The 110,842-nt window shown below is 46.1% G+C and overlaps 19 protein-coding genes across 19 annotated transcripts; 7 read left to right on the top strand and 12 right to left on the bottom strand.

Annotated features, from left to right (window-relative positions):
- Window positions 1-30,498: 30,498 nt before the first annotated feature.
- Window positions 30,499-31,307, bottom strand: CMQ_7080 (ribonuclease e inhibitor rraa/dimethylmenaquinone methyltransferase; the record flags this gene model as incomplete). The annotated part of the gene is made up of 3 exons (XM_014314085.1): window positions 30,499-30,972; window positions 31,024-31,198; window positions 31,258-31,307. The coding sequence occupies 3 exons, from the start codon at window positions 31,305-31,307 to the stop codon at window positions 30,499-30,501; spliced, it is 699 nt and encodes a 232-aa protein (XP_014169560.1).
- Window positions 31,308-46,912: 15,605 nt separating this feature from the next.
- On the bottom strand, window positions 46,913-47,747 carry CMQ_7567 (chromatin assembly subunit-like protein; the record flags this gene model as incomplete). Its single annotated transcript, XM_014314572.1, has 2 exons — window positions 46,913-47,313; window positions 47,465-47,747. The coding sequence occupies 2 exons, from the start codon at window positions 47,745-47,747 to the stop codon at window positions 46,913-46,915; spliced, it is 684 nt and encodes a 227-aa protein (XP_014170047.1).
- Window positions 47,748-50,539: 2,792 nt separating this feature from the next.
- CMQ_7308 (uncharacterized protein) lies at window positions 50,540-51,679 on the bottom strand (the record flags this gene model as incomplete). The annotated part of the gene is made up of 1 exon (XM_014314313.1): window positions 50,540-51,679. One exon carries the CDS (start codon window positions 51,677-51,679, stop codon window positions 50,540-50,542), a length of 1,140 nt encoding a protein of 379 aa, XP_014169788.1.
- Window positions 51,680-54,545: 2,866 nt separating this feature from the next.
- CMQ_7718 (FAD-binding domain containing protein) lies at window positions 54,546-55,650 on the top strand (the record flags this gene model as incomplete). Its single annotated transcript, XM_014314723.1, has 3 exons — window positions 54,546-54,862; window positions 54,934-55,417; window positions 55,471-55,650. The coding sequence occupies 3 exons, from the start codon at window positions 54,546-54,548 to the stop codon at window positions 55,648-55,650; spliced, it is 981 nt and encodes a 326-aa protein (XP_014170198.1).
- Window positions 55,651-56,386: 736 nt separating this feature from the next.
- Window positions 56,387-60,008, top strand: CMQ_7185 (signal transduction protein; the record flags this gene model as incomplete). Its single annotated transcript, XM_014314190.1, has 4 exons — window positions 56,387-56,426; window positions 56,506-58,679; window positions 58,730-59,024; window positions 59,083-60,008. The coding sequence occupies 4 exons, from the start codon at window positions 56,387-56,389 to the stop codon at window positions 60,006-60,008; spliced, it is 3,435 nt and encodes a 1,144-aa protein (XP_014169665.1).
- A 182-nt stretch (window positions 60,009-60,190) lies between these two features.
- CMQ_7511 (uncharacterized protein) lies at window positions 60,191-63,540 on the bottom strand (the record flags this gene model as incomplete). Its single annotated transcript, XM_014314516.1, has 6 exons — window positions 60,191-61,037; window positions 61,098-61,922; window positions 61,993-62,071; window positions 63,053-63,153; window positions 63,214-63,401; window positions 63,481-63,540. The coding sequence occupies 6 exons, from the start codon at window positions 63,538-63,540 to the stop codon at window positions 60,191-60,193; spliced, it is 2,100 nt and encodes a 699-aa protein (XP_014169991.1).
- Window positions 63,541-64,506: 966 nt separating this feature from the next.
- Window positions 64,507-65,973, bottom strand: CMQ_7678 (tRNA methyltransferase subunit; the record flags this gene model as incomplete). Its single annotated transcript, XM_014314683.1, has 1 exon — window positions 64,507-65,973. One exon carries the CDS (start codon window positions 65,971-65,973, stop codon window positions 64,507-64,509), a length of 1,467 nt encoding a protein of 488 aa, XP_014170158.1.
- A 493-nt stretch (window positions 65,974-66,466) lies between these two features.
- On the bottom strand, window positions 66,467-66,936 carry CMQ_7593 (uncharacterized protein; the record flags this gene model as incomplete). Its single annotated transcript, XM_014314598.1, has 3 exons — window positions 66,467-66,494; window positions 66,550-66,865; window positions 66,918-66,936. The coding sequence occupies 3 exons, from the start codon at window positions 66,934-66,936 to the stop codon at window positions 66,467-66,469; spliced, it is 363 nt and encodes a 120-aa protein (XP_014170073.1).
- A 1,758-nt stretch (window positions 66,937-68,694) lies between these two features.
- CMQ_7483 (microfibrillar-associated protein) lies at window positions 68,695-70,188 on the bottom strand (the record flags this gene model as incomplete). Its single annotated transcript, XM_014314488.1, has 1 exon — window positions 68,695-70,188. One exon carries the CDS (start codon window positions 70,186-70,188, stop codon window positions 68,695-68,697), a length of 1,494 nt encoding a protein of 497 aa, XP_014169963.1.
- A 685-nt stretch (window positions 70,189-70,873) lies between these two features.
- Window positions 70,874-71,902, top strand: CMQ_7225 (porphobilinogen deaminase; the record flags this gene model as incomplete). The annotated part of the gene is made up of 1 exon (XM_014314230.1): window positions 70,874-71,902. One exon carries the CDS (start codon window positions 70,874-70,876, stop codon window positions 71,900-71,902), a length of 1,029 nt encoding a protein of 342 aa, XP_014169705.1.
- A 390-nt stretch (window positions 71,903-72,292) lies between these two features.
- Window positions 72,293-72,904, bottom strand: CMQ_7399 (glycine cleavage system h protein; the record flags this gene model as incomplete). The annotated part of the gene is made up of 2 exons (XM_014314404.1): window positions 72,293-72,699; window positions 72,772-72,904. 2 exons carry the CDS (start codon window positions 72,902-72,904, stop codon window positions 72,293-72,295), a joined length of 540 nt encoding a protein of 179 aa, XP_014169879.1.
- A 443-nt stretch (window positions 72,905-73,347) lies between these two features.
- On the bottom strand, window positions 73,348-75,238 carry CMQ_7289 (ranGTP-binding protein; the record flags this gene model as incomplete). The annotated part of the gene is made up of 3 exons (XM_014314294.1): window positions 73,348-74,977; window positions 75,040-75,074; window positions 75,143-75,238. 3 exons carry the CDS (start codon window positions 75,236-75,238, stop codon window positions 73,348-73,350), a joined length of 1,761 nt encoding a protein of 586 aa, XP_014169769.1.
- A 517-nt stretch (window positions 75,239-75,755) lies between these two features.
- Window positions 75,756-78,145, top strand: CMQ_7092 (eukaryotic peptide chain release factor GTP-binding subunit; the record flags this gene model as incomplete). The annotated part of the gene is made up of 4 exons (XM_014314097.1): window positions 75,756-76,119; window positions 76,187-77,005; window positions 77,077-78,026; window positions 78,092-78,145. 4 exons carry the CDS (start codon window positions 75,756-75,758, stop codon window positions 78,143-78,145), a joined length of 2,187 nt encoding a protein of 728 aa, XP_014169572.1.
- Window positions 78,146-80,025: 1,880 nt separating this feature from the next.
- On the top strand, window positions 80,026-83,085 carry CMQ_7199 (GTP-binding protein; the record flags this gene model as incomplete). The annotated part of the gene is made up of 6 exons (XM_014314204.1): window positions 80,026-80,263; window positions 80,480-80,633; window positions 80,708-80,972; window positions 81,024-81,098; window positions 81,169-81,231; window positions 82,393-83,085. 6 exons carry the CDS (start codon window positions 80,026-80,028, stop codon window positions 83,083-83,085), a joined length of 1,488 nt encoding a protein of 495 aa, XP_014169679.1.
- A 665-nt stretch (window positions 83,086-83,750) lies between these two features.
- CMQ_7514 (cullin-binding protein) lies at window positions 83,751-88,021 on the top strand (the record flags this gene model as incomplete). Its single annotated transcript, XM_014314519.1, has 3 exons — window positions 83,751-83,989; window positions 84,061-84,912; window positions 85,057-88,021. 3 exons carry the CDS (start codon window positions 83,751-83,753, stop codon window positions 88,019-88,021), a joined length of 4,056 nt encoding a protein of 1,351 aa, XP_014169994.1.
- A 430-nt stretch (window positions 88,022-88,451) lies between these two features.
- On the bottom strand, window positions 88,452-93,692 carry CMQ_7378 (p-type ATPase; the record flags this gene model as incomplete). The annotated part of the gene is made up of 2 exons (XM_014314383.1): window positions 88,452-88,923; window positions 88,984-93,692. 2 exons carry the CDS (start codon window positions 93,690-93,692, stop codon window positions 88,452-88,454), a joined length of 5,181 nt encoding a protein of 1,726 aa, XP_014169858.1.
- A 2,346-nt stretch (window positions 93,693-96,038) lies between these two features.
- CMQ_7465 (homeobox transcription factor) lies at window positions 96,039-98,081 on the bottom strand (the record flags this gene model as incomplete). Its single annotated transcript, XM_014314470.1, has 3 exons — window positions 96,039-97,414; window positions 97,472-97,680; window positions 97,753-98,081. 3 exons carry the CDS (start codon window positions 98,079-98,081, stop codon window positions 96,039-96,041), a joined length of 1,914 nt encoding a protein of 637 aa, XP_014169945.1.
- Window positions 98,082-103,830: 5,749 nt separating this feature from the next.
- On the bottom strand, window positions 103,831-104,862 carry CMQ_7577 (uncharacterized protein; the record flags this gene model as incomplete). The annotated part of the gene is made up of 3 exons (XM_014314582.1): window positions 103,831-103,928; window positions 103,990-104,428; window positions 104,506-104,862. The coding sequence occupies 3 exons, from the start codon at window positions 104,860-104,862 to the stop codon at window positions 103,831-103,833; spliced, it is 894 nt and encodes a 297-aa protein (XP_014170057.1).
- A 3,515-nt stretch (window positions 104,863-108,377) lies between these two features.
- Window positions 108,378-108,965, top strand: CMQ_7263 (duf614 domain containing protein; the record flags this gene model as incomplete). Its single annotated transcript, XM_014314268.1, has 2 exons — window positions 108,378-108,638; window positions 108,705-108,965. The coding sequence occupies 2 exons, from the start codon at window positions 108,378-108,380 to the stop codon at window positions 108,963-108,965; spliced, it is 522 nt and encodes a 173-aa protein (XP_014169743.1).
- Window positions 108,966-110,842: the final 1,877 nt, after the last annotated feature.

The raw sequence follows: 110,842 nt of genomic DNA, 5'->3' as shown, positions 1-110,842 counted from the left end.
CCATTTTGTCTTGTCTTGTCTGTTGCTGGTCGGTCGGTTGATGCTTGGATGCGAGTTTGTCAATGCTTGGATGCTTGGATGCGAAAAAAAATGCAGAATTGGTGAATTGGTGGTGAATGTTGGATAATAGTAGTGGTCTGGAGAAGAGGGAGGGCAAGAGGAATCGAGTGACGAGGGGAGTGGGAGGGCCGCCTTATATGGTATTTGGCAAGAAGCTTTTCATTCACTGAAAAAGAGTCTGAGTAGGCCGTTGGCCTGTTTAAACAAGCGATTCGGACCGGATGTGAACAAAGAACTCGCTTGGTATTTTAGGTTTTCGTCTCGTTCACTTATTGCTTGTTCCTTTCTTCTCCTCTTTGAATTTCATTCACTGTGAACTCGCCTTTTGTTCATTTCGTCTTTGAATTTCATTCACTGTGAACTCACCTTTTGTTCATTTGTTGCTTGTTCACTTCGTCTTTGAATTTCTTTCACTCTGCTCTTCTTCACCCCTGCCTGTTGTCATCTACCTCGTCACTGAATACGGCACGCACGTACATAGCTAGTCCCTGACGTGTGTGCCACCTAACCACGTGCTCCGTTGTGTTACAGGCGCCACGTCATCTCCGCATGTATCGTTTGTATAAATATCTCCTGCTCCTCCCTCTCTCTTCCTACTTTTTTTTCCTTTCTAAATATTCTTCGTGACAACATCCAGGGTATCGCCGTGGCGGTGTCAGCGTATTTCTGCTCTGATTTACGAGGAGACATTCCTGATGCCGTCACATACACTGAGCATGCCAAACGGAAGACAGTTATGTCTCTTGACGTTGTTTGCGCATTAAGCGGCAGGGCCGCACCCTTTCGGTGTTTGATTATTTATTCAATCCACGCAACATCCGACGAAAAGACCGGATTTTTTGATCTTTCCTCAAACTGAAGGAAAGATGAAATGCCTTGTGGAAAGATTAAAGTGCATTCCATCGCGCATGTCTCATTTTTACTGGCTTGAAGGCAGCTCGGTGCCTCCTTCCCATCCCATGGGGAGAGACTGCACAGGGCCATGTCACGTGGAAATTACATAATTAATTCACGCCCGGTGCCTCCTTCCCATCCCATGGGGAGAGACCAAGGCCATGTCACGTGGCGATTACATAATTAATTCATGCTCGGTGCCCCCTTCCCATCCCATGGGGAGAGACTGCGCAGTGCCATGTCACGTGGCGATTACATCAGCACCTCCCAATCAGTGCCTCCTTCGCATCCCATGGGGAGAGAAGGGCCGGTCGTAAGTCAGTGCCTCGCTCCCATCCCATGGGGAGCCAGCGCCTGCTTACAGGCCCACATTAAAATATTTCAGTAGCCAATTAAAGCAAAGCTTTCAAACGTAACATGGCCCACCTGCACCTAATTAGCCAATTACAGCAACGCTTTAATCAATGAGAATTTTTTTTAGGCCTACCTGCACCTAACCAGCCAATTAGAGCAACGCTTTGATCGATAAGAATTCTTTACTTTAACCAACAGCCGTTATTAATTTATAACGACGTAACAAAACTAGATATAAAAAAACGTTAAAAGTTGTAGAATCCTTGATTTTAGCTAGAGTTTATGTATATATAAAAACTGCTTTTTTTTCTTGAAAAGTAGCTAACCCTAGCTGACTTTTTACCGGAGATAACCTAGAGCACTTAACTCTTTTTCTTAACTTTATATAAAAAGGTTTTTTAATAAGCAAGTAGCTACCGCGTATACACCTCTAAGCTAATAGGGGCGTTACTTAGGAAGAGAGAGGATAGTATAAGAGTATTCTATATATACACCTTTTTTATATACTAGTTTAGCAACCTATTACTTACTAAGTAGTAAACTTAATAAACTATCTTAATACGTTGTATAAGACTAGTATAGCTACTTAGCTATGCTATGCCTTACTAAGGTTACGCTATACTATATCTTCTAGTTATATATAAATTAGCTAGTAGGCTATTGCTTACTAGTTTACTATAGTTTATTAAGTTAAAGTTTTAATATATAAGTATAAATACATTTAAGGCCTTTAAAATTATATATTATATACTACTCTTTATAAATTACTACATAATCGCCTAGCTTTATAATAATATTATTAACTATTATTTATTAAAGTAGAAACTTGTTTATACTAGCTAAAAACTTTTAAATATATTAGGCTAAGCCTTTAATCTTATTAAGAAACTATTAGTTAGTAATTAACTACTAGCGTATATAAGTTAACGTACTTACTAGTAAGTATAATATATTATTAGCTATATAGCTAATATAGCGCGCTAGGTTTTTTAGTAAAGCTATATATAAGAACTTATAGTAAATGTCTAGGTAAGCCTTAAAGATATAGTTTAGGCATAAAGCCTACCTTAAGGTTAGCTATCGCCTAATAACTACTATGCTAGTAAAGACTTATACTTTTAAAAGATAGTGCGTATACCTAAGAAAAGCGTTTTATAAGATTTATATTTATAAGAAAGTTTATTAAAACTTAAAAGCAGCTTTAGTTAAACATTATCTATAAGCGATTGTTAGCTAGCTACTACATAAAGTTGTAAACTATTGCATTAACTTACTACGTAAGTAAGATTAAAGAAAAAAGGGCTAAAAAGGTAAGAGTAGTCTTATAAGTATAAATAAATTCGTCTTAAATTATAGAATATACCTGCTCTTTTATACCTTAAGGTAATAAAGAAGCTATGTTATTAGACGTTTAAATACGTCTTAAAAACTTACTTAACCTTACTTTAATAGCAAAGTAAGAAACGTCTAAAATTAAATAAAGGGACGTCTTAGCGGCAGACTGCCTTTGCCGTCTAGTTAGTGATAGTTCTATAATTAGCAAGTAATAAACGGCCGCTAATGCCTTTATCTTACCCTGCTAGTAATTAAGAGTCTTAAGCTTTACGCTGCTATTTTCGGTTAGCGCATACTATAGCCTTATACACCTAGTATCTAAGGTTAGCTCCCTTACAATACCTATTAGCAGTAACCTAAGCGTTCCCTAACTAAGATTTAAGCCGCACGCCTCCTAGGAAGCTCCTACGCATAAAACAACCCTTACATTAGGCAGGATCTAGCGTTTACTACCGCTATAGACTAAGCAGTACGTATACGATTCTACATACCTAAATGCAGTCGTATAAGCAAGCAGTCCGCGACTACTCGGCGATCGCTAATAACCTAGAGAACTTAACTCTTTTTCCTAACTTTATACAAATAGGTTTTTTAATAAGCAAGTAGCTGCCGCGTATACACCTCTAGGCTAACAGGGGCGTTACTTAGGGAGGAGGGGGATAGTGTAAGGGTATTCTATACACGCGCCCCTACACACCGGTTCGGTAACCCGTCGCTTACTAAGCAGCGGACTTAACAAACTATCTTAACACGTTGCATAAGACTAGCATAGCTACTTAGCTATGCTATGCCCTACTAAGGTTGCGCTATACTATATCTTCTAGTTATGTATAAATTAGCTAGCAGGCTGTCGCCTACTAGTCTACTATAGTTTGTTAAGTTAAAGTCTTAATACACAAGTATAAACACGTTTAAGGCCTTTAAAATTATATATTGCATACTACCCCTTATATAAATATAACTAGTAGGTTCTAAAAGAAGATATAGAAAATATATATGTAGCAATTAAGTAGTATATGCGTAGTAAGCGCATAAAGACAAAAATATATAAGCAAAAGCCTAATTTAATTTAACTAGCTAAAAAGCTTTATAAAAGACTATATAAAACTATTTAAAGAGCCTTTAAAGCAACGCTACGCTAGCCGCTACCCTAGTATAAGCCTTATTTATAATATATACCTTTACTACTACTTTAAGAAAGGCATTAAAGGCTATAGTAAGGGCAGTATAAGTAGTATTATTAAGCATTAGGCATAGTAGCTAAGAAAGCTACTAAAAGGTTAAAGTAGTAAGCCTAGATAGTAAAGATAAAAAAAGTATATATAGTAATAGTAAGTGTATTTAAGCTAATAAAGCTTACTAGGCCTTTACCTAGCAAGCTACCTTTTAAGCCTTTTTTAAAGCCTTAATACCTTAGTAAAGATTAAGCTTTGCTTATATAACGTTAGCGGCTAGCAACACCTTTAGCAATATAAGCTACTACTACTTATTTACCTATTATAAAGTACTAATAAAAGCACTTATAGCATACGCAAGTACTATACGCACTATAGGCAAATCCTAGCTATAAAGCTTTTTATTAAAGCTATATAATACTATCTTAAAGTTAGCTTAATTGCTAACTATTAGTAAGAAAACTTATATGTTATTAACTACTAAAGCTGTTTATAGCTACTAAAAAAGACTTACTTTATAACACTTATACTTACTAGTATAGTAGCTATTATAGCGCCTAGCGCTAGCAACGCTATAAATATATAGCATAGCTGCAAACCTAAGCAACTTTATAAAAAAAGTTGTTAGAAAGTAGTATAGGCACTATACGTATAATAAGCCGTTTAAGGCAACCTAAAGGTAAGCTAGTAGCGCAGCCGCTACTAACACTAAAAGCGCTAGACTAGTAAGGGCAGCTCTTATACCTTAATAGGCTACTAAAGGCCTAATTAAAGGTATAGCGCGCGCTATAGTTTGCGTAAAACAACAAACTAAGCTAGCGTAAGCTTTATACGTACATTATATATAGCTAAAACTAACACCTTAGCTAAAGAGTAAAAGGTATTAAAAAGTAAGAGTTAAGGCTATAGCAGGTACTAGAGCGCTAAAGGCACTTACTATAAGCATAAGAGCGTTAGAATTAAAAGCAGCTATATTACTACTAAAAACTAAATTTATTGTTTTTTAAATAAGGTAACTAAATGCTAAACCTTATAATAATTTAATTTAACTATAAAACTAACCTCTTAAATAAAAAAGTCTAAAGGCGCCTTAAGTTGCCTTTAATAATAATCTTAGTAAGTATAAAGAAGCTACTATAAACAAATAAGCACTACTACTACAATGAACAAAGGCTGCAAGCCTTTTGTTAAGACCTGCCTTAAAGGAGTTAGGCATAAGAAAGAAGCAATTATAACGCCGCCCTAAGAAGGGGACCGACGCAGGCTACGCGCAAGCCGTACGCAGTATACGCATAGCGTATTAAATGCACATTATAGACTAGAAGCAGTGCTTATAGCGCAAGCTGCGTAGCATAGTCTGCGCATAGGCTACAGCATATGCTAGCGCATAAGCTAAGTAAAAGCAGGGTCGCGCCTGCCCTGCGCACTTAGTGCGCTAAAGGTGCGCCTATAATAAAGAGCGCCTCCTGCACTCTCTTAGAGTGTAGGAGGCAAGAATTAGCTATTAAATATACCGTTGCTTCCTTTTATTAAGAAGATACCTCCTTGCCTGCCTAACTTACCTAGCCTACCTAAGTATACCCTTAATACTAACTTCTTTTAAATTTATTACTAGTAAGCGTTTATAAAATATATATATGCTATAATAGCAGTCTAGCGTAGCAGAACGCTTTAGGGCGCTTAGCAAAGCTTGCCGAGCGTTATTTTGCTTATTCGCCGTCGGTTGCTAAATCTAGCTTAGCGCTCTTAGCAGGGCTTAGCAATACTTTTTCCTACTACTAGGCGAGAATTGCTAAACGCCTTACTCTAGCCTTGCTAAGCTTTGCGTAGTCTGCACATACTTTATTCTGCGAGCCTGCCTAAATTATTATTAATTTGTGCTAGCATTCTGCACTTTAGTTAATCTCTTTATAATAATATAAAAGGTATATAAAGTTTTTTAATATTTTTAAACTATTACTACGTCTTTATAAAAAACTTCTTGAAACTAGCTACTACTTTAACCTTACTAATAAAAAAGAACTACCTTTTTGTTTAAACCTTAAAATACTAGGCCTTCTTTAATACTTTAAGAAAAGCATTAATTTCTATACCCGTACTTACTATTTAGCACTCTAACTAAAAGATAAAGGTTAAGGCTAATGCTTTTAGTTATATAATAAGCAAGGTTCTCTTATAATTAAATCCTTAAGACGCTCTTTAATACTTTATTAGCTACTACTCTTAAAAGCTTACGCTAACTAAAGCTAACTATTTAATTTATAATAAGGAAATGTTAGCTATAGTAAGCTGCTTAAATGAATAGCGGCTAGAACTAGTAAAAAGACTATTTAAAGTTTACTTTAACTACTAAAACCTGAGTTACTTTAAAATAAAGCAACAGTTAGCTAAAAGGTAAGCTTATTAGGCGTATACGCTCTTTAACTTTAACGTTTTTATTATATACTACCTTAAAACTCTTTAAGTAGTATTAAGCACTTTATCTTATAAAAAATAAGACTTGCTTATAAGAGCGAATAATAAAAGAATATTAAGAAGAGACTATATATTTCTTTCTTTATAAACTAATAGTTTACTTAAAGTTAAGCTTAGCTATATCTCTTATAGTAATAAGAGTACTTTAAATAAAGAACTTATAAAATTAAAGGCTAGAATAGCTTAAACCTTAGCACTTAAATCCTTTTTTAATAAAGAATACCTAATCTTTCTTTAGCAATAAAGCTTAGTAGTAAACCTTTACTACTTTAAGCTAGGGAAAGGCTATATAAAAAAAAGCCTAGTAGTTTATTAAGTCTTTTAGCCTACCTAATATAATTATTAAATGCTTTATAATCTTTTAAAACTGCCTTTATTATTAAGATAGAATTTAAATACTATACTAAAAACCTTTATATATAGTATTAATTTAAAAGATTTATAACTTCTTTCTTTCTAGCTACTTAGGTAAAACAGAGACTAAAGACTTAGTATTTAAAGAATATACTTAGCTTAGTTTATTAATAAATATTTAAAGACTAGTATAAAACTATAATATTTATAGTAAGGTAAAGGTCTAAAGAGAAGTAAAGAAGAGCTTATTAAAGTTATTACTAGTTTTTAATTAACCTTAAACTAAACTATTTATTAATTTATTACTAAGCTTTTACCTTCTTTGCCCTCTTAAAGTACTTTATATAAGAACCTTATAGTAGTTATAGACTGCCTTTTAAAGTTAGTAGTACTAATCTTAATAAGGAAAATTAAAGCTATTAATATAGCAAAAGCTTTAGCTAGATTTATCTTTATATATTATAGCCTTTTAAATTCTATTGTCTTTAACTAAAAACTTTAGTTTATCTTTATACTTTAAAAAGAGATTTATAAAAGGCTATATAATATATATAAACTTTTAATAGCTTTTTCCTTCTAAACTAAATAGGCTATAAAAAGAGCTAACTAAATAGTAAAAGTGGTTTTATGCATTTATACCTTCTTTTTCTAAGATAATTAAGCCTTTTTACTACCCAGCGTTATAATAGCTTTAAACTCTTATACCTTTTTTACTACTAAGATATATCTTTTTCTTCGTATGTATAGCTACTACTTCTTTATCTTCTTACTCTTTTTAAATCTTTTTTATCACTTCTCTCTCTTTTTAGCTAAGTAAGGCTAACTATAGCTAGTAAAATAAAAAGACCTTTTTAACTTTGCTTAAGTAGCTATAGTAGACGCTTAAAAAACTTAAAAACGTTATGCTAACAAATCTTATTAAGCTTTTAAATTTTACTAAGTAAAAGATAAAGTATTCTTACGTTTATAAAACGTAAAGACTACCTACCTCTTAAAGAAACTTAACTAGGTTAGCCTTCTCTTTAAGGTTATTAGCTTAGTTAGGTCTTATATAGTTAAGCTTAACACTTCTTTAAGGATTTATCCTATATTTTACGTTAACTTACTCTTCTAATCCTTTCTTTATCTTACCCTTAAACGCTAACCTAGACTATAGCGCTAAAGAATGCTTAATTAAGTCTATCCTTTAATTTAAAAAGCGCGGCTGTAGTTACTAAGTCTTAATTAAGTAAATAGGCTACTTAAGCCTTACTTAAAAACTACTTGCAAACCTTTTTAATATAGCTGCTTACAAAGCATTTAAAAAGACCCTTTATATACCTTCCTTATAAAGAAAAAAGAGGGCTATTATAATAAGCTATAGCTTAATATAAGTCCTTAGCTTTACTCTTAGCTTAGAATAACTAGGTTAGCTAAGCTATATAACCTACTATATATTTTATAAAAGACTATAGTAAAATACCTTAATTAAATATAAGAACTAAAAAGCGCTAGTCTACCTTTTCTAAGCCTTTGCCTTTTAGCTATAGCTTACTTTACGCTATGCTTGCTAATAACTTACTTATTTAAGAAGTAAGAACTAGTTAGAAGAGACTTAGTAAGGTATAAAGGGAAGAAAGAGATTATTTAAGAAGAAGGAAAGCAAGCGTACTTATATAAATATCTTTCTTCTTCTTTAACTTAGTTTTCAACTAGTTTAATCTACTTAATAGCAACTTCTTTTATTAGGCTAAACCTTTATACTTAGTTTTATAACTTTAGTTTTAATTTAAATACTTTTAAGGTTTTTAAATATTCTAATAAAGTAAACGTAAGTTTCTTTATAATAGTTTTCTTAGCTTTTATAAGGTAAAGGTATAAAGACGTAGATTTTAGTTTAAAATAAATAAATTTTAAGTAGCTATTTTTATTATAATAAAAGTAAAGGCTTTTAGTATATTAATAGTCTCTTTCTTTATTAAATAGGCAGCTAGCTATAGTATAAACTAGTAAGTTTAGGTTTATAGTCTTAAGGTAAACTATTTTAGGCTTTATTCTTTTAGGCTAAATATAGTTTATATATCTTAAAGAGTTAAGGTAAAAGCTAACTATAAAAAGCTAATATATATTCTTAATAGTTATTAAATATTTAAGTAGTAACTAAGGCATAGTAAAGGTTTGAAAAAAAAAAGCTTTTTTTAAGTAGCTTTTTTTAACTAATTCAAAAGTAAAAGCTAGTCTAGCTTTAGTAAAAAGGCGTTTAAATTAAGGTAAAAATAAAGTAAAGGTTTTAGTAGGCTATTATTTTAGCGTATAAAGTTAGTTTAAAGATTAAAAGGCTAAGTTTAAGTTAATAAAAATAAAGTTTAAATAAGCTAAAAAGAAATTAAGGTTGTAGTTTTCTTTATACATTACTTTTATAAAAAAGGCTACTAAAAGAGTAGCTTTTAAGTTTAAGTAAGTAAATAAATATATAATCTAAAAGGTAAGAAGGCTAATAGTAGGTTTATTAATTTAAACCTTACTTTTTACGCTTAAAGACTATACCTTATAATTTTTTTAATTGTTAAAACAATAAAGAATATTTAAAAGAGTTTTCTTTAAGCAAATATTAAAGGTAAAGGTAAAGGTAAAGGTAAAGATAAAGAGAGTGTTTAAACTAAGTATAATAAGTAAAGCTTTTAAGGTAATAGGTATAAAGTGCTTAAAGGTAGCTAAGTAAGTAGCTAATTCTTAGTTTTAGTATAGTAGTTATTATAGTACTACTTATAAGTTAAAAGCTAGTATAAGTATAGTAGTCTAGTTTATAAAGGAATCTATAATAAGTTTAATAAAAAAAGGGTTTCTTTTAAAAAGTTTAAAAGTGCTTTTAATCTTAAATAAGTTTAGTATATAAGAAAGCTATAAACTAAGGTTTTAAAAGTTAAGTATTTCTAAGTATTAATAAAGTTTTATATATTAAAGATTAAAAGAAAGTATAATAAAAGCTTAAAGTTTAAAAGTTTAAAATATTACTTTAAAAAGCACTAAAGGTTTAAAAATATTTAAAAGGTTTAAAGAAGTAAGCTTAGTTTTATATAAAGTCTAGCCTAATAAAAGAAGTTACTATTAAGTAGATTAAATTAGTTAAAAACTAAGCTAAAAAAGAAGAAAAATATTTATATAATCAAGCCTACTTCTCTTCTTCTTAAATAGTTCCTTCCTTCTTTTTATAATCTACTAAGTCTCCTTTAACTAGTTTCTACTTCTTATCTAAGTAAGGTACTAGTAAGAATAGCGTAGAGTAGTTTATAGCTGAAAGGTAAAGGCTTAGAAAAGGTAGACCGGCGCTTCTTAGTTCTTATATTTAATTAAGGTATTCTACTTTAGTCTTTTACAGAGTGCGTAGTAGGTTACGTGGCTCGGCTAACCTAGTTATTCTAGGCTAAGAGTAGAGCCGAGGACTTATATTAGGCTATAGCCTATTATACCTTATAAGACTAAGCTAGCATCTTAATTTAATCTTAAGAGATTGTTGTAGTTTTAAATTTAACTTTTATTTATAAACGCGTAGTATTGCCTTAAGCTATGCATAATTTAGTAAGCGTAAGCAGCGTAAACCCTATATAGCGCGCACTAGGTACGTATAATATAAAAAAAGATAAGCTAACTATAAAAAAAGCGCTATTAAGAAGCAAGTTAGATTAGTAGCATAAGGCTATATTTAAAGAGCTAGACAGCTTATTTATAAAAGGCGTCTTTAAGTTTATAAACTAATTAAAGAGTAAAAGAACAATTACTAGTAGGTAAGTGCTATAGTAAAAGTAAAAACTAAAATAAAATAAAATAAAAAAGAAGGTAAGGCTAGTAGCTAAAGGCTTTTAGTAAAAGTAAAGCCTTAATTATAATAAAACCTTTATATTAACTTTTTAATCAAACTTTTAGCATATACTTATAGCACTAGTTATTTAGTTTAATTAAATTTCACGCTAATTTAACGTAATTACTACCTACTTATATAAACTACTAAATAAAGATATTTTTATAAAATAAAGAGAGCTATTTTAGTAGTACTTTAAATAAAACCTAAAGTAGCGTGCTAGCTTAACTAGGCGCTAAATTATATTATTTAGCTATAATAAGCATTATATAGCTTAAAGCAAGCTAGCTATATTTAATAAAAGAAGTTGTATAAAACTATAGTATTAGTAAAGCTTATGCCTTTTATAATAAAACTTATTACATATTATAATAAAAGTGTAACTATAGTAATATACAATAATAATACTCTTTATAAAAAAGCTAAGACTAATATTACTTTATTTAAACTTAGTATACGCTAGTTACTAAAGATAAAAATAATACTAGCGCTTAAATAGCTACTAGGCGTTAAGATTAAAATTACTACTACTATAAAAAAAGCACTTAAATTAGCCTTTTCTAGTTAGTACATATTTATAACCTTTTTAAATATAAAAGTATAAATAAATTTTACCTTATTATAACCTTAATTACTAATTTAGTAACTTTTAATAAGTATAAGCCTTTAGTAAATATCTTTTAATATTAGTACATAAATAGTAAGCTAATCTACGCTAGTATAATAATAAAACTTAATATTTTCTTTACTATATACTAGCACTTAAAGGTAGTAAAAGTACTTCGAAAGCTATATACTAAGCTAGCTAAGCAATTGCTTTACTACTTATAAAGTAAGAAGAACTATATAATAGTTTACTACTATTAAAAGCCTCTCTTAAAGATGCATATTTATACTAAAAAGTATGTTAATACGTCTTAAGCTAATAATCTAGTTGATTATTGCTTTATATATAGCTTTATCTTTAAAACCTTAAGAAAGCTAGTCCTTTAAAACTCTAAGAAGCTTTTAACTATTAGCACCTCTACCTATAAAGCTAAATACAGCTCTACCTACTACGTAATAACATACGCCTACTAAATTAAGCAGTTTATACGTAAAATAGGCCTTTAAGCTAATATCTAAATATTTATAAACAACACCTTTATAATTAGCATTATAAAGAAGCTTAGATTTAAAAAGCGATTAAAGCACTTTAACGTTAAGTAGCACTATATAAAAGCGTGCTAAGCAGCATATTAATAGTATAGTATATTAAGTTTAAGGATTAGATTGCTAATATTATAATAAAGGCGCTGCTTAAGGCAGCGTTTAAGAGGCTATTACCTTGCCTAATAAGCTAGCAGCCGTATATAAGCTACTAAGAATATTTTTACGCATTATAGTACGCTTGCGTAGCGTATTTAAGGAGAGTATTAAGCATTAGAATCTGCTATACTATAGCCCTTCTGCCTTACGTAGATATATAAGCCTATAATTGGTTATAAGGCATAAAAGCAAGGCTTAGCACTAGTATTAATATAGATTCTTAAAAGGGTTGCGATGTATCTATTTCTTCCTTAGTATATAACACTCTTTGCCTACACTAGGCCCTATTTAGCCTTTTACTCCTAATAGTGCATTACGTTATATAACCGCTACGTATAACCTTCTTTAACCTTTATAGGTAGTAATAATATATTAATATATTAATACTAGCATTGCTAGCATTGTTAGCATTGTTAGTATAATTAATATTAATAATATTAATAATATTATTAATATTATTAATATTATTAGCACTATTAAGGTAACAACTAATTATACTAGACTATTTAGCTTTAAAGATGCTATCTTTATTATTATTTAGCTTAAAGAAGGCAGATTTTGTATTTTTTAACGCTGTTAAACCTCTCTTTTTACTGCTGCTACGCTTTATTACTAATAGTAAGCTAGTTATTGCCTTTAGAATATTATAAGTTTTTATTATTGCCTTTAACAGTAATAAGATACTTAGCTATTAAATATTCGTTCTAAGAAGTATATAAGCTTACTAAATTAAATAACTAGTCTCTTTTTATATTTTTAGCGTAGTTAGCCTTAGTAAATAATTAAGAGTTTATTATAATCGCTAATAATAATAATAATTTAAGTAAAGATAGTAATAACAATAATAGTAATAGTTATACTACTTAGCGTAAAGCTATATAGCGTTAAATACGCTTTCAGTATAGTACTAAGATTACTACTAGTATAATAAACCTCTTTTTAGACTATAAAAGGTAAGAACTTTTAAATTAAATTAAAAAGTTTAGCTATATAATAGCTTAAAAGAAGGTAGTTTAAGGTTCTTTAAAGCGCTAGCTAGAGTATTAGTAAGTAGTAAAAATATATTATTATCGTTTAATATTAAAAAGAATTAATACTACCTTTAAAACCCCTTTTATAATTGATTTAGTATTAGTTATAATAAAATAACCGGCGTACTAAAAATAAACAGCAAAAAGAAGTAAGAGAAGTTTTATACTTACTACTAAGAAAGTAAGAGCGATTATAAATAGCGTTAAAAAGCGCCTTTAGGCAACTTAGTAGTATACTAAGAGGTCTTTAAAAGAGAGTTAGTAATAAGAGTAACGTTACTTAGTAATAATAATATATTAAACAAATTATAGTCTACTATAATATTTTTAATATAGCCTTTATTAGTAACGCTAACTTCTTTAGTAAAATTAATTACTACGACCTAGTAAAAGAAAAAAAAAGGTAGATAAGGTAAATTTAAATATTATAACAATTTTACTAGCTAAGGTTAGTAGTTGCTTAAATAATAAAAAGCGTACTAAAGATACTAAACTAGTAATAGTTAGTAAGCAAATAAAGTAGGTTACTAATATATATATTACTATACTAAGTAGCCTTACTATTAAAAAGGTAGTTAGTATATTTTATAAGCTTTTTAAAAAGGATTTAACTAAAAAAAAATACTTAAAAGTACTTATTAAAGCTAAAGAATTTAATAAAGGTATTAATCTAAAATATTATTAGTATACTAATAAAAAAGAATATATAAATACTAAAGAAAGAAGGCTTAAATTTATTTAGTTTTATTATTTTTATATATTACTTTTTATAATAGTAGTAGTAGTAGTAGTAGTATTATAATATTAGTAACTATCTTAGCGTTATTTAATTTTAAAGACATTTATAAAAACTCTATTATTACTAATTATTACTTACTTCTTTTTATTTTTATTAAATTCTTTATATTTTTATTAAAACAATAAGACGTAAGTTAATTAATATTATCTTAAACATAAACTATAGTAATATAATAAGTTTTAAAAAGATTATTACTAATAATAAGCTAAGCACGCTCTTAGCGTTTTAAAAGCGCATCTTTTAATAGCTAAGCTTTTTATTTCTTTTTATTAAATAAAATAAAGTTATATAGCGCTATTATAGTATATACAAATTATATTTAATTCTTTAAACTATACTTAGGCTTAAAGTTTTAAATAATTTAAAATCTCCTTTTTACTATACTAAATATATGCTTTACTATTAAATAAAGCAAAGTATACTAAATATTATACTATTCTTTTTTATTAGTTTAGGCTTGCCTTACTATCTTTTAGTTTTAAAGATAATATAAAGTATGCTATAAGGGTATTCTACACACGCGTCTCTACGCACCGGTTCAGCAACCAGTCGCTTACTAAGCGACGGACTTAACGAACTATCTTAACACGTTGCACAGGACTAGCACAGCCACTTAGCTGTGCTACGCCCTACTAGGTTTGCGCTACACCGCATCTTCTAGCCACGTATATATTAGCTAGCAGGCCTTTGCCTATTAGTCTCCTATAGTTCGTTAAGTTAAAGTCTTAATATAATAGTATAAACCGGTTAAGCCTTTATAACCACGCATTGCACACCACCCTCTTACATTCTTTAACTTTTATTCTACGAGGAGCAATATCTAATTATAGGGCGGCCACTCTGCGATCAGCACGCGAACTGTTAGAAGCTAGGGACGTGCCGATGCTACCCCCTACGCTAATGCACGGCAGCCATACCCTGCGCGCAGCATCTATAAGCACCTTAACCTTGTCTGTTAAGTTAGAAACAAGACTAGTACACGTGCCGCTTAACGACACCTCGCCGGCTAAAAAGCAGCTGCAAAGCGATAAATACACTTGCATTATGCAGACGCTAGAGGCATTGACCAACATTATAGCTGTAAGGGTTATAGGGCCACTGCCTAGTAGTTGCTACTATAACAATAAGCTACTATAATATAGCATTAAAAGGCTAGAAATTAGTGCCTCTACTATAAAGATAAAAGAGTAGTTAGCAACAATAAAGGACGCCTACAACACTAATGCACGCAGCAACGCGTTAGAAGATATAAAGATTATTTAGGTAAGTAGTTAGCTAACTACTATACTAGCAGCTAATTAGCGAAAGCACTATAACTAATTTTACGCTAGTAAACCCTTAGTTACACGCCTTATATAGACGCACTTTATTGCGTTTATTTGTTAGGAACACTTAAACCCTAAATTCTAAATGCACTACATCTATAAGGAAAGCTAGACGCTTTAGTAAGGCGGCAAGTTGCCAATAGCGTACTAGCGGAAATAGGACTACTTATAATAAAAGATTAGCAACACCTTTAACTAGGTAGGCAAGATTGCCTAGAGGTATTAGTAAAGGCTTAACAACTACTTAATAAAGTAGTATTAGAATAAGACTATTAGCAAGTCTTTTAGTATAGCAATAAAGATTGCTAATGCTTATAAGAAGTATTAGTCTTAAGGCTAGAAATAAAAGAAGAGATAAGATAACTAGAAGTAGGCGGTTATAGTTAACGGCGTGCTAGCTAGCAGGCTAACAAAGAAATAGCGCTGCAATAATAAAAAGATAAGGAACTATAGTTTTATAAGGAGCAACCTAAGCCTATAACCGGTTGCCGGCTAAGGTTAGTCTACTTCCTAACCTATTAACCTTAGCAGTTTAAACAACATTAACGTTACGTTAAAGTGCTAGAATTATAGCAAGAGCAGGCATACCTTCTAAGAGTGCTTTAAGCCTAAAACCCGCGCATAGGTTAAAGAGCTCTAAGCAGAACTAAAAGATAGTCTTTAAGAGCTTAACAACTAAGAGGCAACTTACTTTAACTAGGAAAACTAGCAAGGTTAATAGAGAAGCCTTGTTTTTTATTAACCCTACTAGTATAGCTAACTAGGGATATAATTCCTTACTGCTATACCTTAGCTAAGGCATAGACGCCTAGTAATTGCTAGGCTGCTATTGTTATAAACCTAGATTCCTATGCTAACCTAAACGTAGTTAACTTAGAGGTTGTTTAATAGCTTAGTTTAAAGCTGCTTTAGTAGCACTTAAACTTAAACCTAGTCTTTATTAATAGGTTAGCATTATAGGCTTATAGCTTATATAAGCTAACTATTATACTAATAAAGGATAAGGTCTTTTGCGCGTTAATATAGGTTTTTATAGCTGTTTACTAAGTAGGCGCTAACTATAAAGACATTATCTTAAGTTATAAAGGACTAAGGTTTTTAAGCGTTATTATTAATACTATTTAATAGGCCTAGTCTTTTACTATTATAGTTTTTAAGACCTTTAAGCAGATAAGCTAACGCTTATATAATAGCAAGGAGTTGTTTGCTATCTACTTAACGTAGTTAGATTTAAGTCCTTATAAACTAGACATTCTTACTATAAACAACAATCTAGCTTTACTAGACCTTAGCTAGCAACTGCTATTTTGTATATAACTATTTGCTAAAGTATTCAACACTAATAAGGCAAAGAAACTACCCTTGTTAGCGGACGCAAAGCACTTAATTAAGCTAAAAGACGGCGTAAAGGTGCTATATAGCTCTTTATACCCGCTATCTCCTACTTAGCAAAAGAAGCTCTGCCGCTTTATTAACAAGTTGTTAGCAAATAGGCAGATTGCCTATAGCAATAGTCTAGCTAGAGCCTTAGTAATTTTCGTCTTAAAGAAGGATAGTACTCTGTGCATATACGTTAACTACTAAGGTTTAAATTAAGTAACTAAGAAAGACTACTACTCTTTCTTATTAATTAGTAAGCTGTTAGATTGCTTAAATAGCGTAAAGGTATTCTTTAAGGTAAATATAAAGAAAGCGTACTATAAGATTTAGGTTAAGGCCTTTAATTAGTAAAAGATTGCTTTTTAAACGAAATATAAGCTCTTTAAGTTTTATATTATACTCTTTAGACTAACTAACGCGCTAGCTACATTTTAAGCATATATTTACCGCGCACTAGCAAGGCTAGTAGGCATAGTCTATAAGGTATACTTAGATAATATCTTAATTTACTCTTAGACTAAGAAGGAGCATAAGAAGCACCTTTAATTAGTTTTTAAGCGGCTAAAGGCCGCGCAGCTGTATGCAAATCCTAAGAAGTGCAAATTCTTTAAAGAGGAAATCAATTTCTTAAGGTTTGTTGTTATTATAAAGGGGCTAGCTATAGACCCTAAGCAGGTTAAAGCCATCGCTAAATAAAAGGCCCTTAAGTGCGTATAAGACGTGCAATCCTTCCTAGGGTTTACAAACTTTTATAGACGCTTTATTTTCTACTACTCTTGCATTATATAAGCCTTAACAAAATTAATAAAGATAGGCCTTAGCCTGCTGTATAAGCGTAAAGCGGTCGCTATACAACCGTTTATATTAACTAAAGAGGTAAAGGTTACTTTTAAATCGCTAAAGATAGTATTTATTATAGCAACAATTCTCCGCTACTATAATAACACAAAGCCTACGCAAGTAAAAACAAATACGTTAGGCTACACTATCTTTAGCATTATCTTCTAGCTTGCAGACAACAAGTAGCAACCGGTTGCTTACTACTTGCGCAAGCTAACAGCCTGCAAGATGCGGTAGAGAGTAGGATAGTAGGAGCTTCTAGCTATTATTAAGAGCTTAAAGCATTAGCGTTACTATTTAAAAGGTCTAAAGAACCTATTCGTAGTCCTAACCGACTACTAGGCGCTAAAAGGCGTTGTTAAGGCATTAGCAAAGGATCTTTAGAACTAAATTACCTAATAAGTATTCTGCCTCTTAGCGTTTAACTTTAAGATTAAGCACCGCCTAGGGTCTACTAACCCGGCAAATAGTCTGTCCTGCCAACTAGACTATATAAAAGGTAACATTGTATACAATAATGTGCTCCTTTTGCTTCTTAGCAAACTATAGATTATAGACTAGTTGTTAGGGCTCTCTATACTAAGAGCTTTGTTATTATTAGTATAAGAGGCGCGGGTTACTACTAGCTAAGAACGGCTGTTGCAACCCTAGTGCTCTTTTAAACTATACAATACTATTCGCGACGCTTAAGGCTAAGACTAATTATTAGACAACCTGTTTATAAAGGCTAAATAAAGCTAGGGGAATAACACTTATTATTTGCAGGAAGAGAATACCTTATTCTATAAGGATTATATTATTATCTTATTAGCAGACAAGCTATAAGCAAAGCTAATTAGTCTATATTATAACTTCTTTATAGTAGGCTATATAAAAGTCTATAAAACTATAGAACTCCTTACTAGAAAGTACTACTAGCTAGATATAGCTACTAACGTTTATACGTTTGTTGCTAACTATTTATTATGCATAAGCAATAAGGTCTTATAGCACAAGCTATACAAATACCTCTAGTCCTTATCTATGCTTATTTAGCTATTCTAGCATATTAGTATAGATTTTATAACTAGTCTTAAGTTAAGCCTAGGCTTAGACGGCTGTTTATATAACGCTATTCTAGTAGTAGTCGATTGCTATATAAAGCATAGTATGTTTATCCTTACTTAAAAGACGGTTATAGCTGCTAAGGTTGCCCGACTTATCTACAACTATATAAAGACTAAGTTTAGTATCTTAAAAGTAATTGTTAGTAATAAGGACAGCTTATTTACTAGCTAATTTTAGTAAGAACTAATGCGACTTTAAAGGGTTTAGCTAATAATGTTAATAGCGTACTACTTATAGATAGAAAGTAGCACTAAGATCCTAAACTAGACCTTAGAGCGCTTCTTATAAACATTCTATAGTTGTTTACAACACTAGTAAACGTAAGTGTTAAGTATAGTAGAGTTTGCGTATAACAACGCCTACTATACTATAATAAGGACCTCTTTATTCTATACGTTATACGCATACTACCCTTGTTTTATAGACAACTTCTTCTTTATTAAGGCCGCGGTAAAAGGCGTGTAAAAGCGTATTAGTTAGCTATAGGCTATCTAGCAGAAGCTAGAATTGTTATAAGAAAAAGCGATTTGCTAATAAGAGAAGGGCTATAACAAGCAACGCTTATATAAAGACTTTGTTAAAGGCGAATTTATAAGTTTATTAACAAAGCACTTAAACCTAGCCAGCTTAAAGAAGCTAAACCTAACCTTTTTACGCGTTTATATTATAAAAAGGCTAGGCTTAGTTATATATTAAGTCGCCTTACTATTATAATACGCACGCTAACATAACGTGTTTTACGTCTCTTACCTTAAGCTGTAAACTACTATAGTAAAAGATAAGAAAGAGCCTTTGTTTTTAAAAATAGTAGAAGACTAAGAGGAGTATAAGGTTAAAGACATTATTACTTACTTTAGCAAAAGGTTATAGACCTAGTTTCTAGTAAAATAGAAAGGCTAGCCGGCTAAGTATAATACTTAAAAACTATAAAGGCACTTAGCGTACGCTAGCTGCAAGTTATAGTCTTACTAGAAGACTATAAAGTGTACTTATAAGAAATAAAAAGACTATAAGGCAATAGCTAGCTGTATACAAGCCAATCGTTAGTCGACTACTCTTGCTATTTCTATACAATTATACACTATAAACTACTTATTCTAGCTTTAAGGGCGCCCCTTAAAGCTATAAACTTAAAATATACTATTAGCAAGCTATTGCTTAGCTATTAGCTACTTGTTACTATCCTTTTTTATAAACGTCCTCTTTACTCCCTTATCTCTCTCCTTAACACTATCTTCTTTATCTCTCTTTTTATTACTAGGCAAGCCTTTACTAGCTAGTATATAGCTACTACCGGCTACTAACTAGCTGCTTACTAGCGCACTCTTACTAGATACTACTATACTACTACTACTAGCTACCGCGACTGCCTTACTACTGCTAGCTGCGGCACTAAGAACGGTTTTAGCGCTACGCTAGCGCTTAGCTAAGGTTAGCAACTTAGTATAGGACCGTTGCTTGCTAGGCGCCGCTAAAGGCAGCGGCTAAAGAAAGACTACTACCTAGTTAGTCTAGGCTAGCTCGACTAGGGCTGCTATAGTCTATAGGATCCGCTTAAGCAGCCCCTTTGCTCTTATAGTATAGTAAAGCGTGCCGCTATAGCCGGCTTAAACAGCCGTAGCGCGCTAGGCTAAGCTAAGCATAATAGAATAAAGATTAGCTTAAGTAATAGGTTAGTAATAACTTAATAATAGGGATTAAGGGACTTGCTATTGCTTTAAGGGTAGTAGTAACTTAGGTCTACGCTTATAATAATATGCCTACGTCTAGGGACGTTAGCGGTAAGAGCTAGGCTACCTTTGCTAACTGCTGCGCGGGCGTTAGGGTAAGCTCTAGCTCTTGCTAGTACTAGTAGAGGATACTAAGGCGCAATGCAGCCTATTATGCCGTCTTAAAACGTTCGCGCTAAGAGCGCTAGTTGGTTACTAAGGGCTTTAACTTGTCTTCCTATAAGGCGCGGCCAAGTTCCTTAGTTACTGCCGTTAAGGCTATTAACCTTTAGGCGATTGCTGCGTAATCGCCCGGCGCTGCAACAATATTGTTAACTGTTATCCGCTAAAGCAGCAACTTGTTCGTGCCGGCTAGAAATTCTTAAATATATTAGGCTAAGCCCTTAATCTCTTTAGGGAGCTATTAGTTAGCAATCGGCTACTGGCGCATACAAGTTAACGCACTTACTAGCAAGCATAACATATTATTAGCTATATAACTAACGCACAGCGCTAGGTTCTTTAGCGTAGCTATATATAAGAATTTATAGTAGACGTCTAGATAGGCTTTAAAGATGTAGTTTAAACACAAAGCCTACTATAAGGTTAGCTATTACTTAGTGGACGCTATGCTAGCAAAAACCTACACTTTTAAAAGACGGTGCGTATGCTTAGAAAGAGCGTTTTATAAGGTTTACATCTATAAAAAAGTCTATTAAGACTTAAAAGCAGCTTTAGTTAGAAATTATTTATAAGCGATTATTAGCTAGCTATTACGTAAAGTTGCAAACTGTTATATTAACCTACTATGTAAGTAAGATTAAAGAAAAAAGGGCTAAAGAGGTAAGAGTAGTCTTATAAGTATAAACAAATTTATCTTAAATTATAAAATGCACCTACTTTTTTATACCTTAAGGTAACATAGAAGCCGTGTTATTAGACGTTTAAATGCATCTTAAAAACTTGCCTAACCTTACTTTAATAGCAAGGTAAGAAACGTTTAAAATTAAACAAAAGAACGTCTTAGTAGTAGACCGCCTTTACTATCTAGTAAGTAATAGTTCTATAATTAGTAGGCAACAAACGGCTACTATTACCTTTATCCTACCTTGTTAATAGTTAGAAGTCGTAAGCCCTACGCCGCCGTTTTTAGTTAGCGTATACTATACCCTTATACACCTAGTGTCTAAGGCTAGCCCCCTTATAACACTTATTAGCGGCAACCTAAGCGTTCCCTAACTAGGATCTAAGCTACACGCCTCTTAAAGAGCTCTAACAAATAAGACAACCTATGCATTAAGTAAGATCTAGCGTTTACTGCCGCTATAGACTAAGTAGTACGTGTGCGCTTCTACGTTACCTATATGTAGTCGTATAAGCAAGCGGTTTGCAACTGCTTAGCGATAGCTAATAACTTAGAGCGCTTAACTCTTTTTCTTAACTTTATAAAGGGAGGTTTTTTAACAAGCAAGTAGCTGCCGTATATACACCTCTAGGCTAATAGGGGCGTTACCTAGGGAGAGGAGGGATAATATAAAGGTATTCTATATACGCGTCCCTACGCACTAGTTTAGCAACTAGTCGCTTACTAAGCGATAAACTTAACAAACTATCTTAATACGTTGTATAAGACTAGCATAGCTACTTAGCTATACTACGCCCTACTAGGTTTATACTATACTACATCTTTTAGCTATGTATATATTTGTTAAAGGTGTACTTAAGTAAGCAAGGAGGTATCTTCTTAATAGGAGAAAGTAGCCGTATATTTAATAGCCAATTCTTACCTTTTGTACTTTAAGAGAGTGCAGGAGGCGCTCTTTATTATAGGCGCACCTTTAGCGCACTAAGTGCGCAGGATAGGCGCAACCTTATTTTTACTTAGCCTATACGCTAGCACGTACTATGGCCTATGCGTAGACTGCGCTACGCAGCCTGCGCTACTAGCACTGCTTCTAGTTTATAATGTACATTTAATATGCTATGCATATACTACGTACGGCTTGCGCGTAGCCTGCGCCGGTCCCCTTCCTAAGGCGGCGTTATAATTACTCTCCTCTTATGCCTAACTCCTTTAAGGCAAGTCTTAACGAAAGGCTTGCAACCTTTGTTCCTAGTGGTAGTAGTGCTTGTCCGTTTGCGGCGGCTTCTTTATGCTTGCTAAGATTGCTGTTAAAGGCGACTTAAGGCGCCTTTAGTTCCCTTTATTTAAGAGGTTAGTCTTGTAGTTAAATTAGATTATTGTAGGGTCTAGCATCTAGTTACTTCTTCTAGAAACAACAAATTCGTCTTCTAGCAGCAACATAGCTACTCTTAATTCTAACGTTCCTATGCTTGCGGTAAGCGCCTCTAGCGCTCTAGTACTCGCTGCGGCCCTAGCCCTTGCTCCCCGACACCCTCTGCCCTCTGGCTAAGGTGCTAGTTCCGGCCGCGCGCAACGTGCGCGCGGGGCTTACGCTAGCATAGTTCGTTGTTTAGCGCGGACTGCGGCGCGCGCCGTGCCCTCGGTTAGGCCTTCGGTAGCCTATTAAGGTGCAGGAGCTGCCTTTGCTAGTCTAGCGCTCCTAGGGTTAGTGGCGGCTGCGCTACTAGCTTACCCCTAGGTTGCCTTAGACGGCTTGTTGTGCGTGCGGTGCCTGCACTGCTTTCTAACGACTCTTCCTACAGAGTTGCCTAGGTTTGCGGCCGTGCTGTATATTTATAGCGTTGCTAGCGCTAGGCGCTATAACGGCTGCCGTGCTAGCAAGCATAAGTGTTACAGGGTAAGTCTCTTTTAGTAGCTATTAGCTGCTCTAGTAGCTAATAGGATGCAGGTTTTCTTGCTAATAGTTAGCAACTAAGCTAACTTTAAGATAGTGCTATGCAGCCTTAATAAAAAGCTTTATAGCTAGGGTTTGCCTATAGTGCGCGCGGCACTTGCGTATACTATAGGTGCTTTTGTTGCTATCTTATTATAGGTAAATAAGCAGTAGCGGCCTACGTTGTTAGGGGTGTTATTAGCCGCTAACGTTATATAAGCAAAGCTTAATCTTTGCTAGGGCATTAAGGCCTAAGAGAAGGCTTAAGAGGTAGCCTGCTAAGTAAAGGCCTAGTAAGCTTTATTAGCTTAAATACACCTGTTATTGCTATATATACCCCCTTTATCTTTATTACCTAGGCCTACTACTTTAACCCTTTAGCAGCTCTCTTAGCTACCGTGCTTAATGCCTAGTAACACTAGTTATGCCGCCCTTACTACAGCCTTTAATGCCTTTCTTAAGGTAGTAGTAAGGGCGTATATTATAAATAAGGCTTATACTAAAGTAGCGGCTAGCGTAGCGTTACTTTAAAAGCTTTTTAGATAGTTTTACATAGTCTCTTATAAGGCCTTTTAGCTAGTTAAATTAATTTAAGCTTTTACTTATATGTTTTTGTCTTTATATACTTATTGCGCGCATACTACTTAATTACTATATGCGCATTTTCTATATCTTCTTCTAGCACTTACTAGTTGTATTTAGTTAGCTAGCCTATTTAACGTACTAGGTATTTAGTCTAGCTAGCCTTATATTTTTTATTTAAAACTACTTCTACTTTTTATTTGTTATTTAGGTCTTTTAACACTAGCATTATTAAAGGCGCTTGTTCTACGCCTACCTTACTCTTCTAGTACTCTAATAGTAAGACTAAGAAAACGTTATATAGTTAGCTATATTGTTTTAGCAGTGCTAGTTAATATGCCTATCTACCTATAGTCTTAAGGATTCTAAAAAGCTTAATGCGTCTTAGTACTAACTTCTTATTTTTTAAGCAAAGGTTTTTTATAAAAAGGCTTACTAGCTCTTTTACTATAAAGCTTATAGGCTAGTAACGTATATTATAATAACGCTTTTAGCGCTTTATTATATGCTTTTAGTTTGCTACTAACCTTTTTTATATAGCTTCTAGTTTTTTTAAGCAGTTATACACCGCTAAGACTGTTACGCGTGTCTTACTCTTCTCTTATAGTCGCGCCGCCCTTAGGGCAAGTTTGCAAGTCTAGTTTTTAACTATATAGCGCTTTAAATAAGCTAATTTTAGTTGTTGCGTTAATAGCGTTATTATAGGTATATTACGTTAAAGATAATAAAGAGGGCCAATTTAATTGCTTCTTTATTATAAAGCAGTATAAGTACTACTCTAACGTCTAGTTAGATCTCTTTATTTACCTATTTATCTAGGGGTAAAATATAGTTAATAGCTGCTTATAGATTCTAGTTTAATAGCAATATTTACTCTAGAATTCGCTAGTAAATATGCTTCCTTAGTTAAAGACTATACCCTTTAGTATTACGCTATATACTAGTTCTATATATTAGTGTATAAGGTATGTAAGGCCTTTAGCTATTAAGGTAGTTTATATAGTAAAGAAGAGGTTTATCTTTATAAAGTAGTTAACAATCACTAAAATTGCATCTACTTTACCGCCTATACTTACTTTAGCTACTAGTAGCCTAGTAATTAAGTCTATAAAGATTTCCTACTAAGGACCCTATAGTAGTAGTAGTAGGTTTAGCTTACTATATTATATATACTATTTAATCGTTTGTCTCTAGCAAACTAGGCATAAGGCAATATAAGCCTTTACGTCCTTCTTTATTTCTTCCTAGTAGAAGTAGCGACAAAGCAGTTCTAAGGTCCTAGCAACTATAAAGTGCCTAAAGATCTAGTTGTTATAATAGAGCTATAGCAGCTCTTAATAAAGGACGTACGCGCTGCCTATATATAAGCGGTTTTCCTATAGTAATATACCGTCTAGTGCAAGGCTCTATAGCTTCGTTGTACCTTCTACGCTTATAGTACGCTTTACGCGCGCCTTAACAACTTGCACCTCTAGGTTTACGTTTAAGATTCCTACTATTGCTTTGTAAATAGCTTTAAAGACTTTATTTTCTTAAAGGTATAAATATAAGGCAGCAACGATAGCTAGTTGCTGCGGTAGGCTAGAGTATACTAAGTTCTTCTCTACGCCTATTAAGAGCGTTAAACCCTTAATTAGCGCTATAGCAGTAATATCCTTAAGGTCTCCTTAGGGTCTCTTATAGTTGTTTAGCCTTCCTAGTTTACTACGCTTCGCCTGCTTAGGCAGTGCGCTATTTTACGCTGCGGTGGCTTGCCGCGTAAGATCTAGGGCTACTAAGATCCTAAAGGTAGCGCTTAGCTCCTCTTCCCTGCTAGGTCCTTTTGCGGGTGCGCGCATCTTACATGTCTTATTCGCATAAGCTGCGTCGGTAACCAGCTTAGCGCTATTGTCTTTTATAATAGGTACGCGCATCTTGCGCGTCTCTTACACTATAGCTGTAGTGCCTGCTAACTATGCGTCTTCCTTTTATACCTTAGTAATAGTTATTCTAACTTGTCTAGGTTTATTAAAGTAATCTAGCCGTTTTAACAGCGCATTAGCTAGGTTTGTTACGCTTAGTCTATGCTTAATTATAAAGTTAAAGAGGGATAAGTATATAGCCTAGCAAGCCTTACGTCCGTTATACCTTAGCTAGGTTATAAAGGTGCGTAAGTTGTTATAGTTTAATAAGACTTTAATTGTCTTTTTACTACTATTAAGGTAGTATTGCTATTACTTAAAGAAGTTTATAATTGCTAGTAGCTTTTAATCTAGGGTGCTATAATTTAGCTCTAGTCCTTATAGTTTTCTTAACTAGAAGGCAATTAAGTGCTAGGCTCTCTCTTTATCTTATTAAGAGATAATCCCGCTAATAGCTACCTTTAAGGCATTAGTCTTTACGCGTATTACTTATTCTAAGTTAAAATAGCGTAGCAAAGGTGCTTTTATAAATGCCTTCCTTAGTATTATAAAGGCTACGCGCTCTCTGCTCCTTATCTGCACCGGTCCTAGCTTTTTGCTATTTTTGCTGCCTTATAGCAGCCCTAATAAAGGAGATAAGATGTTTAAGTAAGCTTTAATAAAGCAATAATAGAAGTTATAAAATCTAAGAAAGACTTACACCTTCTTAAATGTTTGTAGCGTTAGCTATTTTATAATTACGCGTACTTTGCGCAAGTCTATTATAAACCCTTTGCTTTTAATAATAAACCTTAGGAATTTAACTTCTTATTAGTAAAATAAGCATTTGTTGCTATTAATAAATAACTAGGCTTGCTAAAGACGCTTAAAGACTTAGTTTAAGTGCTTTATATGCTCTTTCTTATTGTGTAAGAACATAAGGATATTGTTTAAGTAGACAATAGAGATTATATCTACTAGACTATACAATGCTTAGCTAATATAGTACTAAAAGGTTGCTAGGGCGTTAGTTAGCCTAAAAGGTAAGACTAGGTATTTAAAGAGACTATATCTAGTCTAAAAAGCCGTCTTCTATTCGTCTTCTTCTTTAATCCTTAGGCGGTAATACGCCTTCTTAATATCGATTTTCGATATTACCTTTATTCCTACTACGCAGTCTATAATCTTAGAGATTAAAGGTAGTAGGTATTAGTTCTTTACTATAACCTTATCTAACCCTTTATAGTTAACGCATAAGCGTAAGCTTTTATCCTTCTTAGGCACAAAAAGGATAGGTGCGCCTATAAAGCTTTTCGATAGACGAATTCGTCCTATCGCTAGGTTATCGTCTAAGTACTAGCATAGCTCTCCTAATTCTCTTTATAATAAAGGATATATTGTCTTATATAGTAGTTAACCGCTAGGTAGAAGATTAATTGCATGGTTAGTAGCCTTATATAGCAGTAAGACTTTAGCGTTAAATAAATTTAGCACGTTGCTATACTTGCGCGCTAAATGCGCAGGCAGTGCGCCTATGCCTTCTAAATAATCTTTTACTTCTAGGTTGCCCGGTAAGATTATATATACCTATGCGCGCTCTCTACGCGCTATAGCAAGGAAGATTTCTTATAGTATAAGTTGTATAGTCTTTGTGTATGCTTTAAACTACTAGCGGCAGTCTACTAGCTCTAGGTAAACTTTCTTACTTTAAAGGGTTATTATTAATAGTAATATTATTAGGCCTTAATACCTAGCAAGTTTAGTAACTTTTATATAAACTTATATAATCTTATAGGTATACCTATAAGAGTCTTTTATATATAAGGGCACCTTTTACAATCTTGCTACGCTTATAATGCTCCTATTATACGCTTTAAGGGTTAGTATTAACATCTTTATAAATTCTAGTCCTTATAGTCTTACAAATTTATAGTTAATAGTATTAAAACTTGTATAAGTATCTTACGCAGTAGATACTTTTATAGTTGTTAGTCTAAGAAGAGAAGCTTAGATAAGAAAAAGATTACTAATCTTAATTATCTCTAGTAACGCTTAAGAGTCTTAGTTTATCCTAAGCGTTTTTAGTTTTTTACCTTCTTAGCATTCTTTTTAGTTAGTTAAACTAAATTTACTAATATAGTCTCTTGCCTCTTTAAGCAGTTTTAGGCAAAGTAGCCTTTACTTTTATAAATAAAGCACTTTATACGCTTACTATTTATATAGGTAAGGTTTTTTAGTAGCCCTTAGTAGCTATAGCAGCTAGTCTACCTCTTTTTTTACCTTAGCTTTTGCCTTTAGCATTACTATAGTAGTTGCAGCGATTATTTTCTTAATTAGTATTATTTTTATAGCTGCCCTTATAGCCCTTTTAACTCTTTTACGCCCTTTTGCCGCGCGTGCTATTATTATCTTGTTTTAACTAAGCCTTTAGCTTTTTTAAGCTCTAAAACGTTATTACTTTAGCTACTAGTTCTACTCTAGTCTATAGTATCTTATTTAATTTTAAAAGATCTTTCTTTAATTCTAAGAGTAGCTTAGAGAATAATAACTATGCTTATTTCTCTTTTAATTTAATAGGTAGTTAGTTTTTAAAAAAAGCAAGGTAGTTATTAAAGTCTTAAGGGGTTTGCCTTAGTCTTTAGTAAGCCTTGCCGATTCTATTAGTAATAATAAAAGCTATGTTATAAGGATTAGCTATAAGGGTTAAGGTCTAAGCCTTAAATGCATCCTAGTCGCTTTAAGCCTTCGCTACTACTACGTCTATTATACTCTGCAAGCGCGTTTCCTATATAGTGCAGTATAACTACTTTATATATTTAAGCATATAATTAATCCAGTAACTAGCGCTCCTAAACTTATTAAAGGCTAGATAAAAGTATTGCTTCTTAGCCTATAGCTAGGTAGCGCGCTCTTAAAAGCTGCTAGGTATCTTAAAGGGCGGTTTAATGCCGCTTTTTAAGATAATATCTTAACTATAAGAGCTATCTTCGTTAGAGTCCTTACTATAGGTACGCTTACCCTTTACTTAGGTTGCTTCTATATCTAAAAGCTATTGCTATAGGTCTACTATTCGCTGCTTTAAGCGCTCCGCTTTACGCAGTCGTTTATTTTTAGCAATAAGGTCCGCTACCATCTAGTCTATAGTAGGCCTAATAGTTTGCCCTAAAGGGCCTTTGCCCGCATCGTCGTTATCTAGTTGCTTATAATCCTCCTTTAAGAGATTAAAGTCTTTGTTCTCTACTTCTTCGACGATAGGGTTAAGAGGGTTCTTAACTATTGCCCTAGAGCTGCTCTCTTCTTGCGTACTACGTGCGTGCGACGTTTGCTTTGTAGTCTTTCGAGGTGCTATTGCTCCTTCTGCCTCCTAACTCGGGTAGCCTAATGGTAAAAGAATTAGGAATTGTTAAAGGTGTACTTAGGTAGGCTAGGTAAGTTAGGCAGGCAAGGAGGTATCTTCTTAACAGGAGGAAGCAGCCGTATATTCAATAGCTAATTCTTGCCTTTTGTACTCTAAGGGAGTGCGGGAGGCGCTCTTTATCGTAGGCGCACCTTTGGCGCACTAAGTGCGCAGGACAGGCGCGACCCTGTTTCTACTTGGCCTGTGCGTAGACTGCGCTACGCAGCCTGCGCTACTAGCACTGCTTCTAGTTTATAATGTACATTTAATATGCTATGCATATACTACGTACGGCTTGCGCGTAGCCTGCGCCGGTCCCCTTCCTAGGGCGGCGTTATAATATTGGCTGGCAGGCCTTCGCCTACTAGTCTCCTATAGTTCGTTAAGTTAAAGTCTTAATATAATAGTATAAACCGGTTAAGCCTTTGTAACTACGCATTGCACACTACCCTCTTACATATATGCAAAAGGTTTAATAATACCTAGTTTGCTAGAAAATCTAGCGTTTATAATATAATATTAATAATATAGTACTTTAAATTCTTTAGTAATAGCTTAGTAATATAATGCTACGTTATTTATTAACTCTTTTACTTTTACTAGCATAAAACTAAAAGTATAGTTAAATCTAATAGCTATAAAGACGTTTTAAGTAATATTAGCATTTTTATTATAATACTATTACTAGTAGTTTTAGTTAATATAGGCTATAATATAAGTACTATTAATAGCACTAATATATTTATTAAAACTTTACTAGTAATTATATAATTTAATACTAGTATTAAGCTAGTTATTTAAAGGCTATAATATAACGTTTTTATACAGCTAAATAAATAAGAAAAGAAGCTTTTAAACAACTTTACTAATAATGCTTTAGCTAACATAGAACCTATTAGCAGCATTATATTATACTTTATTATACACTAAAATCTAAATAAATATTAACACTTAATACGCTAAAAAAAAGTTGCTTAAAGTACTAAAGACTACAATGCTCCTTAAAACAACGTACTAGCAATTAAAACATAGTCTTTTTTATTTAAAAAAGTTGCTTAAATTTTTAGGTTAATATTGTTATAACGTTTAAAGCAATGCCCTAGCTACCTTTAAAAAAACGTTAACGTTAACGTTATTACTATTGATACTAATAATTCTTACTTTAGCACTTACTTTAATAATAAAAATAATACTTAAGAAAATAAATGCCTTAAATGCCTAGTATTTTGCCTATAAATAAGGCCTTTAGCTTTCTCATTATTATCTGCTATTTTGCTTGCTTTACTAATTAAAATAAAAACTTTACAACTTTAGGCATACCCCTTATATTACTAGCCTTATATACTAGCCTTAGTTTTTCTGCCGCTTGCTAATATGTGTTTTACTATAAAATACAAGCTAGATAGGTATGCGAAGTTATATAATAGATACCTTATTTTATAGCTGTCTTGGCGGGCTAAAATAGGTATAGCGCATAAGTGCGAGCATAGTATACTAGGGTTTTCACTGGCCTAGTCACAACTGAATCTAGGCCTTAAGGATAACTACATACCGTAGCTACTATAGGGAGCGACGCCGTTGGCGGCTGATGCATGATAGGTCTATTAGTCTAGTGGTCAGGACGTTGGATTTTGACTAATAATATCCTTATTCCAAAGACACCAGTTCGAACCTGGTATGGACCTAGCCTTTTTGCTTCTTAAATCAGATCTGCCTGTTACCATACTAGGCTCTGACTCGGCAACTTGTCGTTTCTATTAAGCTAAGTATATTTCATTTAATAAATTCGTGTACAGCTGCCGTATCCTACTGTCTGTCTATGTGCAATTAATAGCTGTCATTCTTCGTCCTCCCAGCTCACCCACGGAACTTCTTACTAGCCTCCGCGAAGGAAGCGCCGCCGCGCAGGGCCGTCGCAAGCTGCTCGTCCGCGGTTACCTGCTTCTTTATAAGCGACAACGCCTGGGCAGCAAGGCCGCGTGGCAGCACGACGACGCCGTTTAGGTCGGCGATGACGTAATCGCCAGGGTGAATAATGGCATTAGCTGTAGTGATAGCCCCGGCCTCTGCCTGGCCTTCCGGCTGCAGCTGCACCGCCACATCGATGCCGACAACCTTGGCCACCTCAGCCGGCGCTGTGGTGCCGACGTCGCGCGCAAATACGGGGAAACGCAGGTCACGGTGCTCCTGTAGGTCGCGCAGCCGCCCGTCGATGACGGCACCGGTACAGCCGCGATACTGCGCCCGCGTGGCCATCAGGCCGCCGAAGACGGCATTGGGCGTGCGCGGACTAGACACGAAAAGAACGGCACCCTCAGGCACCGCATCGATCTGGTATAGGTCAGCAGTGGCCGACTAGGGGGGTAGGACATGGCTATGTACATAATGAGTCGGATGCTTGGCGGCCGGGTCGCTCAGAAGCGCATACTTGACCGTGTAGGCCGGGCCGACGATCTTGGTGGCACCTGTCTGTCGCTCGGGCGAATACATGGTGATGCCGGCCAGAAAGCCGCCGTGGGGGACCTTAAGCTTTAGCAGCGCATCCGAGACGTCACAGCTAGAGAAGGCCCGTCAACCAAGTGGCGCATATGAAAACGGAAACTAGAACATGCTTACGTGCTAAACTCGCTGAGCGCTTCGACATTAGGATCCAATTGAGGTGCCATTGTGCGAAGTGGCTTATGGAGCGAGAAAGTGTCGCCGGCTAAACGGATTAGAACTGCGATCGGCTGGATGGATGCCACGGACGATGGGCGGAAAAGACCAACGACGTTATGGTGGCCACTGCGGGTCGGTTGTATCACAGGGTTGTATCACAGAATGACGTCGGTGCTAAAGAGCGAGGACAGGCTTAGTTAAAACTTTGCGTAAGACAAATGTCGTTGTAGGAAACTAGAACTAGAGAATCGCGGATTACAGGCAAAATTGATTTAATGCTAGGCGCTAGATCTTATAATAACAAGCTAATATTTGCTAATAACAATTTTTCGTTTTTATTAGGGAGTAATACAGAATAGACTATAGAAAATAGCTTTTGTTGTTAACTCTATACTAAGTCAACTAGGCCCCTTTTTAAGCACCGCCTTATTTTGCGCATTTTTTCAGCTTTAAATCTATATACTAAGAGCAAAGGTAGGGTATAGTCTCTGCTTAAACTAATAAAACACACACACCTTACGTAACTATGCACAAAAAGAGGTGCTATATAGCACCTCTCTTCGTTAAAAGGTAGGGTAGTATATAGCTAGTCTAAAGAGAAGGGAGGAAAGCTATATAGGCTTATCTTTAGATCCTAAAAAATAAATGTAAGATAAGCCTGCCTACACCTCTAGTCCAAAAATATAGAACCAGTAACCCCGCCAACGGGATTTTAAGGCATTAATACAAAAGGATACATTTACATTAACAGCACGTACTGCGTTTACAAGCCTTTCTAGGCCTTGAAAAATGTATTCATATTAAAGAGCAGGCATTTTTCTTTAATATGTAGTATACCAGCCGCGCGCCTTTTATACTGCGGCCAGCCGTTAGGGCAGCGAATTAATAAGCCTATTAATAAAGGCCTAGTTAATTTCCTACTAATAGTTACGAATTACCCGCTTAAAAACCTTTATATCTATTGCGTCTTTCTTTAATTCTTATATATTAAGGTATTTTTTAGCCAAAAGACGCTTTAATTTAGCCTAAACATATTTAATTAGGTTTAAATCTAGGCTGTAAGCAGGCTAGAAAGGCAGCATCTTAATCTGGTTATTTGCAAGCTATTACATTAATAATGCAGATATATATACCCTTGCATTATCTTGCTAGTAATACTAAAAACTATTGTAGAAAGGTAGAAGGCTCTTTATTAATGCTTTTTAGTAGCTTTATAAAGTATAGCCACCTTTTTTGCCTTAAGAGTAGTCTTTCTCTATTAAGATTAACTTTATATAGCCTTCTTTTTAAATCTTACCTTAAAACATTAATACAATTACAGGTTTTCTATATAATTAAACGTTTACTAAGTTCTTTCGCCATTTTTACGCAAATGTTCGAAAAATAAAACTAACGCTGCTATTAACTACGTTTTAGCAGCTGCTTTTATTAAAGAGAAGAGAGTCTAGCAAATTAGTATAAATTTTACTATATTTAGTAAAGCATATATAAAAAGCAAATCGTCTTTATCTTACAGCTAATTACGCGCAAATTCAAGCCTATCCTTTACTATATTCGCTAATAATAGTATTTTGTCCATAGCCTTCCATTTTTATATCCTATTCTTATAAAATGCGCGCCGTATGGTAGTATAGGACGGCCGACAAACTATCTGCTTTGCTAGCTCCTTATAGGTAGTTTTTAGGTGCCGCTTTGCTTGCTAAATAAGGTAACGTTTATCTCGACGGCTAAGCAACGCAGGCCTGCCGCGGCCAGGTCTATCCTTAAAGCTATATGTTTCTGTAAACCGATTAATCGTCTTAGTAACTATACTGCGCGTAACGCTAAAAGCCTTTGCAATAGCGCCTTGTGACTAGCCGGCGTATACAGCACTACAGATAGCAGCGCGCGCAGCGAAACTTAGCTAGCCTGCAGCCTTCCTTTCGGCCGTTAGAATAGCATCAAAGTTAGCTAATTTAGACATCTTTTCGTTGATTTGTGGTGATTCTAAGTAAGGGTAGGTGTTAGGAGTTACATAAGAAATGCGAAAAATCGCGGAGGTGGTTCTATATTTTTGGAACCCTACTATAGCAAGGTCTTAAGCATAGTCTTTTACTTTATAAGTATACTATATATATATATCTTTTATAATTAATTAATTCCGTGTATATATATATATTTATTATTCTTTTAAGAAAAGAAAAAAAAAAGAGTTATTATATATATAAAGTGTATAAATAGTTATTAAGAGTATACTTAAGTAGCCTTAGTAAGTTAAGCATATAAAAAGATATCTCTTAATAAGAGTATTCTACACACGCGTCCTTACGTACTAGTTTAGCAACTAGTCGCTTACTAAGAATTAAACTTAACAAACTATCTTAACACGTTATATAAGACTAGTATAGCCACTTAGCTATGCTACGCCCTACTAAGGTTGCACTATACTACATCTTTTAGTTATATCTAAATTAGCTAGCAAGCTATTACTTACTAGTCTACTATAGTTTGTTAAGTTAAAGTCTTAATATAATAGTATAAATACGTCTAAGCTTTTATAACTATATATTATATACTAACTCTTATATTCTTTAACTTCTTTTTTATAAAGAGTAATGTTTAATTATAAGGCAGCTACTTTATAATTATAATAAGTATTACTTAAGGCATACAATTTATAGAAAGATAATAGGCAAGATAAAAGGTATAAAGAGGGTAAAAGTAAAACTTTATCTTACTTCTTTTAAATTCGTTACTAGAAGCGCTTAATAAAATATATATATACTATAATAGCGGTCTAGCGTAGCAGAACGCTTTAAGGCGCTCGGCAAAGCTTACTAAGCGTTATTTCGCTTATTTGCTGTCGGTCGCCGAATCCGGCTTAGCGCCCTTAGTAGGGCTCGGCGATACTTTTTCCTACTACTAGGCAAGACTTGCTAAACGCCCTACTTTAGCCTTACTAAGCCTTGCGCGGCCTGCACATACTTTATTCTACAAGCCTGCTTAAATTATTACTAATCTATGCTAGCATTCTGCACTTTAGTTATTTCTTTTATAATAATTTATACGTAAACTATTAAAAGTAAAGAATATACTAATACTACTTTTTATACTAATATATAGTAGCTATACCTTATATATAACGTTTATAGGCACTTTAACCTTATTTATTAAATTAAATATAAAACTAGTATATATACTACTTAATAATACCTTACTAGCTAATAAGTAGCTATAAAGTAATAAATATACTTGTATTATATAAACGTTAAAGGCATTAACTAATATTATAGCTATAAAGGCTATAAAGCTATTACTTAGTAATTACTATTATAATAATAAGCTACTATAATATAGTATTAAAAAGTTAGAAATTAGTATTACTACTACTAAGATAAAGAAATAGTTAATAATAATAAAGAATGCTTATAATACTAATATATATAGTAATATATTAAAAAATATAAAGATTATTTAAGTAAATAGTTAGCTAACTACTAAGCTAATAGCTAATTATTAAAAGCATTATAACTACTTTTATACTAGTAAGCCTTTAGTTATACCCTTTATATAAATATACTTTATTATATTTATTTATTAAAAATACTTAAACCTTAAATTTTAAATATATTATAAAGAAAGCTAAATGCTTAAGTAAGGTAATAAGTTACTAATAGTATACTAGTAAAAGTAAGATTATTTATAATAAAAATTAATAATATTATTAACTAAGTAAGTAAGATTACCTAAAGGTATTAATAAAGGCTAAATAACTACTTAGTAAAGTAGTACTAAAATAAAACTATTAGCAAATTGTTAAAGGTATACTTAGGTTGGCTAGGTAAGTTAAGCAAGCAAGAAGGTATCTTCTTAATAAAAGAAAGCAGCCGTATATTTAATAGCTAATTCTTACCTTCTACACTCTAAGAGAGTATAGAAGGCACTCTTTATCGTAGGCGCACCTCTAGCGCACTAAGTGCGCCGGACAAGCGCAACCCTGTTTCTACTTAGCCTATACGCTAGCACGTGCTATAGCTTATGCGTAGACTGCGCTACGCAGCCTGCGCTATAAGCACCGCTTCTAGTTTATAATGTGCATCTAATACGCTATGCGCATACTACGTATAGCTTGCGCGTAGCCTGCGTTAGTCCCCTTCCTAGGGCGGCGTTACAATTGCTCCTCTTTTATGCCTAACTCCCTTAAGGCAGGTTTTAATAAAAGGCTTGCAGCCTTTATTCTTAGTAGTAGTAGTGCTTATCCGTTTGCGGCGGCCTTTTTATACTTGCTAAGATTGCTATTAAAGGCAACTTAAGGCGCCTTTAGTTCTTTTTATTTAGGAGGTTAGTTTTATAGTTAAATTAAATTATTATAAAGTCTAGCATTTAGTTACTTCTTCTAGAAACAATAAATTCGTCTTCTAGCAGCAACATAGCTGCTTTTAATTCTAACGTTCCTATGCCTGCAGTAAGCGCCTCTAGCGCTCTAGTACCCGCTACGGCCCCGGCCCTTACTCTCCGACACCCTTTGCCCTCTAGCTAAGGTGCTAGTTCTAGCCGCGCGCAACGTGCGCGCAAGGCTTACGCTAGCCTAGTTCGTTGTTCTGCGCAGACTGCGGCGCGCGCCATGCCCTTAGTTAGGCCTTTAGTAGCCTGTTAAGGTGTAGGAGCTGCCCTTGCTAGTCTAGCGCTCTTAGGGTTAGTGGCGGCTGCGCTACTAGCTTACCCTTAGGTTGCCTTAGACGGCTTGTTGTGCGTGCGGTGCCTACACTGCTTTCCAACGACTCTCTTTACGGAGTTGCCTAGGTTTGCGGCCGTGCTATGTATTTACAGCGTTGCTAGCGCTAGGCGCTACAATGGCTGCCGTGCTAGCAAGCACGAATGTTGCGGGGTAAGTCCTCTTTAGTGGCTATAGGCAGCTTTAGTAGCTAATAGGATGCAGGTTTTCTTGCTAATAGTTAGCAACTAGGCCGACTTTAAGATAGTGCTACGCGGCCTTAATAAGAAGCTTTATAGCTAAGGTTTGCTTATAGTGCGCGCAGCACTCGCGCGTACTATAAGTGCTTTCGTTGCTACCTTATTATAGGTAGATAAGCAGCAGCGGCCTACGTTGCCAGGGGTGTTGTTAGCTGCTAACGTTATATAGGCAGAGCTTAATCTTTACTAAGGCATTAAGGCCTAAAAGGAGGCTTAAAAGGTAGCCTGCTAGGTAGAGGCCTAGCGGGCTTTATTAGCTTAAATGTACCCGCTATAGCTATATACGCCTTCTTTGTCTTTGCCGCCTAGGCTTGCTACTCTAACCCTTTAGCAGCTCTTTTAGCTGCTACGCCTAATGCCTAGTAACACTAGTTATGCCGCCCTTACCGCAGCCTTTAATGCTTTTCTTAAGGCGGTAGCAAGGACGTATGTTATAAATAAGGCTTATGCTAGGGTGGCGGCCGGCGTAGCGTTGCTTTAAGGGCTTCTTAGATAGTTTTACGTAGTCTTCTATAAGGCCTTTTAGCCGGTTAAATTAATTTAGGCTTTTGCTTATATATTTTCGTCTTTATACGCTTGCTGCACGCATACCGCTTAATTACTATATACGTATTTTCTATATCTTCTTCTAGTACCTACTAGTTGTATTTAGTTGGCTAGCCTATCTAACGTACTAGGTATTTAGTCTAGCTAGCCTTACGTCTTTTATTTAAGACTGCTTTTACTTCTTATTTGTTATCTAAGTTTTTTAACGCTAGCATTATTAAAGGCGCTTATTTTACGCCTACCTTGCTTTCCTAGTACTTTAATAGTAAGACTAAGAAAACGTTATATAGTTAGCTATATTGTTTTAGTAGTGCTAGTTAATATGCCTATTTGCCTATAGTCTTAAAGATTTTAAAGAGCCTAATGCGTCTTAGTGCTAACTTTTTATTTTTTAAGCAAAGGTTTTTTATAAAAAGGCTTACTAGCTCTCTTACTGCAAAGCTTATAAGATAGTAGCGCGCATTATAGTAACGCTTTTAGCGCTTTATTATATACTCCTAGTTTGCCGCTAAACTTTTTTATACAGCTTCTAGTTTTTCTAAGCAGTTATGCACCGCTAGGACTATATTACGCGTATCTTGCTTCCCTCTTATAGTTGCGCCGCCTTTAAGGCAAGTTTGCAAGTCTAGTTTCTAACTATATAGCGCTTTAAATAAGCTAATTTTAGTTGTTACGTTAATAGCGTTATTATAGGCGTACTGCGCTAAAGATAATAAAGAGGGCTAATTTAATTACTTCTTTATTATAAAGTAGCATAAGTACTACTCTAACGTTTAGTTAGATCTTTTTGTTTACCTATCTATCTAGGGTAAATGGTGTTAATAGCTGCTTATAGATTCTAGTTTAATAGTTATATTTACTCTAGAATTCGCTAGTAAATATACTTCTCTAGTTAAAGACTATACCCTCTAGTATTATGCTGTATACTAGTTTTATATATTAGTGTATAAGGTACGTAAGGCCTTTAGCTGTTAAGGTAGTCTATATAGCAAAAAAGAGGTTTATCTTTATAAAGCGGTTGACAATTACTAGAATTATATCTACTTTGCTGCCTATACTTGCTTTAGCTACTAGTAGCTTAGTAATTAAGTCTATAAAGATTTCCTACTAAAGACTTTATAGTAGCGGTAGCAAGTTTAGCTTACTATATTATATATGCTGTTTAATTATCTATCTTTAGCAGACTAAGTATAAAGTAATATAAGCCTTTACGTCCTTCTTTATTTCTTCCTAGTAGAAGTAGCAACAAAGTAGTTCTAAGGTTTTAGCAACTATAAAGTGCCTAAAGATTTAGTTGTTATAATAAAGCTATAGTAGCTTTTAATAAAGAACGTATATGCTGCCTATATATAAGCGGTTTTCCTATAGTAATATACTATCTAGTGTAAGGCTTTATAGCTTTATCGCACCTCCTACGCTTATAGTGCGCTTTACGCGCGCCTTAACAACTTACACCTTTAAGTCTACGTCTTAGATTCCTACTATTGCTCTGCAAATAGCTTTAAAGACTCTGTTTTCTTAAAGGTATAGATGTAAGGCAGCAACAACAGCTAGTTGCTACGGTAAGCTAGAGTATACTAGGTTTCTATCTACGCCTATTAAGGGCGTTAGACCCTTAATTAGCGCCGCAGCAGTAATATCCTTAAGGTCTCCTTAAGGTCTTTTATAGTTGTCTAGCCTTCTTAGTTTACTACGCTTTGCTTGCTTAGGTAGTACGTTATTTTGCGCTGTGGTAGCTTGCTGTATAAGATTTAAGGCTACTAAGATCCTAGAGGTAGCGCTTAGCTCCTCTTTCCCGCTAGGTCCTTTTGCAGGTATGCGTATCTTGCGCGTCTTATTTGCATAAGCTGCGTCGGTGACCAGCTTAGCGCTATTGTCTTCTATAATAGGTGCGCGCATCTTGCGCGTCTCTTGCGCTATAGCTACAGTGCTTGCTAACTGTGCGTCTTCCTTTTATACCTTAGTAATAGTTATTCTAACTTGTCTAGGTTTATTAAAGTAATCTAGCTGTCTTAACAGCGCATTAGCCGGGTTTGTTACGCCTAGTCTATGCTTAATTACAAAGTTAAAGAAGGATAAGTATATAGCCTAGCAAGCCTTACGTCTATTATACCTTAGCTAGGTTATAAAGGTGCGTAAGTTGTTATAGTCTAATAAGACTTTAATTGTCTTTTTGCTGCTATTAAAGTAGTGTTGCCATTACTTAAAGGAGTTTATAATTACTAGTAGCTCTTAATCTAAGGTGCTATAATTTAGCTTTAGTCTTTATAGTTTTCTTAACTAAAAGGCGATTAGGTACTAGGCTTTCTCTTTATCTTATTAAGAGATAATCCTACTAATAGCTACCTTTAAGGCATTAGTCTTTACGCGTATTGCCTGTTCTAGGTTAAAATAGCGTAGTAGAGGTGCTTTTATAAATGCTTTCTTTAGCATTATAAAGGCTGCGCGCTCCTTGCTCCCTAGCTGCACCGGTCCCGGCTTTTTGCCATTTTTGCTGCCTTGTAGCAGCCTTAATAAAGAAGATAAGATGTTTAAGTAAGCTTTAATAAAGAAATAATAGAAGTTATAGAATTTAAGGAAGACTTACACCTCTTTAAATGTTTATAGCGTTCGCTATTCTACGATTACGCGTACTCTACGCAAGTTTATTATAAACCCTTTGCTTTTAATAATAAACCTTAGGAATTTAACTTCCTATTAGTAAAACAATTATTTATTACTATTAATAAATAACTAAGCTTGCTAAAGACACTTAAAGACCTAGTCTAGGTGCTTTGTATGCTCCTCCTTATTGCGTAAGAATATAAGGATATTGTCTAAGTAGACAATATAGATTGTATCTACTAGACTATATAGCGCTTAGCTAATATAGTACTAGAAGGTTACTAGGGCGTTAGTTAGCCTAAAAGGTAGGACTAGGTATTTAAAAAGACTATATCTAGTTTAAAAAGCTATCTTTTATTCGTCTTTTTCTTTAATCTTTAGGCGGTAATACGCTTTCTTAATGTTAATTTTTAATATTACCTTTATTCTTACTACGCGGTCTATAATCTTAGAAATTAAGGGTAGTAGGTATTAGTTCTTTACTATAACCTTATTTAACCCTTTATAGTTAACGCATAAGCGCAAGCTTCTATCCTTCTTAGGCATAAAAAGGATAAGTGCGCCTATAAAGCTTTTTAATAGGCAAATTCGTCCTGTTGCTAGGTTATTATTTAAGTATTAGCGTAGCTCTCTTAATTCTCTTTATAACAAAGGATATATTATTCTACATAGTAGTTAACTGCTAGGTAAAAGATTAATTGCATAGTTAGTAGCCTTATATAGTAGTAAGACCTTAGCGTTAGATAAATTTAGCACGTTACTATACTTACGCGCTAAATGCGTAGGCAGTGCGCCTATGCCTCTTAAATAACCTTTTACTTCTAGGTCGCCTAGTAAGATTATATATACTTATGCGCGCTTTCTACGCACTATAGCAAAGAAGATTTCTTATAGTATAAGTTGCATAGTCTTTATACGTGCTTTAAACTACTAGCGGTAGTTTACTAGCTTTAGGTAAACTTTCTTACTTTAAAGGGTTGTTATTAATAGTAATATTATTAAGCCTTAATACCTAGTAGGTTTAGTAACTCTTTTATAAACTTATATAATCTTATAGGTATACCTATAAGAGTCCTTTATATGCAAAGGCACTTTCTACGCTCTTACTATGCTTATAATACTCTTATTATACGCTTTAAGGGTTAGTACTAATATCTTTATAGATTCTAGTCCTTATAGTCTTATAAATTTATAGTTAATAGTATTAAGACTTACGCAAGTATTCTATATAGTAGATACTTCTATAGTTGTTAGTTTAAAGAGAGAAGCTTAGATAAGAAAAGGATTATTAATCTTAATTGTCTTTAGTAACGCCTAAGGGTCTTAGTATGTCTTAGGCGTTTTTAGTTTTTTGCCTTCTTAGCATTCTTTTTAGTTAGCTAAACTAAATTTACTAATATAGTCTCTTGCCTTTTTAGGCAGTTCTAGGCAAAGTAGCCTTTGCTTCTATAAATAAAGCACTTTATACGCTTACTATTTATATAGGTAAGGTTCTTTTAGTAGCCCTTAGTAGCTATAGTAGCTAGTCTGCCTCTCTCTTTACCTTAGCCTTTGCCTTTAGTATTACTATAGTAGTTGCTACAATTGTTTTCTTAGTTAGTGTTATTTTTATAGCCGCCCTTATAGCCCCTTTAACTCTCTTACGCCCTTTTACTGCGTATGCTATTATTATCTTGTTTTAACTAAGCCTTTAGCTTCTTTAAGCTTTAAAACGTTATTGCTTTAGCTACTAGTTCTACTCTAGTTTATAGTATCTTATTTAATTTTAAAAGATCTTCCTTTAATTCTAAGAGTAGCTTAAAGAATAGTAACTATACTTATTCCTCTTTCAATTTAATAGGCAGTTAGTTTTTAAAGGAGGCAAGGTAGTTATTAAAGTCTTAAGTGGTCTACCCTAGTCTTTAATAAGCTTTACTAATTCTATTAGTAATAATAAAAGCTATATTATAAGGATTAGCTATAAGGGTTAAGGTCTAGGCCTTAAATGCATCCTAGTCGCTTTAGGCCTTTACTACTACTACGTTTATTATGCTTTATAGGCGCGTTTCCTATATAGTGTAGCATAACTACTCTATATATTTAAGCATATAATTAATCCGGTAACTAGCGCTTTTAAACTTATTAAGAGCTAGATAGAAGTGTTGCTTCCTAGCTTATAGCTAGGTAGCGCGCTCTTAAAAGCTACTAAGTATCTTAAAGGGCAGTTTAATGCCGCTTTTTAAAGATAATATCTTAATTATAAAAGCTATCTTTATTAAAGTCCTTGCTATAAGTGCGCTTACCCTTTACTTAAGTTACTTTTATATCTAAGAGCTATTGCTATAGGTCTACTATTCGCTACTTTAAGCGCTCCGCTTTACATAGTTAATTATTTTTAGCAATAAGGTCTGCTACTATTTAGTCTATAGTAGGCCTAATAGTTTGCCCTAAGGGGCCTTTGCCTGCATTATTGTTATCTAGTTGCTTATAATTCTTCTCTAAGAGATTAAAGTCTTTATTCTTTACTTCTTCGACGATAGGGTTAAGGGGGTTCTTAACTATTGCCTTAGAGCTACTCTCTTCCTGCGTACTACGTGCGTGCGACGTTTGCTTTATAGTCTTTTAAGGTGCTATTGCTCCTTTTGCCTTCTAACTTAGGTAGCCTAATAGTAGAAGAATTAGGAATTGTTAAAGGTGTACTTAGGTAGGCTAGGTAAGTTAGGCAGGCAAGGAGGTATCTTCTTAACAGGAGGAAGTAGCCGTATATTTAATAGCTAATTCTTGCCTTCTGCACTCTAAGGGAGTGCGGGAGGCGCTCTTTATCGTAGGCGCACCTCTAGCGCACCAAGTGCGCCGGACAGGCGCGACCCCGTTTCTACTTGGCCTGTGCGCTAGCACGTGCTGTGGCCTGTGCGCAGACTGCGCTACGCAGCCTGCGCTACAAGCACAGCTTCTAGTTTACGATGTGCATCTAATACGCTGTGCGCATACTGCGTACGGCTTGCGCGTAGCCTGCGTCGGTCCCTTTCTTAGGGCGGCGTTACATAAATATTTTAATATAGTAATAAAGATTATAAATGCTTATAAAAAGTATTAGTTTTAAAGTTAAAAGTAAAATATAAAATAAAATAAAATAATTTAAAGTAAGTAGTTATAGTTAATAGTATACTAGCTAGTAAGCTAATAAAGAAATAGCGCTATAATAATAATAAAATAAAGAATTATAATTTTATAAAAAGTAACTAAATTTTATAACTAGTTACTAGCTAAGGTTAGTTTACTTTTTAACTTACTAACCTTAATAGTTTAAATAACATTAATGTTATATTAAAACGCTAAAATTATAGCAAAAGTAAGCATACCTTTTAAGAGTGCTTAAAGCTTAAAACTTATATATAAGTTAAAAAGCTTTAAGCAAAACTAAAAGATAGACTTTAAGAGCTTAATAACTAAAAAGTAACCTACTTTAACTAAGAAAAACTAGTAAGGTTAATAAAGAAGCTTTATTCTTTATTAACCTTACTAGCATAGCTAATTTAGAATTTAATTCTTTATTATTATACCTTAGCTAAGGTATAGACGCCTAGTAATTACTAAGCTACTATTATTATAAATTAAATTCTTATACTAACTATAAGGGTTAGTATATAATGCGTAGTTACAAAGGCCTAACTAGTTTGTACTATTATATTAAGACTTTAACTTAACAAACTATAGGAGACTAGTAGGCGAAAGCTTGCTAGCTAATTTATATATAGCTAGAAGATGCAGTGTAGCGCAACCCTAGTAGAGCATAGCATAGCTAAGTGGCTATGCTAGTTCTATGCAATGTATTAAGATAGTTTGTTAAGTCCGTCGCTTACTTGTGCCCTGCCCTACCTAGGGCGCGCGTTTTTCAACGCGCACCACTATAGGTGGTGCTAGCTACCCTAATAAACAGACTACTCTAATGAACACTTTTTAAATTATTACTACCTCTAACTTTAACCTCTCTTTAAGCGACGCATACGCTTTCTAGACTCCCAAATTTCCTATAGGCTTAATCTCCCTTTAATTCTTATCTACCTAGCCTTTTTCGCGGCCTCTATAGACTACTTCTTTATTGCTATGTAGTACTTTTTCTCGGCGGCCTTAATTGCGCGCTGTTTTCTAGCCTTCTTCTCTTTGTCCTTTTATATAACCATCTTACAGGCTGTGGTTATGTTAAGGGTCCCTTTTAACTAAAGGCTAGTGTTTGCTTTAGCCCTAGCTTGTTGTCTTGCTAATTTAGCAAGTTTGGTGCGGCCTAGGTCTTTTTTTGTCTATACTAATTCTATAGCAATAGTTATTAATCCTTTAATTAACTAGCGAAGCTTATTATAGGTCTTTTAGTCTAAATTAGTGCTCTTCTTTATCTAGCCTTTAAGCTTATTTGCTACCTTATTAATATAATGTAAAGTAGTTAGTATATTAGCAGGTAAAGATAATATAATTAGAGGCGGTGTTAGAGTACGCTGTTAGTATTGCTAGCTTTAACGTATTTTAAGCTAGTTAAGTATAATATAGGGGTTAAAAGGCTTAATACTAGTCTTTTTAAAAGCAAAGGTAATTATAGGCTGCTTAAATTTTTATTATTAGATCTCTTATATAATCGAAAGAAAGTTAAGCTTGCTAAAGTTTATAAGTCTATCTTAAGCTAAGATATTAAGAGCTTTAGCATAGTAGTGCTTTAACGGCTAAAAAACAACAACGTTAAAAGGCTAAAGGATATAGGTAAGATGCAAAGAGAAGCTAAATAGTATAATACTATTATTATTATAGTATTTAATAAATTGCTTTATATAGTAACTACCGTGCCTATTAAGTATTAGCAGTCTTTTTAAACCTATTATATAGCCTTTTAAGTAGTTGTTAAAGTGCTATAACTAGCAAAAGGTAATCTTGTTATTAGTATAGCTAGATTCGTTTAGCAAAATTAAAGTATTGCTATGCAGCTATAGTAAAGTATATTAGCAGCTTATATAACGTTTACCGGCTAGAATTAAAAACGCAAGAAGATGCTAACTACTAGCCAAAATAGCTTTAATCGCTATTATAGACTCTTTGTTTTCTGCTATACCTAAATACTATACTCTCTTTCGCTTAGTAACAACTAGCTAATCTTTGCCCTTTCTAATCTAAAACCTAGTTTTGTCTATATTTTATATGTTATATAGAATAATACCTTTGTCTGCTATAACCTTTTACAGCTTTTTAAAGTACTCCTTTATAATAGGAATGCTCTCTTTAGTTTAAAGGTTTATATTCAAGGTCTTTTAGCGTATAACTTAGTATTTGTAGCGCTGTATAAAGCGAGCAGTCTAGTGCTCTTTAACAGGTTTGTAGTTATTACTAAGGCGCTTATAAAGAATTGTATTAGCAGCCTTTATAATAAGCTTGCGCTACACCGCAAGATTTACTGCCTCTAGTCTATCGATATATCTATATATAGCCGCCTCTTCTAGCTGTAATAAACGCGTGTGTGTAGCAGGGCGCCCTTTTGCTCCTAAACTGCTACTAAGGCGCCTGGTAAGCTAAAGGCGCGGGACGTTGAATTCTCGCGCAACTGTAGCAACTAGCGTATTTAGGTTTGCTTTTTTAAATTAAATAGCCTTTGCTAGTCGCTCCTTTATATCGTCTTTGTCTATATTTTTTTTATGAATTCGTAGTGATTTTTCGAAATTACTTTGCGAGAAAAAGTGTTTATTAAGGTGGTCTGTTTATTAGGGTGGCTAGCACTACCTATAGTAGTGTACGTTTTTTAACGCGCGCCCTAGGTAGGGCAGGGTATAAGTAATGTTAAGAGGTTAAAGCAAATAGGTTAAATGTAAAGGAAGACTAAAAAGGATTATACTATTCTTATTATAGTATTTAATAAACTAGCGCGTATAGTAACTACTATGCCTATTAAGTATTAGTAGTCTTTTTAAGCTTATTATTTATCTTTTTATATTTTTATTAAAGTGCTATAGCTACTAAAGGCTAATCTTATTATTAGTATAGCTTAATTTATTTAAAGAGATTAAAGTATTACTATATAGCTTTAAGAGAGTATACTAATAGCTTATATAACGTTTACTAGCTAAGTTAAAAAAAGTAAAAAGCTACTAGCTACTAGCTAAAATAGCTTTAATTATAGTAGTAGATTCTTTATTCTTTACTATGCTTAAGTACTACGCCCTTCGCTGCTTTATAACTACTAGCTAGTTCTTCCCCTTCCTAATTCAAAACCTAGTTTCGTCTATGTTCTATATTGTGTATAGGTCGATACCTTCGTCTACTAAGACCTTTTGCAGCTTTTTAAAATACTCTTTTACTTTAGGTATACTTTCTTCCGTCTAACGGTTTAGTTTAAGGGTTTGTTAGCGCATTACAGCGTACTTGTAGCGCTAAATAAAGCAAGAGGTCTAGTAAAGACCAACCGGCTTGTAATCCGAATCACTAAGCCGCTCACATAAAATCGTATTCGCTGCCTCTATAATAAACTACCGCCGCACCGCAAGGTTTACCATCTCTAGCCTGTCGATATACCTGCATAAAGCAGCCTCTTCTGGCTGCGAGAGGCGCGTATTGGTGGCAGGGCGTCCTCTGTAGCCAGAACCGCCATTAAGGCGCCTGGTAAGCTGCATGCGCGGTACGTCGAATTGACGCGCAACGGCTTAAAACTGGCGACTCCGGATTTGCTTCCTTAAAATGAATAGCCGCAGCCAATCGATCTTCAATTTCGTCTTGGTCCATAGCTATTTTTTTGGCTTTTTCAGCGATTTTTTGAAGTTAAATCGCGTTGAATTGTGCTCATTTGGCTGGTGTGACTATTTGGCTGGCTAGCACCACCTATGGTGGTGCGCGTTTTTCAACGCGCGCCCTGGGTGGGGCGGGGCACGAGTACTAGTCTTTTTTATACTTATTCAGTGTTTTTGGTCATTTTACTTCGAATCTATTACGATTTATACAGGGACGATTTCAGTATTCTGCCGCCTGTAACCGCCAAATAAATCACGTGGGCCCGCCATCTTATAATTTGGGCCCGCCACTCTATCAATTCACTGCTGGACCCCTGCGACATGTAGACTCTGCGCTCCATTCCAGAGCTTACAATAACTTAATACGAAACCATATCTAAAAAGAAAGAAGCTTTGTTCGATTTTTTGAAGCAGAGGATGTCTTTTTTGTTGCCATTTCTGTTTTCCAACACCGTACGGAGTAGACAAGGCGCCATTGTAAGACGATCGAGACTTGTGTCCTTTATGATGAACATTTACCTGTCAGTCCATTTCTATGTGACCTAAGTGCTATACAATATATAAGTCGCACCTGCCCTCCCCGGGTTTTTCTCTTTGTCTGTCCATCCTCCAGCCGCTGCCTGTGACTCCTGCCCTGAGATAGATTCCCAGAAAGTAAAGACGACGCCATATGTCCAGAAACAAAGAACAGACACTTAGATAGAAAGAGCGAATCAATTCAGACGCCCATGCCATATAATGCACAGAAGGGCCAACGCTTACATTCTTCATCACACTCTCTCTCGTAATGACACCCCGTCCTTGAGCTTCCACGTCTTGTGTTGTCCTGAGCCTGTCCGTTCTGCCAGGGCCTCTAGCGAGTTCTTGATCTGGCTCTTGGTGCACCTTTCAAACTCAGCGCTCAGTATCTCTACTATGCCCAGCTTGCTGAGCTTTGAATATTGCATAATCGCCTTCTTGAAGTCTCCCACGAACTCTGCTGCAACTACCGCTTTCTTCGGATCAGCCTTTCCAACCGCACCGAGGATATTATTGGCCCCGTTGCTACCGATGCCACCTTGTGCCGCTGTCGATGCCCCCAACGCAGCAAGTGCATCGGTTGGTACCGGTGGCGGCGCCATGGGCTTGGGCGTTTTCGCAGCCCCACCAGTACCGCCAGGCTTCAGGGCTTCTGTCGACGCACACGGCTCGCTGCCGCTTGGCTGTATTTCCCAGTATTTGGTCGATACCGGGGTCGGATAGCACCATCACAATCTGTCAATACGTCCAAAGTTAGAGCGATTTTCAAGCCTGCTTAGCTTTATAAGAAAGGAGAAATATACCCATTATGAACTCCATGCGGTAGGCATCCATGATGGGCAATGGGGCTTGCCTCAGCTGGTTCTCCCAGCACAAACCGGTGCTCTCTGGTTCCATGCCTCCAGAGAAAGCTGCCCGCAAAGGAACTGCATCCTCTGAGTCGTCCAAGAAATCTGACATCTCCTCGTCTTCCTCCACCTCCTCTTCTTCATCATCTAGGTCATCCACATCCTCGCCGTCACCATCGTCCACCCACTCAGCCTCGGAATCATAGTCGTAGTTGAGCGGCAATTCTGTCTTGGCCATTGGATTTCGTGCAAGTTTTGACAGCCGCGCATGCACCGGTATATTTGTAGCTGTGCCATAGTAGGCCGGACGTACGTCCTCTCGGAAGCCCCAAAAAACTTCATCGGTATTGTCTTCAGCAGGTCCAGTGCCATCTTTGTTTGAGGATTCCCCATATCCCCCACATCTGTGTTCGCCAGCATTGACATGATTTTGCGTACAGTTAGTCGTCTGCGTCCACGCGGTTGCCGGTAGGAAATATGAAAGTAATCAGCAGCCGTCGATGCGTCCAATGTTGAGGGAATAAACTGTCCGCGTGAGCCGGAGAGATACTCGTCGAGAGTTCGCGATTTGGTGTCTTTCGTCTCCGCGTCTAGTCCATAGAGGCTTGTGGCCACAACGACATTATCCTTGACAAAAAAGGGTTTGAATATCCTGTCGTACTCGGTCACCTCCGTCGTTGGGGCCTCAAGGGGCGACACCTTGGAGGGGGTGCTTTGAACAGAGCCAGCCATGAAGGCAGATGCTTTTTTTGGTGTCGACGGTTCGCCCACCTTGAAAAAAGAGTTGAGCTTCAACTGGCTCCGTTCTTTCTTCCTCTTAGCCTCCTGGGATTTTCTCTCTTCTTCCTCCTTTTCGCGACGCTTTGCTTCCTTTTCCTCGGCCTTTCGTTTGTCCTCCTCTTCCTTCTGCTTCTTTCTCTTCTCCTTCTCTTCGGTCTGTGCGCGCCTTTTCGCTTCTGTAGCTGCTTTTTGCTCTTCTTTTTCCTGCTTGCGCACAACGTCCGCTTTTGTCTTTTTTTTTTTCTCGGCAGATGTCAAGCGTTTACGTTTGACAGAAGGAGCGCCGCTGCTGCCAGAAGAAGCCGTAAACGGCTGGGACTGTGGTGGTGGAGTGGCCGGGTCCAAACTGATAAAGAGTCGTGGTAGTGGATCGGCAAGCGAAGGCTGGTCTGAAGAAGTCGAATTAGGAGATGGCGATGGCCGCGTTGCCATATTGTTCTCTGTGTCACTCAAACGAGCCATTGGCTCGGACAAAGGTGAGTTAAGTGGCTGGGCGGCGTCTGGTGTTGGAAATGGCTGTTTCTTCTCTTCTAAGGTAGGGAGTTTTTCGGACTATCAGCTCATGGCTTCAATTAATATAAAAGAAGGGTTATAAGGGGTCCACTGACTATAAACCGGCGTGTTCTCGACATCTAGTATGAGATGTGCTTTCCGGTCTACCGCAGTTGGATTCTGATCGAGGTAGTCTTCAAGGCTTCGTTTCCGAGTTGGAGGCTCATGGGCGTCCTTGATGTTGAGGGCCATTGCGAGAAGAGGCATCTGAGGATGGCAAGCAGTGCCCAACCAACCGAGCAAAAACAAAAGGGTCCAAAACACGCCAGAGGTCGCTCACGTCCCCCCCCCCAAATATAAAACAAAAACAAAAAAAAAGAGAAAAAGACGGGTTTTTGGGCGCAGTCGTATGATGATAGTCCCACACGTAACCTGCTAGTCGAGCGCGGGCTGGGATTATGGGTACTGAGGATGTGCCTCCGAGAAAGATAATGAAATGGGATTGTGATGCGTGGCCCACACGATCGGGAGGTCCATGGACGCGTTAACAGGTCTCTGGCGGATTACGGAGTTCGCGTTAATAAATTGGCGTCACGGCGCGGTTTTCTGTGGCTGTACTTGTGGCTTTCCTTTCGCACACTGCGTTCACGTGACTTTCCTGCAACATAGACCAAAGAGCACAAGACTCTACTCCTTACGTCGTTGGTAGTGTCCTGGGTAAGTGATGTAGGCCCCCGCATGTACGGAGTATGGAAAGTTGGACCCAATTTTGCAGCTCGTAGGCCTCCCAGCTTTCTAAATGGAGTTCAAATAGTTACGGAAACGTATACTATCTTACAAAGCGTTGCTACATAGTACGAAGTACTTTATTTTTAAACTCAATTTTCCTTTGAATTAAGCCGCTTTCATATTGAAATAAAAGTAAAACAACTTTCTAGAAAAAACGCAGCAACCAAAGGGTCCTTGTTAATTATAAGTAGTATATAGTATAAACTTCATAGAGTAGCTTGACTATATATAATGCGTTATATATATTGTTGTAGTAGCTATATTGCTCTTTACCCTTTTTGCCTCTTCTTGATAGTATACTGCTGATCACCACCTTATCAAGTAGTGCGCAATTTCGCCGTATCCCTCCAAGTAGGGCGTGGCACGAGTAAAGTACTGGAAATCAAGGAAAGAGGCATAAGGAGTGTTTAGGTTAATTAGGATGCTACAAGTCGAAGGTACGACAAGTTTGTGGAATACTACTGCTTGCTAGTATTTCGTCTCTTTACCTTACTTCAGCTCGCCGTCTCTACAAACGATGTGGCAGCCAGCCCACTAACGGTACCGTCCGTAAGTTAAAGGCGTACTATGCTGTGTAACAATGCACATGGGGCGGATTTATTACCAAGGGGTTTAGAACGGGGATGAGAGCTGTCAAAGACAAGTGTGCAAATCATGTTAGTTGGTAAGAGGTAGTTATATATATCAGACAGAAAGGGTACACATTCAGGGTAACTGCCAACTTTAAGAGCCCTAGTAAACGCCTATCGATGCTGTAGTGTGGAAGAATGCCACCAAAAGGAGAGATATAGGAAAAGATCAGATAGTCAGACATTAGCATCCCGTATCTCTGTGTTCAAGAAGCAGTAGAACCTGACCCTCTCTAGGTAAATTTGGAGAAAAATTAGACTATACATGCGTATGAACGAAAGAAGCGCGCAAGCAAGCAAGCAAGCAAACGAAAAGGGCTATGCTCGCATGAAGGGGCACTTAATCTGGGTTGGCGATAAAGAGCCTGCCGGTCGAGAGAGTCATAGTCCTCTCGTCGACGCTTCCTCGCCGACGTAAATCGTCGGGATTCCTAACACTCTTTTCGCGGGTCAAAGCCGCATGGCTGGTGCTGTTGGGCGGCATCCGCCCAACGCTGCTGAGATCTGGAACGTTGTCAGCACGCTCTGCGCTGCTGCCGCTTGCTGTGCTGCGTGCTTTGCCACTGGCAGCGTCGTCACGGACGCCCTGGCCATCGAGCCCGCCCATAGCACCACCTCCTATCCCATCGTCAATCAGGCTGCCGGCACGCTCGGGAGTGTCGCCAGGGCTCCACCGTCGCGGTGCATTTTGTGCATTTGAGACTGAGGGATTGAGGGCACCGGCCGAGGTTCGGAAGGGAGGCACACGCCGGCCACTAGCAGTGCTGCTGCGGCCACTGCTGCCGGTTCGGCGGTGGTGTCCGCGTGCCGCAGGAATGTCTTCGTCTTCGCTGTCTTCGCCTTCAACCTCGGCTGCACTCAGCCTCAGGGGAACACCAGCAATGCCGACGTAATTACTGTCGGCACCAAAGCCCAAAGCGCTCGCCTTGCCGTGGTGCCGGATCTTGGCAGCGACCTTACCACCGGTCGACAGGCCGGTGCTGGTTCTGCCGCTACCATTGCTCGACACGTATGCGCCGCCACTGGAACTGATCTCGCGATTGGCACGCATCTTGGCGGCGCGTTGCTGGGCGGCGACGCGGGGGTCTTCAAATTGAGCACGCTCGCACCAGACGGTGGCTTTCTGGCGGCGGAGCAGGGCGACATACGACGGCCCACCGCTGCTGCCAGCGCCGCATGACCGAGATGACGTGGACCTCCTGATGTCGTTGGTAGGACTTGTCCGGTATGCAGCAGGTGGTGCCATGCCGGTGCTGGATACCGAACTGAACGTGTTCACAGATGGCGAGCGGCGATTGAAGCCTGCTGGTGGCTGGGCAAGCTGCATCGGGTTTTGTGGCGGAATATGGTTGGGAGGCATCGGATTGGAGGCGGGGAAGATGTTGGACGAGGTTGTGCGTGTGCGGGAGTGAGCGTAGGCATTTGTTGTGTCGGTCGGGACTGGGCGCCGCCGCACAGGTAAGTGGTGGGCTTCAAACATGTCCCGGTGAAGACAGGCGAGCAGGAAGATGGGGGGAAAAAAAGGAGACGAGGAGAGTAAAAGGGACCCCAGGCCAAACTGAACTTCCTACAGTCCCGGCACTGTGATTTCGTCTGTCCTCTCCCTTCGCCCCCTTTCGTGTTTTATCCTCCTGCGGTGTTTTTTTTTTTCTTTCAGCCCCTTGCACTTTGCTCTTCAGATATGCGCGTGGTCGGCGGGCTTCGGTAATTGATTGCCAGCGGACAAATCCTCAAAGCTCCGACCGGGCCAAAAAGTCCAAAAACAGGGGAAAAGGGAGGAAAAGAAGGGAAAAGAAAGCAAGGGTTTCAATAGTCGGTGGGCAAGGCACAGACGAGACGCAAAAAGGAAGAGGGTACGAGTGCAGAAAGAGGGAGCCGTTCAGCGGTTGTGGAAATACTTTCGGCTGAAAGCTGTTTGGGTAGCCGGCGGTAGCGGTCCGGATTTCGTCCAAGGTGACCCGCGAAATTGCGTAAGAGCGTCGTACTTGGCAGCTATGGAGCTGCAGCGAGATCTGTTGGGATCTGTTGATTTCGTCGTCCGTCAATTCAGCGCGGAACGAGTATACGAAGCCTTGGAAGGCATATGCGAAAGAGAAGGCAGTGATTGGGGAGACGGGAAAGCAAGGTGGGAAGCTGGGGGGAGTTTTATTGGAGCGGTCGGTGGGCGCCACCTTTGCTCGGCCCTCTTCAACATGGCATAGCGCCCAGTCTGATGATGTTATGGTGTGAAGAGGATGTGTATGGGCTCTGTTGGCTGGACGGGAGTGGGCGGAGAGTGTCTGTGGAGAACGAGCTAGGATACGAAGCGGGCAAGGGTATAGAGCAGGCCAATAAGTGACGAGAACCGGGGGGTGTTGCACGTTTTGTAGAGTATCGTCCGGGGTGCTTCAATGGGATTGCCTTTTTTTATATTTCCCTTCTGTTGCCCATCTGTCAGTCCTAGCCCGGCTCTTGATGGATCAACTTCTCTCTTATTGCGTGTTTCCCATCGTCTACTCAGTATAGAGTGGGATAGCGAATTTTTCACCTGATATTTTGGGTCAAGCGGGAAGTAACGGCTTGTGAAGGAAGGAGGCATAATGACGTCTTGCCTGAGTTAGCGGTTCAGGCGCCTTTGACTGGCCGCTCCGGGCTAACTGGGCTGCCTCTAGGGCGCAAATTACACGATATATTTTGCTGACGCCAAGGCGAATACCGTTAAGACGAATTTGCAACAAAGAAAGCGAAGCAAGAAGTGTCGGGCGTCGTGGCCAAGGAGGAAGGAGGGAGGAGAAACATCAGCACAGATCCTAATTGCCAATAGGTGCTAGCATTTGGTGCTTCTGCCCTTGCCTTCCCAATTCGGCAACCCTGTTCTCGGGGCTGCAGCTTGTCACGTTTTAGTTGCATACGGAATGCCAATTATCTCACATAGCAGGCCATTTAATATGTGACAGACCGACGGCTTGCTTGCACACAATGCAATCACTACTCGTACCAGTCGCTTGACTGTCAGTGTGCCTTGCGGTGGGGAGCCGGACTGCCCATCTGACTGCATGCCAGTCATCAGATTGGGTCATATAAGAGGATACGCCGTATACTCGTACTTCGTACCTCGCGTTCTCCGAAAGGCTGAGACGCACAAGGACGCCAACATTGCTGCCGGGCTGACCTCGCAGGGTGCGACCGCGCTGAGCGACAGGTGTTGCCAATAATCGAAAGATGAGGTATTTTTTGCTATTTTTGTCCATATCTGCCCCATCATATTTACACACCAAAGGACGAAGTACGAGTGCTGGAGGCTGAAAGCATTGGGGTTTTTGTGATAGCGATGCATTATTAGCCCCATGGCCATCGGGGATCGCATTCGCCAGCGCAAGGTGCAGACACACTAACGGATCGTTCTGCCTTGCTCTCTTCAAGAACGTAGCATTGAGGGTTTTGTCGGGCCCACCCCCCCTTCCCACTACCCTACGGGCCTACGGGGGCGGAACCGGGCTTCTTCTCGGCGGTTTTTTGATGGCCTGAAAAAGGGTATTTTCACTTTCCTTTCTAGTTCTGGCCTCCCAGCACTTCGCCTCCATCCCAGCAGCATTGTGCTTCAGGTTTCAGACCTTGGATCCCTTTCTCCCCTTTTCCTACTATGTATCGTAGGAAAATTGCAGTGGTTTTATGTATCTTACGAGTACTCCGTATCAACCGGTGAGCAATATTCGAAGTTTGTCGCCCAACGACGGTGGCCGCCGATCAGCAAATGCTACTCTGTCAGGCTGGCAGACGGAAGGGCCGGCTGCACAATTGTCTCCATCGGTCGATAGGCCTGGAAACCTGCTCTACTTTGTACCCACCGCCGCTTCTCAGAAAAGAAATGATCAACGCACTGGAAGAGCGAAAGCGCGGGGATAGAGATCAGCCTTGCCAGGTTGCAGAAAATCTCCTGACAGATTCCCAGGAGCGATACTCCGTACTCCGTACACAGTACGAGACGACTCGGATGGTCACATGCCTGGTATCGTGACTTGCTGATTAAGGCTTCGTGGCGGTGTCCACACTCGGCCCTGTACTTCGTACATAGTTACATAATACCGTATTAGTGGGCCGGTTCGGGTATCCATAGGAGGGGTAGGCTGCTGTGCTCCGTACATAGTATGGAACACGGTCGAATGATTCGATCCCCGCTAATTATAATGGAGGCGAGCGGGCACAATCAAAGTCCAGACAGGTGCAGCAATCTCGGGCGCGGTGAATTCCCGTTGCACATGTGCCGGCAATTGTCTTGTCAATTTGTCTTTTCCGCCCAGCCGCACGCCGACATCTAACCTCGTCGCCTCGAATGCTTGTCGTCTCTGGCCGTCACAGTTTCTGAAATGCCTCCCGACTGGGATCCGCTGCACAACAACAGCGGCGGAGACCGCAGCGGAGACAGCAGCTCCCCGGTGTCCGGTGTTGCCTCTCAGCCGTCTGGTCACGTTGCAGCGGCCAATGGGATAAACAGTGGCGGGCTGCTGTCGGAACTCGCGTCGCCGCGCTGCCAGGTACCCGAGCTGCCCGATGTCTGCCACCAGCTCCGCCGCAAGCTGCTCGCCTTCCTCGAAGAGCGGCCTAACGGGAAGACGCTCCAAACCGTGCAGGTGCAGATGCGCGTCTCGATGGGCGTGATCGACGAGGCCCTGCGACGTTATGCGTGGGTGTGCCTGACTGTGCCTGCGTGCTTCTCTCCCGCAATGCTTCTCTGTGCTGACGTGGCCTTTGCAGACTGGACGAACTGGCGCTCTCCTATAACGGCGGCAAAGATTGCCTGGTCCTGCTTATCCTCATTCTTGCCTGTCTTCCTGTGCGAACGTCCTCTCCCAAGGCCAACGGACGGCCTAGCGACACCGCAGAACCGGACGCGGATGCCACGGCCGCAGCTACCAGCACGGCAACCGAGGCGCAGACGGTCGCTCGCTTCCAGGCCATATACATTGTTCCCCCAGACCCGTTTCCTGAAGTGGATGCGTTTGTGGAGACGTCTACGAAGCAGTACCATCTCGACCTCGCACGGTACGCGCTCCCCATGCGCGCGGCGCTTGATGCCTACCTCGGCGACCACAAGACGGTCCGAGCCATCTTTATGGGCACACGACGGACGGATCCGCACAGCGAGTTCCTGACACAATTCACGCCCACTGATGCAGGCTGGCCGCAGTTTATGCGTGTGAATCCTGTGCTTGACTGGCACTATGCAGAGATCTGGGCAGTGCGTCACAGCCTCCCTATTCCCGTGCTCTTTTTTAATGGCTGACCACATAGTTTATTCGACATCTCGATATACCTTTCTGCAACCTCTACAACAAGGGCTTCACCTCGCTGGGTGGCACCACGGACACGCGGCCGAACCCGGTGCTGGCAACGAATGGAGCGACAGACACGTTCCGGCCAGCGTACGAACTGGTGGCTGACGACGAAGAGCGGCTGGGCCGCGGCCGATAGGAGAGAGCCGGGACGATGGCGCTGGAGTGCTTGATGATGTTGGTAACATGCATTCGCTTGACAGGTACAGCAGCCGTGGTACGACGAGAAGCGGTAGGAAATGAGGAGAATTTCCGGGCCAGATAGTGAGACACAGGCGGCACTGGAGGGAGACAGGGCTTGCGGGCACGCGGGAGACGCATTGGCTGGAAATGCACGCAGCAGTGTGACTTAGCCCGCGTGCAAAGGGGACAATTCCAGCGATTCTGCATGATTAGACCCTCAGTTTATTGTCCGATATATGCATCACTAACAGGCTTTGGGAAACCAGACTAGACGGATTCTTCTTTGTTGTCTGGTTTTGACTAGTTCCAGCTGTGCTGCCCATGCTGCAATGCCCAGCGAAAAAGGTCTATCTCGTCTGTGCTTTCTGTTCAAGGTGCTACATTCGACGTAGGAGCTGAGGGAGACCGTGTGGGTCTTTGGAGGCCTCTGATTGGCCGCCGTATCATGTTAGTGATAGTACCAGGTATCCACAAGCAGGAGACAGCCTTTTATTTTTATTTTTTAGCTTTCTGCCGATGTGACGTGCTCCCTTTCGTTTCAACTTTCCTGCGAACAAACGCGCAAGAGACGTACGCAGCTTCTGGACGACGCGCGTGAGCGGCTTGAAAGGTGCAAGGCCTCGATCAACTAGCGACCGGCAAACAGCACGCAAACAGCACGAGATCTAACACATGCCAATGGCCGTGAAAATATGAAGTTCGCCAAGGAACTCGAGCAGGAGCTCGTGCCTGGTAAGAACCGCTTCTCACACTGCTGTCTTTCGCTTCTACGCGTTCTCTTTCGCCTCTCGTCCGCTTCTAACATCTTCAGAGTGGCGGATCAAGTACCTAAACTACAAGGCAGGGAAGAAGTACGTCAAGGCGGTGAGCCGGGCGATAAGTCGCGCCAATGCCACACCGACAGGCGACCTGCCGCGACGACTGTCACAGGGCTTTTTCGCTCCCGGCAGTCCGTTCAGCCCGGCAAAGGCGAGCAAGAATGCGGCACCGAGCGGACCGGATGCAGACGAGGAGGGGGTGGCGTCGCTGCGAGACAGCCCGGCGCCTCTGGGACGTCTGAGATCTACACCGAAGCAGACGACACAGCACGCGTCCGGGTCTGGACGAGTTCAACCCGGCACGAACCAGGCCGAGCGACACGGCCTCACGGGACCGATTCCAGAGCGGTCGCAGCACTACGGCAGTTTTATGGCCTCGGCCCGGTTTCGCAGTCCGTCTGTGGCCACGGATAGCTCTCGGCTCTTTGAACTACCGGCGCCGGCGATTCGCGTGCCGTCTCACACCAACGGGAACGCGCCGGACGAGTCGTCCGGCGCCGAGACGTCTGCCACGGCTGCTGCCACCGTGAGCACCGTAGCCGCCACCGGTGCCGTGACGGCAACGCCGCCCGGTCCCTGGATGCCTAATATCCAGCGACGCAGCCTGTCGATGGCAGCGGGCTCGCAGCTGTCCGGCACGCTTCCTCTGCCGTCTCGGGCGCCGACGTTCCCGTCTCTGTACGAGCTGACGCCGCGGCAGCGGCTGCGGCGGCTGTTCTCGGCGGCCACTCCGGCGCAGTGGGGCGCAGACGACACCAATAAGAACGACATCGGACTGCGGGCGCTGGATGAGGTGCGCGAGCGCGAGCTCGACTTCTTTCGGCTGCTCGACAGCGAGCTCGAAAAGGTCGAGTCGTTTTATAAGCTCAAGGAGGAGCAGGCGGGCGAGCGGCTCAAGATGCTGCGCGAACAGCTGCACGAGATGCGCAACCGACGGGTGGTAGAGATCCGGGCGTCGAAAAAGCACAGCCGGTTCAGTCCATTCGGCGACGGCAGCAGGACTCCCGTCAGCAAAGGCAACAACAACGGCAAGCCCAGCGTGATCGCAGGCGACGCGCTAGCTGAGCCGCACAGCAATGAACATGACAGCTGGATCGGACCGATCCGGGCGAAGCTATTCCGGCCGGGGCCCAACTCCAAGGCGCTGCAGGCGATGGCGCAGACGCCACGGATGTCGGGCGGAATGGTGTCGCCGGCTGCAGCCCCTGACGAGCGGCGGGACTACACCCGGCGGGCACCCGACGACGACATTCCGTACCGCACGGCCAAGCACAAGCTCAAGCTGGCGCTGCAGGAATTCTACCGCGGACTGGAGCTGCTCAAGTCGTACGCTATCCTCAACCGCACGGCCTTTCGCAAGCTCAACAAGAAATACGATAAGGCCGTCGGGGCTAGGCCGCCCTACCGCTATATGAACGAGCGGGTCAACCGGTCCTGGTTCGTCAACAGCTCCGTGGTGGACGACCTGATCGTGGCTGTCGAGGACCTCTATGCCCGCTACTTTGAGCGTGGCAACCACAAGATCGCCGCCGGCAAGCTGCGCGCCCTCACGCGCCGCCCCGGCGACGAGTCGGCCAGCGCCTTTCGCAGCGGCCTTCTCATCGGCGTCGGCTCCGTCTTCTCCATCCAGGGCACCGTCAGCGGCGCCCGGCTGCTGCGCGATGCTGACCCCGTCGTCCACCAGCAGACTAGCTACCTGCTACAGATCTACGGCGGCTACTTCCTCATGCTGTACCTCTTCTCGCTCTTCTGCCTCAACGGCCGCATCTGGACCATGAACAAAATCAACTACTCCTTCATCTTCGAGTTTGACCCGCGCTCCCACATCGACTGGCGCCAGCTCTCCCAGTTTCCCAGCTTCTTCCTCCTGCTCTTTGGCCTCTTCTTCTGGCTCAACTTCTCCGTCCATGCCAATCCCGACCTCTTTCTCTATTATCCCGTTATTTTGATTGGTATCACCCTCGTCTTTCTCTTCCTCCCGCTGCCTACTCTGTGGCACCGCAGCCGCAAATGGTTCCTCTATTCTCATGTGCGTGAACCCTTTTTACCCGTCTTGTCTACTACTGACACGTTGCAGTGGCGCCTCTTTTTCGCTGGCCTGTATCCGGTCGAGTTCCGTGACTTTTTCCTCGGTGACATGTACTGCTCGCTCACATATGCCACCTGCGTAAGTCCCTCGTCTGCTGCTTAGACCTTGCACCTGCTAATTAGCCACAGAACGTAGAACTCTTCTTCTGCATTTATGCCCACGAATGGGATGACCCTTCCCAGTGCAACTCTAGCCGGTCCCGCCTCCTTGGCTTCTTCTCGACCCTCCCGTCCATCTGGCGTGCTTTGCAGTGCATCCGCCGCTACCACGACACTAAGAACGTGTTCCCTCACCTCGTCAACTGCGGCAAGTATGTCATGACTATTCTGAGCTACGTCTTCCTCAGCATGTACCGCATCAGCGGGACCAACGCCAACCTCTCGCTGTTCATCGTGTTCTCAGTCATCAATGGCCTCTACACATGTGAGTCCCGTTGGCCGCGCTTTGCGATCCTGGCGGAACTAGAACTGACTGGCCACAGCGATCTGGGATCTTTTCATGGACTTCTCGCTGCTCCAGGCCGAGTCCCGCTACTTTTTGCTGCGCGATATCACGGCCCTCAAGCACCGCTGGGTGTATTACGTAATCATGTTCATCGATCCGATCCTGCGCTTCTCATGGATCTTCTATGCCATCTTCACGCATGACTCGCAGCACAACACGATCGTATCCTTTATGGTGTCCTTTGCCGAGGTGACGCGCCGTGGCATGTGGGCGCTCCTGCGAGTTGAGAACGAGCATTGCGGCAACGTTGCGCAGTACAAAGCGTCCCGCGACGTGCCGCTGCCGTATCACCTGCACGTGACCAGCGCTAGGTTAAGCCACGAGTTCATGGGCGTGGCAGACGACGAGGACGAGGTCAGCATCGGGCGGTCAACGGCTGTGGAAGAAACCCCGTCGATCCAGCCGACGAGAAAGGACAGCGTGCATGTCTCGAAGCAGCAGCAGCAGCAGCAGGGCGTTGCCGGGACGCCCGGATCCGGAGCAGGGCCGTGGGCCGATTACGGCAGCAACGTCGAGGAGGGTGCGGCCGGGCGGCCGGGCACGGCAGCGGACGGGTCGATGGCAGGCGGCACGACGTTGCGGCGACGGCGGACGTCGACGACGGCGACGGGCAAGAAGACGATTGCAGCGATCATGGCGGAGGCACACATGCAGGACTTCCAAAAGAAGCGACAGCCCGAAGCACCGCCGGCCGTGGGACCGCTACCGAGGCAGATGCACGAGGCCAGCAGCGACGACGGCGCCGAGGATGACGACGACAGCGACAGCAGCGATAGCGATGGCGGCATCGGCATGGTCCTTGCCGGTGTGGCCGACGGTGACGATATGGACAGTGAAAGGGGTGGTGGTGGCAGTGGTGGTCGAAAGCGGTCGACGACGGATGCCAGCCGCAAAGACGTGTAATACGAGCGAGGCGTTGGTCACATTTAGATTTCTTTCTTCACTATGCCTTGGATCTTGTCGAGTTTGATTCCTACTTTGCTCTTTTTTTCCTCTCTCTATAATTTGATGTGTGATAGACGTGGAATATGCCGGCTCAAGGAAATATAAAGCGTATACTATACCCCTATCCTCCTTTTCTTTTTTCAGGTGGGTATGTCTCCCCAAGACAGAATGACCAGGCTGCTGGCCAGGGCCGGGACACCGGCGGCCGACACGAGCTCGCCACCGGTCCACGACCAGGTCAGGTTGCCCCACGGCACTCTCTCGATTGAGTGTAGGGCGGCACCGGAAGCGGACGAGGGTAGGGCGATCTTGATAGGACCGGCAACGTCATCGTAGCCGCTGTTAACGACGGATACCAGCAGCGTGCTGTTGCGCTGCCAGCAGGCCACATCTACAGCATTGCTGTTGCTGCTACTGACAAGCAGGGCAACTGGAGAACTGTTGCCGACAATGTAGTCGAGCACGGGGCTGTGCGAGAGAACGCTAGCGATCTGGCCGTGGGCGACGGAGAGGACCTCAGGGGCCGGGTAGACCCACGAGATAAGGGCTTGGGCACCGTGGTTGACGGACAGAAGGGCGGTGGCCCACTCCTCGGCCGGGGTGGGGTTGCGCGACCAGTAGCCCTCACCACTGAAGCTCTGGGGGTTGTGGACCTTTGTCTTGGGCCAGAGGCCGAGCCAGGCCTCGTAGCGAGCCATGTCATCGAGGCGGTTGCGCACGTCCTGGACGGCATGGCCGCCACCGACGCAGTTGTCGCAGCCGCAGTCGCCCAAGGTGGAATTGACGGCAGTATCCCACTTGGAGTAGGTTGCGTTGATGCCGATTGGATAGACGTCCTCCATGACAAAGTCGGAGCCGGCTGTGTAGGGCCCATAGTAGTAGTTCTGGCAGTTGAGTACGACAGCAACGGGATGATATGGGTCGATGCTGCGGACAGCATTGCGCGCGTTGACGGCGGCCTCGAAGGGGTCCTGATGGCCATCGGGTCTGTGAAGGGGGTTGTGAGTGCGAACACGCTTTGTTTAAGGGACTGTGGAGGTAACGCACTCATCCGCACTCCAGTACGAAAAGAGGGCGGCGTTGTCGCGGACAGCAGCGACCTGGCCGGCAACCCAGGTCAGGTTAGTGTAGCCCTCACGCAGGTCAAATTGGAAGCGCAGATCGGCAGTCTCCATGTACTCGAAGGCGACGGTGGACTCGGGATAGTGGGCGAGCGGAGTGATACCGCTGAGGCCGTAGGCGGAATAGTGACCGATGACGGAAGCAGCCGAGGCGGCATCAGTGGCGTTGGCAAGAAAGCCGTCGTTGGAGGCATAATAGCCGTAGGGGAAGAAGGGCTGAAAGCGGCCGTGCGTGGCGGCGCTGCGGAAGAGGAAACCGCCGTAGAGGTTATCGATTCGGGTAACACTACCGTTAGTCTTCTCCGGCAGGCACGAGAGGGCGGTTGCAGCAGTGTAGGTGGCATTTGTAGTGCCATCAAGACTAGTCAGCCAGCCGGTGAGGGTTATGTTGACGTCTCGGTCCGTGAGGCCGGCGAGTTCGGCGAGGCGAAACGACACGATCGTGTCGGCACTGGTCGACGCAAGAAGAGCCACGCCGGCGGTCAGCTCCAGGCCAGAGGCATCAGCGGTGATGTGGAAGTGCAGCACATGCGGCAATTTGTAGAGGCCGGGTGTCGGCCGTGAGCCGTCAACGTTGGCCGGCAGGGGACTCCCGTGGTAGTCCGACACGGTTGTGCGTACGATCAGCTCAGCCTCGGGCTCGCTGTCTAGGTAGAGGCTGTAGCGCGGAGCCAGCTGGACGTAGAGCAGTGGCGCATCTGGGGAGGCTTCTGGCTCAACCGTCTGACCGCCTGGATCGAAGCTGGGGTAGCTGCAGAGGGAAGAAGGTCGTCAGCAGAGAAGCACACATGCAAGATCCAAAGGCGGACTCAGCTGCTCACCCTGGCTCGTAGACCTTGCCGCACCAGCGTGGCCAGTCGGTATGGACGCCCGTCTCGTTTTGACACAGGGCGTAGGGCACTTGCAGAAGTAGGCCAACAAGAAGCGAGCGTGCAAACACAGCCATGATGGCAGACAATGTTCACGACACGGAGTTGCGGTGTGGAGGAGACAGACATTGTGGGATTTACAATGGCAGGCTACAAATGTACTGTCCTCTGGCGATCACTCGTGCGAGAACGCTGCCTTTGGCCGAAAGGGGAAGCTGGCTGCCCATGTTCCCTACGACGTAGAGACCTGAGGAAGGTGCTGATCGACGGCTCCTTCCAGGCCCATACTCTGTAATTGGTAACAGCTCGAGTTCCTACCAAAAGGATCGCTGCTCTGTCATTCTAATTCGGACCTCACGTGGCCATCGCCAGACAAGCAGCCAAAGCAAAATAGTGTCCGGGCTGAAGAGCTCTCGAGAGCCTGTCGAGAGGCTGCCGTCTCGGAGCGCCAACCTCGCCCCAATGGACCAATAGGAGCCGATTCCGGGCCCGAAGCATGAGCAAAGCACGAAAACACGAGAGATGACAGCTTGCAGATTGCAGCTTGCAGTTCGCACTCCAATTTCCATCTCGACCCCAACGCTTAGACCACCATCCAACATGCCTGTCACATACACGGACACTCGTGATAGAAGAAAACATTTGGCCATGCTATGCTATGTCTCTTCCAGTAGAAAAAAAAGACGGCTTTCATACAACGTGACTTGGACTGCAAACAGCGTGATTTGTGCCGTCTACCAACGGCCACCGCCACCGCCGCCACCAGGGCCACTGCCATAGCCTCCCGGGCCGCCAGGACCGCCGCCAAAGCCACCCGGACCGCCGGGGCCGCCGCCGGGGCCGCCGTAGCCACCGGGGCCACCGGGGCCACCACCAAAGCCGCCAGGACCGCCGCCAGGACCGCCAAAGCCGCCGCCAGGGCCCCCAAAACTGCCGCCAGGGCCGCCACCCTCAAAGCCGCGGGAGCCACCACCGCCACCACCACCAGGGCCGCCATATCCGCCCGGAGGACCGCCCTGGGGACCGCCCTGGTGACTGCCTTGGTATCCGCCCTGCTGGCCGCCGTAGCCGCCCTGCATCTGCTGCTCGTGCTGCTTGTGCTCTGAGTGCTTCCTATGGGGGGTCAGCATGATGTGGCAGTCATTGATTGGAGTTGTAGCTGGCAGCTCCTACTTTTCAAAAAAGTGCTCGACCACGTTGGCCACACCGGCGGCGGCGACCGCGCTGGCCGCAGTGCCCATCTTGCCGGCACCCGCGTGGTTGGCCGCCCAGCCACCGGCAACACCGCCCACGAGCGTGGCTCCAATGCCACGCTCGCCCGAGCCCTGGTTCTCGCCGCCGTACTGTTGGTCCTGATTGTACTATGACTGGTCAGTGGATTTGTAGGCAGCGTGATAGCAGCAACAACAACAACAACAACAACAACACACGGTAACGTACGTTCTGGCCCTGCTGGCCCTGGCCCTGGCCCTGGCCTTGGTAGTAGTTCTGTGCCGACATGGTTGTGGCGAAGGGAAAGGATGCACAGATGGGAGAATAGTAACTTAGACTAGGGAAGAGTGGAACGACAGAGATGGAGGGAGCTTGTACTTGTATTTAAGCTCGTCCAGTCCTTCTGTCTGGTCGGAATGGGTGGGAAAGATGGAACCACAGAGGCTGGAGAGGACGGGCTCACACGGCGACACGCGGCCTCTGGGGGGTTGTCAGCTGCAAATGGGACAGTCCCAAGGCGGCTTGGCGCTCTGTCAAGACTGGGGAGACCATGCACGAGTATGACTACGAGTACTCCGTACAAGCATGCCTATGCTCGTAGTATCTCATCTGCATCCGGCACCAGAGGAGTCATCTGCAATCTGCATTCTGTTCGCAGCCCGTCGCATTCTGCCTCTGTTGTCTTTTTCTCCAACTCTGTTCGTCTGCCTTTTGTCCTCTCTCCGCACTCCTGAAAGGCCGTGGCCTGTCTGTTGAGCTGATTGCCCCTCCGCCTTCCGCCTTCCGGCTGCTCGGATCCAAGTCAGCAATTGGCAAGAAGCGCCGCGCTAAGCCGTGGTCGCCCTTCCCCTCTGCTCCACTGCCCACGTCAGCAGTGGCTCGTAGCCCCGCCCTTTCAGCTGCGCACCTTAAGCCCCTCTGTACTCCGTAAAGCCTCAGCTATTGCCCCGCCAGACCGCCTTTGCCACGGCCGCAGCAACAGCACGGCCATGCCGTGGTGGCGACAGATGCCATCGCCGGTGTGCCTTTTGTATTTCTGCCTCGCGCGCTTCGTGCCTGTCAGGCTTTCTCCTCGTCGTTTTTATCTACTATGATAATAGTGGAGAAAAAAAAAAAAAAGCGAAAAGCGGGAAACGGGAAAGGAGTTAAAACCACCGGCAACTCGTATTGCCGGGTTGCCGTATTATTCATCTCCTCTGTACAGAGTTACACGGCACACAAATGTATGCTTATGTAAGGAAACTGCCCATTCGCCTACGTGCCCTCTCTGGAACCGCCACCACCGCCACCACCACCTCCGCTCCGGCCCTGCAGCGTCCGCCGCTTCTGCTCCTTGCGCGCCTCTCGGTTGACTGCGCCGATCATGCCGCGCTCGTTGCCACAGGGCCACCGCGCCGCCGCCGCCGCCTCGTCTTCGGCCGTCCACTCCCGCGGCAACACCGCGAACACGAGATACGACGTGTGTGTCTTGACCTCGGGCTCCACACGTGTCGTCAGCAGGCCCTCCATCCACGGCGGCGTCTGTTCTGATAGTGGAAGTGTTGTCTGTGCTGTGCTCTGCGATGCCTGCGCCGGTGTCGAGTCGGCCTTGCCCTCGCCCTCGACCACCATCGCCGATCCGTCCTCCTCGGCCGCCCGCTGCTGCCAGAACAGCGTGTTGTACTCGCGCGTGCGCGCCTCGATCGTCTTGAGCCGCGCCACCGCCTCTAGCACGTCGTGCGGCGCCGGTCCGCTGCCACCCCGCCCACCCACTGTCTCTGGCCGCTCCCGGTACACGATCAGCTTCTTATTGGCCACCTCCACCATGTCAATGTCCACCCAGCCGAGCCGCCGCAGCGTCGACACCGTTCGCGTCACCTGCTCGATGCACGGCGAGAACGTGCACAGGTGCACGCTCTTGCGCGGGTTCAGCGCCGACGTCTTCTGCCTGGTCAGGTGCGGCAGCGCGCGCCACGGTGCTGGAAGGTCCAGGAATACCGCGTCCGCTTCGGGGCTGCTGCCGTCGTCCATCAGAAAGCCACCCTCGTACACGTCGCGGTTCGTCAGCGTCACCAGCCCGTTCAGCCCGTGGCTCGCCAGCTCCTTCTTCATCTTTCCATACCGCTCGTTGTGAAACTCGAAGCTGAACACGGCCCCGTCGTTGCTGTTGTTGCCGTTGTTGCCGTTATATACGGCCCGTGCGGACGCGTGTGTGAAGCTGCCGCTGCCACTGCCCGCCTCGATGATGCGGCTACCCGGCCGTGCCCGCAGACGGTGCAGAATGTAGCTGTAGTCGCTTGTGTACACCACCTGCGTGCGGTGCGGCAGGCTGAGCGTCCAGATCTCCGGCGTCGGCGGCAAAATGTGGATGAAGCCGCTCGCTGCCGTCACCGTCGTCCCCTTGGGCTGCTGCTGCTGCTGCTTCGTTACTGCAACAGCTGCTGCTGCTACTCCTTTGGCGCCCGGCCGGCCCTCGTCCCGCTTGCGCTTGCGTCCGCGCGTGCCCGTATCCACGACAGACGCACGCACCTGCGTTCCCCACGGCACGTTTAGCAGGGTCGAGTGTGGAAAGGAGCCGAAGCGGGTGTTGAGCACGTCGCCCTCGACATAGCCGTCGACTTCGCCGGAGAACTCTCGTAAATACAGCGGCTGAAACTGGTCGCGAGACAGGAGCACAATGCCCAAAGTATCTGGCTTCGTTCGTAGGCCCGGGTCGAGGAACGGGGACAAGTGTGTCGCCATTTGTCTGGTTGTGATAAACTGCTTTCAGCATAGGACTCGCTGCTTCTGTATGCAAATTTTACGCCGAAACTATTAAGTGGGTCGGTCGGTCTACAAAGCCACAGCACCCGGCAACTGGACAGATGTGGCTCAGAGATACGGCCAGGTCTTACCCCTCTCCCCCACTTTGATTGAGTCGCAGATCAACAGGCTGGCTTTATCGGAACCGTCGAAGCTTGGCATGACGATGAGAGCTATCGTGTATGGCACGAGCGTTTTTACGAGCACAGAGTGCAGTGGCACTGCGTGCTCCAGTAGCTAATCTTGGGGGATTTTACTACGAAGCCAGGCTATTGAATTTACTTCTGTAAGTGCTCAAGCATGTTCATCACTAGCAATTCAAGTCAAGGTTCAAATGATTTCTTTTATTCTAATTGCCAACGCCCAAGGCTTGCTCAAGCCACAAAGCTCTGCTCGGCGGTAACGGTTGCCACAAACCCGTCCAGTGGATAGCTTAGTAGTTCGGCTGCTCGTGTTCGTTGCTGTAGACGCCGTTAGCCAGTGCTCACGCAGCCTCGCGCGTTGATCTGTACTCACGGGTTGAAGTTGTCGCGGCCGCTGTACTGCTGGTCGTACAGGTGGTTGGCGTTCTCGCGAGCGTGGTGCTTGGCCTTCTCGCGGTCGACAAAGTCCAGACCCTTGGTCTCGATCAGCTTGTCGACCTCAGCACCGGCAAGGGCAGCCAGGGCCTCCTTGGCGAAGGCGTGGTTGACAGTCTTGCCCTCGGCGCGCTGCTTCTTCTCGAACTCGTGCACGGCCGCGAAGGCGGCACCAGCGCCGAGCAGCTCGTGGGACACCTTGCTCTCGTGCGGCTGGCCGTTGTAAACCTCGTTGCGGGCCTCGCGAGCGTCGTCTGAGAAGGTATCAGCAGGAGTAGAAGGTGGGAGTGTGTGTGAGAAGCTTACCAAATCCGAATAAACCCATTTTGATGAAGGTGGAGTGGGGTTGTGAGTGTGTGAGTATAGATGTTGTTGGAAATGGAAGACAAGTAGGAAGATGGGAAAGGAAGGGAGGGAGAGGGGATGGACTTATATAGCCGGTAACAACAGGACAGATGTGCAAGCAGCTAATAGTAACAGGGGCCAGGAAACGACAAGCTCCTGGCATGCAAGTACGAGTAGAGAAGGTGCGAGAGAGAGCAACCTCTAGCGCTTGTAGGGGCCCACATGTCTTCTTTACCCTCGGTGCGGTGAGACTGATGTCCAGGGACAGAAGCATCTGTGAGTGCTCCGTACGGGTACATGCGTAGTATACTGCGCCGACTTGTTTCGACTCCCGGTTATGCCCCCGTCGCCCCTCCATTGGCAGTGGATGAGCAGCCGGATCGTCGCCACAGAGGTCTCTGCCTAGCGTCCGCACGTACGGAGTACGTAATTTAGGCCTCCGATGGTGCCCTAAGATACGTTCCTGTTATCAGCAGCAGGGCAGCTGATCGGGGCCGCCGCTAACAAGAATGGGAGCGAAGCTCTCCCCATGCTGTCTCGCTAGGACTTCGATGTTCGTGCCGTTGTGTTCGTCTTTCTGCCTGTTGCCTGTTGCCTTCTCCCCGTCCGCTTCCCGTTGGTGCCCTGGCTATTTCCCATGTGTTGACTGTCTGCTTGGTCAACTGCTCGTGACAGCAAAGCGAGACCCAGGCTCAGAAGCATCCTTTCTAGGCACGCTAAGACGACGCTACTGCCTGCTGCTGCGCTCTCCCAGCTTTACGACATATTGCTCTCTGTTGACACGTCTGTCGGGTAGCACGCCAGAAAAGCTACCCCTCGTATTTGTGGGACCTTTTCAGCTGATCAGGACTCCTCTCTTTCTATGACTTTCTCTCTCCCTCTCCTTTTTCCACCTGGCGTCACGCCGTCTCTTCGTGTTGGTTCTTCGATTGCCATAGCGGGAAGCCGGCGACTCCACGACATTGGCTCTCCTTTCTCCTTGCCTGTCTCTGATGCTGATTTTAGTTTGGCCGTGGCCCGTAGTTTTTGTTGCGAGTCTCATTTTCTTGCCACACAGCATGGCTTTGCTTGTCTGCCTTTGAAACATACTCTCCGAAGCGGGGCGAGGGGCTCGCTGCAGCTAAAGTTCCCCCTCCTCTCATGCATAATGCTAGAAAGAGGGGCACATCATTATTCCCTAGAAGGCGCAATTGGCTCTTGGCTGTCAAGCCATGAAACGGAGATCGCGTCCATCACCTGACCTTTGGGCCGCGGGAAAGAGGGGCTCTGCTGGCAGGCCCAAAGTCACGCCGCGTGGCAGTGCGCTAACTGCCAGAGATCATCATTAGGCACAGACACGAGACTACTAGCCCAATGGCCTCGTACGGCACGCAAGATAATACATGGTCTCCACGAAGCGTTGCGAGACGTATCGCAATCACAACTGCCATTGACGCTGTTGTTAAATTGTTTGTCTCGTGGATCTGGCATGCCAACCATGGCTATCGCTTGGCGCGGCCGCTATTGGCGGTGTGCTTTGCATCTGGACAGCTTGGCAATGCTTGTTGGTGCTTAACTTTCTTGGCCCTCTGCACGGACAAACTGGCAGTGGATAACGAGGCGAAAAATGCCGAAGACGACTCGGCGTCTGTGTACAACTACGGAGTACGCATATGTAAGATACGGGTGCTCTCTCCAAACAGATATCTGGGAGCATACTTTGAGAGCAAACTAAATCTAAATGACACAAGGTCCAGTGCTATGTTTCAACTCTACGCCGTTTGTCGCTATTATGCTCGTACCCAGAGGGCGACCGTTTCCTCCAATCGTGTACATGATCGTCGCCTTCTCGTCGCTTGTTCCTCTCCCTCCGCGTTGACCTTGATCGGGATCGCCGCCTGTCACGGTCAATGTGCTTCTTGCGCTCGCCCAGCGGCATGGCATTGGCACCCTTTGCGTCGTGCTCGTTGCCGCCGCCGCCACTGTTATCTTCGGCACCCATGTAGCCCAGGCGATCGCGGCCACGATCACGATCACGGTCCCGATCCCAGCCCCCGTTCCGCTGCTGGTTGCGATTGTCGTCCAGCACGCCCCAGCGGCCCGTGTCCTCCGACCGCAGATCGCGGTATTTGGACGCGCCCTTGCGTCCGAGTTTTGTCATGTCGCGCATCTGCAGCGACTTAGGCAGCATCTCGCGGTTCCGGATCTCATCCACGTAGTGTGCGCCCATGAGGTCGCGCTTGTCCAAGCCCTCAGCCTTGGTCTCCTCCTGGTAGAAGGCCCCCTTGTGGTAGTACTTTTGCATGAAGCCCGCCTGCCCACGACTGTCCTTCTCCTCCTTCTGCTTGGCGAGATGTACCTCGTCTTCTGCCTGCCGTTCCTCCTCCGTTAGGTTGCGCCGCCGCTCAATCTCTGCCAGCTCGCGCTCCCTCTCCTCGATCTGCTCGCGCTGTCGCTTGATCCGCTTCAGCTCCCGCAGCTTCCACGCCGCATACTCTGCCTCCGGGTTCACATCGTCGTCTGTGTTGACGTCACCAACCACCTCGTCACCGTCTCCCGCCGCCGCCGCCGCCGCCGCCGCCGCCAGTTCGTTCGAATCCTCCCACTGCTTCTTACTGACCACCCTGGACGCCGCCTGCTTCCGCAACTGCTCCTCCACAAGCGCGTCCACTTGCGCCTGCCTCTCTTTTGCCTCAATTTCTTCTGCATCTTCTTCCACTTCCTCGCCCTCCTCCTCCCCCTTTTTCTTTGTGCTGTCTGTGTCTCTGCACCCACTGTTCTGCGCTTTTGCGGTTCGCTCTCGTTGTGCTCGCGTCATGAATTTGGGCAGTGTGATCTTGCGCGTCGGCATGTCATCTTCCGATGAGCTCCCTTCATCGTCGTCATCGTCATCATCATCACTGTCGTTCTCTTCCTCTCTATCACTCTCTTCTTCGTCTTCGGACTCGGTAACAAATCCCTCTTCGGTCGCCTTGCGTTCGATGGCCTCGTGAGCTTTGCGCTTCTCATCTTCGTCGTATTTTGGTTCGCGCAAGGCCTGCGTCAGAGCCCCTGGCGCAATAACGCGCCCAGCACCAGTTCGTCTTGGCGCAGAAGGTGCCGCCGCCGTGGGTTGCTGTTTCTTTTTGGCTGACACCTCGTTGTCATTCTCTGATTCCGAGGATTCCGAGTCAGCTCCTGTTGGCTTGCCAGCTCTGTACCGAGCTGGCTGAATCGGATTTGCCGTCATTTTGGCCGTCATTTTGGGCGGCATTGTGCAAGTATGACTGTGGCTGATTTAGTCACACGACTGAGGGTGCAGGACCGCGAAAACCGACTTTAGAGGTCTTGAAAATGGGCATGTCGCTGCCAAGAACCAGAAATGGAAGTTTACTCGAGTTTGGAGCTTCTTATCAGCGTGGCTGGAATTATAGCGATAAGAGCGTGTTTGTGGCGTAAAATCTATACTACGACGTAAGGTACAATGACGGTTGGAAGACATGTCTTCGGCAGACTTTTCAGCACCTCTACTCCTTACGGAGTATTATATCATGGACCTGTCCGCGGGGCAGGCCCTTGTCTTTCGTAGCTGGTGTGAACTACTTAGAACATCAATTTGCACGGCCTTCTTCCCCTTTGATTAGCGCGCCGTATTTGTTCGTTTCCGCCAAATACTTCTACAACTCTGTGTATGCGATGGCCGATACTTCGTAGATTTCGTAGAATGCTAGAGTCCTCTGCTAAGGCGATTTTATCAGACGAATTCTTAAACGACATCAAACCCCACTAATTGAGCCCGTAGCCTGTCATCTCGCTGTCTGATTTCCCGCAAAAACTCCGAGCTCACCCTTGTGTTTTTTTTTGTGTATTTTCGCTGAAAGCCAGCCATTGAGTCTGCAGATCCCGGCTATACCTTGCACGCGGGCGATTGATTCTCTCTCGCAGCACATCCTCTCGCCATGGCAAGCCAGGCCATCATCCACGTGGGTACGCGGAGCTCAGCCCTGGCGCTGAAGCAAGCCGAGCTGGTCGTGGCAGCGCTGGAGAAGGCGAACCCGCACGTCAAATTTGTTGTGGACGCCCGCGAAACGGCCGGCGATCGTGACAAGGTGACGCCGCTGCCGAACCTGGGCAAGGGCCTATGGACGACCGAGTTTGAGACCCGACTCGTCGACGGAGACCTCGACTTGGTGGTGCATAGCGCCAAGGACATGCCGACAACCCTTCCTGTCGGCTGCCTGCTGGGCGCCATTCCCAAGCGCGAAGACCCACGCGACGCCGTCATCTTCCCGCCCGGCAGCGCGTACAAGGTCCTGGCTGATCTGCCGGTCGGCAGCATCGTCGGCACCAGCAGCGTGCGTCGGTCTGCACAACTGCGCCGGCGCTTCCCGGGTCTCGAGTTTCGCGATCTGCGCGGCAACATCGACACGCGCCTTCGCAAGCTGGATGCCCCCGTGCCCGGGCCCGACGGCACCACCGTCCGCTACGACTGCATCATACTAGCTGCTGCCGGTCTCATCCGCATGGGCTTCAACGACCGCATCTCGCAGCTCCTCGACTCGGCATCCTCTGGCACCCTGTATGCTGTCGGCCAGGGCGCTATGGCGGTCGAGATCCGCAACGGCGACGCCAAGACACTGGCCCTGTTGGAGCCCATTATCGACAAGCCGACGATGCTCGCCTGCCTGGCCGAGCGGGCAGTCATGCGCGCCCTGGAGGGCGGCTGCAGCGTGCCCATCGGCGTGGAGTCGGCCTGGGAAGCCGAGACGGCTGCGTCCCCGAGGCTCAAGCTCCAGGCCACGATCGTCAGCCTCGACGGCAAGATCGGCATCGACGCCGAGCTGACTGCCATGGTCACAACCCCGCAGGAGGCCGATGCCCTCGGCCTGAAGGTGGCCGAGGACATGATCGGCAGCGGCGCACAAAAGATCCTCGACGATATCAATAAGACCCGCGGGCCAGTGCCGGCACTAGTTGTCACAGCATAGAATGTGGTTCTATGAGAAGTCCCACAAGAATGCCGACTCTTTACAAACCTTCCAACTCTTCCAACTCTTGTCTTCTGTGTTTCTGTCGGCAGGCAGAATAGGGGTGCAGTATCAGTTAACATGGATATGAAGGGGCAGCACGATGCATCGCACATAATGCACGCCGCAGAACGCGAGTTATTTATCTTGTCCTGTAGCAGAGACGGCGATGAATTATTAATTGTGCTATTCTGTCATCTCATTCATGCTATCCATTGTTGAAATGCGCCGCACATGTCATATATCGCGATGACATCAACGCCCAAAGACAAAAACACTTGCAAGCACCGATCTAATAGACACCCCCAACTATTTTCTGATTACTAGGAAAGGTAGCCGGAGTGGCAAGCTCTAGTGATCCTCAACCGTCGCGGTGTACAGTTTGTACTCCTCGGCGCCCATCAGCGTCTCCAAGTCCTTAACGCCCTGGGCGTCAACCTGCACGCGGGCAATCCAGCCGCCACCGGCCGAATCGTCCTCGGGGACCTGGTTGATAGTGCCCGGCTTCTCCTCGAGGCTGTGGTTGATGTGCGTGATCTTGCAAGAGATCGGCGCGTTTATGTCGGCAGCCGACTTGACCGACTCGACCGCACCGATAGCATCGCCCTGACCGACCTCCTTGCCCTCTTCTGGTAGCTCAACGTAGACGACGTCGCCCAACGCCTCGGCCGCGTACTCGGAGATGCCGATCACGCCAGAGCTTTGGTCAGCGTTCAGGTCGATCCACTCGTGGTCTTTGGTGTACTTCCGCAGGGCCACTGCACGCGCAAGAGCAAGACAGTCAGTACCGGTCCCCAAATACACCATCCTCTCTGAAATTCCTTTCCCACCTTGTGCCGTGACAGAGAAGCTCCGACCGGTCACCTGGCCAGCAGGCCGGAAAGCTGTCATCGGCCGTGCTACACGGGCCGCCAGAATCGGAGACCGGGCGGCGAGCCTCCAGCAGCGAGCAATCGAAGCCATGACGAAAGAGATTGTGGACTAGGTGGCGCGAGAAAGAGTATGACAGGTGCAGTGTTGTGGATGGAGAGGGCAACGGCTAGAGTCAGATGCAAAAAAACCCGTGCAGTCCTTTTTTGCGGGAGAGGGGTGTAGTTGGTGCTCAATGGGCTCGGGAGAATCCTATTGGACGCGGAGAGAAAACGGACGATTTCGGGCATCGGCCCACAGACTTTAGAAGATAACGATACGGGGTACGGTCGACGATACGAGGGGGGATTAGTCATAATCTCGCGCCGGCGGACTGGGAAAATTCAATAATAAAGACAGCAGGTTGGTTATGCAAACTCATTTTGTCCCTCTAGTTGCCAACCTATGTGGAGAACACGGCACTTGCCGTAACAAAGAGAAGGCATCGCCAGCCCATAACTCGTTGGCGAAACCCAGACACCGCCTGAGCAAGTAAACTATGACTTCGGGGTATCAATATATGGATCAAAACCCATCCTCTGCTTTGCTTCTTTCTTGGCCTTCCACTGCTCCTCTCCACACAGTCCTGTCGTTGAGGATTCTTCGAGGAAAAATGTCAGGATGTGGTCCGGAAGAGAGAGATGGGACACTTGTTGAAACTCTTGAAGACTGGTGAGCCGTATCAGCATTTCAAGCAACGAAAGAGAGGATGCGGCCGTTCCAAGGAGCGAGCAAGACGCAGGTGGCCCCTCTCCAGGATTTCCAGCATAACAAGTGTCCTGCATGTTTATGTTTACATTTTTCAAGTCTGCATGGCCCTCTTCATACTGGTCTTGTGATTTTGCCGGTTCCGTTCCAGACATGGACAGGTGCCGGATCTGCTCTAAAGTATCGGAAGTCAAATCGTTCTCTTCGTTATGATCCTCGTCCTCGTCCCCAACCCCATTCTCTGCGTCTTCGTCGCTTCCCACATCGTCATCCTCGATAAAGACTTCCAATGCTAGCCATTCGGGGTCTAAATGGCGGGGGAAGTGCCTTTCTCCATGCTTGTCAGTGGTAGCAGGCTCGACTACAGCGGGGAAATATCCTGCTTCTCTTCTGAGTTGCCGATCGATGTCTCCTTGGCTAGTTAGTAGCGGATGCCTTTCTACAACTTCATAGCGGCACGGTCCTGTTTCCGTGTCCACATCTTGCTGTGGTTTTATATGATCCAACGCTGAAGTCGGCACCGTGGCACAAGAATCCCGCTTCAGTAGCAGAACAGCATTGCTCTCGAAGGAGGTCGTCTCCCCAATATTCAATATCCGTCCAGTGTCGGTATAAAATATTTTCGATATTTGATGGATTGGTATCGATTCGCGGATTCCTGCTCGACGCATTTCTTGGTCCTCCGCTTCATGGACTCGCCCATCGTCTAGGTCTTCGGTAATTTCCAGGTGGTAGGAATATCCATCCATCCCAGAAAATGGACCAACCTTGGTATTGGAACAGAAATCCGTGCCCGATCCGGTCATAGACGGAGTTTTGGGAAGATCTCCTACCTTCTGATCGAACACCCAGTCAGGGCTCATCCAAATAAGCCGGACACGAGCCTTGTGCACCACCTCTTGCCATATTGCCTTTTTCACGTCCTCCACACCTCCCCCGTATTGGCTCTTATCTGACAGGCTGTTCACTTGCTTGCCTGAGTCCTGTATAGATGGACAATGGCTGATGAACAACATGTACAAGGACAAGGTGAAGGATGGTCCAATTTGCGTGGGATTTCGGGAAGTGCTGTTAAACTGCGTATCACCAACTGTGAGAAACATGCTTGCCTGGAGCAATCTGGACGGTGAGATGGTTGCTGGAAGGGATGTCGAAAGGCTTTCGCCAGACGCTGTGATGGCAAGCTGGATAAATGGAATGTCGCCGTCAATGCGCGCTAGCAGCAACTTGATATCGTTGATGATACCCAGGAGTTCAACACGATGGCATTCCGCAGACACTTCTCGGCTGCCAGTTGCAAGGTACAGCTCCTCGGTAGCGGCGGCTCTCTCCAGACGCTTTCCCAAGCTCACAATGTCTCGGTGCAAACCCTTCGTGAGGCTCGCAGCGTTTCCTAGAAGAACGTTGCCGCGACCAGATCTTTGCAGGGTGGGTCAGTAGAAGTGAGCTAAAGCATGGGTACTGACGATATATATAAATACCTAAATTCGATTAGATCCAAAGCTGGTGATACAATCTGCAAGTGTCAATACTCACGAAGACCTGCAAGAACGCTTTCAGCATACTGAGGTTAACTGAACGTACCTTGATCTTGTTGTCAAGAGCCTTCTGCAGGATTCGGAGCTCAGCGTATTGTGCTTTGTTGTCGACAGTTTTTAAAAACCTGGAACACTGTTGCATAGCGAATGAGGATGTCAGAGCGATACCACAACGCATTGCATAGTTTACGGCTTGTACGCCCAGACGTGCAAGAAATTCGTCCATGGCTGTGTAGGCGAGCCTTGCAGGACTGAGAGGGACGGCTGCGAGCTTCAAACCCCGATTTAAGTAAACTTCAGATCTGTGACCAGGCTTCCACAGCCCTACAGGCCATTGTCCACTATAGGCAACGCGCCCAGCGCGTTATAGGCTTCGGCCCCCCGCTACGAGCCCCACAATGGTCACATGACTACCCACCACCTGCTAAAGGCTTTTTGTTGTATCGACGATGGCGGGGCAAACCCCAAAAAATTGCGGTCGAAGAGAGTCACTTTGGTCCCTAGCAAACTCATTTGAAGAAGCCGGTGTGCTACCATCGAGAAGAACTCTGATCGCCGGTCTATCCGACTACTTGAGATACTCGTGCTAACATTCTCTTTTTTATTTTCGCTGTTAGCTTGGGGGTTTAACGCCGCCTCTCTTCCTCTCTTCAACCAAAATGTCCCACCTCAACTCTTGGGAGGACGACCCAGCAGCCCAGGATGAAAACCTGGCGCGGCAGGCCCAGCAGCAACTGAACGTCGGCGGCGGTGGTGGTCGTGGCAACTTCCATGTCGGCGCTGCTACGTTCCAGCCAGGTGCGGCTACCTTCAACCCTGGCCAAGCTTACGGAGGGGCACCCAGCTTCGTTCCTCAGTATCAACAGCCACAGCAGCAGCAGCAATACTACAACCAAGGATATGGATTTCAACAGTATGGCCAACAACAAACTGGCTTTGACCAGCACAACCAGGGATATGGTGGTTCTGGGTATAACAGCCAGCAGGCTAGCTACCAACAGGGTGGCTACAACCAAAGCTATGGTATGCCGCCAGGGAATGTCTTCCCATGCCCTGAATTACGGCATATTCTGACTATTGAGAAATAAAGGTCAATACAGTGGCGGCTATCAGCAGCAGTCTTCTCGTGGTGGCGCCGTCGGCCAATACGCTACCAGAGACACCCCGACGATTGCAAAGCGGACCGATTCAGCAGCAGGTACAGCCGCGTCAGCGACAGCATCGACAATTTCTCCGAAGCCAGCTGGAAACATCGGAGCCAAGGTCTTGAGCATTGGCGGCGACGCAGCAAAGCCGAAGGTGGCAAAGGTGCTTTCTATTGGTACCCCAGCACCTGCAAAAGAAGAGTCGAAGAAGGAGGAGGCAGCCCCGAAGGTGGACAGCACTAGTGCTGAGGCTGGTGCGAAGATCACGGCGGCCAAGGCCATCGAGAAGACAACCGGCGACAAAGCAGGGGGTAGCGGAAAGACGTCTCCGTCTCCGTCTCCATCATCAGGTCGTTCCAGCCCTGCGCGGGCCGGCACGGAAAAGATCACACGGGATGTTGATGCCGTGCAGAAAGAGCAGGCTGCAGATGTGGACGATGATACTTTAAAGGAAATTTATGGAAAGGAGCACGTGAACATCATCTTTATCGGTCACGTCGACGCTGGCAAGTCTACATTGGGTGGGTCGATTCTCTACGTCACAGGCATGGTGGACCAGCGGACTATGGACAAATACAAGAGGGAGGCCAAAGAAATGGGCCGGGAGACCTGGTATTTGTCCTGGGCGCTAGATCTTACAAACGAAGAGCGGACCAAGGGCAAAACTGTCGAGGTCGGTCGTGGCCATTTTGAGACAGATAAGCGTCGCTACAGCATTCTCGATGCGCCTGGCCACAAAACTTATGTGCCAAGCATGATTGGCGGTATGTTGCAAACCCAGTCGCCACTGCGTCTCATCTAACTGCGTTGTTTTTTGCTAATGCTCGTACTTCAGGCGCCTCCCAGGCTGACGTCGGTATTCTGGTTATCTCTGCCCGGAAGGGAGAGTACGAGACCGGCTTTGAGAAGGGTGGACAGACGAGAGAGCATGCTATGCTTGCCAAGACGCAGGGTGTCAACAAGCTGATCGTTGTGATCAACAAGATGGATGACCCGACAGTCAACTGGTCGCAGGATCGGTACAAGGAGTGCACAACGAAGCTGTCACAGTTCCTCAAGGGCACGGGCTACAACCTGAAGACGGACGTGTTCTTCATGCCGATTGCAGCACAGCAGACGACAAACATCAAGGATCGGATACCTAAGGGTGTGGCAGACTGGTACAACGGGCCGTCTCTGCTGGAGTATCTCGACAACATGCAGACCCTGGAGCGCAAGCTGAACGCACCGTTTATGATGGCCATCAACAGCAAGTACCGGGATCTCGGTACCATGGTGGAGGGCAAGATCGAAGCAGGTGTAGTAAAGAAGGGCATGGGTCTTATCATGATGCCGAACAAACAGAACATCGACGTGACAGCCGTCTATGGCGAGACAGAGGACGAGATGAGCATTGCGCAGTGCGGCGACCAGGTGCGGCTGCGGTTGCGGGGCGTCGAGGAGGAGGACGTTCAGCCCGGCTTTGTGCTGTGCTCGCCGAAGCGGCTGGTGCACAACGTGAAAGCTTTCGAGGCGCAGGTGCGCATTTTGGAGCTGAAGAGCATTTTGACGGCCGGATATAACTGCGTGCTACACGTGCACTCGGCTATCGAGGAGGTGACCTTCTCGGCCTTGTTGCACAAGCTGCAGAAAGGCACCGGTCGCAAGAGCAAGGTGCCGCCATCGCACGCAAAGAAGGGCGAAAGTATCATTGCACGGCTAGAGGTGATCGGGGGTGCTGGCTCGGTCTGTGTCGAGCGGTTTGAAGACTACCCACAGATGGGACGTTTCACGCTTCGTGACCAGGTACGTATGAACTTGCGTTGGAGAACGGAACAGAGTCAAGTAACTAATTCTTGGTATCATGAAAGGGTCAAACAATTGCCATTGGCAAAATCATCAAGCTCATCACGGACAGCTCCTAAATGAGAGGACCGTCAGGTCGATCCTGATCGCAGTTTGTTTCTGGCAAGGAGGCGACACAAAAAGTAGGGCTGTGTAAAAGTGCTGCATGGCAAATATTGCCGGTGGTTTTGTCCAAGTAAAGACGAAAGGTCTCTAAATACTTATTTTAGTTGAAATGTTCCATCTTTCTGTGTTCATTGGGCTATTTTAAACAATAGACAAAAGCAGTCAAGAGGCATCAGCTCTTTCTGGTTATGCTAATCTGAATTCTCGTATCTAACTTACAGCGTAAAGCACGGGCAGCACACCAATATGTCGATCTTTTGGAACTACCCGTAACTCACTCAGCGCCCATTGTTTTAACAGATTATGATGCCCCCAAAACAAGTCCGAGAATGTTTTTATATCTCGTGCGATCATACGCTAACAAAATTAGCAGGTAGTTGTGCTCACGGATATGCCGCTCTGGATGAAGGCGATGCAATGCGACTGTATCACTGTTTAAAAATGCCTATCTTAGGAGTTGCCTCTGACTGGGACCGGCATGTCGTTCACTCGTACTCGCAGTACCCTAGCTTCGCCCAGTTTCGCAATGGCCCTGCACTTGCAACTTCACCACAGCGACGCAGCCACGTGTGGCAAGTAGTCACGTCACGTCGCGTCGCGTCGCGTGTCCCGCGCCCTTTATCTCTTTGACTCCTTTTGTCTCGGATTTGCGTGGCTGCAACTGCAGGTTCTTTCTGCTGGCTAGTTCAGCGACGCCGCTCCACTCTGGTGCTTTTCAGCTGGCCTCTGCAGAACAGCCCATCTGACGACAGCCATGACTTCGTGTCCTGCGGCTCTGGCGAGTGCTGTATGCCCCCCATAGTAGCAGTACCCGATCGCCGCTTGGGTGCGTGATCTGCCGTAAGCGCCACGGTAAACAAGTCGGAGAACTCACTGAGGGTACTCCGTAAAAAGAAGAGATTTAATATTTCTGGAAAAAAGAGAGAAAAAAGAAAAGCAAAGAATAAGGACAAAACAGGTGCCGAGACCCCTCCCCTGGCCGATCCCGTCTGGTCCAACCAGCGGACGAGAAGGCAGAAGCACAACATCGTTCTACGTCGTAGCATCACCAGTGGCTGCATTAGGCCTGTTTTCTCCCCTCCTTTCCTGGAATCAAAGAGCCCACGTCGATGCGTAAATTCGTCGACGGTTCCTTCCCTGCGTTTGTCTGTATTTTTTTTGCATCCTGCATCCTGCATTCCTACTACTCGTTTATTCGAATTTTTGTTTTTTTCCTCTCACTGTCCTCTCTGACTGTCCCTCTGCTCGACGAGTACGAGTACTCATCTCATTTCGTGCCCATCTTCCATGCTGTAACAGTGTCCACTGTTCCTCCATCCCTCTCCCCTCCATTTCTCTATTCGGTCCCTCCCCCCCACTCTTTTCCCTTTCTCTCGCTCCACGCTTCACGCTCCACGTTCCATGCTCCATCAAGCCTCGTCTGTGGCCTGCTTTTCACGCCCTTTTTTGGCCTACACCCGACAGCTTTCCTCTTCGTCGGCCCCGTCCCACAACTTGGCAGCTTTGCTCGTCATTCTCGACAGTCCATCGACGTGGCCGAATACCAAAGCAATACCACCAGCAAGAGGGCCTCTGCCTCTATGGTGCTAGACGTGCGACCTGGCAGCATTCCAGTCCGGTATCTTCGACACCGACACCCCTCTCCTCCAAACGCAGACCGGCTGCCTTCGTTTCGTCTCTTCCACTCGTGGCCCCGCTCTTCTGCCACTGTCTTTCTCGCTCGTCTCCTCTTTCGTCGTCTCTGATAATCGACCGCTCTGAGCAGTCCGCCATCCTGGATTCCTCGACTCTTTCGGTGGGGTCCACGGCCCAGTATCACGACACCCTCAACACCATGGATGCCGACCCGCTGAACCCGCCCATGCCTGCACTGTCACAGTCCCCGACCTTACTCCCACAAGATGCACCCGACGGCACGCTTGGCGTTATCGAAGACAACCCTCATACAGGTGACAGTGGCGCCGCCAGCCGCCATTACGCACAATCACATTCCCAGTCCCAGTCCATGGATCAGAGTTTGAGCGACTCGCCACGATACGGCTACGGAACTGCCGACGACTCGGAATCGAACGGTCGGTTTGGCACGCCGCCCTTGTCTGCACAATCGATGTACACTCAGCAGCAGCCACAACAGCTCCAACAGCCCCAGCAATTACAGCAACAGCCGATGTTGCCTCAGCTACCACTTCAACAGCAGTACACCCAGCCACAGCAATACTACCAGCAGACGCAGCAGCAACAAGTACAGCCCCAACAGCCCATATCAAGGCCGCCTTCGGGGTTGTCAGGACATGGTAGTGCCAGTGCTGGTGGTGCTTACCCGGATCATGCGTCTCGGGGCAGCGGTGCACATGCCGAGCCGAACAACGGACGAAATCACGTTGTGATCAAGGTGGGAATGGTGGGCGACGCACAGATCGGCAAGACATCACTCATGGTCAAGTACGTTGAGGGCAGCTGGGACGAGGACTACATCCAGACCCTGGGCGTCAATTTCATGGGAAAAAGACGATCAGCATCCGCAACACAGAAATCACCTTCAGCATCTGGGATCTGGGTGGCCAGCGCGAGTTTGTCAACATGCTGCCGCTTGTGTGCAACGACGCCGTGGCCATTCTGTTCATGTTTGACCTAACGCGCAAGAGCACACTTAACAGCATCAAGGAATGGTACCGCCAGGGCCGCGGCTTCAACAAAACGGCAATTCCAATTCTGGTCGGCACGAAGTACGACCATTTTGTCAACTTCCCTCGCGAGGACCAAGAGGAGATCTCCAACCAGGTAGGGCCTCCTCCAGCAAGCTGTGGATAACAGGTTTTCTAACCGTCCCAGGCTCGTCGGTTTGCAAAGGCCATGCGTGCAGCACTCATTTTCAGCAGCACCAGCCACAGCAACAACGTTCAAAAGGTAGGTGGTGGCGGCTGTCAGCTTCACGCCCGCCGCTGCATCAATGCCTGAGCTGACCAAGCTGTCCTAGATATTCAAAATCGTGCTCTCAAAGGCCTTTGATCTCAAGTGCACAATACCCGAGATCGAGAATGTAGGAGAGCCATTGTTGCTGTATCAATCATGCTAGCCCGGGAAATGTACGATATGACAGGCAAAGACGCCCGTGCCTGCTGCCTCCCTTCTGTTCCACCCCTTCTTGCACATTCTGCGCCGATGCGCCTATTTTTTAGTCTGATATAATCCTGCTTCATACCGTCATTCTTTTCTTTTTTCTCTTTTGTTCTGATATTGGTGGGGACAGTCAACGTCTGTGGCCAAGTGATAGGAGAAGGGTAGGAGCAGAGGACGAGATCGAGTCGGGGCCAAGCACTGTTCGTGTATTAGACAAGACGATAAAGCCGGGAATGTGTTGCAAGATGCTCAAGGGCAGCGACCAGCTGCAGACGTGAGCAACCGGAGTGCTACCCTCTGGGGCTTATGTCTTCTGGTATAAGCTTTCCAAACCCGTCGTCCATTGTCATTCATTATATTGCGGTTTGCCGACTTTCTGGCTGGGACGGAGCGCGTGGCATACTGGAATGGCTGTCTCCGAAAGGAGAAGCGCACGATCCTTACTTACTATCTATACACCCCGATTTCTAACATGTTGTATTTTTGTCGTAAAAACCCTCCCTGGAGATCTCCTATTGTCATCAACCATTGTTTATATAGAGGGGAAGGATCGATAGACGGAGCTCCTGAATCGGCAAGTGCCAGAGACAGGAGATCGGTCTCGGGTCACCATGAGTCGGTCAGCATATTCTATTGACCTTATATTCCAACCCAGCAGCTGCTCCTCTTGCAGTCTCTCCTCTCTTGCTTGATGCTCTAACAGGCCTACCATTCGACAGATCCTGCCTCAGAGTTTCACCATTGTTGGGAAACCTCGTCCTCACATCATGCTTATTAGCCTCTGCTTTTATCTCACATCTTTCTCTTCCTACCCAGCATCAACGAAACCCACACCTAATAATCATAAACAGAATACACAATCGATCTCTCGGTTGGCCTTTGCAACGTTGACCGAAGAGGAGGCTTGCAACGGGCGGAGGCAAACATGGGCCAGGCGTGCTGCGCCCTGGAAAGACGAGCCAAGCGGGATGTGTTAAATGAAATAATAGCCGACATGGAAGCGCTCCCAGAACTACGACCCGTCACCCCTGAACCAATATCTCCAACTGCACTAGGTGTTTCAAGACTGTCACCTTCGCAGTTTGCCCGCGTGCGGCACCGGGGACGCCAGCAGCCACGACGTCGAAACAAGCTCATGAAACAGAGAAAACAGAAGATGCCAATGTCTGAGCCGGCCACGCTCGCAACACATCCATCGCGTATGCTGCTCGCATCTTCCGAGACAGCAGCGGCCCGTCCGGAATGGAATTCATGGGCTGATGCCATCGGCATCGAGTCCGGCCTGTGGCGACGACGTAGACATGCTTTTAGCTACGATGGCTCCGATGACCGCCCGGAGACGGAACTAATCGCCCCTACACCATGGCGGCCGATCTGTCTGTATCTCCCAGCGGTCGTGGGGACTGACGGAGTGGGATACTTAGAGGCACAGGCTTCGTCGTGTCCAGCTAGCACCGCCACGCACGTTGACGAAGCATCAGCCTCGCAAGGCTCGAGCGTATACTACTCGGTTTTTTCGTCGCCCCGATCGCCCGAGGAGAGAACGCCGACGGGCACACCACCAACTAAGATCCGTGACCGCGGCTTTCTCGATGCCGTCTTGGCAGCTGCTAATATACCCTTGGCATCTGGGCCGTTGTCACATATACCTTCCAGGCTGTCACAGGAGAGCAACGATACGGTTGTGCGAGTCAGGCCGCTGCGTGTGGAGGACTATGCTTCGGACGCGACACCAGGAAAAGACAACCAGGACAATGAAGAAGGGGTGACGTAGGCAGAAACGGTAAAGCTTGCTTGCCCCGGTTTCGGATTGTGTCTGTGGTTACATATGTTCTAGTTTAATCGAGCCTATACTCGTTGCTGATCGCAGTGCCCGTCTGTGAAGCTCGATGTGATAGATAGCTCAGAACACCTAAACAACCAGTATTCTATGCAAAGAATGTATTGAACATATCTGTTCGTCGATTTTCTACGCCAGGGCCCTCGTCACGTCCAGATTCGAGGCAACTGGACCCGCAGTAAGGCAACAGCAGCCCCGCCAAAAGTCTGCCAACCGAAACCCCGCCATGAAGCTTTCTGAACAACTCTTACTTACTAATAGTACCTACTTTACAGCGTTGCTTCCTTCCCTTGCACGTAGCGTTTACCTCGGGTCTCTACTGGCTTGACCTTTTCCTATTACCTTTGTCTCAACACAACTGGACGTCTGGAAGACATTGCCGAATCGCTCTCCCGGACTGTGATGACAACAGGAGAGGCTTAATTTTCTGCACAGCTTAAAAGGTTGGTCAGCCCTGTCGAGCCACGATTCCGGCAAGTAAAAGTAAGATACATACGAACAAACAGCTGACGATTCATCGCAGCCGTTAAAATTGGGGTTTGTTGTCTTCCTCAATAACACGACCTCCTCTTTCGTGCGTGACGAGAAATTTGTCCGCAATGGCTACAATCAACCCTGCCAGCGCCACGTCGGCCACCATCAGCCAGCTGTTAGTAAAGCTGAGCGACTCGGACCCCGACTATCGCTTCATGGCGCTGAACGATCTGCTATCAGTCCTGGTTAGCGGCCGGCCAGAGATTCTGCAAAACGACTACAACACGGCCGCACGGACAGCGGACCATCTGGTCCGGGCCCTGGACGACCAGAACGGCGAGGTACAGAACCTGGCGATTAAATGGTATGGCAACGATAGTGTGCAAAGTCTATACAGCATAATATTGACGGACGCTGACTGCCATGTTTCTCCAGCCTCGGAGGTCTTGTGCACAGACTGCCATCGCCAAATATCGGGCCGCTCATCGAAAAGCTGTCGACGCTGAAGCTGAGAAACTCGGTGGACACGGCGGTGCAATCGCTGGCACTCATTACGGTGATCGCAGCACTACCTAGCCCGACACCGGGCGACCCGCCGTCCAAGGACACGGTGGAGGCATACAGCAGCATCAGCCGGATGCTCATCCCACGGCTCATCGGCCGTCCGGTATCGTCGGTGAAGCCGACAAACGCCAAGAACCTGCGCCACGCGTCTCGTATCGAGGACATGCTGGAGGTCAATAGCAGCATCGACATGACGGCTGAGGCGGTGGACGTGCTGATCGAGGTGGTGCGGTCTTTTGGGATCCTGCTGCAGCCCGTGGAGGTGGAGGCGCTGCTGGACGTGGTGGTGGCGGTGCTGCACGACAGCCGGGCGAGCTCGGTGACGAAGAAGCGGGCGGTGGTGGCGGTGGTGATCCTGGCGGTGTACCTCCCGGACGAGGCGCTGTCGGGCTTTATCACGCAGACAGCAGACGTGCTGAACAGCGAGACGGTGTCGCCGGCGACCCAACGGCTGTACATTTCGATTTTGGGCTCGATGGCGAGATCGATGGCGGTGCGGTTCCGCAGCTACATCAGCATTGTTGTGCCGTACACGTTGCAAGCGCTGGACCAGGAGCAGCTGGACGCGCAGCTGGAGAAGATCGGAGAGGGCGACGACTCGGGCGACTTTAACGACGTGCGAGAGTCGGCGCTAGTGGCGCTTGAGGCGTTTCTGGCGTCGTGCCCGAAGCAGATGCGTGCGTTCACGACGGAGACAATGGGAGCGTGTCTGCGCTATCTCAAGTATGACCCAAATTACGTGGGTAACTCGGACGACTCGGACGACAACATGGACGAGGGCGACTCGGAGAACGGCTCGGACGACGAGTTTGGCGACGACGATGAGTTTGAAGCAGACGCCGGGTTCGACGACGACGACGACGCCAGCTGGAAGGTGCGGCGGTGTGCGGCGAAGGCGCTACACACGCTGATCTCGACACGGAGCAGCGGCGACCTACTGGAGAACGGATTGTTGTACCGGGTGGCGGCGCCGGCGCTGATCCGGCGGATCCAGGAGCGGGAGGAGAACGTGCGGCTAGAGGTGATTGCGGCGTTGTCGGTACTGGTGCGCAAGACGGGCGAGGGGATGATCCCCGAGTTTTCTCTGGACGGCAGCGACGGACAGGATGAGATGGCGCAGCTGCCGCAGAGCCGCAAGCGGCGGAGACAAAGCAGCTCGGTGGGCGGCAGGGCGTTGGGAGGGAGCGGCAGGGGCGAGGGCGAGGTGTCGTCGCCGACGCTGGAGCGGGCAACGATTCCGGCGACTGGGCCGCGTGCCGACCTAGCGGAGAAGACGCCATCGATTGTGGCTGCGTGCACGAAGCTGCTCAAGGGCAAGCAGATACCGACGAAGCAGGCTGTGATCAACCTGCTAAACGACATTGTGACGGTACAGCGTGGAGGGCTGTCGGAGTACCTGGAGCAGATCCTGGAGCCGGTGATCGAGGCGGTCAAGCCGGCGACGGCAGCGGGTACGTCGGGTTCGCTATCGGTGGGCGGCGGCGGTGGTGGTGGTGGTGGTGGTGGCGGCGGTGGCAACGCGTCGGCGACTCCGGCGACGCTGCGGGTGGCGTCGCTGCGGTTGATGGGCCACATTGTGAGCATGCACGTGTCGGTGACGCTGCAGCCGTACCTAAGCCGGATTGTGGACGGGCTGCTGGCAGTAGTGCACGACCGGTTTTACAAGATCTCGGCAGAGGCGGTGGGAGCAAGCGAAGAGGTGGTGCGGGCGATCACGCCGCCTCGGGCGCGAGCATCGGTGGCGTCCAAGTTCAAGCCGGAGCTACAGAAACTATACGGTGTGTTGATGGACCGGACGACCGGGTCGGACGTGGATGCGGAGGTGCGGCAGAAGGCGATCCACGCACTGGGCACACTCCTGTCCCACACGGGGTCGGCTGAGGGAGCCGGGCTGGTGTCGATTGAGAAGCGGGCGGCAGCTCTAGAGGCGCTGCTGGAGCGGCTGCGCAACGAGACGTCACGGCTGGCAGCGGTGCGGGCAATCGACACGGTGGCAGCATCCGACCCAGGCTCGGGCTTAGGATCACGCTTCGAGGCCGGCTGGGTGCGGCAGGTAGCGTTGGAACTGGCAGCACAGCTGCGCAAAGCCAACCGGTCGCTGCGCGGGTCGAGCATCCAGGCACTGCGCCACCTGGTGCAGAGCCCAGATGCACAGGGGCAGTTGGACGTGGCGACAGTGGAAGCGTTGGTAGCAGCGCTGCAGCCGGTAATCACAGACAGCGACCCACACCTGCTGAGCCCGGCGCTGCGGATCTTGGCAGTGCTGGCACAGGAGCAGGCGCAGCTAGCGGTGACCAAGGAGATGATCGGATCGCTGTGTCGGCTGCTGCAGAGCAGCGTGGCGGCGACGGTGTTGGAGCCACTGCTGCAGCTGGTGACGGTGGTTGGACGTAGCGGACAGGGACAGCCGCTGATGGCCGGACTGCTGCAGGACGTGGGGATCGCGGGCGACCCGGCAGTGGTGGGCAAGGTGGTGGGTAACCTGCTGGTGGCAAGCGGCAGTTCTGCTGGCGTGACGATCGACAGCTTCATCAAGGAGACGCAGACGTCCAGAGCAGACCCGTTGCGGGCGAGCCTGGCGCTGGCCGTGCTGGGCGAGGCAGGCCTGCGACTGGGCCGGCTGGGAGCGACATCGCCGATCGAACCGACGCTGTTCCTGGAGCAGTTTGCGAGCGAGTCAGACCAGGTGTCAGTGTCAGCAGCAGTGGCTATGGGCCGAGCGGCAGCCGGCAACGTGGGGCTCTACGTGCCGGTGATACTGCGGGAGATGGCGAGCGGCAGTAGCACGCAGTACCTGGCGTTGCAGTCGGTCAAGGAGACGCTGCAGCAGGTGGCTGTGGACCGGACGGACATCAACGCATACACGGCAGCGATCTGGGCACAGCTGCTGCAGGCGGCCGGGACGGAGAACAACAAGGCGGTGTGCGCCGAGTGTTTGGGCCGGCTGGCGATTATCGCGCCAGCGACGTTTGTGCCGCGTTTGCACGAGCTGCTGCAGGACCAGGGCCAGCAGGCGTCGCGGGCCATCGCGGTGCAGGCGCTGCGCTACACGCTGCCCGAGTCGGGTGAGGCCTTTGACGCAGTGCTGGGCGAACACCTGGGGGCGATGCTGAAGACGGCCCTCAGCGACGGCGACATGGAGATCCGGCGGCTGGCGATGACAGCGCTCAACTCGGCGGCCCACAACAAGCCGGAGCTAATCCTGGGACAGCTGGGCGAGCTGCTGCCGTATATCATGGACGAGTCGCGGGCGAAGCCGGAGCTGGTGCGCGAAGTGCAGATGGGCCCGTTCAAGCACCTGGTGGACGATGGGCTGGAGGTGCGCAAGGGTGCGTACGAAACGCTGTATGCGCTGATCGAGACGGCGTTTTCGCGCATCAGCCTGATCAGTCTGTTTGAACGCGTGATCGACGGCCTGGCCGACGACCACGACATCCGTGCCATGTGCAACCTGATGCTCTCACGGCTGGCCTATGTGGCCCCGGCCGAGACGGCGCGCCAGCTGCCCAGCATTGCCGACAAGTATCGCGTCATCCTCTCGACCAAGCTCAAGGACAACGCCGTCAAGCAGGAGCACGAGAAGCAAGAGGACGCTAACAAGAGCGTGTTGCGTGCCACGCTGTTGCTGGCCGACCGCCTGCGGGCCCTTACTGGCGAGGGCTCCAGTGGATCGACCAATCCCGGTGGTACCTCTGTTTCGGGCACTTCTGGCCTCGGCCCCAACAACAAGTGGTCCCAGTACTGGGACTGGGTCAACAAGACGTTTGACGCCCAGCTGCGCGTGCTCCGCGACGAGAACCGCGAGCTCGGCACGTCGCTGACCGCCTTTTAGGAACGGCTATCCGCCATCTCCGTCTCGCAGGAACCGCCTCCCCGCCAGCTGACGAAGGTGAGGCGCAAGAGCCGCTACGAGGTCATCAATGAGGACGACGGCAGGGTTCGTTTTTATAGCAAGTGACCGACGCCGTCCAGTATACGCTACGCGGCAGGAAAACATCGTATAGCGCTCAAGAAAATAACCTTTTTATATGCCAAACGCCCCTGAGCATGTAACCTGCAGGTCCCAAGTCCCAAGGTGCCAAGAACCTCCAACGTATAAAAAATATCCATCTGTCTGGCGAGATGGCCACAAGAACAGAAACGGGTATCTGGCGCGTCCACGCAGAGTAAAATCATAAAGCATGAGCAGAAACGTGAGGGGGGAAGGAAAGCGGAGAAAGATGAGTAAGAGAATGAAACAGAAAAAGGCCTATCTTGTAGTCCTAGACTCCGAGCCTGCGGTAAGCCAAAGCAGCCGCCGGCCTGACCATGACGGTTGGTGTTGTGGTTTTTGCGTCAGCTGTGGCTGCTGTGGCTGCTGTGGCTTCTGTGACTGTGCTTGGCGGCATCGCCTCGGCCGCCTCCCCGCTCTCGGCCGCGTGCTCCTTCAGCACGACCCGCACGCCCTCGTAGTGCTCAATCTCCTGCATCAGGTCCTGGTCTGTCGCAAAGTACACCCGCCGCAGGCTCGCGACGATCAGCTCCAGCGTCACGACGGCTGCCAGTGCTTCCAGCACCGTCAGCCACCAGATGGCCGTCCGGCCAAAATTGTGCAGAAACGTCCCCCGCACAAGATACGGTCCATTGCTCTTGCCGTAGACCAGCGACAGGAGGATGCTCCAGAGAAACCACCCGGTCACCGAGATGAACAGGCCCGCAGCCGTCACGATGGTTTGGCTGTGCAACTCCAGGACCCTGATTTGTCAGCAAAAGAAAAGAAGAAAGAGGGAAAGAGAACAGGAAGATTGAACTCACAGCATCTTGATATTGATAAATACCACACACACAGTAAAGGCCAGGCTGCCCATGGCATACAGGGACGTGTCGCTCGTAAAGAGCGCGCTGCTGTAGGTGCCGTAGATAAAGTAAAAGATGATGCAGGCTTCGCACACGGCCATGATCATCCAGCCGACGTACTTGCGAAAGCAGAAGCCCTGGTTCTGCTGTCCAAAGGCGTACAGCTCCGGCATCGCCAGCAGCGTCTCTGCGTGCAGGTCGCGTTCAAATATGCCCAGCAAGATGACCGGCAGCGACGTGAAGAGCGTGTTGAAGACGGTCAGGCTGGTCGACTCGTACAGCGACGTCCCGGTGTAGCCGTTGTACTTTTGATAAAGCGACTGCACCAGGTAGAAGAGCATCTCCTTCCAAAAGGTCCCGAGAATGTAACGACCCGTCCGGATGTAGTTCCACCGGCCGTGCACCAGCAGCAGCCGCTGCAGGAACTGAAACTGTGCAATCGAGTAGTCCGCGATGCGTGCCGCCTGCAGACCCTCGCGCCCGGAGATGCCGATGCCGACGTGCGACGCCTGGATCATGGCAATGTCGTTTGCCCCGTCGCCAATCGCCAGCGTCATCGACTGCGGCACCCGCTCGCGGATGCACTTGACCAGCGTCGCCTTCTGCGACGGCGACGCCCGACAGCAGATGACCGAGTCGACCCGAGCTACCAAGTCGAAGAACAGAATCCTCATCTCCTCCTGCGCCTCCACAAGACTCAATGTCTGCCCGTCGATCACCACCACCGAGTGCGGGATCATGCCGCGACCCACGTCCACCAGCGTCGATGCGATTCGCTCCTGTAGCCCGGCCTCGTCGGCCGATCCGTCCAGCACATACACCTCCGAGAACGGCTTGCAGATCCGCGCCGCGTGCGCAATGTTGATGGCCGTCTCGCGCTTGTCGCCCGTCAGCATCCAGATTTTCATGTTCGCCCGCCGCATCTTGTCAATCGTCTCCGGCACGCCTTGCTGCAGCTTGTCCTCGATCGCCGTCGCCCCGGCCAGGTCGAAGCTCTGCTCCAGCAGGTCAGCCGCCGCCTCGACCCGTTCTTGCCGGTTCACTAGGCTGGTTGCCGCGTCCTGATAGAGCGCTCTCCACTGGTCGTAGTCGTCTTCTTCCACGTAGCGGTACGCAAACAGCAGCGTCCGCAGGCCCTCCGACGCAAAATCGTCAATGTGCTGGAAGCATCGCTCAAACACCGCGCCCTCGTCAACCGCCAGCACCTCATCCACGAGCCCACCGTACGCGTCGTCATACAGGCTCTCGGCAGCTCCGGCCGCTGCTGCGGCAAGAACGTCGTCACGTGACCGACGCCGATGCTGGGCCACCATCGAGCTGCTCTTGGCCAGTCCGCCGGTCTCGATGTCTCGGTAGCCGGCCGGCTGTCCGTCCAGGTCCATGTCCTCCATCTCGCGCCGCGTCAGCCACTCGTCCATGTCGCCCGAGAACACTCCCGATCGCCGGTACGCCGCAATGTCCGCTGACCTCTTCGCCGACCCGATCCGCGCGATTCCCCGCAGACTGCCGCCGATCGTGCTGATCGTACCGGCTCGTGCAAGGCTAGCGCTCGTTCGCGGCGTTCCCGCCGCGCCGTGCACCCCGATGATGCTGGCCGTCGTGCTCTTCCGCCGCATCGCGCGCTCCTGCTCCACGCTCTTGCGCTTGCTCGCCCGCCGCTCCACCGCGGACGCCTTCTGGATGGCCATCTGGTTGAGCTTGAGCCGCGGTAGAATCACGCTGTCGGCGCCCTTGCAGAACAGGCAGATTCTCCCGTCCGGCATGCGGATCACGATCGACATGCGCTTACGCTTGCTGCTAAACTCCACCACGTCCAGCACCTCGTACGTCTCTGTCGTCAGCGTCCCGTCGAGCTGCTGGAACTGCAGCCTGATCGCCTGCGCCGGCCGGTCGATGAGCAGATAACCGAGATCGCGCGCAGCCTGCACCAGGGCCAACTCGTCCGGCGACGCCGCCTGGAACTCGATCCGCCCGTCGTCCATCGTCTCGGGCAGACACGTGTGGCACAGCGCAATGCACAGGATAAAGTGCCGAGCTTTTCGCGAGAACGCCGTGTGCGGCCGGTGCCGGATGTACTGGATCAGGTCTTCGGTCTTCAGCTCCGGCTGTGCTCGCCTTGGCCGCGCGCTGGACCGCCACTGCGACGTCGACATCGATCGCTTGGGCACAGCCTCGTCTTCTTCCAGCAGCGGCGCATCGGCCGGCTTTTGCGGCGTCCGAGGACGTCCGCCGTCTGACGACGCCTGCCGGTCTACAGGCAGCCCGAGAGTCGCCCGCTGCTCTGTGCTGTCGCCAGGGTCCGTGTCCTGCGCCTTGCCCTTCCGCTTCCTCTCCTTCTCCTCCGCATCGCGCGCAATGTCCATGTCGTGCAGCCAGGCTGTGCCGGCTACGCTGATCTTGCGGAAACGCATCTTGTTCTCCGTCAGCGTCCCCGTCTTGTCCGAGAAGATGTAGTTGACCTGCCCGAGGTTTTCCAGGATCGTCGTCGTGTTCGCAACCATGGGCGTGTCCGTGTCCGGGTCGTACATCTCAATGTCCTGCATCAGCAGCAGCTGGCCCACCTTGATGATTTCCAGGCTGACGTACAGCGACAGCGGGATCAGCGTGTTGAACATGATCACAAATGCAAACAATATCTGGCCAAGCGGAATGTCGTCGTCGTCCAGATACCAGGCATGACGGCCGTGGTGTGGCACCCAGATCCCGTTACCAATGGTACAGCCGATGGCCAAGAGAATAACAAAGATGACGAGCATGAACACGATCCGGTTGACCACAGACTGCATGGCCGGCGCCTTGGCTCGCTTGTTGCGGTGCGTGTTCATGCGGATCTTGCACTCCTCGCCCGTGTTAACCACCACGCCAATGACCTCGGCCGTGTTGCGCACAATCGAGCCGCGGAAGACGATCTGGTTAAGCGTCAGTGGCATCGTCCGCCCGTTGGCCACCACACGACCCTCGTAGTTGTACAAGTCAAGGTTGGGATCCTCCGAAACAATTTCCGCACTGCAGGCCTCTATGCCGGCCAGCGAGTCGCACTGCTCAAAGAGCAGCGGACATGCCTGTTTGGTCTTCAGGTTCGTCTCGCCATCCAACGCCATGGTCTCGATGTAGGCAATGCCATTTGGACCGGTCGCGTGGAGGACCACCACGTCGGCAGGAATGCTGTCGTCCCGCCGGAGACGCACAATGTCGCCGACCCGCAGGTCCTGCCATTCCACCGCAGCCCACGGCATTCTCTCTCGGCCCATACTCGTCCAGGTCTCGCTCGGGTTTAGGCCCCAACCCTCACCTTCAGCCTCGAACATGTCCCCGGCCGACGGAACGTTCTGCAGCTCCGTCATTCCCTCGTCGCCCATCCCGTCGTCGTATGGGAGGTGGCTCGCTTTCCGCCTCTTGCTCCACTGGGCAAGCGATGACTTCTGCTCGCCGGCTTTTCTCTGCAGCCACGACCGATCGCCATGCTTCCGCCCCTTGGACGACACCGTTCCACCCGGGTCAAGCACCCAGGCAGTGCTGCGGTTCTCCACCCGGTCGAGACGGTACCGACGGTAGTCATCGTAGCCTTCCTTGCCCATGCTGATGCAGACAAACACAAGCAGCGGAATGATGGTCGTATATGTTCCCGTCGTGCTCAGGCCCGGGATCATCTGGAGAATGCTGATGATGAGAAAGTAAAAATTGGCAAGCTTTGCAAACTGGAAGACAAGCTGCTTCGGCAGAAAGTCCCACACGGTATACCGACTGGGCCGAATAAAGTTGGAGATATAGGGCCGGCCGGTGCGCTCATCGAGCAGGGGTGAGACTCGGACAAGACCGGGCTGAACCGATATGTGGCGACCGTCAACAGAAGGCAGCAGTGGCTTCTGGCGCATTAGGCCCTCGACGATGTACTTTTGGTACAGAGCAGCTGAGTGCGTCTTCAAACGACCGTAGGGTCCGGTGGTCCAGCGGCGCTGTCGTTTTCGCTGGCGGCTGAGCCAGTCTCGATAATGGGCGAGCGTCTCGCTGGTGTCGGCCATGTGAGCGGAGGCTGAAGCGGCGATACCAGAGAGTTTTACCGGTTTATCGAACCGGTCGGCATCGTCGTAGGAAAGCCTGACATCGGGGCGCGTCGTCGACAGCGAGATTGGCGGATCGGCAAAGCTCACACCACTTCGGTGGGAGAGCCGATTGAGCTGTTTCTGGTGAACAGCATCATCGCCCATTCTTGACCGTCGTCTCGGTGGAATCGCAGATGACCCTACAGAAGAAGATGCCTGCTCATTGCCCCCGAAAGCCGGGGACCTTGCACGATCGGCCACCGGCTGTCGTCCTCCTCTTCCTCGACCAGTCCCTCCCCAGGACGCTCGCCCTCCTCGCTCCACTCTTTCCGCATCCGCTTCCGGGGGGCCTTCCGTGCGCGAGCTGATGGTGTAAAGCTGTGTGCTGAACCGTGATGTGGATTGAAAGTTGTGAGTCGGCGAGACAGGTGTTGCCGACAACGACGACGTGTATCGTGGAGGGGGGCCATGTTCTTGCGGCAGCTGCGACGTCTGTAGCGACGGAACCTGCGGCCGTCCATGCCCCGAGTTTTGCTGGCTCGACACGGACTCTCGAAGAATGTCCTCGGAAAATCGGACACGCGCGTCGATGATGTCGTCGGCGTCGCTCCGGCCGCCAGTCATGACTATGGCCAATTTCGTTCAGTCAGGCAGACAAAAGAACGATTCGGTTCCCTCGGTACAATCGCCGACAAAAACCAAAACGAAAGACAAACAGTCTCTTGCGGACAACGGGCGACAATCCCGGAGGTTCAGTATAGTGACAGGAGTCAGACTGCAAAAATAAAGGTAAATATTGAAAGCCGGAAGAGACAGAGACTGTATCTTAACTCGTCGCCTGTTGGGGAAAATAACACTGACAGGTTGACAAAACAGTGGGTCGGCCTTCTGTCGGGGTTTTGCTCAAATGCCAGCGCTGTCAGGTGTTTTCCTAGCAGCACTTAATGCCTCATGATTTCGCCTCTCTGCCAAAGTCTTTCTATTGTGCCAGACTTTGGCTCCTGTTCATAGGCCACCTTGCTCTTTGTTATTTTGGCCGTCTTTTCCGAACCAAGCTCGTATTGACTTACATCTAACGGCAGCAGACCACCTTTTTCACGTGTTCAAAACGGCCGCGTCACAGATACGAGATATATTTACCGCCAGAAAACTTTGCGCAAAGGCTGAGTAGTGCTTGGCCTATGTAGCCAAGCGTATCGGATTAAGGGATCAACAGGGCGAAGTTGCATGACGTGGCTGGGGTCAATTTCGTAGTTCAAGAACGAAGACTGTACATAGCACCGTGACCTGCTGCTATGTTTTTACTATATATTTGCCGCCACTAGCCAACTCGTTCAAAGTCGTAAGGCCGTCAGAAATTAAAGCAGTCCGTAAGATAGCATCTTACTCCGTACTCCGTACAGGAAAGCGCAATGTATTTTCAGATATCTTACGGAGTACGGAGTATATCGTACATACATAGTAGTCTGATGACAGCCATGAAAGATCGATGGCGGTTAACGGAGTCGTACTCCGTACTTTCCTGCCTACTCCACCCGTGGTGGCAGGCTAGGTTTTGGTGGGGCTTTGCAACTCTTCCGTATCTACGGAGTACTCCGTATCCTACTCCGTACATAGCGGAACTCCTAATACCAGATGACATCACAGGGCTTCAGCAACAATCGTTTTTTTCACGAAGTATTGTATCCAACCCGGCGTGCCGAAACAGTTTGGGTGCCCGCACAACAGCTTGATTTTGTTGGGCATTGAGCGAGAGCTTTCTTTGCACAGGTGCGACTCTGACGTTACCATCGTGGCGCAGCACTGCAACGCCTACCCTGTTTTGGAATGAGGGGAGGAATGGAGAAGTCTGCGTTTAAAGGAAGGCCACCAACTTACGCAATCAAATGGCCTATATGGGAGTACTCCGTACCCGTACATGTGAACTTCCCGTCATTCGATACCCCCGGCTTATAAACTGGAGCTCCCTTGCGCATGGCATCCACAGTCTGCCCTACAATAAATATATCGTCAAGTTCTAAGACTCATCCATTACTCCGTACTCTTTACTTTAATAGCTCTGCTTGATCGTGCACTTCAGGAGCGAACTCAATTGTATTTTCCAGTATTAGATCCCAGCCGTCACCTCGTTATAAATATTGAAACGAAATCAAGCAGAAACAGTCTACTCCACTTCAAGGACGCCGTTTCTCTCCAGGCCATTCCACGTTTCCTTTCTTCTTGAAGATGGAACCCAAAAAGTGTATCAAGGTATCCCGGAACCAATCCGACCCTCTTCTCTCCGTCCTCGAGTAGACAACCCACTGAACAATTTCTGTCCGACATTAAACGAGGAAATTCAAGGCCACCTGGGCGCTTTCCAGCATCCACATCTTCGCCACAAAACAAAACTAAAACGAGGTTCCCATAGCCCCCGATATCTTTCCGAACAGGGGACTATAAGGGCATTACGTGTTTTGTTTTGTTTCCACCTAAGGTCCGAAACGGCAGCCCTTGAATACACGAAACAGCCAGAAAATGCGAAGTTGGGCCGATAATAATAACGCGAGCAGAAACAAATGGAGACAGCGACAAATAATAAGCAACACAAATCAAGATGAAACAGGGCAGAGGAGAATATGCACGATCGCTGTGCCAGACACGCATGATCGAGATCCGAATGTAGGTTATCGTCATGCAGATTCGTGGCCGACAAAAGAAAATGAGGAAGCCAAATCGTATTAATAAGAAGATGAACGACTGGTTCGCGAAGGAAGATAATGCAGAAGTGACCAATCGAAATTATAACAAAACCGTATAGGAGATTTGCACAGGAGAAGCAGAACGAGCAAACTCGTTCCAGGTATATATGAGAACGCAGCCAAAAACGCCAACAGCAAAATGACGCAACCTGCGGGTATATGGACTCGGACAAACCAGACAACGCGACACAAATGAAAGGTCTCCCACGAAGCGCCTCCACCAATTTTCTCAGGCCACAGAATGCGACATGCTGTCAGGAGACAGGCTGGCTGCATCGACACCGTCAAACTGAACCAGCTGGTGCATGGCAAGCTCGGCCTGACTTTGCTCCGTGTAGGATGATGGCGACTGTTGGTGCAGAGGCAGATTTATGGTGTGCTTCGAGTACATCTCGTTCAGGCTGGTCCCGTCGTCGGATATGGCCGAGGAGCCGCCATGCATCGGGTATATGTCAGCAGATGCGCTGCGCTCCATCATAGACATTGGTGGCGACTGGTCCACGATTGACGGACCAGAACGGCCGTCAAACGACAAAGGAGAGACAGACTGCGGCGGCACCATGTTTTGCGGATCCACCATAGGCGACAGAAAAGCCGTGCCATAAGGATTGTTGTAGCTTGATGCCGACATGGTCGCAGACTCCGGCACCTGAGAAGCAAAATAGTTGGGGCTTGAGTAGTCAGACGGAGATGGCGCTGTAGTTGCCGACATTGGGTATTGCCGCATGTCCAGACCAAAGCCAGCCTGTGTGTCGATCCGTAGATTCGGGCCAACGGGACTGAGCGCATTGGGCTGCTGGGGGATCGGTGCGTAGATGTTCGGGTTGTGCGGGTGTGGCTGCGTCTCGCCGGGGTGCTGAATGTAAAAAGACGGCATCGGTGTCTGCAACATCGAGAAATCCACCGCCATGGGCACAGACCGACTGCGCTGCCGCTTGTGCCCTGGGCCAGAGTGCATGCTTTGGTTTACACCGGCCACGCCCCATTGCGTCTCTTGGAACAGCCCAACGTGCGGTTGGAGAAAGTTTGGTTGCGACGACGGACGCCCGGTGGGTGAGACCGGGGCCGACACGGACAAATTGTGGATGGAGTCCATGTGGATGGGCGCCGCCATATGACCATTTGAGCCCGTTGCTGCTGCCACAGCAGCTGCGGCAGCCACGGCCATATTGTGTGGGTTGTGAGGGCTATGGCGGGTCATGAACGACTCCAGAGATATGAGCTTCGCCAGTTGGCCACTCAGAACTTTCGGGTTGCCGCCAAGATGATGAACAAGACACTGCGAGGCCTGCTGGTTCTCGGTGAAGTCACCAACCATGAAGAATCCATTCGTGCTAGGAGAGGAGTCCATGAAGAAGTTGGGTGGCTGGTTGAGCTCAATAACAATGCCACCGGCCTTGTTCAAATCGTCTTCGTTGTTGTCGAGGAAAATATTTTTGATGTAGGAGAATGGATATTCGATCTTGTATCCTGCGTTCTCATTGTTGATGTAGTACGTCATTGTGCACTTATCCGGAGAGTAAAACACGATGAGGTCCATCGTGTTTTGGCCGACACGCATCCACTTTCCAATACTCAGGGACCGGCACGTAAGATGATGTATCACTGAAAAGTTAGTCAAGAGGATCGTAAGTCGAAAGCCGACAACAAATTGATACTCACAAACTTTGCCCTGGTTTGTCTGTTCACCGCCAAGAAGCATGCCAGGACCATAGCCCAACAAGCCGGTGCGCCCGTAGAAAGCACCGCCGAGGCCCTTTCCAGTCTCAGCCGCCTGCATAGCGAGATAAGCCCTCATTGACTCGGGTATCATATCGATGTCCTCGCCGGTTTCGAGGCTCTTCTTCGCCAGAAGCTTGATCTTTGCACGTCTATAACATGAGCGGTTAGTTCAATTTTAGCCAATGTTTACCAGACTGCGGCTATCAAGGGGATAGACATACCGATTTTGGAACCAGATCTGAACAGACCTTTCGGTCATGTTGATCTGGTCGGCTATCAAGAGCCGTGTCTCGGCATTTGGCGTTGGGTTCTTATTGAACTCCATCTCGAGCGTAGTAAGCTGGTCCTGTGTCGCCCTCTGCCGCTTCTGATTCTTCTGCTGCTGAGTCAAAGTGCTCTTACGCGTAGGACGTTTCGATGCGGACGAGTGGGTGCTTGTAGTCGGGGTGGACGGTGACGGGGTTTGGGCGAGACTCTTTGTCTGAATGCTCGGCGTGGGTGTGCCCATGCCCGAGGAAGACTGGGTGGGCGTGCCGATGTGCATGTTCATATGTCCACTTGCAGATTGCTGTGGGCCAGAAAGCGGCACGGACATCATCATGACCGATCCCGGATGGGTCGGCATTTCTGTCTTCACCTCAGTCGCCATTCCGGGGGACAAGGTGAAAAATATATTTGGCGACGGTGTGTAGCTGTGGTGCGGTGGCGATGAATATATTCAGACCGTAAGTCGACTACGCCTGACAGCGCCGTTGACGGGGTCAGATAGGAGGTAGGTTAGGGGCGTTCGGGAAGGGCCGGTATCGAGCGAACGACTTGTAGACAGATGAGAGTGACGATGACGAAGCTTGGCTACTGTAGGTCGTACAAAGAATGAAAAGCGATAATGATAAGTGAAGGAGTGTGGTGCTCGCCCGAATCGGACGGCGGTTGAAATAATGTTGAGATCTGCTTTGGTGAAGCGTCGGAGCAGGGTTGTGCTCGTAATAATGATTCACAAAAACGATGTGGAAAAAATATGGCTCAAGCAGAAAGAATGTAAGGCCCCTAAATGAGTGAGGGTGGCCACAGATTAGAGTGTAAGACGAAATTTTACAAACAAGTGAATGACTATGGTGAGAACAGAAAAGAGCGAAAGAAGGTGCGAAAGAAGAGGGGGCAAAGAGGAGGGAAAAGATATCTCGAAGAATACAACGACCGCGGAGGATGTAGAAGGGAAGAAGGAAGAAAAGCGAAAAAGGGAAGAGAAGGGGGGGGCAAAGAAGGAAACGTGAGCAGGCGAAGAGAGGGATGGGATCCTCTTGCTTGGGGGGGTGGACCTGATGGGGGGGGGGGGTGTTAGAGCGAGAGACGGAAAGGGGGAAAAGGGAAAAGACGGAGAAGGTGGGTCGAGAGGTGCAGTTCCCAGAACAGCGACTCCACTCGGGCCACAGAGCACAGAACGGAGGACATTGCGGCCAGCAGCACTATCGTTTGCAGCGTGCATATACAGGGCCGTGCAGCGCATCGACCAAGAGAAGGGTCTCAACACACGTATTAAACTACGTCGTACGCAGCATCTTACTCGTACATAGGTAGATGTCGTGCTGGATACGCTTGCACTTTCTATTACGTGTGCATGCGCCAATTTGGGTAGATGCCATTCATGTAAGAAATAGAGTAGAAAAAGCCCCGTTCCGGATTGGAGTTGTGGCTGGAGCGAAAGTCATGGCAAAAGGCATGCTCCCTTTCTTGCCCCGGTCGAATAATTGCTCCGTATTCTGCTACTTGGATCATAAACGAGTTACAGAAACGACCTGCGAGCTACGGAGTAGAGGTGCGGAACTTTTGCCATGGCTATTTCTTCCCCTTGTAAGTTTTGTGCTAGTCGTGGCAACTTACTCCGTACTCCGTACTATGCATATAGTACCCATTGCTGAAAGCTGTAGTTAAAAATATCACGACCAACGCCAGTGACTGGTGCAGGACACCGCGCCGTCGACTTTACTGGTGGGACTGTTGGAGCCAGTCAGACGGTGGCGATTCCACGAGTCTCCCGACCTGCCTCCCCCGGCTTGTGCTGCAGGATGGTGCAGAAATGCACAAAATGGTGCAGAAGGGCAGCAGGTTTGTTGGTTTGTCTCAAGTGCTCTACATAGTTAGATACCTGCATTCCATAGTTCTTTGGCTGGTGGCTGACCGGTAGCCGTATCTCACTCTTCAGGATGCTCTGCAAGATATCAGATACCTTACATACATAGCAGACAACGTCAACTAGCCTGATAGACACTTGCGCAACGGTCTAGGACCACAGCTGCCGACTACTATGTAAGATACTCTGTAGGTACCGTCAGATGCTTTTTGAAGGGGCTTCTGTTGCGCGCGGTGTGGGTGTGTCTCCTGGGAGTTTTTTTTTCTTTTTTTTTTCTGTGAGGGGGGCTGGTCATTCCCTACCACAAAACCTGCCCTTACGGAGTATCTTACAAGAAACCTGGCACCGTCTGGTTGGCGAAACGGCTGGTTATCGTGTGGTCGGCGTGCCACACCCCCTTCTGGCAAACAGAAGAGTGATGGCGCTCTCACCAATCGGAAGTCCTATCGGACGTCTGCACGCTAATCAATGAAACTCGGTCGGCTCAGCAGCACAGGGACAACGAGCGATAAAGAATAGCTATAAAAAATAACGAAAAACACAAAACACAAAACACAAAACACAAAACACAAAACGGTACAAAAAGGCAGCAACCTCGAAAATACGCAAACGCAACAGGCATATTATTTCTGCCTAGTAAGATACGACGTACGGAATACAGACGACAAGGCAAGCAAACACCGTTCGACCAGGCTACGGAGTACTTACTCCCTTCTTGGGTACTCGTCATGCACAGCGTCAGGAAAAGACGCGTCAGGACAAAGACAATGCCGTGTCGGACACAGACAAGGGGGGCGTGGGTGTCGTTTCCCGTGCGGGCGACGTCTTCTGATCCCTCGTCTGATCCCACAACAGACGCTGAGAGCATTTTGTCCAGTTCCGCATAACCATGTCTTTGCCTGGCCCGGCTGGAACCACAGAAAAAGGCGGTTTCTGCAAGGTACGAACCCGCTAAAGCGAGCCACCTAACGCCTTTACCCCTGGGCCCCTTTCCAACCTAGTCCTTTTACAGAACTAGTGTTCTTTAGGTGGCCCGCAACCCCTGCACTAGTTGAACTCAGGTCACGCCGTCCAGAGCAGCTGTCGAACAAGCTTGGTGTGCGTGCAGCTCGTACTCGTAACAAGTACACCGTACGAGGGATCATACTCGTATACTCGTACAAGTACGTCGTAAGTACGCCTACGATGCTAACTTTCGAAGAAGAAGAAGAAGAAGAAGAATAATAATAATAATAATAATAATATAAAATACCCCAAAGAGTTGCTGAGGCAGTACTCCGTAAGGCCGTGAGATGCCAAGAAGAGAGAAGTTGTCGATCTTTGCTACATAGGTGACTTTTCTTCGATTGGCTGTTTGTGTCGGTGCACCTCAACTCGTCGGCTATTTTGTTTCAAAGACAGATGCTTGTATCACTACTCCGTACGAACGAGTACTCCGTACGGAGTACAGTATACCTCCTCTGTCGGGGATGTAAACTCCGCATAGCACATCATACTATGTAGTACAAACCGCCCAACACTGCCGGGCCGGCTTCTCTCTGCGTAGACGATGGAACAGCCGTCGCGCAGTGAGGCTGATCGATTGTGTCTACTTCGTACTCCGTACGTTACCTGCAACTGCAACATCGCATCTCACACATAGGATCCGTACTCCGGAGAGAGGGCGCAGAGAAGAACAGATACCCAAACCAGGGGCGGGTCTACATACTATACAGTACGTACATAGTAGTACGGAGTAGGCCAATGGTTTTTCTCTGCCGATGCGAGGCGTGTACGGAGTACATACGGGTACGTCGCATGCTGCACGGGCACGAGTTACGGAGTAGTGGTGCTCAAGGTCAGGAACGAGCCAGTAGGGTCCCATCATTCCTGCGGCTTGGCCGGGTTTTTTAGCGGCCAGCTAAAAAAGGGGTATGAGCGTTGGGCATGGTACAGATTAAGGAGCCGAAGACCACGAGCACTCGTATCCTAGGTAGGTTATATCGTACTCCGTAGAACATCTACGAAGTACGGAGTACTCGTAAGATACATACGACGTGCTACTTCGTACTACGCCCGTAGGCTAGATGCGGCTGTCTTTACTCTGTAATTACAAACTACAGCACGAGTATACTTTGTAAGAGGGAGCAAGAGAAAAGGTCTCTCAAATAGGGCCAGACAGGGGAACGCGCTGAGAGGAACCGATGCTGCTTCTCTCGCCAATCTGTCCGTCTGCGTTTGGTAGTCTGTGCAGCCTTCTCGCAGGCTGTGAAGAGGACCCCCCTCCAATCATTAAGGACACACGTCAAAGCGTGCTCCGTGATCACGCTGCCCGCGCACTACCGACGATGGTCGATCACCAAGCTGGTAAACCTTTGCCGCCTATGGAATAGTGCTACGCTCTTCAGCGCCGCGAGAGGAGAAGAAAGGGGAAAAAACAAGACGGAAGAGGTGGGTAGCCAGAAATAAGAAGAGCATCTTAGGCATGGGGCGGGTGAGCACGCTACGTCGTATATCAGCTAAACGGCATCCGAACGCGCGCACGAGCCAGGGAGCAGACAGGCGATGCGATGAAAGTAAGATACGTGCACGTGCAGCGCTACGATACTTGTAGCATACTCCGTATTGAGATACATAATACTATGTATCACATACATACTACATAGTACAAGGACGCTCTGCGCCTTCGGCACTTCGTCTGTTTTCCACGGCGGTGAGCATCGTTTCTGGCTCCCTGTCCGTGACTCCTCCCAAAGCAGCCTTGTTTTGAGGCCTCTTGCGCCTAACCCCTTTTCGGCCTGGCCGACCCGGCCTTGCTTTGTGTCTACGGAGTAGCCGCGGTTGGCTGTACGGAGTATTACATAGTAGCACCGCCACCCCCCAAAGCGAGACCGGATAAAGAGACAATCGTCGGTGGGTTCCTGCAGAAGCGCGTTTCGCCGTCTTTCATGCTGACCAGAGTGCGAGACGCTTACGTGTACGAGTATGCCCACCGCGTTGCAGCCTCGGAACCTGCCTGACACGGTCCTGTGTTCTTGTTCGATCTGAACGAAAGGAAAAGGGAAAAAGAAAAAGAAAAAGAAAAAGAGGGAAAACATAAAAGCCTGCATCGACGCCCGGAAATACGTGTATACGTGATACTTGTAAGTGCTTCGGCTATGAGGAGGACACTGACTAGGCTGTCAGCTTCATCGAACATAAACAACAAGGCTGCATCCTGTCGTCGCCATCGAGAGTCTAGACAGGTCCCGCATGTACTTGCACTTGCAGAATATGCGCACGAGTACTCCGTACTCGTACTCTGTACAAGTGCAAGTACAGACACCCCTTGCTCACAAGCAAGCTATCGTACGACGGACGTAATGCACGTTCGCGCATGTGTCTTACGAGTACTTTGCCTGCGCGCTATGGACATTTACAAGGGAGTACGGAGTACGTAGCAGTCCATAGGCCTCACGCATTCTCCTTAGTGCTGCTCTGCTCCGCTGTCTTGGAGGCACAAGTGGGAAGGAAGGATCCCCCTGCGGACTAACTTGTGTAAACAATTCCTCCCACCTGGCCAAAAACAAGCCGTGATGTCTTGTATCTTACTTACTTTGTACACTACGTCGCATGTGCCGTCTTCTGACGGTGCAGACCGTGACAGCAGTCATATTGCGGGCTGTTCGTCATGGACCATTCAACGAACTGCTCGTGAATTAGCAATATCTGATCTGCCTGCCAAATATGTCAGATCGCATTCTCGTTTGTTCATCGCTTAGAGCCCGGACATCCTAATCTTCAGGAAGCTGCTTGCAGGCAGAATCGGAGGCGGTATTGTGCATGGTTGCCTCGTTCACTGTGTACCGCACTTACCCTGGGTCGAGAGTGGCTCGCAAGCTGCCTTAATCCCGCCTCATGGTTCTAGCTCTGTCTTGTAAAGAAGCTTCATCCGTCCGCTCGCAGGGGAAGGTCTCCTCGTTAAAACAAAAACCCGATTTTCAAAAGCGCATTCAAGCCTTTCTGCCCACAAGCAACAAACCCATTACGTAGTGTACAATCTCGTTGTCTGCTTCGCTTCTTTGGCGTAGTCGCCGCAGATGGCAGGAGAAAGATTGCGACAAGGGTGTATGGTCCATTGTCTCCTGCCAACCGTCAACGAGCACCCATAACCTGTCCGTGCTGGTCCAGACGACTACTCGTATTTCCTCTACACCGCACTGTTTCGGGCCCGTTTTCGTGCGCTTCCCACCACCGAGTGCGGCCTGTCGTCGCGCTCTCGCTTGAGCTTCTCGTCCAGCACGCGAGCTGGGCAGCATGTTAGCAGGACGCATGGGCAAGCCAGGATGGGTGGGAAAACACCACTTACTGAGCACATCGTAGGCAAACTGCGGGAACTCCAGACAAAGCGCCTGGAACTCCTTCTCGGCCTCCGCCCGCAGCGTGTGGCTGCGTGTTGCCCAAAACTTGGCCACCGGGCTGCGCACCGCCTTGTCGTCCGCCGCCGTATACTCGTATACATACCGCGCATAAGCGATCTCGCCCTTGGCCGTGCTGTTGACACAGTGGATCTTGCTCGACGCCAACGCCTGCAACGCCGGCATCTCCAGCCAGCTGGCCAATGTATATACACGCGCGTGCTTGAGCAGCTGCTCGCCCGTCTCGTCCACGTCAGGCAGATCTGGGTCAGTCTCCAGCTGGTGCGCATGTCCGGGCACCTTGCGTGGAAAGTAATCGCTCGTGTAAAGGTATTCGAGGAAGCAGCCGACTGCGTCTACGTTCTGGTCGGCTAGGTCAATGGTGCGCGGCTGTCGGGTTTCAGTGGTCAGCTTGCGCTCGCCCGCGCGCTTAGGACACAGATATACGGCAAGAAAACATAACTCACACTGCCGTCGTCTGTAAAGGCAGCGCACAGTTGCGCAAAATAGGGGCTCTGCACCAGCAGCGCCTGATGCGCCGTCAACGAGGCCCCTTTCTCATCTTCGCCCACGCGCAACGTCACCACTGGGCTCCTCAGATATGTCGTAAAACTCGTGCGCTTCGCCTCCGCCTTCTCTGTCTCCTCGCTACCTTCAACATTTGATGTGCCGACTACCAATGCTGCGCTTTCTGTCGTCCCGCTGTTGTCGTCGCCTGCAGCTATCGCTTCTGGTGTTGCTTCGACAGCAGCTTCGCCCATCTCCACGTCAGCAACATCAGCCGTCTTAATACTTTCGGCCGGGGCCTCTTCTGATGACATCATTGATTTCTGTTTTTGTTGCTAACGCGCTGTCAAAAGAGACGCGAGAATAAGGAAAATGTGACGAGGTTGGAAATTGGATGGACAAACTCCGTACGACGTACGGAGTAATATGGAGTACAAGGTGGATGGGGTATTATTCGCGCCCCTTGTCAGGTACCTTCCTGCGCGTAAAATGTTCGCCACCACCCAAATAGGCGTAAATAAACAAGCAAAAACATACCACTGCGAAAAAGGTACTTCTATTCCTTAATACTTAGTGTGCAGGCTATTCGCATCTATTACAGCCTGCATCTTTACTGGCATTAGCTTTAATTTATGGCGCTAAAAGTCCTTTAACAAAGCCTTCTAAGCCTCTTATACCTACTGGCGTAGCGTATTGTAAGGCACCCTTCTATTGTCTATAATATAAGTATTAATATAATCCTTTAGGCAGTCTTAGCATCTCTTTATAGGGTTTAAATTAAGGCTAAAGGAAGGCTATTAAATTACTAGCATCTTACAATTATATATGTTATATATTGTTGCTCTAGCTGCGTGCTTAGGTGCCTTATCTTGCATATAAAGAATAGAAAGACCTTAAGCCTTTAGGTAACGAATCTAGCTGTTAATAACTAGTAAGATGTTTTCTTAATAGGTCTTAAAGCTTATAAAGCCCTAGCTTTTCTTCTAGAAAACACTAGGGCCTCTCTCTCTATTGCTTAAAAAGCATTCCTAAAAAAGCTATCCTATTAGCTTCCGATTACGCTTAACAAGGCAGGTTTAATTAAGTTCTTTATACGCATAACGTATTATATAGATTTTATAGTGCTTCTAGTTAGTTACCTATATTTTGTCGCTTTAAAGGATTAAATTCTATTATTTAAGTATCTAGTAAAGGTGTTTAGTTACCTACGTTAGTCGCTTTACGCGGTTTAGTTTAAAGATATACAGCTTCTTTATAGCAACGTAATAACAAAAGCCTTTTTGTTTAAGCGCTAACTTAATCGCGTATTGCCCGAATTGTCTATTAAATAATAGTTAAGATAAGTGTACGTACGGCATCCTACGGTTCTCTTTAGTAGCCGTAATAAAAGCAATTAATTCATCTTTGTTTTCGCGATTAATTCGTAGCGCCAGGCCTGGTTTTTTTCGAGGGAGTATTGGTTGAATCGCCCTTTTAATCTGCGGTAAGGAGTAGCTAGTTGTAGCAGCTATTTCGTCTTTACTGTGATGCCAGCGGTGAAAAAGATCGTAGACTTCCTGCCTTTCGGCGCTTTAGTAAGGTGTTTTGGCATGTTTTTAGTGATGTTTTCTGTAGGTGACAATTTAGTCAGATTACAGTGGCATCAAAGTACTGCTATTTCGCCACTAATAAGAGTGGTGAGACTACTTTAAAAAGTGGGGCTATTTTGACTGGCAGTCACCAGTGGCGAATCCGAATAATATCCCATCCACCTCGTATTGTCAAGCATTGGAATCCGCCACACTGTGGCCCTTCCGCCCCACTTGACTGTACGATCCTGTGATTGGTCAGAAGGCACAAAAGCGGGGCACGACACTAGTATTAATACGGACCCCCAGAAGGGTCGCGATGTATCTATTTCTTCCTTAGTACACAACACTCTTTCGCCACACACTAGACCCTATTCAGCCTCCTGCTCCTCACAGTGCATCACGTTATATGACCGCCACGTATAATCTCCACTAACCTTTACAAGTATCAAAGCGTGTCTAGGTTATAAGTGGGCCAGCCATGCGCCAAAGAGGTTACGTCGTAATATTTAAAAATGTCACGTGCCGATCTCTCCTTGTGAACGTTAGATCAAATATGCCCGATTTTCTGCAATCACATTTTAAACATGTGTCTTGCAACTGCTACGCAAACCATTTTGAATTTACTCCGTACCAAGTTCCTTCATTATACGGAGCACACGTAAGAGCTGCTAATAAATGCACGAAATCAGATTTGCTGTCTGCTCTGTTAAGAAGATAACATCCACATGATTACGAGCAGTATTACTGTCACCAGCGCAATGCTGTTGCCAGCGCTGCCACGGAGTAGCACTTTTGCTATGCAACAAAATTATAGTAATAGCCTGAAAGTATTATGAAGTACTCCGTACTCTATACAGAGTATAATTAGCGATAGTACGGAGTACTTAATACGGGTGGTAGAAAAATGCGTTAGCATACGTACCAGTAATATTCATTTAATATATACTGCCCGATGTAAGATAGTTGATCAATCGTACCAATACTCCGTACACATGTAGCAACTCTCTTGATTATGGCAGTAGGCCTCTTACGGAGTACATTCCAGTCGGCCTCCTAGCCAGTCTCCTACGCCAGTCTAAGCCAGCCCTATATAATATAAAACACTAGTTTCTATAAATTCATAGTGAAGCAGGACTATACAGATTTACTTCGATGGGAGTTCTTACGGCGATGCATCTACGTAACTTGTTCTGGCGATACCAACGGTGGAATACTAAAATCGCCGTGTAAATCAGAGTGGCGGTCAGACGACAGAATATATATAACAGCAACTTGACAGGGAGGTAGGATACCGTGGATGAAGAACACGACCGCAAGTTCTTAGTTGGACGACGTGATTGCGTCTTCTTAAGCTCGTAGATAGCAAAGCCCAAAGATTATCACAGATTAGTAAGGAAATAGCTGAAGAATCTTGAAGATTAAATAAGACGTCACCCAAGTATATTTTCACTCCAGACTAAACAATCCTATTATCATTATACTTACACTGTATAAGCAAGCCCCCAAGACGGGATACCGCTAACATGCCCCTGCATGTCGCTCGCGAATTCAACGTTCAGCTCAGCCTTTTTAGCTCTTTGGGCCCGCTTTTCTCTTTTCAAATGGCCGTTGGCTAACTTAGATGCAGGCTCTGGTTGGTGGCTGATGTTTTAAGCTAGCTGCCCAGACTTGTAAACGAGCTATGCGATATGACACGCTGGGGACATCACCCGCGCCCTTTTGCCCAAGCTCGTCCTTTCTTACCTGCCAAGACGACCTGTTCAAAGTCCAGCACCTTGCGGAGTAGGCGGTGGTGGGCTAAATTTCACCCTGAGACACATGATCACGGAGTACTACTGAAAACCCAATGCGGCCAATGGCGTCAGATGCTTATTTCGCGAGGCACAATCTCCCAAAGCACGGACCGGTAGAGTCAGCCTCCAGTTTGTAGAATATATGGGCCTCGCAAGGCAAACTCGATCTCTGGAATACAACGAAAGCTTGACAAATATGGCACTTGCAGGCTACTCACTATTCGCTGCGGGATAATACCTGGCCCGACACCGACATAACCTCCATTACGTACCATCTATCCGTCTTCTTGGAAGCATAAATAGATCTGGTATCTCTTTTTCATCTGTTGGCTTCCCCCGTTTTCTTTTCCCAACCCAGCAACCTCTCGTCAATCATTAAGTTCCTAGTATCTTAATGTTTTTCTACACCTTCTTCTCTCTCTAGTCGCCTTAAAAACCCCAATTCTGTTCACCCGGAACATTTTCAAAATGTCTAGCGGCCCCGTTAACGACAAGGACGTCGAGGAGTGGAAAGCCCGAATTAACAATATTCTGGCGAAGCCTACCGATCACATCAACCAACGCTCTCCCGATGACTCGCAGCCTTGGTATACATCCTTCTTCGATTGCTGCAGCCCCATCGACCTTTGCTTGACTTCCTGGTGTCTTCCTTGTGTCACTTTCGGCAAGACGCACCACCGCCTCCGCAAGGATGTCAAGCTTGAGGGATATGAGCCCATCAACACGTCGGTAAGTAAATCAAACGATGCCTAACACACACTTAAGTAGAAGCACATATTCTAAGAATCATTACAGTGTCTGTTCATGTGTGGTGCCGGATGTATTGGTCTACACTGGATTCCTCTGTCTATGCAACGTGCCGATATTCGCGAGAAATACAATCTTCAGGGTAACTGCATTGTCGACATTGCCGCAGCGTGCTGCTGCGGTCTCTGCGACCTTGTACAGCAGGAAAAGGAAGTTTCCCGCCGCGGAAATCTTCAGCAGGATGCTGTAAAGCAGCAGTACCAGTCTAACAACGAGATGGCTTACCCGGGCGCCGCTGCGCCTAAGTAAAATTGTCATCACAGGCCGAGGGTTTTGGGGTGGTGACTTTCGAATTTCTATGCTTGTCCTCAGGTCCTTAACCGTTAGACGGATGGGTCTGCCAAATTTTGTCGAAGTAACAAACATACTATAATGCTCAAGTGCGCCCTATCATAGAAACCGCCAATACTAAGCCGCTGGTTAAAGTTCATAAGCGCTTACCGAATCCATACCGTGGCTACATAGTTGTGTCACCAGTGTTCTAATTTAACTCACTTTGGGCCGGCATAGTCAAGAAATGGCCTCGTTATCTACTTTCGTATTTACAGACATAGAACTAGATAATATGATAGCAGACTAAACACACACACCCCCGAATATACACTATAAGACCTCGAAGTATCCAAATATAATAATTGTTGATACTTACAAAGAGAATTATGCGCATTGAAGAGAGGGGAGGGTGAAGGGGAAAGGGGGTTCCATTCAAGACTTAACACCATCCAGACGTACATTGCATACGCCATGGCTGTCTCGACTCTACCGGCTAGCCCACGCCTCAAACAGTCCGCGGACCGGCCTAAAGATAAAGCGTATGTCGGAAAGCTGTGCAATTAAGTTACAGTTATTAGCTCTGGAGGTAAAACTGTAGGCCCATGCTATGGGCCGGCTAGTGGAATTGTATTGGGGTCAGTATAGGTTGTTGGTTTTGGTCTGGCGTGCTTTGTAGCTACATCTCATTATATCGCCTCTTTTCATGCTGTTGCCTTAGCGCCAATACATTTGTCTCGGCGGATTTACATCGGTTTTTGTTATGTATACTGCCAGGGTTTTTTGGGGGGGTTTTTTAAAATAGAAAAAAAGGCCGTTGGCTTCTTGCCATCCATAGTTATGTTATGGTAGAAACGGTTGGTTTTAGCAGACATGTATTGAAAGCCTTCTTCTAGAAATGAACAAAACCTTACTTCCCTGATGAAGATTGCCCTCTCTCTGACAAATGATGAGGGCAATCTATGCGTAATGCTTTAGTGCTGTTGCCTGTCCTAGCCTTCCTCAAGCCATATTGGGTATTGCGGCTGAATCACAATTGCGAAAGTACCTAATCCCAACATGATAAGCGAAAGCCTTCGGTTGGACAAAACACTGTCTGAGCTGCCTGATTGCAGTGTGTGTACGACTAAGCCAGTGTCTTGCTTGTTGTGATTTATATGGGCAACTTCTATAGGTCTTTGATAATAAGCTACCTTACATTATTCGGTAGTAGAGAGTACGAAGTACTGATGTGCTAATTAGCCTAGCTGCTTATTTTTGTTAGATTGCCCTTTGGTTTGTAAGCTAATAATATATATACCTATACTCTGTAGTCGCTAGAAGCTATTAAGTGTTTGTTGTGATAAAACCGATTGACGCAACACATAAACCCCGGTGAGGTGGGGAAGATAGCAATTTTGTCACAACTGATGCTTATGGCAGGGGTAGGCGGTGCACTGTATGGGGTCTTCACGATGTGGCTGATGATCTGTGTGTTGTCAAATCACTGCTTACTTAGCATAAAGGGTTGGTTATATTACTAAAGAGAGTAGAGGAGAGGATGCAGCTATTCTAGAGGGATAAAACTCTGCATAGGGTGGAGCCCTGATTGACCAATCAGGGCTCATCCGCATGTCACATGACTTGTGATTACTTAACACCCTCCTGATCACTGGCATCGTGACATGATCCTGAAAACACCCTCCTCTCTCTGTTGTACAGCAACTTGCTTCGCCGCAGCCTTCCTTGCCATGTGGAGGCATTCCTAAAAGTCATGAGCGTACCACCAAAACGGTGGTATTGGTTCGCATTCAGTCTGGGTATTTCATCAGCACTAAGGTGTGTTTTTCGAACGTTAACCGCGGGAGCGGTTTCGT

Source organism: Grosmannia clavigera (assembly GCF_000143105.1).
Source record: "Grosmannia clavigera kw1407 unplaced genomic scaffold GCSC_173, whole genome shotgun sequence".
NCBI classification, from domain to species: domain Eukaryota; kingdom Fungi; phylum Ascomycota; class Sordariomycetes; order Ophiostomatales; family Ophiostomataceae; genus Leptographium; species Leptographium clavigerum.
The sequence above is the reverse complement of the archived record's forward strand: the minus strand, read 5'-3'. Positions and strand labels throughout refer to the sequence as shown.